This window comes from Oryzias latipes, chromosome 10, assembly GCF_053564925.1.
Source record: "Oryzias latipes strain Hd-rR chromosome 10, Olatipes_Hd-rR_3.1".
Lineage (NCBI taxonomy): Eukaryota > Metazoa > Chordata > Actinopteri > Beloniformes > Adrianichthyidae > Oryzias > Oryzias latipes.
This window is the reverse complement of record NC_136246.1, coordinates 5,835,823-5,957,718: the sequence shown is the minus strand read 5'-3', so window position 1 is coordinate 5,957,718 and position 121,896 is coordinate 5,835,823. Positions and strand designations below refer to the sequence as shown.

General features: G+C 45.4%; 6 protein-coding genes across 8 annotated transcripts in view; 4 read left to right on the top strand and 2 right to left on the bottom strand.

Annotated features, from left to right (window-relative positions):
• Positions 1-460: 460 nt before the first annotated feature.
• b4galt1l (DP-Gal:betaGlcNAc beta 1,4- galactosyltransferase, polypeptide 1, like) lies at positions 461-16,429 on the top strand. Its single transcript, XM_004086485.4, has 6 exons — positions 461-1,620; positions 9,778-10,013; positions 12,214-12,401; positions 13,814-13,936; positions 14,781-14,885; positions 15,004-16,429. The coding sequence occupies exons 1-6, from the start codon at positions 1,329-1,331 to the stop codon at positions 15,131-15,133; spliced, it is 1,074 nt and encodes a 357-aa protein (XP_004086533.1). The 5' UTR covers positions 461-1,328; the 3' UTR covers positions 15,134-16,429.
• Positions 16,430-20,419: 3,990 nt separating this feature from the next.
• exosc3 (exosome component 3) lies at positions 20,420-24,661 on the bottom strand. Its single transcript, XM_004086484.5, has 4 exons — positions 24,378-24,661; positions 21,906-22,055; positions 20,976-21,127; positions 20,420-20,891 (listed from the first exon to the last, which is right to left on the bottom strand). The coding sequence occupies exons 1-4, from the start codon at positions 24,618-24,620 to the stop codon at positions 20,684-20,686; spliced, it is 753 nt and encodes a 250-aa protein (XP_004086532.1). The 5' UTR covers positions 24,621-24,661; the 3' UTR covers positions 20,420-20,683.
• Positions 24,662-26,597: 1,936 nt separating this feature from the next.
• Positions 26,598-47,831, bottom strand: tgfbi (transforming growth factor, beta-induced). Its single transcript, XM_004086483.5, has 17 exons — positions 47,540-47,831; positions 45,101-45,199; positions 35,385-35,449; positions 35,147-35,304; positions 34,914-35,078; positions 32,939-33,085; positions 32,576-32,717; positions 32,286-32,498; positions 31,226-31,363; positions 31,010-31,152; positions 30,096-30,232; positions 29,745-29,875; positions 28,924-29,048; positions 28,740-28,842; positions 27,169-27,236; positions 27,033-27,057; positions 26,598-26,968 (listed from the first exon to the last, which is right to left on the bottom strand). Exons 1-17 carry the CDS (start codon positions 47,650-47,652, stop codon positions 26,907-26,909), a joined length of 2,034 nt encoding a protein of 677 aa, XP_004086531.1. The 5' UTR covers positions 47,653-47,831; the 3' UTR covers positions 26,598-26,906.
• A 7,199-nt stretch (positions 47,832-55,030) lies between these two features.
• On the top strand, positions 55,031-70,021 carry stard15 (StAR-related lipid transfer (START) domain containing 15). Its single transcript, XM_004086482.5, has 7 exons — positions 55,031-55,386; positions 61,120-61,267; positions 63,281-63,384; positions 68,870-68,987; positions 69,147-69,199; positions 69,274-69,520; positions 69,629-70,021. Exons 1-6 carry the CDS (start codon positions 55,240-55,242, stop codon positions 69,487-69,489), a joined length of 786 nt encoding a protein of 261 aa, XP_004086530.1. The 5' UTR covers positions 55,031-55,239; the 3' UTR covers positions 69,490-69,520; positions 69,629-70,021.
• A 5,358-nt stretch (positions 70,022-75,379) lies between these two features.
• Positions 75,380-110,296, top strand: arap3 (ArfGAP with RhoGAP domain, ankyrin repeat and PH domain 3). Of its 3 annotated transcripts, none has more exons than XM_020701772.3 (36): positions 75,380-75,557; positions 88,022-88,181; positions 88,399-89,298; positions 90,469-90,509; positions 92,387-92,469; positions 92,575-92,651; positions 92,832-93,068; positions 93,239-93,370; positions 93,498-93,567; positions 95,269-95,389; positions 96,356-96,540; positions 96,645-96,751; positions 97,921-98,120; positions 98,278-98,363; positions 98,467-98,649; positions 98,740-98,875; positions 99,148-99,252; positions 99,440-99,593; positions 100,542-100,644; positions 100,765-100,963; positions 101,048-101,111; positions 101,203-101,366; positions 101,822-102,034; positions 102,870-102,975; positions 103,041-103,188; positions 103,278-103,346; positions 103,482-103,556; positions 103,630-103,747; positions 103,821-103,949; positions 105,089-105,225; positions 105,299-105,381; positions 108,375-108,410; positions 108,684-108,747; positions 108,812-108,949; positions 109,104-109,142; positions 109,215-110,296. In XM_020701772.3, the coding sequence occupies exons 2-36, from the start codon at positions 88,072-88,074 to the stop codon at positions 109,656-109,658; spliced, it is 5,256 nt and encodes a 1,751-aa protein (XP_020557431.1). In that variant the 5' UTR covers positions 75,380-75,557; positions 88,022-88,071; the 3' UTR covers positions 109,659-110,296. The 3 variants fall into 3 exon arrangements, with proteins under 3 accessions (XP_020557431.1, XP_011471450.1, XP_078809618.1); XM_078953492.1 differs by lacking the exon at positions 75,380-75,557 and adding an exon at positions 78,202-78,220; XM_011473148.4 differs by lacking the exon at positions 93,239-93,370.
• Positions 110,297-120,096: 9,800 nt separating this feature from the next.
• LOC101162584 (protocadherin-10-like) overlaps positions 120,097-121,896 on the top strand; it is a 12,922-nt gene continuing 11,122 nt past the window's right edge. The window contains exon 1 of the mRNA XM_078954480.1: positions 120,097-121,896. This exon is cut by the window's right edge and continues 1,117 nt beyond it. Within this exon, the coding sequence (XP_078810606.1) occupies positions 120,443-121,896 (1,454 nt within the window). The 5' untranslated portion in view covers positions 120,097-120,442.

Here is a 121,896-nt window from a genome sequence, read left to right as displayed (position 1 = left end):
CTCAATGTGTGCTTTTTCACTTTCCAATGCCTCATGTTGTTTAAACAGATTTCTATTCTTGAATTTCTACAGTAAAACATTTACATTTTATTTGATTATCAAAGATAAAGTAAAAAATAAATAACTTTTTTTTTTAATTTCATGTTAAGTATGTTTTAGCTCGTAAGGAAAAGATTTGTTTCAAAATTTTTATTTCTAACATGGTGACAATGACTGAAATAGAAAAATGATTTGTTCAGGCCAAAAAACAATTTTTCAAAACACACAAGTTAACTTTAGAGCAAACCTTTTAAAACCAATTGGAGTCAAGCTTGGTTGTCAGATGAGCAAAGCAACAATGAGGCTTATATAAAAAGCATTTACTTATTTAGAATCACATTTAATTAATGGGACTGATAATAAAAACTTATATACACAATGTCCTCACCATTAAAAACAAACCAACAAGAATCAATTCAATTTTCAATTCAATTTTATTTGTATAGCCCAAAATCACAACAACAGTCGTCTCAATGGGCTTCGAAGTAAAAAATGAACTCAAAAGGATCATGAATACAAAGTGTTCAATAGGAAAATACTAAAATGAACTAACAAACTGACTAAGCTATACTGGCATCTCTGCCCTTAGACCCCCATTCGCGGTAAGGAAAAACTCCTAAAAAAACGGATTCTTGGTGTTTTCTTAAAAGTGATGTGTGTTTATATTTAGCATCCATATAAATGCATATAAACTGACCGCAGAAAATAATACAAACATGTTTCCTGTTTTTTATTCCTCCGTTTTTGGGAGAGGATACATTTATTTTGAAAAGCCGAGCAGCGGAAGTGTGATGGCTGATTTCGTCAACTTGACATCTGCTGCCTCATCAGACCGTAAACTTTTATTGACTCTCGGCGACTTTCGGCGGCTCGCCTTTAGCCAAAGCTGTTCTTCTGACGAACCCACCGTCATTTTGTGTCCACTGTTCCGAGCTTCGTGAACCGTCCTTGGACTTCTCGGTACACGAGTGTGGGACACGAACCGTTCCGGGTTTGGACCCCGCTCATGTCAAACTCTGCTGAAGTCGGACGGAGGTGAAGCTAACGGCGCTAGTTCTTATCTGGCTAAACTTTCGTCCCACTTTTTGCCCACTTGTTCAGCCTTTTTTCCGGGACACTCTCGGGTATTTTCTCTCAACTCTGTCCACAAAGCTTCCGAACCTCCGCGGGAATGGAGTCTGGAAGCAAATAACGGATGTTCGGCGGGGCTCCGGAGGACTCTGTCGAACTTTGCCAGCTTGCTGTCACCGTCTAACTGAAGGCTCCTCTTCCGGATTCGCTGCTCCAGGATGCCCGCAGACAGCTCTGTCAACTTCAGCCTCCTCCACCGGACCTGTAAGCTGGTGGTGCTGCTCTGTTTCCTCCACATCTCCGTCACCGTCTTCTTCTACGTCCGCTCCATGGACGTCCGGTTCGCCTTCGTCCAGAACCAGCAGATGCACAAGACCGCCCCGCGAACCAACAGCGTCCAGGCGCCGGTCATTAACAGAACCGGCAAAGCCGTGGTTGTTCCGGGAGGGCAGAACGCGGAGACGCCGGTGAAGAGCCTGGAGAAATGCCCGGAGACGTCCCCCCTTCTCGGTAAGACACTCCGCGGTTGTCCTTGCGTGGACGTGGGGCTCCTGCTGACGTTTAACCCCAACTTTATTAAAGTGACAGCAGCAGCAGCAGGCCGTTCTTCTCTGCTTAAGTTCACGTTGAAGCTGCTGAACATGGCGAAGTATCACCATGGTGGACACGTCACTGTGGCTATCATTAGAAACACACAGAGGAGAGACGATCCAGCCCGAGTGGGGGGCATGTGAGGCTGAACCCCCACCAGACCAGAAGAGGCTCAGAAAAGGACCTCAGGCTGTCAGCTAGAGGGAGAAACGATGCCCTGGTGTCTGCTGCAGGTCCATCAGAACAAATCCCACTGACCTGCCAGCACCTATGTGGACTTGAAGTTGAGTCCTAGCAAACAGACGTAAAATCTTTTTCTTTGTAACATTTTGCCAGCGGCAAACGTCACCTGATGAATCAGAACCTTCACCGACTTCACCGACCTAGATGTGGAGTTTGATTTAAACTCCCACTACAATTTTCCGTTAATATTGCAAAAGTGTCCCTAGTGGTCTTTTTTTTTTATTATGATTGTCAGTTTAAGTCCAAATAAAACAAAAACAAAAACATTGTGTTGTTTTCTAGGACATAGTTTCTACAGAGCGGCAGGAGTTCATTAGAAACCTCAGAGTTGTGGGCGGGATGGTTGGCACTGTCTAAGCCTACCCACACTTCCCATCATCTTCCCAGCCTAATATTAGCAGTTCAATAAAAATGTTAAGCTGTATCAGAGCTTCCAGCCGTCCAGTTCTGATCCAGATTCCAGCTCAGACCAGGAAAACAAAGACGTTCATGGATCCATTTGTCTGCATCAGAATGGAGCAGAGCAGGGAGACTGTGGGTTACCAAAGTAACTTCTACTTCACACCTACAAGGTTTTTCAGGCGGCATTTTTCGTCTGCTCCAAATTCACAACAGTTTGGATCAATAGCTGCTTACTAATGCAATTTGAAACTTATTTTGTACATTCATGTCGTCTGTCGTGAGGAAAATGCCACAAGAACATGTTAAAAACAGGAATTTCATCAGTGTGGGTCTTTAAACCCTCCAAAGACTAGAAAACATCTGCGGTCGCTGAAAACGAATACGCAGACCATCTGGCACGTTTTTGAGCCATCAAGCAGAACTCTCTTGGTACCACAGAAACGTTCTGAACCGTGACTTGAATTCTGCGAAAGGTTCAGGCTGGTTGAGCCAGTCGAGCGCCATGCCCTCTTTTCAGACGTGTCTGCCCTGTTTTGAATGTCCCTCATGCAGGACAATAGTTACCTGGCCCCTCCAGGGGTTGCTTTGTGTGCTGCAGTCTAGCAGGTTCTTTGGAATTCTTCCAGCAGATGAGGTCTGGAAAGATTAGGAGACCAGCATCTTAGTATTTACAAATGGATCCCTGTGACCTCAGGCAGAATCCATTTAATTAAGATTCACAAAATGTCGACTTACCGTCTGATCATCTATTTCGCCTTTTTTTTGATGTTCTGTTTTGTCAGAAGAGAAAACCAAAAGGGGAGTGGAATAAACTAAAATGAACAGATGAATCTAGTGCGGTCCTGGAGCGGGAGGACGGACATGCTTAATTCATCCCTGCACATGACAGCTCATGTGTGACTCAACATGGCTCACCTGCTGCATGTGTGGAGAAGCGTTATCCCTGAAGAGTCCTTTTCAATCGGTCAGCTGATCGGGTTTGTTTTCCCGCCACTCGTGTGGAGGAATCTGTGCAGGAGCAGCTTTTTCCTCTCAGGCAAATCAGATTTAGAGGTCAAAGGTCATTGGAGATTGGGTGTTTTGCATGATTTTTGTGTTGGAACCTGGATTTAAACTCTGACTCATGCAAAGTGGTTTCCATAGTGACAGGATTTTGTTCTTTGTCGTTCTGAAAGACCCACCCCAGTGAAAACGGTGGTTTTGGGGTTTTTACCATGTCCTTGTGGCATTTATGTGATGATTATGAACATAAAGAAAGAAAACTGAGACTACAATTTTTCTTTATTCAAACCTTTGCTAATAAGGAGCAGATGAAAAGATTCCGTAACTGTTATGTAAAACGATACACCGGGTGGGCCACAGTCTCTGCTCTGCTCTGCTCCATTCTGATGCATCCACCAGCAGACAAATGGATCCATGAAGGTCTGTTCTCCTCGTCTGAGCTGGACTCTGGATCAGAACCAGAGAACTAAAGTGGCTGGATAGCTCTGATATTACTAATGATGATACTAATGATAGCTCTGATATTACCGGTAATGTTAGGTTGGGGTTAGGGCTGCACGATAGGAGGAAAACTCGCGATATTAGTGATCAATATTGCGATGACGATATAACTTGCGGCATATGAACAAATGGCAAAACAACCAAAAATGTTTTCATTTTACTGCAACATAACTTAAATCACAGTCCAAATGACTCTCGTTTACATAGGAGGCTAACATAGAACAGCTCCAAAATACATAAACAATAGAGCTCCATCTGATTGGTCAACAACGTGAAGGCGTCCATCCGATTGGTCAAATGCATAAATGGATTTATTAGATTCAGTAAATACTTCAAGCTGCCATAGGATTGTTTTAGCACATTTATTGTAACCATTTATTGCAATTTTTGGCAACTTTTGCGTACTGCACAGCTTGATGCGATAACGATAAATTTGCGATTTATTGTGCTGGCCTAGTTGGGGTTATGAGGGGCTGTGAGACTGTGGATGACGGGAAGAGGGGACGGGCTTACTCCACTCTAATGGTTCCGCCCACAACTCAGAGGTGACTGTCTTATGAATTTCTGCTGCTCTGCAGAAACTGTCCTAGAAAACAATAGAGTTTAAAAAAAACTTAAAAACAGCTTAATCTTAATGAAAAGACCACTGGAAACAGTTTTGCAATAGATCAAATGATCTTTTTTTTCTGTAAGAGTAAAGTACCTTCTGTGTGTAAACTGTAAAGCTGATGAAGATGCTGCAGCGTGAACAGGTGAAACAGTGGAGGGACAGACCTGCAGGTCAGGAAACAGAGTTTGATCCAGCAGTTTATAGAGTACAAGTATGGAGGGGAAGTGACAAATCCCAAATATTTATGATCTAGAAGTGTGATTACATTGAAAACATTCAAATCAATATGACAAGAACAGGAAGAAGAGTGTTTCTCTGTTGCTCGTGTGTGCGTGTGTGTGTTTGTGGGAGGATGCTAATGAAGATGGTTGTTTTTCTCTGTGACTCCGCCTCCAGTGCCAGCGGCAACAAACTCGTTAGGTTAGAAGAAGTATTTCACGCAGAAATGCTTGAGCCTTTCCGTTTGGACTCTTCAATCTGCAGCGTTTTTCTTGCTCTGTACTTTGACTTCAAACATCTTGACTTTCTTCTGGTGACCAGGCCTCCCTAACCTGGAACTCATTCGATTCACCTGAATTTTTTTTGTCTTCAGGGAAAAATCGGTTTCTGGGCCTGATTGTTCTTGCCCTGGTGTTCTTCCTGTGAGGAGGGGTGGGGGTTAACACTCCATGCTTGGGGTGGGAAAGGTCTTTTATAAAAACGGCAGCTGTTTTCCTGCATCTGGAGCTGTAAATAAGCTCGGCTGATGGGAAACTGCTGGCAGTAATCCTGTTTGGATGTACTCAGCGTCTGTGGACTTCCTGCCTGCTGCTGAGCAGCTGCAGGACCACACAGAGGTGGAGGATGAGAGGAGGCCCCCCACCTCACACCTGCAGGAGGATGAGAGGAGTGGTCTCTGAACATCTTTTTCCCTGCCATTTGTGAACACTGCTTGTGCTGCTGATTACGTTTGCACCCTGAGCCAACTTCTCTTAGATGTTCACCTTCAGGGAGTGACAGAAGGTAGTTCTTTGTCTGCACGGCTCCTGCAGCAGAACCACCCATGACAAAGGTGTAGATAACCTGACAGTTTTCTGGCCTGCAAGTTTGTGATGGGTGTGGTCTGTGAAGTCTAACCAAAGGACCACGCCCCCACCCTGTATGGTTAGGGTCCTCAGAGGAGCATTGATGACATTGTGTTTCCTTTGAGTTGTTGGTGTTTTCTCTGTGTGTCTTGATTTCTTTTTCGTTTGAACTTGCGTGTTTCACAGTCAGGAGATGAGAACATTTTCAGGTCTTTCTCACAACCTGAGGAGGTTTTGGACGACAGTGATGCTCAGTATTGAATGGTTTCAGCAGATCAGCACGCCAGCATGGGGTTATGTGATGCAGACTGAGCAGGATATGTGCACGGTTGATGACATCACGAGATAATCCTGCTGCATTCCACAAACAATGTTGAATGACTGCGTTCAGACTGATGCCTGCTGTCAGCTACAGTAAATGAGTTTAATCGACCAAGAGACTTCTGATTATTCTACCAGTTACGAGTTCCTGTTTGGCTTTGCCTGAGGGCTGCAATTGATACTGTTGCAGTATCTCATGAAGCTCTCAGCAACTGAAACACACCAATCTACATGCCTTTAGGAAAGCCCGTTGTCTCTTTTGAGTTTTATCAGAGATAAAGGCTGTAGGATGTTGGAGAACAAACGAAACTCTTCTGGGTCAGAGAGTTGAACCGTCAGGGCCTACTTCAGAACCTGTTCAGGTCCAGGTTAAGTTTAGCTAGCTAAAGCTACAGATAAGCAGTTTATCACATAGCAGCGCTCTGTCACGACACCACCCGAGGCTGTCCAAATTTGGTAGTGTCGTGGGCCAATCCAGAACCAGCTCTGGATTCAAGGTTCAGTCAGATGGGTGTTGTTGACTGCGTGGTACAGTATGTGACACGTTCTTCATTACTGCATGTTTCTCAGTAGTAGGGGACCTGATTGTTGTTTTTAATGAAGCTTCTTCGCATCCCTGGAGTTTACAGAGATGGTAAACATCTGTAGAACGTCTCCACCCTCATATCTGCTGCTGTGGGGGTTCTGCTTCTGCCAGAACCAGTTTACATGGTAACAGAACTTGGAGGAAGCAGTTAGCCAAGAACAGGACATCCCAGCGCTGCAGGAGCATCTGAAGATGACGTGCTGCCCTCTGAGCAGAGGGTCGTCATGGCTACAGTCCTGTCAGCAGCTGGAGCATAGCGCCGCCTGGCCCGGCGGGCCGTCTGTTTCCTCAGCTGTGTGCGTCCTTGTTCGGCATGGCTTCCCTCAGCAGGAAGGCTGTTTCTGATGCTCTCTGGAGAGGCTCTTGTTGACATTTTCCCCTCTCTGAACAGACTTCCTGTCAGTTGACACGTTTACTCACAAAGCTTTCATCACCTGCGGTTGTTTTTCTGTGTGACTCCGCCTCCAGTGCCAGCAGCAACAAACTCGTTAGGTTGGAAGACTGTATTTCACGTAGAAACGCTCGAGCCTTTCCGTTTTGACTCTCCTTGTCGATCTGCAGCGTTTTTCTTGCTCTGTACATTGACTTCAAACATCTTGACTTTCTTCTGGTGACCAGGGGCCTCATTTATAAACGTTGCGTACGCACAAAAGAAGGCGTACGCCACTCTCTACGCAATAGTTGAGATTTATAAAAAGCAAACTTGACGGGAAAATGTGCGGTCCTCCACGCAAGCTCTGACCCAGGCGTACGCACAAAAACGGGTGAAATGAGAAACGGCGACGCCGTCGGCAGATGGAAGAAACACGTGAAAGTGAAAATGACAATCCTGCCTCTCAGAAATAACATGAAGACTTCACAAAGCAAGTCTTACAATTAACAGCCTACACAAACACCCGTTGGACCGATCAGCAGTGAAACAAACAAAAAAATCAAACGAAAATTACAACAGAAATTCAAATGAACACTTATTTGGAAAAAGAAAAGTGAAATATGTTCTGCAATATTGGCATGTTGTGCAATTCATCCTCATAAATAATATAGTTAACAGAACGAAATAATGTACAAAACTGATATTCTCGTCAGTGTGTCCGTCTGGAGGAGCAGACAAAGGTGTGGGCGTGCGGACGGACGTACTAATTATCCACTGGGGAAAGTTGTTTTCATATTAAAACATTTCTTCATAAGCTATGGAATTATGGTATTCATGCATATGCCTTTAGTTTGTTTTATTTTTGATAAAACAATGTATGGCGTATGTCTCAACCATTCAGAAAGCAACAAGAAATTACATTTGCGCAGATCAATTTCCCATTTCCACGTGGATTATTACCGACATCCATCTGTAGCTTATAAAATGCCCCATCACAATGCGTAATGACGCACAATGGCTGATCTTACGCTCTTAGAAGATGTGGCAAATGGAAGAATTCGGAGTGAACGCATTTTTAGACAGCAAGAAGACGTGCTGGCAAACGAGGACGAGTGGCTTATGAGCCGGTTCTGACTTCCTCCAGCCGTCCTGTTGGACCTCTGCGGGCTTTTGGGCCCGGCGTTACAGAGGAGCACTCGGAGGAACCACGCGTGTCACCCGGTGCATCTGGCGCTCCGGTCCCCCCCGGCGCATGCATCTGGCGCTCCGGTGTCCCCCCCCCCAGATGGAGCGCTGTAGCCTCACAACCTCGAATGGTTGTGAGGCTACAGCATTTACGGCGTCCGCCACCGTTTGCCGCTCACGTGCCTTTTTGGCATTAGTAATGTCCACACTGTGCCCTCCAAACAACACTTTTCTCCTCTTTTCCACCTCGCCAACGATAACTTTTACTTCACATTGAGTGAAGTTACGTTTTTTTGATTTCCTCTCGGTGTTTGCCATGGTTCCGCAATCAATGAATATTCATTTGTGGGCGTTTCACGGACTATTTATGGACAAATATGGGCGTGTCATGAAGCCGCAAAAAGCTGCGCTGCATTTAGAATCGGTTGTGATTTATTAAGGGAAAGATGCGTAGGATGTGCGTGCGCACGGTTTTATAAATCCGAATATTTCTTTGCGTACGCACGTCCTATGTTTCATCCGTACGCCAGTTCTGACGCAAATCCTACGCAAAGTTTTATAAATGAGGCCCCAGGCCTCCCTCACCTGGAAGTCAATTCGATTCACCTGAAGAACACGTGTTTTTTTGGTGTTTTTTGTTTTCGTCGGGCTGCGCGGTGGTGCAGTGGTTAGTGCTTCACAGCAAGAAGGCCCCTGGTTCAAGTCCCAGCTGGGGGACCTGAACCACAACATCAATGGGGGACCTTTCTGTGTGGAGTCTGCATGTTCTCCCTGTGCATGCGTGGGTTCTCTCAGAGAACTCCGGCTTCCTCCCACCACCCAAAAAATAGATCTACAATACAGTGAATTTTCTTAGAAAAGTACTAGTCTTCCAATAAAACAACTTATTATATCTAATTAATGCCATCTAATAGCAAAATAATCTTATTTAGGATTAAAATACTGGTTGAGCACGGTATTTATGGGCACCTTGCACAGTGTGCAGGATTCACAAGGGTTGAAAAATGACAAATCTGTACCCTTATGTGTTGTACAAGTGTTTGCTAAGACAAGTCGCGCAGTGCATGCCTGGATAAAACATTGTGCATGAATGTTTTTTCTACGGGAACACTGAGTGGTCTACGATCTTGGCGTTTCCTGCGTGCCAGTAGACGTTTGCCCATTTTTCTCCTTCAGACAGCCCATATCCACCCGTAAGGGCAGTTGTGATTAAGACTTCAGTCTTAAAGTGTAATCAAGTTAAAAGACTGTAACAAACCTAATCTAACTGGTTGAGTTTTTCCAAAGAGACTGGTTTGTGTCACAAATCACATGAAGCTGTGTTTTTTTTATTGACGCTAAATGAAGACAGAAAAACGAAAACTGAAGGGCAGAAATGCTGCAGAGGTGGGAGCAGAGATCATGTATGTTGAACAACAGGTAGTGACCTTAGTGCTTCACCCCTCTGTCTGTATATAGATTCTAGAAAAAATGCTGGTGAAAGGAAAACTTGTAATAATCACTGAAGCTCACAAAAGTAACAGGAATAGCTCTTTAACTAAATTATTTCAAAGAACAAACTTGTTTAACGGAACTGGACAAAAACCATTGTTCTCTTAGAAAACTATAGTAGCTTAGTCACATGTCGGACTGATATTACAGGTATCTTTAAACCTGTATCACCTGTTTTAAGGTGATAACAATCGGGTGGCTTTGGTTAATACCACACTGAACATCCAATAAATAGAGGTGATGTGTGCTCTGTTATAAAGATGTGGGCAATTGACCCGCCCCTCCTGTCTGTCCTCAGTGGGTCCTCTGCGGATAGAGTTCCAGGATCCTGTGAGTCTTGAGCAGATCAAGAGTGAGAACCCGAATGTGCAGCAGGGCGGACGCTTCAAACCCAAAGACTGCCTGGCGCTGCAGAAGGTCGCCATCATCATTCCATTCCGCAACCGAGATGAGCACCTGAAGTACTGGCTGTACTACCTGCACCCCATCCTGCAGAGGCAGCAGCTGGACTATGGAGTCTACGTCATCAACCAGGTACGCTGCAGACTCCTACTGGGTTTGTTCTCACAGCCTCAGTCAGCCAGAGAAACGCTGAGAGGTACCATCTCTTCAGTCGCTGTCCCACTGAAACATGTGTTGCTGCACGTTATGCCACCGATTCCTCTGAATGTAACACTATTAACCCAAACCAACACTCACACCCTGCATAGATGAAAGAAGTAACTCTGGTGAGGTCCAGGTAGAAACGCTGGAAGGGGAATTCAGGGGGAAATCTGATACTATTCAAGATGGAAAGAGTTCCTGGTACGTGTCATTGAAAAACCACGTCTGCTCCTCTCTGTCTGTGGAAATTAAAGAAAGATGGCCCCGAGTGTTACCACGGAAACCCTCTGAACAACCTCGAACTGTGTTCAAAGACGGAAAGGTTCAGTTTGTTCGGCTTAGTGTCTGGGTAGTCACGACACTAGCATCATCAAAAAGATGAAGAATCCCCTCCAAACCTAAAGGAGGCTCTGCTGATTGTTTGCACAATGATCCTAAACCTTAAAACATTTCCTGCAGAACCAGGTGTGTTTACTGAAACCTGTCACCGCTCAGGTGAGACACAGCAGCTGCTGTCTGAAGGAGGGATCCAAACCCCAGAAGGGCTCGTCTCAACGGCTTTGACAAAGAAGATTCTACACACACCCATACACACAGAATAGATACAATGTTCAAAATGTTACACTAAACCCTCAGTGGTTCTTCCTGTTGGACTGGAACGCCTAACAATCTGTGTTTGTTTTGTGTGACAATTTGTGTGTTTAACCGGGGCGCTGCGACACGCCATCCTGATCCGACCCGCTTTGCTGTCCCGGCATGCACCCGCAGACCGAGCCATGTTCTCTGTCAAACCCACCTGTAATGGTTCTGGAATTCATGAAGAGAACCGCGGGTCTGGGGGGATCTGGGCCGAGCACGGTCCTCCCTCAGGTGCACCAGGATCGGTTTCATGCCATGAATTATGCAGAAGGCGAAACAGAAGCGATGAAAAGGAGCAGCAGAATCTGTGTGACGAGCGCCGTGAGGCCCGGTGTGACGCATCTGCACCCGGCTGGACCAGAGAAAAATGCAGGCTTTAACGTCTGCCGACGTTAAAGAGTTCTGAACCTGTTCTGATGCGCTCAGCCCTCTGCATTGTGGCCTGTGCCCTACTTTAAAGTTCTGTGTTTTACTCACAGTTGTTCTTCTTTCTTGTCTTTGCTTCCTCCTCTTCTTCATCCTCCTCTTCCTCTATGCATTTCCCATCGCCTCCCCCTCCCTCGCCCCTCTCCTTGCATGTCAGGCGTTTCTGATCATTCACAATGGCTGCTGTGGTGGAGCCGCTGGGACACGCCCCCTGCTGGTGGCTGCTGCAGTAAACGTGTCTTTCTTCTTTTCTTCTTTCTGCTGCTCAACTTTGTGTCTGTGGCACCTGAGCCCACCAGGTGTGCGTGAGTCCGAGAATCTTCAGGTGAGACGTCTCGGCTCCTCTCCCACTAACCTCCTCCTGCTTCTTTGATGGCAGCAGGAGCTCCATCCATTCAGCAGCTGAAGCCGTATTCCCCAGAAAACACTCTTAGATGATTTACACTCAAACACTTCACAACTCATGGATTTGCCTTGTAGCTGTTTTCATTGTCTTGGTGAGCTTTAATGTCCCAGTTTTAGGTCTCTCATTAGAGCATTTGTGTTCAGATGAATGAAACAGAAGGCTTGGAAGTGAGTCTGGAGTTTGGGCGTTCCTGTATGAACTTGAAGGAGGTCTACATTTCTGTTTTCAAATATACTGAATGCTCAGACCTGCAGGCCCGAACACATGTGCCCAATAGGGTCTTCCTGTCAAAGTGAGTGCAGGAGCGTGTTCAAGCAGAGACCAAGTGTGCTCTGAGATCAGGAAGCAGCGGCTTAAAGGTGTGGAAAACTACAGAACAGCCTGTGTCTTCCTCAAAGGGTGACCTTGCAGAGTGATAGGGCGTGGGTCAGGCACAAGTTAGGACCTCTCAGCTGTCAGAACACTAAAATGCTGCAGATCCTGTTCAATTCTGCATGTTGTGTTCTCCAGTTGCTCCTCCAGGGGTGTGAAGAGCAACAATTGCCATAGCAATGTTCTGATCAAAAGCCTTTCACCTGAGCATGGAGCCCAGACCAGATTCCGCTTCCCAGTAGAACTGTTTCCCTTTGGCTTTACCTGTGTGTGCTTTTTTTTTTTCAGGATGGTGATGTGACGTTTAACCGGGCTAAGCTGCTGAACGTGGGCTACACAGAGGCCCTGAAGGAGTACGACTATGACTGCTTTGTCTTCAGCGACGTGGACCTCATCCCCATGGACGACCGCAACACCTACAAGTGCTTCAGCCAGCCGCGCCACCTGTCCGTCTCCATGGACAAGTTTGGCTTCAGGTGAGCAACACCCGTCCTGCCGTACCACATGACCCTGACGCTGGATTTACACTGGTCTGTCTGGAGCGTCTCTGTTGCGTTGACAAAGAAAGTAGAATCTTTATGAATCAATGAGAACGTTTACATCGCCTCCGCCATGTCTGTACCAGACATCCGTCCCTCCTCAGTGCAACACAGTGCGTTAACTGGTTAGTGTCGCAGCAAAAAGTCGTAAAAACGTTGTACTTTCAAAGGAAATGATCACATTTTATTTTACATTTAAGGTTACGTGCCCACGCAGTAACGCACATTAACACTGCAGATAACACCAGCGTCCATTTTTGGCAGATTAATTTTGAAAGTACAAAAGCATAACATCATTTCGACACACATGTTTTTTTGTGGGGGTATGCAATTGAGACAATGTAAACTAACTGATGGTCACCAGATGGACTCCCCTCACAACACAAAGGAGACGCACCACAAATGTGGTGCGAGTGAGACTACAAGACAGCTGCTAACCTACGTACCAATTTAGAATCCATTTTGACACCATTGGGTCTGAAGGGGACTGAACTGGATCGTGTCCTAGACACCTCTGACAGGAACGTTTACTGTTTCCCACTTCCTCCCTTTCAGTGAACACACCGTGATGCAGTTCTTCAGTCTTAGTGTTCCTCCCTGAGTTCAGAAAATCCAGAGGCGACAAAGTTTATCTGTGCAGGACCAAAAAAAACATTCAGCTCGGAAACCCATTCAAGATTTGAAGCAGCTTTTTGGTACTGACTGATGGAAACGAAGCAACAAGCAGGAGAATCATGAACAAAGGAAAGAAACAGCAGATACTGTTTCCTAAACATCTGGCTTTCTGTCACTAATGACTGACCTGCAGCTGGTCTGATGTTCAGCTTTTCTGTCCTGCAGCTGCTGCAGTTTTGTGAAGACATTTGTCCCCATCCCGCTTTGTAGTCAGAAAAGGGGTTCTTGCTGGCAGGAGAGCAGAGAACCTTAGTTTGGACCTTTTTGAGGACCCTGTCGGAAAAGGGTTTTGGATTTCTTAGGAAAAACAGGAAATGCTGCCAGAGATACCAGAGGAAGAGATGTGCCCTAAAACTGCCATGTGCTGAGGCCCCCGCATCCTGTTTTACACACAGACACACGCATGCACACACGTGCATATGTACGTCTACACACTTGCACATCCATGCACATACACAGGTCAGCAGCAGTGCTTGCTCTTCAGAACAACCTCACAAGTCTAACTTCCGTCACTTCCTGTTTTTCTGTCTCCATTTTCGCCGTGCATTTGTGGTCTTATGGTAAAGGCTGTTTAACATGATCTCTTCAGTGTGCGGTTCTGCTCCAGGGTTCTGTTCAGTCAGTCTTGGCAGCAGAACCTGAATGATCTGAGGTACGGTCTGTTTCCCCTGCAGGTTACCCTACAACCAGTTCTTCGGGGGGGTGTCCTCCTTGAGCAAAGAGCAGTTCCTGAAAATCAACGGCTTCCCCAACAACTACTGGGGCTGGGGGGGCGAGGACGACGACATCTACAACAGGTACATCAGCAGGATCCTGCACGTCAGCATGCAGCCAGAGATCTAGGCTTTCTTCCATTCGAGTATTTTATTCTGGATTGTCTCTGAAATCCTGATGGAGTTTAGCTTCTCCACTGAGTTTTTACATTCAGGTCCTTCATTTTTTTTCATTCAACTGCTGTTTTTTTTGTTCTTCAGCTCATCTTCTCGCCCTCCCCCTTTGTTCGTCTCCTTTTCTTCTCTCTTGTTCTTCCTGCTCACTTTCCTCATCTTTGTTGCTTTCTGAATCTTCCGGAAATGTTCTGTTGTGGTTAAAGCAGCTGTCTTTTTCGACCTGTTTTGGTGTTACAAACCAGAGCTGCTGAGTGATGCACAGCCGGCAGAATGCTCCAAACTGTTTCCACTAACTCCTCTTCGTCAATGAAAACTGAATTTATCGAACTGATTTTAAGATTCTTGATCATTTTAGACGTTTACTGTTCATTCTGTCAGTAGACGGTCAGAGGTCCTTTACACCATCAGCCATTGTTGAACAAGGGATTCTTTCTTTCTCTTTGTGGGAAATCAGATGAGATGTTTGAGGTCCTCATCTGCATGCTGGACCTCCTGAATATCAAACGCTCCAGTGTTCGGGCTCAGACCCAATCAGATGACATAACATCTGCTGTGCTCAGGTCCACCCGTTAGTTTCCAGCAGTTTCCTAACAAATGTGCTCTTTAAAAAGGAGAACTGTGATCCAGGACGATTCCAGAGTGAGCGGACCTCAGCCGGACTTATTCTGCTTCTCTGTTTTAGTCTTTGTTTGGGCCTTTCATGGTCAGAGGTCAGGAAGCATCTCTCATTGCAGCTCTCCTTTGTTTCCAGGGTGGTGTCCAGGGGCATGTCCGTCTCCAGACCCAGCGGAGAGGTGGGGAAGTGCCGCATGATCCGACACAACCGGGACAAGAAGAACGAACCCAACCCCCAAAGGTATCCACAGACACGGGCTCGGTGACTCACTGCTATGTGGTGTCTGCATTCAGAAGAACCGGCCCAGTTTAGAGTTGATGTTCACACCTGGATCTGGATTCTGATGTTTTGGTTCCAGGTTTGACCGGATCAATCACACTAAAGAAACCATGAACAAAGACGGCATCAACTCTCTGAGCTACCAGGTGGTGAAGGTGGAGAAGTTTGACCTCTACACGAAGATCACAGTGGACGTGGGGAAGCCCTGAGGGCACGGGTAGGGGGTGGAGCTGGACTGATGCAGCCTCTGACACTTGAAGCTTTAAGTTCTGGTCCGGGTCTGTGGACTGGGCCTGCTGGACTCTGCTGTCTTCCTCGCTTCCTTGTTTTTGCACAGACGGATGTACGGACGTGAGCTTGTTTTTTCTTCTGATGGGTCGGTGGAGCCACTCAGCTTCTCGTTGCCCAACCAAAGCTTTTATTTTGAAAAATATAGTCAATCAGAGCTGCCCTGCAGGCTCACAGGGTTGGGATTTCACTGGTGGTGGGGGAGTATGGGTAACTGATGCTGGGAGTTTAGATCTGGTTCTGGTTCTATACCTGATATTGGTACCAGCTTTTTTTCTGCATATTTCTTTCATCCACTGATCCAGTTAGTGGACCGGGACTTCAGGAGAATACAGTCCCACCCGGTTCGACCAAGCCCGTCTTGTGAGCTGGACTCGGTGATGTGGACTACAGTCTCAGCGCTGGACTCAAGTGCAGTTCCGGAGGCTTCAAAGATGATGTTGACTTATCTCAGAATTCCTGTAGAACTTCACGGCGCCGGTTCACCAAACATGTTCCCTTTCTTATTTGAGGCACTTTATGGGGGCGGAGCTTCCTACTGAAGCAGCATTCTGGAGTTCAGGAGGGTGATGAAGCTCTGCTCGGGACTTCACTGTTCATATTCTGTGAAGATGAAGGCGATGGAGAGCTCACACAGTGAATCTACAGCCTGCTGGCTCACAAACCAGACGGAGACCAGAAACCAGTTCAGAACCAGGTCCAAACTCCAGCTGGTGTGTGCTTGTGTGTTTGTGTGTGTGATTTTGAACATTACTGATAATCAGTTTGGATCAATGTTTACCCGCTGAACTGGGAACAGAACCAAAGCGGCCTGCCTCTGCTTAGGCTGCAGCTCTCGATCGATCCGATCCTCCTGAATGTGCTGATCGATCAGACCCAATGGCAAGCGATCGATCCATTCACAAAGAGCACCCAGATGACTCGATTATCAGGATAGTTGAGGATAAATTTGTACTTGATGATTCTTTTAGCTGTTCTTTCATTGATTGTAAGTGTCCTTACTGCAGCTGTTGGTACCAAAGACTCTATTGATCCTGTGAAAGGTCACCTGACAGCTGGACGAGCTCGTCTGATCGATGACGACGGATATCTATAGGTGTGTGTAATTTGTTTGTGAACCTGCAGACCAAAACCGTGTGAAACAATCACCTGGAATGTGCCTTAAACTGGTGGGGAACCAGTGAGGAAATGTGATATAAACTCCAGATCTGAACTGAGCTTTGTGTGAGTCTGTTCTTTAGAACACAGCCGAACCGCCAATCAAAGCTGTAGCTTACGCAGAAACTCTGACTACTTTGAGTCTGAGATGGAAAACTCATTAGGTTCTATAAAAGTTAATCAGGGTACATTTAACCTACTCTAATCAGAATAAGTCTGAGATATAAAGATCACCGTGGCAACAGATCAACAAGAACCTCGTATTAGTGAAACAAATTCGAACTTGTTTGTACTTTCAATGATGTACGTTTGTACAAAATAAGGCAGCAGCAAAGAAGCATGTAAGCAGATGTTACTGCTTGAAAGAACTGAGATTTACTCTAAAAACAGTATGTTCACCTTTAGGCACATCCCTTCAGCGTTCGCCACAGCAAATCGGCTTTCACTGATTTGCACAGGTGGTTTGGCAGAAATTTTTACGCCGGATGCCCTTCCTGACACAATCCTGTATTTTATTCGTGCTGGGCGCCGGGTCCGGGGACCTAAACTTGGGCCCCCAACTGAATGCCTTGTCCCCAACACCCATACTAGTTTCTGGGTTTTGCCAACTTCTATTGGCAATTCATAAAAGATTAGTTTCCACAAAAGTACTTCCCCAAAAGTACCATTCACCTGCTCCCATCAATCACAAGAGGTTTTTGACTCACTGAAACAAAGGTTCTCATCTGCACCTTTTCTCTGTGTCGACCAGATCCTGAGAAACCCTTTGACTGTTGATGTAGACACCTCTGATTCTGGAGTGGGAGCAGGGCTCTCCCAGATCTCTGAAGCGGTCAAAAAGATCCATCCTTATGTGTTTTTCTCCCACAAGCTTAACTTGGCTGAAAGGAGCTTGAACATCGATGACAACGAGCTGCTGGCCTTCAAGTTGGCTTTGGAGGAATGGAGGCCTTGGCTAGAGGGCGCCAAATACCCATTCACCATATGGACAGGCCAAACGAATCTGTCTTATGTAACCCTTGTGCTATCCTAGGCACTTTAACATTGGGAGTTGGGTCATCTAGACCCACTAGACAGTGCTCTGAACCTTTTTTCTTCAATGATTTGTGATCTTCACTGGTGTCCATGGATTACATGAAATCTTTCCACCTTTATCCACCTTTGTCATGGTAGGGAGAACACGTCAATGGAAGGGTGGGGTCATCTAAGATAGCACAAGGGTTAAAAGATGCTAGGCCTTTAAATCTGCGTCAGGCCAGATGGTCTCTTGCTTAAATTTCAACATCTCATATTGACCCGGCACTAGGAACCAGAAACCTATTGCTCTTTCTCAACAATATTCTACTGGGTCAGAACCAGGTCCTATCTTTCTCTGCCTCCTGCCACATAGCCACTGTTTTCTGGAACATTGAGTCTGTGGTGAGAGAGGCACTGACCCAAGAACTCGACCCTGGCACAGGAACCTACAATCACCTATATACCATCCCACTGCAGCCGGTGCTCAGATATTATAGTGGATTCATCTTTCCTGTCATCCATTTATTGAGGTGACACTTCTAGTGGCCTGGGATAAGAAAGGATACATGAGACTTAGTCCAGGCATGCTTTGTCTGTGCAACTGTGGAAGGTCCTCCTCTCAACCTCCAGCTGGTCTCCTACAGCCCCTACCGGTTCTTAGTCGTCCCTGGTCGCACCTAGCTCAGGATTTTGTTACTGGTCTACACCATCATCTGATAAGTTACACTCACCATCATCGACAGACTCTCCAGGGCTGCACATTTTCTCTCTCTCGCAAAATCTTGGATCTACTTGTCAAGCCTGTCTTCCGACTTTGTGGAATCCCCTCCCAAAAAAAACCAGTTCTGTACAAGAAAGTTGTGTTTTTGGGCTGGAAATATCAACACTATTTTACTTTAATTAAAACAAAAGGAAAATATGTTCTTGGCAAATGTATGTTGTTTCCCAGTTCAAGACATCATCAAAGTCCATCTCAAGCTATTCAAATCTGAATGAAGCACAGAGCCCCCACACTTTTTTTGTCTCTTAAGCCCCAGAGCCACCAAACTGATGTGGCTAGTGTGCGCTCAGGTGACAAAGCAACACAACTAAAACTAGCCAAACTGTATTTTACAGACCAGCCACATGAAAGTCAGAGCTGAACGCGCTTAAAGCAGAGTATGTGGTGCGAAACATGCTCCTGCTGTCCAATGTAGAATCTGAGTCATTTGGAGCGCTGGACTTTCCTGTCCGTGCCTTAAAACCTTTACAAAGTATATTGATACCAAGGACACAAAGGAATACACAACACATCTGGGACCGGGACGTAGGGGCAGCAGTCTAGGCAAAGATCTGCAGACTTTCCTCTCCCTGGCCACTTCCTTCAGCTCTTCAAACCCCCCCCGGTCCCTGGCTACGCCAATGATACAGGGCAACCCTGCCGGAGTCCAACATGTTCCCGGAACAGGAGTTAATTTACTGCCACCACCTGATCCGGTCATACAGAGACCGGATAGCCCTCACTAAGGCTCCCTGGACCCCATACTTCCACAGCACCCTCCACAGGACACCATAGGGTCGTGGTCGGACGCCTTCTCCAAATCCACAAAACACATATGGACTGGATGAACGAACTCCTACAAACCCTCCAGCACCCTGAAGAGGGCGTAGGTCCACTGTTCCACGACCAGGACGGAAACGGCACTGTTGTTTCTGGATCTGAGGTTCGACTATCGCATGGACTCTCCACTCCACTAACTGAGTCTTTTTGTAATTAAAGATTTTTTAGGGCGCACCAACATTAATAAAATGTTTTATGTCTTCCTATTTTTTACTTTTTAAAAAAGACTCCAAAAGTCGTTGCATCATTTTTCTTTTTGATTGTTCTCCTCCTGGAGTTGTTCCAGCTTTGTCATGAAGACTTTTGGCTGTGGTTGAGTCTGTCCTCCTTTCTGTTGATCATCTCTTTTAGTCGAGTGATTTCTTGGAAAAGGGAGAGTCGACTTTTCTTTATCCCACTTCTGTTTGTCCTCTGCCTGCTGCTTTTGTCTGTTAACCATTGTGCTATCTTAGATGACCCCACCCTTACCCCCACTTAAGGGTGGGGTCATCTAAGATAGCACAAGGGTTATAGTGCCTAGGATAGCACAAGGGTTACTTCTCTGATTTTTTGGATACTTTTTCTTGTTTGACCATCTCCTGATGTAGTTGGTCAAATGTTTTTTGTGGTCCTCTTCAGACTTGCTAATATTGACATATTTTTCCTGGACAAACGTTTTTAGTTGGGACATTTCTTTAACCCTTGTGCTATCCTAGGCACTTCAACATTGGGAGTTGGGTCATCTAGACCCACTAGACAGTGCGCTGAACCTTTTTTCTTCAATGATTTGTGATCTTCACTGGTGTCCATGGATTACATGAAATCTTTCCACCTTTATCCACCTTTGTCATGGTAGGGGGAACACATCAATGTAAGGGTGGGGTCATCTAAGATAGCACAAGGGTTAGGAAAGGGTCTCTTTGAAGGTCTCCTGGATTCTTTGCAGCCAGCTGCGAGTCTTTTCATGGAGGTCTTTAGAGATAAAATCTTCTCCTTTTCCATTGAAGACCATTCATGATTGAGCTGTTCTACCACATACTTCAGATGAGGTTTCTTCTCCTTCAGTAGTCTCTGAGATTGAGCTAAGGAAGCTTCAGTTTCACTCTTTGGTTGCTGCATCTGGACCGGGGAGCTCTTAGCTTCTTCTATTAGGGTCTCCAGAGGCTCAACTCTTTTCATATTTGATCAGAACCATAATATTCTACTGAAGGCGTTCGTTGTGGTGGATTACTTCTAACTTTAGGGCAGAATTCCCATTTTCAAGTGCAGCAACGTTTTTCAAAAGACTCAAAATCAACGTCCAGAACCTTATCTAGAGGACAGACATGATGTAGAACATTAAACACAAAGAACTGTGTTTAGATAATGAGATGTTTTATCTGAGATACAAGGGAAAAGTGAAAAACACTTCATTGTGACTTTGAATCTGGAATTCAATAATTAAAGTGCTAAATACAAAATAAAAAAAAACTTTATTTAAACATTTGAAGTTATTTGGAACAAATGCTTCCTGCTGAATCCCTTGTCACAGAAATTATGTCATGTGATTGTCACCTGACCTCTGAGCCACACTTTAGCTTCTCACAGCCACCAACACAAACGGCTCCAAGAGGTTCTGTAGAGAGCAGTACCAACTGCTGACAGGGATCAGCTGGCTGCTGTAAACCAATCACAGAGCTCCATCTGAGCCCACAGTCTTACAAGGCCTCTTCCAGGTCTACAGCGCCCCCTGCTGGACCCTCCTGAACAGCTGCTGCCTCTGTTGCGTCGTCATGGTGTCACAGCTCTGCAGCAGGTTCGCCACTATCAGGGTCTGCTGGACGCTGGACGCCCTCACCCACACCCGGCCGTTCATGCCCACCACCAGCTCGCATGGAAAGAGCTGCTCCAGGTCCAAGCGGATGTCACTGTTGGGGGCGAGCAGCCTGAGGGAGGGGGTGCAAAAACCACGTTAGATAACATGGAACCCATTGTAGAGTCCCAGGTGCGGGGAGGGGGGGGGGAGTTACCTTCTGACCAGCCCCAGCGAGACTTTGATGAGCAGACCTCCTGCTCCAAACGCCCCCATCCCATTGGCTCGCCCCGACCCGTCGATGCACACCAGCTCAGGCTCCATGTCTTTGTTGGCGATGAGGAACTGAGCAAACACCAAGTCGCCCACCTGCACAGGTGAAAGAAAGGGGCGGAGCTTCAGGTAAGCCTGAAGGGATCTGACTGAAGAAATGCATCAAAGATAAAGATGAGCAAGAGGAGGGATTAACATCTTCATCCCTCTCCTCTAGATCAGTGGTCTTCAACCTTTTTAACGCCATGGACCCGTATGACGTCACACTAAGTTTTCGCAGATGTGACGGACGATTATTGCAGCAACACGATGAAGGAGGAACAGACACCTGACAAGACGAACCCTGAGGTTTTATTTTGGCACGCATGTCATTGTACATCACACAGGTGTCATCATCCTCTCCCCTTTCCACACTCATGGTGTGAAAAAGAAGTACTGTCTATTGAATGTAGCTTTTTTTTTGGAAGTAGAAGGCTCCTCTTCCGTCTCCTGGCTGGGCATTTTCACCTTGGTAAAGAAACTTTCCAAAGACGTTTGTTTTTTAGTCATTTTGCTAGTACCTGGTTTTATTTTAGTGGTAACCTATCATGTGACAGAAAAGAGAGCCTTGGCCTGCGCCAGGAGTGACATTGACGGATGGAACAGAGAATCTGGCAATTTTTCAAAATAAAACATCTGTCAGATTCCAAAATAAATAAAAAGGAAGCACTGTAAGTTATTTATTCTGTCTGTACGGCCTGGGGGTTGGAGACCGCTGCTCTAGATGGACTCAGATGGCAAATAAAACGGTCCTTGCAGTGCTGAGCTCCACAGGAGTGGCTCCTTGGAGTGACTGCACACAGCAGACTGCACACAGAGCCCCACCCACACTCACCTGGACGTTGGGTCGGTTTCGCTTGGTGGCTCCTTCAAACGCCAGGTAAGACAGAGACGCCAGCTCGCTGCCGCCAAAGTCCACCCTGAAGGTGTCTCCTGCTCGGGCCGTCACGATCCCGATCACGGTCTCCCCTTTAGTGGCGACATACTGAGGAGAACAAACCATTGACTATTCGAGAACTGGACTGAAGGACCCCTCCCTCCTCATGCTCCAAACAGGAAGAACCCGCTGGCTCCAAGAAGCCAAAATCCCATTGACATAACTTCTCACATTGAATGTGTGAAACATTTGACAGATTTTATGTAGCCTGCTTTCAAGTGATAGGGGTGTGACCTTCAAACAAGCTCACTCCTGATTGGCCACTATTTTTTATAAACCATTAGGTTTTCATCATCAGAACACAGTAGATTCATAAAGTCGTCATAAAATGTTCATATTTATTACCTTTCTATTTAGGGAAACGGGTGACGTCATATTGGCATCAGTGTTGGGAAAATGACTTCTAAAAAGTAACTGTTTACTTAGTGTTACAAAATTGTAATTAAATTACTTTACTCACCTATTTAGTACGGTAATTGCCTACCGGTTACTCCACTTTTTTTCCTCTCACATACAGATTCTCAAGGCAAAAAACAGTTTTCACAAACAAGATCCTCTTGTCATTCATATAACTTTATATTCAGAGAAATGACCTTGTGCAAATTTGAACCTGGCTCAAGACATAACCTGGTTTTATTAGAATTCAGACAACAATGTGAAAAAATACACAAAAAAGTTACAACACATGTGGTCTATAGGCCACTGCTCAAAGTGAGATGTGGAAACAAATCAGTTACGCCTATGATCACATCTGTCGAATCCACTCTTTTAAAAACACAAAGAATTATTTAATGCCTCCATGTTCATTTTCTCTGACTTAAGGTATTCCATGACAATGAGTTGTGCCTGTCTCTCTCTCTATACGTCTGGCGTTTGTGCAGTTCTGAGCAGCTGCAGGTCTACTGGACCAACACCACCCCAGCACCCACCTGCAGAGTGCATTGAGCGCCAACTCACGCTGACCAGAGACGCAGTCATGTGCAGCACAGAGAATAATTAAGTCAAAATGGGTGAAATAATATAGTAAACGCCAAGATCCGACTTTAGAGATGTTTCACTGCCAACCAACCCATCATCAGTACACGGGGCGGTTCTCTACTCTGCTGCTCACCTGCTGCTGCTCGGGGAGGACAAGCATCTCTGTTTGTTTCATCTTTGAGCCAGTAAGCCATTTGTATGGGTGACGTCACACTACGATTCTCCTAAGGCAGTGTTTTTCAACCAGTGTGCCGCGGCACACTAGTGTGCCGTGGGAGATGGTCAAGTGCGCCGTGGAGAAATTGCCCTCATTAACTGATCTAAAAACATTTTCCATCTCCAGGATTTCAGCTCTGTGTTCATCCAAACAGGCCCTGATAAAACACTGAGTAGTTAGGAATATAAAAGATCTTAAAATTACTTTTTCTTTGTGTTTATTTAATTCTATTAAAGAGATTTTGATAAAAATCACGGTACCGCGATTTAGCTGCAGCTCTAACTGTGTAAGGAAAAGTCCCGCCCCTTTAACTGTCTCCGCCAATCATTCTTGAAGGCTTAATCACATGTCATCAGTCTGACCAATCAGAAGTGCTTAAAGTCTTCACTTCCTTGTTCTTAATTCTGCTGATAAAGTCGCTCAGTTCTAACAAATATACCAGCTAAAGACGAGCTTTAGCTGGTGGTTCATCTCTTAGAAAAAAACAGCCGCAAATTCCTGCTTTTTCTGCCACAATTATCACAAAAATTCACGTGAGATTGCGGGGGGGGGGGGGCGCTGTCGATCAATACAGACCATGAATTTCTGCTTTTTTTTTTTTTTTTGGATGATGGTGTGCCGCGGGATTTTTTTCAGGGTTAAAGTGTGCCGTGGCTCAAAAAAGGTTGAAAAACACTGTCCTAAGGATCAATGGAACGAACGCACGCGGACACATTTATTCACAACAAAGTACATTATTTAAGCAAACACAAGTTTGCAAAAATGAAACTTGTGTTTGCATAAATAATCTGGGTCTAAATTGAAAATACGCAGATCATGTGTGGATTTTTTTAAATTCTTGGTTAGTTGAGTGCATCGAATCAAAACCCATATCTCTGTATCAGTCCATATGTTTTAATTTGATAAATAATTAATTTAGTTTATTTTGATGTATTAGCTTGACGCGTATTTGGTTTTTATTTGATTATACTTTGTTATTTGTAACTGATATTTTTACTATTTGTTATATAAAGCACTTGAGGTGGATTTCATCAGGAAGTGCTATCAATAAAGTTGTGTTTGAATGCTGGTTGTGACCGGACCGCTTCACATTAATGCTCTAAACACGTCTCTGGACCGCTGAACGCAGTTTGTTGGGATCTCAGAACCTTTGGTTCGGACCGGTCCGCTCTTACCCGCTTCTGCTGGGAATCGATCCAGAAGGTGAGCGGCGGTTTGTGCCGCAGCACGCCGCTCTTCATCACCACCAGGCGGTCTCCGCTCCGCCGCAGCCCTGGTCCACACACCGCGCGCTCCGGCTTCGCGCTCTCCGACAGAGAGATCGTTTCCTCTGCACCAAAGCAGAACTCGTCCCCCGGAACCAGAACCTGTCCAACTTTCTCCTTCAGAACGGCGAACATGCCTCCTGTCGTGCTCATGGTCGTCTTCTTCTTTTTGTTGTTTATATCAGATCCTTACTTTGCGCCCCCTGGTGACCAGGAGGAACAATAGCGCTTTCTAAATTATAAGAATTTTCCTGTTTAAAGGACACACCTTTCAAAACGTTTTGGATAAATCCAGGTCTCACCAAATTTCCTCTAAAATAATCGTCTTTGAAAAAAGGTAAAATAATTTTCTACAGAAACAAAAAGTAGTATAAAAATGTCTCAATAGTGTAACACACAGACACACCCACACACACGTACACAACTCAAACGATTTAGGAGCACTAAAAAAGACATGCTATGCCTGAACAAATGAAATATTCTTTTGAAATGCTTCATTCTTTACATATTTGCATGTCCTGACAACACAATAAAATAAAAATAGTAATGGAAATTAAAACTATTCGGCTATGGATGTCTGGATGTGTGAACATTACATGCTGATCCAACTTCAATGTAATTTCTTTGAAACAAGTCAAAATGAGGCTCAGTAGTGGGCGTGGCCTCCACATGCCCATATGATTCCCCTGCAATGCCTGGGTACGCTTCTGATGAGGCAGCGGGTGGTCCTCCAAGGGATCTTCTCTGACGCCTGGACCAAAGCATCTGCTAACTCCTGGACAGTCTGGGGTGCAACCAGGAGTTAGTGGATGGACGAGACATGATGTCCCCGATGTGCTCAATTGCATTCAGGTCTGGAAAGTGTGCGGGCCAGTCCATGACATCATTAGCTTCGTCTGGCAGAAACTGCTGACACTCCAGCCACATGAGGCCTAGCACTGTCTTACTTTAGGAGGAACCCAGGGCCAATCGCACCAACATGCGGTCTCACAAGGGGTCAGAGAATCTCATCTCAGTACCTAATGACAGTCAGGCTACCTCTGGTGAGCACATGGAGGGCTGTGTGGCACTCCAAAGAAATGCCGCCCCAAACCATACCTGACCCATTGCCAAAGCGCTCATGTTGGACAATATTGCAGGCAGCAGAGCATTCTCCACCGCATCTCCAGACTGTGTCAACAGTGACTATGCCAAGCTTGGTGTTCTACAGCAAATGTCAAATGTCTCGCACGGTTTTGGGCTGTCAACACAACTCCCACCTGGCGACCTCATGGAGTCTGTTTCTACCATTCTGAGCAGACGTGCACATTTGTGGTCAACTGGAGGTTATTTTGCAGGCCTCTTCCCGTTTCTCCTTGCACAAAGGAGGAGGCAGTGGTCCTGATGCAGGGTTGGCCCCCCTTCTATGGCCTTCTCCACATCTCCTGATGTACTAGCCTGTCTCCTGATGGAACTTCTACACAGCAAACCTGGCTACAGCTTGCATTGATGTGCCATCCTGGATGAGTTGCACTTCCTGGGCCACTTCTGTGGGTTGTAGACACCGTAGAAACCGTCAACCAGAAAACATAAGGACAGAGAAGTTGTCTGTGGTCATCACTTGCAGAACTACTCCTTTATTGGCGGTGTCTTTCTGATCACCTACTATTTCCACCCATTGTCTATTACACTTGCAATAACTGGAGAAGGTGCAACCTCCTTTTTATAGTTTTAACATATCTTTCTTATATTGTCTTATGTCGCAGTTTAGTTTTTATTTTTTTATTCTTAATTTAACTTTTTATACCACCGGAAAAAATTGCACTGTAATTTCGTTGTACATGTACAATGACAATAAAGATATTTCTATTTCTATTTCTACACTTATAAAAGAGGGAGGAAATTGAGTGTAGTGTGGAGAGTTGGATTACACAGAAGTGTGATTGAGTTTGTATATATATTTATGTTGAGAAATGAGGAGGTTCTCAGCCCCCCCTCTGACCCCACCCGTCATCTCTGTTTGTCTGGCAGTTAACACTCCTTGTCTATTGGTTCTCAGTGTTCTATTTCTGAATAAAACCCTGTTTTCTCATCGTGGTTTATGGATCACAGAGTCCTAAAGTTTGGACAAAATGGACACAAGAGACATGGCGAGGTCGCATTTCAGCTTTATTTTACAAAAACTCAAAGGAAAGCTCCTGAAGGTTCTCCTCATAGTGTCTGTTTGACAGGAGGACTCCAGGAAAAATACTCCTTACAAAAGACCACTCAGGAAGTGTGAATGAACTGTTTTTTCAGCACAAAACACTGGTTTGGTAACAAATGTAAAAACTTCTAGAAACAGCATTTCTCCTTGTCACACAGGAACAGAAAGCCCACCCAGAACCTCAAACCAACCAGGTATCAGAGGAACTGATGGCTGGTCCCTCAGAGGTCCTCATGGTCCTGCTTTTTGTCTCATTACTGGCTGTTCTTCATCGCCCTGCTGGAGTGGCTCTTCAGAACCTTCTGAAAAAGATCATCTGAAAGAACACACAGAATCACACCATAGACCCGCTTTGCTCAAACTGAACATCAGACACTCACCGTTCCTGAAGCTCCTGGAGTCCACCTGCAAAGCACAGAGAAAGGCGTCAGCGTTCTGCTGAGGGAGGTGAATGTGTTTCTCAAGTTCATGTGAGGGTCACAGGTGAAGCCCGTCCGTTCAGTGAGCCGCTCTCACCCTGAAGGACGCAGCTGATCTCATCTGAGCAGACGGTCCGTCTGCCTGCTCTCTGTCCACCTTTGGAGCTGCAGACACACAAACAGCAGAGCATCAGCACCAACCAGACTCACACCAGGTTCCTGCTGCTCCCCCTAAAGCACACGAAACACCATCAAACTCAGTTCCATTAACTGAACAAAAAAAAAGGATGAGGATTTCCAGATGCAGCCAGCTTTGTCATCATCATCATCATCATCATCATCATGTTCTTGTGATCTTATAGAGCATTCACACCAGAGCTGATTTCTTCTGACGGTCCTCTTGGTTTGTCAGGTATGAAAGTTCACCTGAACTCTGGACCAAACAAGAGAACTCCGGCCTACCAGAGTGGGGGTGTCTTTTCACCTGCAGATGAACTCTGGTCCGGTTCACCTCAGTGTGAATGTGGAGACGCACTTCATAGGCCAAATGGATGAAGAGGATCAAAAGGAGGAAATGAGGTAAGCTCCGTGTGCTTGGAGCAGAGAAAAAACTGTGCAAATCTGAAAAAAGGAGGAACTAAGAAGACATTTAAAAATATCTGTTGAGTAAACGTGGTGCTTTCTCATTGATTCAATCAGGGGATTGGTGGGACCAGCTGCTTTTCATCTTCTTGGACGTCTGTCCTGGCAACGGCTTGTTTGGACAAATGATCAGCTGTTGGAACTTGTTTTTTTTTTAGGTGGGGGGTTGTTCCACTTCAGTTTTTGAAAAAAAAAAACAGATAAAAGGGTAAACTCAACTTTATCAGAAATGGTGATGGAAACAACACTTAAAAATACAAATCTGTCTGAATGAAGGTGTAAAAACACTGAAACTTGCATGGGAACAAGTGCTCGCATCGACTGCCAGAAACCATTTCTACATAAAACTGCTGACAGTGACATAGCAGAAATTCTGGGAGGAAAATGATGTTCCCTGTTGTTTTTTTGTTCTGAGACCTGAATTAACCAGACTGGCTTTGTGTGGATCTTTGTCAAATCCAGGAGGAACCTCCAGTATGTTGCCTGAAAGATCTGATAGTTTCATTGCATCTGTTTTTTTGGGGGGATTTATGTTCAATATATCTTTTCCTGTTATTTCCTTTGCCTCCAACAGGACTTACTTTCATTGTTTGTCATAAAAGATTCAGAGCAGCAAAGCATAGATGACTGACAAGACACTCAAAGCAAGCTTCTGTGCAGAAATCCTGCAGACCTGTTTGTAATCTTGGTGGCCAGAATGTCTCAAGACCTTTAACATGGATTTGATCAACAGGTCTCCAGGATTTCTGAGGCCTTTAGTCACTTATTTTTACTGCGCTCCTTCCACGTTCCACTTTCAGAACACTTTCACTCCAAATAAGGAGAGATTTGAGCTGACAATAGAAACTAACCAGAGTGATAAAGCAGTGTTGTGTGTCTGTACTGAAGAGAAAACAACAAATCCCTTAAAGAGGTTCAGGTACTTGGACTGAAATCAGTGAAAAGCAGCAGATGGAACAAGATGAACCTGAAAATGTTGGGAAAAGTTTTAGACAATCATCTGAAGAGTCTGAAAGTTAGACTCACGCAGGGACTTGATGATGCTGTTGACGGCGTGAACGACCCCATTGGTCGCCATCAGGTCCGCCTCGACCACGGGGACCTTGTTGGCGTAGATGGTGTAGTTCCGCTAAAACACAAAGACGGCCCTTTCAGTGAAATCCACCATCGAGAACAGGACTCTTTGAACCAACCAGAGAGGAACCCTGACCATGTTCAGCTCTAGCTTCTCTCCCTGCAGAGACAGCAGTCTGACGTGAGAGCTGATCCCCCCGCTGACCAGCACGCCGTCCCCCACGTGCAACCGCAGCACGGATGACAGCTGCTGAGAGTTACCTGCAACATAAATAGACAGGTTGGCTCCAGGTCCACCTTAAACAAACCCCGCTTCACTAACAACTGCTAACAAGGACAGACAGGCTGTGGGGTCACATGACCTTTTTGTTTTTCTGCTCTGTACACTCTATCTTCAGAGGATATGATGTCACTCCATCCTGGACTTGTCAGACATGCAGAGATGGATCAATTGAAGTGTCAAGTGAGAGACAATTTGTCATTATGGCATTTTTGGCCTTTTTTTCTTTTAACAGCTGTAGTGAAGTTGCTAAAGTAGGTAAATGTCAAAGTGAAATTTTGAATTGATTTTTTGATTTGAAATGGTTTATTTCAAGCAATCAAATAAGAAAAAAAAGACGTATCAAACTTAGGATGATTAGACATTAAATTAACGATGGCTTGAAAGGGAGCGGAAGGAATCAAATTCATATAATCCCACCTGAAATTAAAGATTGTTACTAGTGTTAAAAGCAAAAAAAACCCTGAAACAAAACATGTCAAATACAGGTTTTTCTTTTTACCACAATCATTTGATTCTTTTTTGTGTTCAGCATGAAAAGAATATAAGCAAGACATTTTCTACTGCGTTACTGGCTGAACAGCACTGGGAGGCTGGTTCAGCTAACGTAAATCAATCTGTCTACGTCACTGTAAAAAACATCTAAAAGGTTCTGTTCCAAACAGAGTTACACTCACGCAGCAGCCTGCTTCGCTCCGCCTGGGGCATCTCCCTGAATGCCATGTCTGTAGGAGCAAAGAAGGTGAGCGCCCCCTGCTGGTTCAGCAGCTCCGTCATTCCAGCCGTCTGGATTGCTCCAACCAGCATGCTGCAAGTAGGAGGCAACAGGAAGTTTTAGTCACAGATATATTAGTCTTTTTTCAGAATAAACCAGCCTATCATCGTCCAACAGTGCTGACTCCATGTTTGTTCAGGAGAACTAGAACAGTTTTTGGTCTGGATGGGGGACCACTGTGTTCTTCTGATAACACCATATATCCTCTGAGAGGAGAAGAAACTGATGGACTAACGTCAATGAAGGGGCTCACCTAAAGCGATTATCAGCCTTCAGAACATCCATGATGGTACCCATTGGTGGAACAAGGACTTTGTCAACGGTGAACATGGAGGCGTGGCGTCCAACTTTGTCGTGTGCAGCGATGCAACTGTTCTCTATGCACAGGTTCTACATACACACAGGAAACACAGGTCAGAAAGATGTCCACTTTTGACAGGCAAGACTATTAACGAAAATATAGTCTAGAGGGGTTTATCTGCCCTGCTGGGAGAACCATGAAGATCCTAGACACCTACAGACCTCTGTCTGGGAAGAAATTAAACCAGATCCAGCTGTGGAGATCCAATCAGAATACAACCAGGTACACCATCAGCCGGTTATTTATAACCCTCTGTTCCAATCAGACAAACTACATTAAAGTTCTTGTTCTAAAAAGCTCCTATGACCCAGTCACATGGTCCTCGTGATCCAGTGAGACTGACAGATGCCGTTATTGAAGCTACTTGTAAGAAGCGACCATTCATTTGTCCAGGTCCTAAACCAGATGTGGATCTAGATTGAGGTGGTAAAGTCTCTAAACCACGTCCCAGAAAGGACCAGGGGTCAAAAGAAGGTGAAAAACTGAAACCATCAACAGAGATGCTGGAGATGCAGATGTCCGAACGTGCAGTGAAGTGAGGGATAGATGGATGGGGAAAAAGATGAGAGCCAGAATGGACGGCTAGATGAATTAAATACAGGTAATCTGTTTAAACTGATATTATCTGGACTGAGTTGGATTATCCCAATCTTAATGAATTGTATGCATGATGCTTTTTTCCATTTTTGAAGCACTTTGAGGCAACTTTAGAAGAGAAGTGGACTTTAGAAACTGTATTGAACTAAAGGATGGTCGGACAGGTGGATGGAGGGATGAACGGAAACATGCATGGATGGGTTTCTCACGTTTCTGTAGACAAAGACTCTGAGTTTAAGGCCCCCCAGCGTCTCCAGCTCCTGACCATGGTACAGAGACTTGGACGACAGCTGGTCCTTCAGGATGTGATTGGTCAACAGCTTTCGGAGGTCAGGACTCATTGTTTCGCTTCCTGCAGGGCGGGTGATCAGGCGGTTAAAACAAACACAAACAAACAGGTGCTCACACACTCGGGTGAGTGTCACCTTTGAAGGCCTCGTTCAGAGGAGCCAGCATGGTCAGAGCCTCAGAACCAGTCAACCGGGAGGACAGACCAGCGTCAACAAAAAACTTAGTGGCCGTTGAAACGGTTGAACCTTCAGCCAACTCCAGCAGTGTTTTAGCTGAAACACACAAACAAACCCAGATACTACACCTCACACCACTGTAGTACAAGTACTACATACTGTAACACTGATAATAATACAAATACAATCCTCATACTATTACTCATACTACAACTGGTTTTACAGTATCCATTTTTATTACAGATCTAGCACTGGTAACACACTTACAACTAATGTATATTCAAATGTTAGCACTGACATTTTATTAATATTACCAATACTAGTTCTAGTAATGGAGTTACAAATAATCATGGTAACAGTAACAGACGCCATTACTGATACTAACACAGTCAGAGTAGCAATTACCAAGAAACACTCATTCCATTTAGTGTTTACATTTTGTGCAGTGGCATTCGCCAGAGAACATTCTGGTGAGAAATCTGCATGACATTTTGGGGCGGATACCAGAGTGGCGCAAGCAGATGGGTAATACTGGGAAGACGGCTGCAGAAAGGATTGCCTGGTGGAGGGTTAGCGACGAATTAGTAGTACTGGTTTTAAGATAGATTATTGAGCAAAGACGAAACGGTGCATTTGTCACCAGGAAAATGATCCACATGGAAGCAAAGAGGATTTTTGATACAGAGGTTTATGATGCTTCAAAGAGAAAAGAAACGTTCGCAGAGCATACTACAATGTTTTCACTATTTCAATAAATTCTGTAATGTTCAACATTTTTTTTACCCAATTTCACCACAAAATGAAGCCTTTAACCATCACCATTCTGTCTGCAATGGAATAAAAGCGAGTCTCCAACTGATGCCTGTCTCTTCTAAATGCCTGCTGGCTGCCATATTTTTGGAATAAACGCCCGGGCTACTGAAGGCATAAGTACCAGTGTGAGCAGGTTCTGCCACATCCTATTGTATGTAACAGAATGATATTACAGGGTTCACACACAGCTACGGCGCTGCAGTACCAGAGTCCGGGATCAGCAGCTCGTTGATGTAGTGGATCACTCCGTTGGTTCCCAGCTTGTCCTTCAGGGTGACGATGGCCTTTCCATTCAGGGTCATCTGTTCTCCATCACAGCCCACCTCCAGAACAGTCCCCTGCAGAGTCTCCATTGGGGTTCCTGACACGATGGACTCGGCACAGTGTATGTGCTTAATGATGTGGTTCTTCAGCAAGTCTGAAGACAGAAACGGACTTTACCTGAGCTGTCACACTACAGCTGTCTGAAATGCATCAAACAGGTTTTGGAGGCACCTTTCAGGGCCACTGGGTCTCCCAGGATCCTTGTCAGGGTATCTGCAGGAATCTTGTTAAAGGCTTCATTTGTTGGAGCAAAAATAGTGTACTGATCTTCACCCTCCAGCATGGTGGTCAAACCTGCAGCAGCCATGGCTGTCTGAAAGACAAATGTAGGAAACCAGAAGTTGAAATTTCAGTTCCCCACAGCTGACCCAAAGACTTCCTTTAAGCCAAAGGCCACGGAATCAGAGAACTGCAGTAGATCCACCTTTTGAAAGGATTCTATACTGTCATCGGTACTGAGATTGACAGTAAATAATGTTTCTCCAAAGCTTTACAAGGATACGCCAAAAGTCTTTGTGGACTCGGCATACTCACTCTCAGCGTTTCCAGGTCGTCCTCGATGTCGACCATCACCTGCAGATCACTGCTGGTGGCCGTGATGACACGGTCGACCACGTGCACGATCCCATTGGTGGCGTGCTGATCAGGTTTGATGAGACGTGCACAGTTCACTGTGATGATCTGCGAGATGCGTGAAAGTGTGTCACTGCACAGACCACGTCCACCAGTGTGATGGATGTCTCAAGCACTGATACAGAGCTGGCACAAAGGGTCGATACGCTTCCACTGACTGTCAGGACAAAGTCAAGCTACAACATGGAGTACAGCATGATGTGACTGCAAGCTTGTCACATGCCATGCAGACAGTACACACTGCAAATATTTTAAGCTGTGTTTATTTCACGTTTTTACATTTCCAATCCGGATGTCATTTGTTCAAACATGTTATAATGTACCGGACCAAACCATCTTAAATCAAACTGATGGGTTGTAGCTTGTGTTTGCTGCCTCATTCAGTTACTTTTCAATGCCGTTAAATCTGGTGTTTAACAAGGTTCCAGACTTGGGCTAGATTTGTTTAATTAAGGTCACTGTTAACCATTTCTTTTCATTAATAAACATAAAACACTCAAGTGTTTTCATTCCTTTAGACTGGAAAGAATTAAGGGTGTAGCACAATCTTTTTGACATTGCAGGCTTAAATCAAATAAATTGATGAAAACAATCCTTGAATATCTGCCTTTTTTCTCATTTTGGCCAAAGATTATTCAGCGTTTTGGAATAAGCAACCGTGTTTTGCTAAGTTCCCACCCATCCCAAATTTGTAACGGTGTTGCGATTAATGGATAAATGATAAATCCATTTTTCCAACCAGACCAATCTGTAAGAAGCAAGTTCTTAATCGAATTAAATGGAATTGACCTAAACCATTACAAAATCATTTCAAAATAAAATAAATGGATTATATTGATATTGAAAAATACCATTTGGGTTGAGTCATGGGCTGTGTCCGAATCCCTACTCACTAGTAGTAGTTCGCCATTTTGTATTGCTGTCCGAGTCTACAATTCCAAAATCCAGTGCCCTAGAAATTTCCCAGAAGTCTTGGCGAAAAACCAGTTTGCATCGATGCTCATAAATATATACCACAATGCATTGCGTTTGAACAATTTTTGCAAAAAAAAGGTATTTAAATGTATTTTTTAATAAACCATGAACCTTTTTTATTTTCAGAATACATGAATGGTCATCACAAAGCGCTCATATCAATTTGATTTTTACTTCCTGAAATCGATGATGTCATATTTCCTGTTTAAAAAAAAAGTAGCATGTGAGCATGGTGTCCGAATTGTATTTAAAATCTAGGGCACTACGTCGTCCCGCACTATATCGTTTTTTAGTAGTTAGAGTAGGGAGGGAATTCAGACACAGCCATAGTTGGTTTGTTTTACTGTAGCGTAAAAACAACCAAGTGTCATCACAGCAGACAACACACACATGATGGAAAAACAAACAACTCTTGGAAACTAAAATGGGAATGGATTTGACATCCATTCTTGTTTACTTGTTTGTTTTATACATATATTTAATTTACACTTGATGATCTGATTATCTCTCTGAGTCAGAATGGTTGAAGTTTTTTTTACCAAAGATGTCCTGGATCCTTCATTTTAGGTCAGAGAATTAAAGGGAACCAAAAATGAAGGATTCGTATCAGCAATTATGATATGAATCGAATTGTTGCTAAAATGAATCATTAAATCCTACTTGACTTGAAGCAACAAGTAATAAATGTTGCATATAAAACAAATGACTTTTCTGTGTTTTCTCCCTATAAAATAAGTGTATTTTTTTACAACCTTTTAAATAAACTCTACACTTCCCATAAAAAGGTTTGTGTTGTTCAGAAGTGTCAGGTTCAGGAGGCCACCTCTGTCTGTTTCATTGCTGGACAGGGGATCTGCTTTGAAGCAAAGCCATGTGAGATGCTGCTGCTGTGTGTGTTTACCCCGTTTTTGTAGTGGTGGATGTGCACGGTTGAGTCCTGGTACATGGAGGTGAAGACGGAGCCGTGCTTCAGCTCCTCAGATGTCAGCCTTTGGTCTACCATGTGGTAATGAAGAGCGTTCAGCAGCTCGATGTTCACGTTGCTCACCAGGGCGTCCAGGATCTCCTGCAGCGGGCAGACCCTTGTGAGCATCATCATATCTAGGTCAATGTGCGTTGGTGTCTCCTACTGACTGTTGGCAGGTTGGCCCAGGCCCCATTGCTGGGAGCAAAGAACGTGAAGCTCCCAGGACCCTCGATCTCATTCCTTAGGTCGGCTCGCTCCGAGTACTGCTGAGTGGTGGAGGCTCCCGCTACGCCCAGAGTGTTGTAGATGTTCACCAGAGGCAGCGCTGCAGGGAAGGCAACAGTCATCAGAAGAAATTCTCGATCATCTCTTACGCTGGCTTGGGTCGGAGTTCCCGTGTCGTACCTGCAGGACAGCCTTTCTCTCCAGAAATCTTCTCGTAACCTGGACAGCACTCATATGTGATCACCCTGCAGGAACACAACACACATCAGTGGGTCCGCCCTCAGCTTTTCCGGGAGAAACACGTTAAGTCCAGAAAAATGGCCTCCTTCAAACCAGGAGACCATAAAGGCTTCTGTGAAAGATGATCACGTTATGAGCTCCTCCATCTTTCTCCAGTTTCTCCAAGGTCAACAGCAAAGAGCTTCCACTTACACAGTTTTACTCCACACATTTCACAGCCTGTCAGCTCTGGCTGCACACTGAACCTGGACCTCCCCTTGGATCTGGATCTGGAGCCAAACTTTGACGATACGTGACAACTTTACAATCCCCATGAAGGCGTCTACAGCCCATTGAAAGTCTTTCAGCTCTCAGGTTTTATAGTCCAAACAAACCTAAAACCACCTGCTTTTAAACTGAGGTGAGTCTGATCAGATAACGGAGCGCAGAAAGGGCTTCGAGCCTTTTATGGAGCTGAAACTGCAAGAAGGTGAGGAGCGGAGAATGACTGCCATTTTCCAATGACTGACATCCTGAAACAACATGTCTGACAGCTGACCTTCAGTCTGGAGACAGATCCTGAGCTGCTGTGTGGAGCTTCAGGCTGCAGTCTGAACAGGAAACAAGAGGTGAGAACTTCTCCAAGAGTTTTAGCTCTGCAGAAGCCACAGAATCCTAAATTATTGTTTTTATAGATTTGAGGAGGTCCAGCAGATATAGACGCCTCCTGCAGGTGGAACCGGCCTGGTTCTGAAGCCAAAAACTGAAGCTAAAACTAGAACATTCTGTCCTAAAGTTCATGCCAGGGAGGAGGTACAAAGAAGGACTCATATGGAACTAAATGGACTAGAAGAGGGGCAGGAGAACCCCTTATTCTGTGAGTTGAAACTCATCAGTGATGGCAGGTTTAAGAGCACAGGACATGCAGGATTTACAGGCATCAGGGACCAGAGGGAGCTGAGGGAAACCTGCTGAGATTCCAGCAGCATGTGGGCTGTAACGACACATGCATGCAGTGCACAGTCCTCACAGTCCTGGAGAGATTTCCATAATAAAAGTGCAGCAGTTGTCTGGCATCATAAAGCTCATTTCCTCTGAGAGAAGTGGAATCTGGCCTCAGGGTTTTGTCAGAGGCATAAACGTGTCCTGACTGCATGAGATGAGAGGTTTGTTTGACATTTCATAATTCTCCCTGGATTATGACAGCATTTACTTGAATAAAGTTTAGACTAAATGTCTTTGGGGTCTCCAAAGTCTTGATAAGGAACACAAGGAAAGCTGAAGCAAGCAGAAGAAGCACCTTTAGGTCTCTAAATGTTTGTTGAGACAAAGTTCTGCAGAACATGATTCAGACTCAGAGATGAGGAGGATGTTCCTGCTCACAAAGTCAGAAAACATCTGTGTTGAATCTGAAATGCAAACTAAACTCCGTAGCGTCTGTGGAACAAAAGGACCTGCAGGTTCAACTTAGTTCTGAGCATTTGTCATTCAGGTCTAGCAGACGTCTATAGTCTGAAGATTCCAGTTTGAAAGAACGTGATGCAGCAGTGATCTTCATCATGTACTCTAAAGACACATGAGACCAAACATGCCCAACAACAGCAGCTGTCTGGTACAACAGAATGTGTGGCCCCCCTCTTAATCTAACCATGACCAGCAGAGAGGAACCAAAGAGAAGCAAAGATCTCAGGTCCAGACCTCCAGACCTCAGGTGTTGTAATTGATCTCCAGGGAGCTGCAGAAGGAAGCAAAAATCCTTAAAGCGTCAAACAGAAGCCATGACTGGAAGCTCCTGCTGCAGACAGAGGATGACAATTTCAACACAATTCTGGAGATTTTTCTCTGTGAAGGAGCGTCAGTTTGTCTCCAGTCTCAGTGTGAGGATTCATCCTTGTTCCAAGGAGGAGGAACTTTTATTTTCTCATCAACGGGACAGAAAATCCCAACGATTCAGTTCAAACCTCGATTTTTGTTGTTTCAGTTCAACAGATGATCCGTGTTTTCATAAAACAGCAGCAAAATATAAAAAATGTGGGAAAAGTATTTTTTTAATTCGCTTATAAGCCAATAACAATGAGGAAAACACTTTTAATTGGCTCATACTAAGCCCGGTGCAATGAAATAAAACAATAAATAATAAATTCTTAAAGTTAGTGTTTGACACTTTCAATGTAAACATATGTAAATGTATGGAGTGCAGATGCAATGATGCACTCTCATGATTCAATTCAAAACATACAGTTAGCTTTTAAATTATGGCATCCCTACAGAAAAAAAATCTGTAGATTTAATAAATCAAACTAAACATGAAGGAGGAGAAAAGCTTTCTAACATCCTAAAGCAGGGGGGTCAAACTCATTTTCACTGAGGGCCACATCAGCATAGCTGCTGTCCTCAAAGGGCCAGATATAACTTATACATGTAACTAAATCTAATGAAAAATTAATCTAGCTACTCCTTAATCTTGCTTGTTACTTTAACATAAATCCTTTTACAATTGATTCTGTCAGGTTAGGTTATGTGGACAGTGTTTAAGTTCCTAATATACATTGCCCAATTCCATATTTCAACTTCGATTCCCCCTGGATATGAATAAATACACACCTATTTTTATTTTTTATTAAAAGAAATGAAAAACTTTTATGCTCTCGCAGTCCACATAAAATGACATGGAGGGCCACATTTGGCCCACGGGCCTTGAGTTTGACACATGTGACTTATAGGAACCTAAGCAAGACAGACTAATCTGATGAAGACGTTAAATATTAAAGTTATTGTTCAGCAGGAAATCACCAAATGAAAAGCTGGAGCTTTGAGGTGAAGGGCCTCCTCTGCTGAGAGACTTTTCATCAGTATCCCCTCCAGCAATCATCCCACTGAGAAAACACCGTCATGAACTTCCCTGAGGTCCGAAAGAACCAAAACTTCCCCCATTTCTGCTGAAAACTGTCAGCTTCCATCAAAAACAGCCACAGAGGAGGTCAGGTCTTATTTCAGAGGAGAGTCAGGCCGCCTCCTTAACCGAGTAAGAGCCTCCGTCTGCAGACGGAGAGAAGCTCCAGAGCTCCTGTGGTGAATGTAAACAGATGGAGATCAGCTACCGTGTGAGCGAGCGTGCTGGCACACACTGGACTGATTATCAGAGCAGATGGAAACTTCACTCCCGTTTGTTCTCCACATAAACAAAGATGGCTGCTGTGGATTTCTGACAAAACAAACAGAGTGAGGTCGCAGTAATTCAGCCGGCGGGTCAAGCCGCTCAAGGGGAACATTCCAGAAACATCCAGCAGAGAAAATATGAGTTTAACGACAGTCAGGAGCCACGGCGAGCAGCAGCAGAGCGCCGGCTGGCGGAAACACCATCCTCTGATTCAGACCTGAAGCTGCTCCAAAGTAAACCTGCAGCTTCACAGAAGCTTCAGTCACATTTCAAGGTCGTAAAACAGTGAAAACCTAACAGGAACTTCTCAGAGAAGCCTTCATGGAAATCTCTCCCAACAGCAACCTCCGTTTCAAACCATGTTTGGGCAACTGACGGATCTCTAGAGTGAAAGCAGACAAACAGGACATACCCATAATGCAGCCCTGTGGAACACCACCTTCATGTCTGCACATCAAACCCGTCCCTCGTGCTTTCACACAAAACCACAAAGAAGTGATTTAATGACGCCTCCTTTCTTTAATCGCTTAGAGATACTTCACAGTTTGAATGTAAAACTGTTAATAGACATTCTTTCTAAATAATGCAGGTAAACGTTTGCACATGCATTATTTAAACCAGCATTTTCCTCACACGACTACTCATAAATACCCCCCCCCCCCCCCATCCCAAACCCCAGGTTAAAAACTGCAACAATGAGTTCCAGTCCTCCCTCACCAGCTTTCTGCTGATTAGCCGACTCAAGTAATTCCACGTCCTGTTAGACTGAACACACCTGATTTAGGTGCTCAGCATCAATCAGTGCAAGAACTGAAAAACAAGCAGGACCGTGGTTGGCCACAAAAAAAGAGAGCAGAGGGAAGGTGGACAGGTAGGAAAATGCTCAATTTTAGGACTGTAACGATTCTTTTTAACTATTCGATTCAATTCATACCATAATTTGTGGTTGCTGATACCATTCATAGTCAATATCGGTTCATTTTGAACGGTCCGATTCACTGACCTAAAATGGATCCAGGACGTCTTTATCCAAAACTTCCACCAGTGAGACTCAGACAGAAATAGCTGCTACTGAACAGAGATTCTTGGATTTCTTCCAGATCATCAAGTGTAAATTAAACGAGTGTCCAAACAAACAAGTAAACTAGAATAAATGTCAAATCCATTCACATTCTAGTTTCCTAAAGTTCACCACTGTTGTTTTTCCACATCCACAGAATCCAAAGGGAACATTCTTAGAACATTCTAGACACTGGACGGTCACATGTCTGTGGACAGGAATGATGGATGATAATTTTTTGCTGACATCATATGTCTGTTGTCCGCTGTGAAATGTATTCATCGATGAATTGTTACAGAATTGTTACAGAATTTGGGGGGGGGGGGGGGGGCTTGTTTGTTATAATTCAGACACAAAATGTGTTCAAGCATCGATAGGCAAACATTCATCATGCATGAGTGTGTCATCTTTCATGCGTAGCAAACAGGAACCAGAATGAAAAGATGATGTCAGACAGCGATCTGCAAAAACGGTTGGAGAAATGAGCAGAAGACTAGACAGTGTTTGCTGCAGCGTTCTTCCTGTGAACTGAAGGAACGTCAAGGGAGTGAAGCCCAGGAGACATCAACAGCTGACAGGATGAGAACATGGCAGCAGAACAGCTGCTTTGACTTGACTCAACTTAATATTTCTGTCAATAAGAAAAGGCAACATGGGTTCCCCTCATGAAGCTGCTCTTACTTTCTGGGTTTATCTGTTCTTGACTTTTCTCCAAATACTTTAAATAAAGAGGAGCAGAGAGGAGGAGCTCTGATGTCCAGACAGGAGGATCCTTTTGGACCGCTCAGAGAACCCCCTCTTCTTCAGCTTGGGGGGAACTCAGCCTCGACACCCACCCTGAGAGACTCTCTTGATTTGCTCAGACTTTTAAAGGAGGAAATCAGGAGAAAGGAGAAGGGTCCCTCTTTCAGGTGTTTGTGGGCGGGGCTCCAAGGACAGCACCTGAACATCTGGCTGACGCCAGAGCCATCCTCAAAGATGCAGACATGATCTCAGAGTTTAAACAGCTGGGTTCAGGAGGGTGGGGGTGTTATGAGTGTTCCTTGTGTGGCCCTCTGACCTCTCCCACAGAAACCCCCAAACTCAGAGCAGCACAGACAAAGACAGGTCTGTCCCGCTGAAAACACCCCCACACTGACTCTCCCCACAAACTGTGTCTGAGTCTGTGCTTTCGTATGGTTTGAGTCCGCCTGGTCGGCTTCTCAGACAGCTTCTCTTCTCGCATCAGTCTACTGAAAAAAGTCCGATTCTGATAGAAAAAGTCTGGAGGAAACCAGGAAGGATCAGAGGAGGATGAGAGAGACCACAAGCAGGAGGTGAAGAAAGAAGAGTAGAAAGATGTGAAAGGAGAAGAAGGAAACGAGAAGCAGATGAAGCCAAATTAAAGAGCAGAATGCAAACACGGCAAATGAGGAACAGATGAAGGCTTTGACCACCGAACTGCTGAGGCAGCTGTTTCCATGGAAACCCACCCGTGGGTTTGTTCTGAGAGGAAAAAAGTTTATTTACCTGATTCCAAAAGTGCAGCAGGAACAGTGACATCACTCTGCTCCGCCCCCAACTCACACGAACCTGAATCATCAGACTGAGAACATCTCAGAGATTAACCAATCACCTGACAGAATGGAGCCTCTGGCCTCCACAAAGGTTTTCTCCCTGAGGATCAAGAACCAAACAGGGAAGGAGAAAAGAGCCCAGAAACCCGAAGCAGCCTAACTGACTCCCTTAAGTTCCCCTTAAAGTAACTTCGATGAATAAAACCTACAGCTTCTCCATTCTGGAGCTCATTTCCAACGCAGCCTGAAAAAGGGAAATGTATGGCCCCTCTTCATCCAAACTGCTTCAAAGCTCCACAATGCTTTGATGAAACAAACAGAACCAGAGATCCGGTCCGGTGTCACCAAACTGCAGGAGCAAAAATGTCTTTCCCTCTTGGCTGCAGAAACATTATAATAACAAACTCTGTCCACAGAGTTTGACAAAGAATTGATGGAAAAGAGCCGCTTTGAAGAAAACCAGCAAACCTTTGAAGAAGAAGTAGAATGTTCTGTTTCTTTGGGACAAGCTGTAGGACTCCATAGCATGCATGAATGCCCCCCCCCCACCAACACACACCTGGTTTGCATCTGAGAAGAGGAGCAATGATCAAACCTTTTGTCCCTGCTCTTTTGGAAGTGCTGTAGCCTGAAAGGAACTATTTACAAAGAACCATCTGCAGCTCCTCAATACACCACATTTACCCAGAGGACATTTGCAAACTATTTTATGATTGCTGCTTCTTCTGATTCATGCTGTGATTGTTTGTATTTGCCTCCAAACCCAAAGAGCATTGTTTCCTTTTGGTTCTCTTCTTCTTTTCTGTGGTCTGTCGACAAAAGTCCATCTCCATTCAGTGCTGTCCACCAGGCAGCTGGCTAGTGCTGACCGGACGCTCCGCTGCCCGGTGGACAGCTCAGTTGTCCACCGGGCAGCCTGCTGCAGCCAGCCCACTGAGTGTCCACTTAAGCCAATGTGGGCAAACAGGTGGGGCCACCATGGAAACTGTGGACAACCCCATCTGGGGCCCACATTTTCTGCCCACTTTTAAACCATATGGGGCCCACCTGGCCTTGCTGGCTGGGTTTATTTATAAAGAGCGCTTCTCGTGCAATGCGCACTTCGGGCTGCACAATTCACGAGTCCCTCATTCTCAAGAGGGTCTCAGGGTCTCACAGGAAAACGTTGGTTTGGGCCAGGGTTCAGGAAAATAGGAGGACCATCAGAGGAGACCAGCTCTGGATCAGACCAGGACCAAACAGGGACCAAAACCAGATTAAACCAGAAGTAGAACTGCCAAAGGGAATGCTTCATTGACTTAAGCTCCAACTTCAGCATCACAGGAGCTTTTTAAAGGTTTGATTCCTAAAACCGACAAAGAACCTCTGCCTGGTGTCTTCCTGAAAACCCCCTTGGCTATCATTGGGACACATGGAGGAGCAGAAAGTTGTAGATCTTTCTGGATGATGGTGGATTAGTCTCACTAAGGTTTAGCTCATGTGTGAAGTTGGATCTCTGAAAGACAGTGGAAGTGATGGGGTTCTTTGATGGGAAGGAAGGAAGATCTGAGTTTTATCAGCCAATCAAACAGCAAATAGCTGGGTTGTGTTTGAAAAGAAGATCTAAAAAATAAAGTCCACCAACTTCTCCAGCGTCCCCTCAAGAGCAAGATCTGGCCTTTTTAGGAAGAACATGGAAACTTTGGAAAATGTTGAAGAGGAAACAGAAAAGGAGACAAATTTAGATTTTTCTAAATACTTTGAAGTCACAGATGTGTGATAAACTTTCAATGTCTGTTTTGTTGGATCACCTCAGAGAACAGAAGGCTTCTGATGCTAAAGGTGTGTCCTCCGTTCTCTACAGTTGTTGTTTTGGCTCAGAATGGTGGGGTTCTGTGGAAACATGAGTCCGTCCCTGAATCCTTCATGAGACCCCCCTCATCTTCCTCCCTGCGCTGACGCATTCACCTCTCTGCAGGGACGCAGCGCTGCAGCGCTTGAGTGTGGCTCAAGAATGTGTTTATTCAGTCCCGCAGGTGTGCACTCGTGCATGCTGGTCCACTGAAGCAGGGTTCAGCTTTCAGCTCGGGTCCTGAAGCAGAAATGCTCCACGCCTCTGTGCACAGTGTGCTGCTCCTCTGCAGCTTTGAGCTTCAACATGAAGACTGATCCACACGCTGAGCAGCTCCGGTACCTGCTGGAGCCGTTAAAACGACCGATCTCCACAAATCGGTTAATTTTCATCAACGTGCTTCATCACAGCGTGTTCTCCTGATCTGAATCTGAGACTCTGTGGCTCATTTTCTCACTTTCAGACTGAAACCAAAAGATCAATGTGTTTTGCATCCTAGCTGACTTACCTTCACTCATCATGCTTCACAGAAACATCATTCCAAATGTTTTTAGCACTTTGATTTTTGAGACTAAATCAATATTTGACAGAAGGAAAAAGACTTGAATTGAAAGTTAACTTTCAAACATGTGAGCATGGCATTTATTCTCAATGGATCCATGTCACCTGCTCAGAGAAGGTCCTCATGAAGCTCCACCTCTGAGCTTCTCTGCAGCTCAGGATCAAATGAGCCAAAGCGACAGAGACGCTGCAGGAAAATACCTAAAGTTTAACAAGTGAAAGATGAGGAAAACGCTTAATCCCGACTCAGCGTGAATCCACTGACTGCTGCGGCCCGACCCGATGGTTCTGTTAGTGAGGAAACCCTGAGAGCCTTCTGGATTAGGAATCATAGAAGCAGAATAGTGAAGATCCATTCTGCGGTTGCTTTGTTTGTGTTAGAAGTTGAAACAAACACTTCCATTCAACATTATTCAAGGAGAAAACTCTGGACAGCCTCAGTTTGTTTTGGGGATCCACCTTTAACTTCCAGATTGAAACCCATTTTAAAATACAAAAGTCAATGGAACCAGTTCAGCTTATCTGGAGACCACAGGGCAAATCAATCTCCATTCCTTAAAAAAAACATCCTCAAAACATTTGTTTTATTATATATAGCCTATAAAGGACAACAGACTGGTGACCTGTTCAGGGTGCACCCCGCCTTCACCCAACAGTAGCTGGGACAGGCTTCAGCAAGCCCTTGACCCCAAAAGGGGATCAGTGGATAGATGGATAGATGAGTATAGCCTATATAATTATCATAAGCCTTTTTTTTTTATTTGACATGTACATTATGGTTAAACAGTTGATTTGTGGTTTTAAAATGACTTAACCTATATTTGCCCCAACTGTTCGGCTATTTTTGGAACAGTTAGGTTTCTGTTACGTCATATTTCGCCAGAGATGAGAGGACTGTTGAAATAGACGGGGCCTTCAATCAAACCAGTGGGTGATGTTCCTCATAGTCTGTCCATCATCCTTAGCTTGTGTTTTGCTCTTCTGTTTTAGAAAAGAGGAGTTTAACTGCCCCAAACCGTTCTTGGAGCATTAAGGGGTTTAAATCGTCAGAGAACAGCTGTCCGAGTTTGGGTTTGGGTGAGGCATTGAGGTGCTTGACACAGATGTGTTTCAGGTGTTTGTGGACAGGCTGAGGCCGTGACTGAGGATTTCCACACACAACCACCAAGACTCGGTTCTTATTCTGGTTTTGGTTAAAACAGTTCAAAAATCCTGTCAATGATCTGCAAAAACCAGCCATCTAGAAAGGGTTTACTAGTCAGGAGCGAAGAACTGGGATTGGTCGGATTCCAGACCTCCTCTCTCATTTCAGTCTGGATTAAGCCTGATGCATCGGATATTTCAGGTCTGGATTACAGAGATGACCCAGACGTTTGTCCAAACCACTACAAAAACTTACCTTTGGGTATGAGAACCTTCACTGACAGTTTGGGTTTCATTAAACTCTGAAAAGGATGTATGATTTAAAGTTCTGTCAGCTGGGTTTGGCAGGAGTAAGGTCAGACTCACGTGGGTTTGCCGCAGATCTTCCGGTGGTACCACTGTTTGCAGTTGGTGAAATATTTCTTGTCAGAGCCTTTAACTTGCTGCATGGCACAAACATTCGGTCTGAAACAGAGCAGACGAGTGAGTCAGAGAGTTCAGCACACGTGCACACGTGCACACGCACACACAGCCCAAGACTGGATCAAGGAGCTGGAACCAGGGACTGGACCGTCCCACACTGTATCATGAATACAGACCTGACATCTGGCCTGGAAACAGGCAGAAATCATCCAGCATTAGCTTAACTTCCCCTTGTTTGGCTTTTTTTACCTTATTGATTTTCTCTGACAGACATTTATCCCTTCTAGTTTCATTGAAAGACAAGATTCAAACTGAGAACAGATGGTTCTTTAAATCTGGGAGTCATCTTCTTTAAATGTTCATATAAACTGAGGAACGTCTTGTTCCTTAGTTTTATATATCTGCTGTTGATCATTGCTGTGATTTTGTTCAGTATTTGTTTTGAAGTTCAACATTAGAGGCTTTTTTTCAGCTGCAGCTTTAGTTTTAGTACCATTTCATTTAGACTTTCAGCAGTTTTCTTCACATGTTTTATTCAACTTTTCTCAGTCTTTCAGTTAAAGCAGTAGTTCTGTCCTGTTAGTTAGCATTTGAAGCATTTCCTTTTAAACCCATTGATTTGAATAAAAAGATTTTTTCCATTTTATCCAGTTTCTCCAAAGCCTTTGACATTTATTATTTTATTTGGTGTTAATGTTGTCATTTTAAAGTTTACAATGTTTTTGGCATTGTGTCTCTGTCTCCAAAGGTTTTATTTGCCTCGTGGATGTTTCAGCTGTTTTGGCATTATTGAACCTTTCCCTCACAATTTGTGTTTATTTTCATTTTCATCCTCTGAAGTCCCACTCTGATCACCTTTTGATCTATTTTCAAAGCGTTCCCAGGGGTCTTTTAATTATGATTGTCAGTTTTAGCCCAAATCCAAAAACCTGTGTCTTTTTCTAGGACATAGTTTCTGCAGAGCAGCAGAAGTTCATTAGAAATTCACCTCTGAGTTGTGGACGGGACTGTTGGCGCAGAGCAACCCTGCCCGTCCTTCTCGTCACCCATAACTGAGAGCTCTCTGTTTACACTCTTCCGCTAACTTACAGCCACTCACAACCCCAACATAACATTATTTCTGCAACAAATATTGGAGCTATCCAGTCGTACAGTTCTGATCCAGATTCCAGCTCAGACGAGGAAAACAAAGATGTTCATGGATCTATCGGTGGACAGGTGGACGAATCAGAATGGAGTGGAGCAGGGAGACTGCATATTTTCGTCGTCACTGCTTGTCACAAACTTTTTCTAACACCATTTTTTCATCTGCTCTTGAATCAAAATTTTTTAACTAAACTAAATACTAGAAAATGAAATATGCATCTTTATTTTGTTTATTTATGTCCTCCATCGTGAGAAAAATGCTACAAGAACATGTTAAAAACACCATTTTCATTGGAGTGGGTCTTTGAACTAAAATTGGATTCTACATGTCACTTGAGAACTAGTATTTTCATTATTCTAAGCCTTCAGTGTCTCAGAATGGCTCTAAATTTGGTTGTGGAAGAAGTTGTGCTATTGATCAACCAATAAAAACTGTTTCCTGATATTTGTTGATCACTTTTGATATAAAGTAGCAAAACGTTTCAGAAATAACTTAACATTCAGCAGCTAGTTAGCATTTTTATTTTAATATCTGGCATAATTTAGTTTCCTCACATGTTTATTTTTTACATTCTCCAGTCTAATCCAGCATTCAGTGGATAATTCCAGCACTGTCCTGCTACATCTGTGTTCCAACAGCTTCAGCTACAACAACAGAAGATGTGTTGCCCTTTAAATTCCAGAAGCGTTTGGGACTCACTTGACTCAGAACCCCAACCCAAACTTTACATTGACCCTGCAGCTTCCCATGATGCCTCTCAGGTAAACAGAATAGAGTTTAAAGGAAGGAAGGAACACTCCTGCTGCTACAAAATGGACTTGAAGAAGTTGGAAGGATTCTGCTTTGACACATTTAGACTCCAAAGTGTGATATAAAGGCTGGACTGGATTTATAATCTTATCATTTAAATCGTCTTTTAAAGAAAATCATAAAAACACATGATCTTTTTTTTACATGTATGATGATCATTCTCATATACTTTTAAAAGTTTATTGTTCCTTAGATCAGTTGTTTTCTACCTAAAAATCTTAATTCGTGCATAAAAAGTGACCGAATTGATCAAGAAACAGTTTTGTCAAATGTCCAGGACGCAAAACAAGACATTACAAGTTCGAATGAACCCAAAGTTGGACCCGAGAGGGGCGTGGAGGGAGGGGAGGGGGTTTCGGAACCGCGCAGATGGCCAACGCTGTTCCGATCCGCTTCCCCTCACCTCGGTTCGGCGGGACACTCACCCCTGCTGCCGGCCTCGGATCCGGCTGTGCTGCAGCACCGTCTGGTACGGAGACCGGGCCACGCACACGGTCAGAACCAGGGACAAAGCCAGAACCAGCACACACGCCCTCATCTTCAGAAAACTCTGGCGCTTCTCCTCTTCCTCTTCTCCAATGCTCCTCTCTGCAGACCCTGCAGGAGCCGCCGGGGTCCACTTTATACCCCAAAAGGAGGAGGAAGAGGAAGATGAGGAGGAGCCAACAGACAGATGTGGAGGAGGCAGCTGGCTTCAAAGAGGAGTCACTCCACATCTGCAGTGTCCCTGGTGACCGCGAGGGGGCGTGCGGCTGTCTAACTTTCTAATGACCTGAGAAACTTTCTAAAGCAGCTGAATCCGAGTGTTATCACGCAGGACATCAACAATAAAATGACTCCTGACTAGGATGCTCTCGCAGAAACACTTAGGGTGTCTTCAGACCAGTTCATTTAGGACCAGAGTTCTGTTCCCACATTGCTTTGGACTGAGTGCCGGCATGAAAACATTCATGTGACTTCTGCTCAGGACCTAACAAGCAGAGACCCTCAAGAGGTGGTCTAGTACATAAACAGTGTGAACATAAACCAGTCCTGATCCGGCCCAACTCACCAAGTTTTTTGAAACTGACAGAAAAAGAAACTAAAATCATTTAAAAATGGACAAACCTGATAAAATACTCAGTCAGCTGTTTGCAGTCAGATCTTCATGGTTTCGTATACCTATTTTTACTTTTTTAAATAATTAGCTGAAATATTAAGCTGCACGGGGTCCTGTGGTTAGTGCTCTGGCCTCTCAGCAAAAAGGTCCTGGTTCAAATCCCTTTCTGTGTGGAGTTTGCATGTGTGGGTTTTCTCTGGAAAACTCCTCCCACAGTCCAAAATCATGATTCATATCATTGGTTACTCTAAAAAGGTGTGCATGTGAGTGATTGTGTGGCCCTGTGTGCAGACTGGTGACCCGTCCAGGGTGTATCCCGCTTTCCCCTGACAGTAGTTAGGACAGGCTCCATCATTGACAGATGGATAGTTGAAATTCAAAATCATTTATAGAAGAATGTATTTTTATCATCTGGATAAGATAACCCCTGTGCCTCCATGATAGCTGCGTTGCCTCACCCTCATCATTTCTGGTCAGTGGGCCGCAATCCTCACACATGCTTCTGCTCAATGTTAGAGCACTAACAAGAAGGTAAATGAGAATCTAAAGTGATCAAAAACAAACAAAAAAACCTTCAGACTGCTCTGAGTCTGGATCAATGAGGGGGCAGACAGGCTCTCCTGGTGTAATCACATCGCTGCTTTTTTTACTACAACCTCTAAGTTATTATCAACCAATCGGCAACTCTAGCTTTAATTATAGGCTTTGTGTATTTTAGATCAAATGCTTAGCCTTGCCATGCTTTGACCAATGAAATGATGACTTGCAGCTTATAGTTCAGGATAATCTGAGCTTTTTTAAGGATGTTCTGCTGGACTCAAACAAGGAGATGGTAAACATCTTTACCTCATTTGGTTTGGTTTGATACTAAACTCGCCAAACCGCTTAGAAACGTCACGCAGGGTTGGGCTGGTCCTTCACGAAGTAAGCTTGTGCTGTAGCGGAGGTCGAGTTAAGAGGCTGCTTTAGGGGCTGTGATGGCATCAATGTATGACCCTAGCAGCGGGTAATAACTAGCCTGGCCTTTACATCAGTTACAGTGTGTGTCTCCACGAACAACGAGTGGTAATGACAATAGAAAAATCCCAACGGCCAGCAGGGGTTTAACATTTTATTTAAACACAACAAAAAGTGGATGAACAGGCAAAACAACACACTTTATTTCTGTCTCTGAGCCTCACAGTGCCGACCTCATCTCCTGTCATCAACCCTTTGAAAAGTATGTGAACAGCTCAAGTCTTACAATTAACCCCTAGTATGCCATGGTCAGAAGAAGGAGATGTTCAGCAGCGATTTCTATTGTATAGGCAGAGTCCAGGGAGGTGGAGAGCTGTTGTGAGTCCAAAGGGACCACGGCCAGAGCAGTCAAGGATGGAGATGGAGGAAGCTGATGGGCTGTAGTGACCCCTGAAGGGAAAAGTCCAAAGAAAAAAAAAGAGCAACTTTGCTTAAAACAGAACTACTTGCTTAGCTAGCCGTTAGGCAAGTAGCTAGCTGGTGCAGTGTATTAATAAGCTCTTCCAGCTCCTCAGCAGTCAACCGTTTGCAGCCAACATCTTCTAATTTGTGCCATCGGCCCCATGATGGAGTGCACAACACCTACATCATTTACTTCACTTCCCCTCCGGGTTTCAGGAACAATTTGTCCGCATTTACGGCGCAATGAGCGCCCCACAGCTCACTGTTGGGACGTTCTGAGGCTAACAGCATGCTCACATCATCACATCACCACTTCAGGTGAGTTTCACACCATGTCAGTGGACACAAACTCTGGTGTGGACCAATCAGCCTAGTGTGAAAGTGCCTTGAAGCTGAACTAAGTATAATCTTTATTATTTTAATCTGAGAGAGATTACAGTCTCAGCAAAAGACAAAGAAGACCTTCAAGGGGGGGTTCCAGTTCCCTTCCATCCTGCCTGATGATGACTGAAAAAGATGCTGTTTTTTTCTACCTACAAATTTTTTTAGGATGTGATGGTTCATCTCCACTCTTTATAGGAGAGGAAAGAGAGAAAGAGGAAGCAGAAGGCAGTGTGTGTGGAGATGGGAGTTTGTGTCAGTGTTTGTTTGTGTTGTCATGGCAGCCAAACTGGCTTTCAGATCATGAGGTGAGCATGGGACAACAGGAGTTTCCAGATAACCAACAACAAAGGGAAGATACAAAGATACATGTAAAAGTTTTGCAAAGTCCAACTGATTGTGAAGGCACCACAGTTCAACAGATACTGCACATCTGTCCAAACATGCATGCAGCAGCTCAGCATGAAGACAGCAGGACAGCAGAGCCCGTCTCCATGGAAACTGACTTTGTCAGTGGGATATGTCCCTGAAGGCCTCACCTGAGCTTCTCCACGAACTTCAGTCGCAGAGACGAGAAAAGCATTGGAAGCAACGGTCAGACAGGAAGCTGAAGCTCAGCGTCTGTGGTCAGAGCGGCGCTCTGCCTCATCACAGCTGCAGGCCTCCTCTTCCTCTGCTCATTTTTTGGTTGCGCTCGGTTTGACAGACACAGATTAGCTGGGTTCCTGCTGCTTTCATGTGCAGCTGATGGGATGGAAATGAAGAGCAGCTGGCGCACAGAAGAAGTGGAGAACTCACAAGCGTGGGAACGTCCTGCTGCTGCCAGGCTGCAGGACGGCAGACGCTCTGCTTCCACTTATCTGGGCCCCAGTAGGTATGAGCAGACTAGTGCACGCTACCCGGAACCTTTTCTGTAGGTCAAGGAAATAAGAATGTGACTTGATACTGAAGAGGGTTTGTTGGTTCTGAAGATGGCAGCTTCAGGACTAGAGCGTCAGACAACAGGGAAGGAATCGCAGACTGCTGTGATTTAGTAGTTACAGACCCCTAAATGAAAATGGTGTTTTTAACCTGGCATTGTTCTGATGATGAGGGACATATATTAAGAGAAATAAGATAAAAAATACATTTCTGATTGTTTCTTAATTCATAAATGGCGTATACTTATATAGCGCTTTCTACCTTCTTACGAAGGCCCAAAGCGCTTTACAGTCACAGTCCCATTCACCTATGAACACACACATTCACACACACATTCACACACTGATGGCGGCTCTGCTGCTGAACACTGGCGCCAACCTCCCACCAGAGGCAAAGTGGGGTTCAGTGTCTTGCCCAAGGACACTTTGACACATGGGCGTGCAAGGCGGGAATTGAACCTGCAATTATACGATCACGGGTTGACCGCCCTACCGCTGCACCACAGCCGCCCTTAATGTTGGGGCTGTAAGCTAGCAGGAGAGAGTTTCAATAAAGGGATAACAGGAAGTGTGGGCAGGCTTCCTCTGCACCAACAGTGCCACTCATAACTCAAAGGTTAATTTTCCTGCAGAAACTATGTCATGGAGTACAGTTCTTTTAGGGCTAAAATAGCGTAATTGTAATTTAAAGACCAGGGCTGGGATAGTAAAATCGGTTAATTGATCTGAATTGATCCAAGCTTAATAAATCAATAATCGATCCATACAAGTAGAGATGATCTTTTATGATTTTCCTTTTCGGTGACCTATCGCATAACAGCAATAAATCCAAAGTCAGCTAGCTTGATGCTAACGTATAAAGGAATTTCCCATAGGTGGCTAATGCTAACACCTGTTCAATGTTCTAAATGAACATCTTTATATCCTCACAGGCAGGAATTTTCCAAACTATTTTAAGGAAACATTATTTAAAGTAACCATTTGTGGTCTGAAGCAGTTTTTTACTCAAATCCTCTGGAATAAAGTGTAGTGTTTTAGCGTGAGCTCTACCTCGTGGTCAAACTGAAACGCCCTCCAGGAGAGGCAGAACATTCATTCTGTATTATGCAATATGAGGCAGTTTAGAGCACTGTTGATGGTCTGCACATCTTTGTTGGAGCTTCTCTGTTTGAAACATCATGTAATCATGTATGGTGTTACCAATGTCATTGGTTTATTATTTCACTCATAAATTTTACAGCATGTAAACTGTGTCAGATTATAGTAATATCTTCCTAACATATAAAGACTATTAAAGTATTTCTATACCAATATGTCTAAATATGTAAACCGTGTAAATTGAAAATCAAATCAAATCAAATCAAATCTAATCAAATCGAGTGTATGGAAAGAATTGTGAATCGAATCAATCCAGGCTCTGGTGAATGGAAGTGAAAATTATTGGTGAACCCAGCTCTATGAAAGACTACTGATAAAAAATAGATCAGAAGATGATCGGAGTGGAACTTTAAAGCACAATATTAGAAAACAGCAGACATTTCAAAAGGACTCCGCTATTGTCAATGTCAAACACCTAAGGGCTTAGCTCTGATCCATAAACGTTTATTTTAGAACAAAGTTATTAACTTAAAACAACAACCGGAAGGTCATATTGTTGATTTTACTTTTTTTTCAAATAATTTTCATAATAAACACCCACAGAGAGGTCATTCTCTGTCACCTTACATTAGTGTGGATGGAAAAAAACAGTCTATGGTGGTTTTCCAGAAACCCTGCCCAACCTGCTGCTCATCACCTGGAGCAGGTGTGTTCTGCCGTTCAGAAGCAACAATGACAGGTTTGTTGGGAAATGTGAGGCCTGGAGGTTTTATGCTCTCCAAGTTTCAGTTCATCCACTTTTTTCGTTCGGTTTTGGGTCACATCGTGTTAACTGAGAACGCGTCTGGGTCAGATTGAGAAACTTGACCCGGGTGGTGGCACTGACGGGTTCAAACACCTGAGGAGAATCAGCAGAGCAGTTTCAGTTTGGCTCCCCCTGCTGGTGGAAGGCAGGCTAACAGTTTGTGTTTTTCTGTCATTCTTCAGGGTTTCTGCTCAGTCTGACCCCATCCAAATTTCCCTTCTTTGACCGATTAATGTCAAAAAGTCTGCTTTACTCTAAAGGATTTTACTATTGTATCCTGTCTCCTTCTAAAGAAATAAACTTTCACGGTTTCATTCCGTAAATGATAAAGAATCCGGGCAGATGACTGTAGAGAGATCAGCACCTCTGCTGAAACAGGAATCCAGAAGGAGCATCTCTTCACCTGAAGCACCTGACTGACAGAATTCAGAGAAAACCGGAGTCTGGATGCTGAAATAATAATAAAACCTCTTACAACATAAACACACATTTCAAAGGTTTCCATGATCACTTATCCCGGAAGTAGGATTACAAGGTAAACAAAACGTCAGTTGATCTTCCCTTAGTGTCCAGCAGAGGGCGTTAACATCCACTTTGATTTCCCCAATACAACACAGAACTGTGTTCATCGCCATCATCATCGTCGTGATGAAGGAAAGGATAGAGTTTTAAAGTGAGCAGTTCCTGCATTGAGGCCTTGGACCGATCAGGAGAGGATCTCAGCGCTGGGGCGCTTTGAGGAGGAAACACTGGGAGATGATGAAGATGACATTCCTGCTGCTCTTCTTCATCCTTTTTGTGTTTGGATTGAACGAGTTACAAAATGGAAACATCTGATACTTGATCTTTCTGACACACCTGCTTTTGCTCCATCTCAACAACAGGTGTCAGGTACTGCTGCGTTTGTGTGCAGTTCGGATTTTCAGACACTCCGAGCTCAAATGAACAGATGCTGCAGTTCAGTTCCCTCACAAAAGATCTCGAATCTGCCAGCAAACTATTTAACCAATAAAGTGAAAGAAATCTCATTTAAATTCATCTATAAATTCTAACCATCCAGACTTTACTTGCAAAGAATCAAAAAAGAAATTGATGTATCCTAATCCTTTGGTCAAGAACCCCCTGAAGATGCTGTACATTTATTTTGGTCATGTCCCTTTTCCACTAAACTCTGGTCTAAAGTTTGTAGCTTCATTTAAGCCCACATACACTCGATTTCCGTCTGTGCTTAGAACATGTACTGTTTGGCCTCACCTATAGTCCATCTCATAAAAAAGAAAAATTATACAAAATTAATCTAATTTTATTTTTATGCAAATGGAAAATTCATCAATCTAAATGTTCAAATAATACCCCTCATTTCACTATATTTGTCAATGAGGTCAAACAATCCATAACCACAATCAAACATTCTGACAATAAGAAAGCCATTAAAACACTTTATGTGTGCGTCAGTTTCAATGTCTTTGTGTAAAATGTTATAATAACCCCCTGGCTTGTTCTTTTCCTATTATTGATTTGGGCTGTTTGTCTTGGATTGTTGTTTTCAATAAAGTTTTTGGAAGAAAAAAAGTTCAGTTTGCGAGGTCAGACCGGAAACCCAATTGACGTCATTCAATCTGTAGCCCTGATGTTTCATTGATCTGGAGGATAACTAATATATATATATAGATATATTCATCACTCTGTTCACACCAGTTTGAACCTGAACTGAAAAGTTCTGCTTTGGACCTCAGGAACCGGCAGAGGAGGTCGCTCCAGAGCTCCGCTGACGTCATCCAGGTACCGCTGCACCTGAACGCACCTTAGAGATGCTTGACAGAGACGACGGAGGCCGTCTATTTGTTCTAGACGGGTGATCTAAAGAGAAACTCTTTTGAGCCCTGAGAGGTTCTGAACCGGACCCTGCTTTGATCTCTGATCCAGAACCAGATTTGGATCCGATCTCGGGGAGAATTTCAGGAGTTGGTTCCAATGAGATTCTGCCTACAGATGTTAGAGGGCAAAACTGCTTTTTAAATACTTGTTATAGTTTTATCTTCATGACAACAGCATCCAACACCACAGATCTACCCCAGCCGAACGCTAAACCAAGCCACCCCAAAGCCCCGCCCCTCTGGGCGTATTGGCTCGCAGGTGTAAACACCTGAGCATCGTGAATACGCAGCGGAGTGAGCGCTCACGCCTCCCTCCTATCTCTGCGGGAGGTGGCAGATAAAAGCCGCAGCACCGGCGGCAGCTTCTCAGACCCGCTCCTGGACCTGCTCCGCATCTGGCCTACCTCCTCCTGGACTCGGACCCAGCCACAGCACCAGCACCAACCGCCGTGCCGGCAGCGCGCGGGACGCTCGCTGATGCGCAGCTGCGGTTTCCGCTTCGGAAGGACTCGTGTTTGATCTGGAGATGCCGGTTCAGATCCCGGACGACTCGGACTTCTCGTCGTTTAAGGATCAGGTTCTGAGCGAGGACGGATGGAAGAGCCGCTACAACAAGGGCGGCGTGACGGTGTGGTGCCGCGAGGAGGAGAGCAGCGCGGTGCAGAAGCTCAAGGTGAGGCCTCGCGCGCGTGCGCACTCATCTGCGGCACGCGCGGATAATTCATCCAGAAAAGCCGATTCTGGAGATTCACATGTCAGGAGCAAGGCCTTGCCCACTCTCTGTCGGATCCAGAAACATTTGATCCGGAAGTAGTTTTGATCTTTAGGTCTTAAAGTTTAAGGTTTGGTTCCTGAACATCGTCTGGGTTTCATGCTGTGTCATCTCATCCTCAGAAACATCTTACTTATTTATGGTTAAACCGGCTGAAGGTCAACTGTGTCTGAGAACTTCACAGGTCCTTAAGAAATCCAGACTCTCTGGAAATGTGACAAATAACACTTCAGAAGAGTTTAAAAAAACGTGACTACATTTAAACTAAGTCTTTTTATAGATAGATAGATAGACATGACACCAGTTGAGGAAGTCACATTGAAATCCTGAATGAGAGGTGAGGTCATCTGTTCAGAAATTCTTTCCTCTGTTGTCAGATCAGAACACGAGTTGTTTAAATGTCCACTTTAAGGTTCACTGTTGAACCTACCTGAAGCCGAATCTCTGCAAGGTGCAGTCTAGCAGAAATGCAGTTTTTCTGGTACATGTGAGGAGATCTTTGTGATTTAGAGAACATAGAATGTCAGACAGAATCTGGCTTCCTGCTGTGTTTTTGCCCTCAAGTCTTCAAGTTTGCTGTCTTTCCCACATGATCATCCAGATCAGGATTTAGTTTTCAAGGTCAAGACAGAATCTTAATTCCATGGAGACATGTCCTTTCTTTTTTAATTTCTTTTTTATTTTATTATTTTTGACGTGTTCTGTTCCTCATTCACTCTAATCTGAACATGAACCTCCTAAAAGACCGCGAGACCTTCTGGAGGAGGTGACTGTACGGCGTAAGCATACACAAAGGTCACAGAGCTGTGAGGCGGTTCTGGAGCTGCATGCGGTCCGGTTCCGTCTGGAGCTTGGTTCTGCCAGCAGAATCTTTTGTTGTGGCTGAAAGGTTGCAGCTCATCTGTCATCACCACGTCAGTTCAGGCTCAGGCGAGCTGCCCTGCTCCCAGAGTCAATATTTGATGAGAGGGAGGCTGCAGTGCATGCTGGGAGGCTGCTGCCGCTGGTTTCAGACGCTCGTCTCTGATTTCTGGTTCTGGGGGTGTAGCTGCTTGGTGAGCAGAAGTCTGTAATGATCTTCCTGTTTGGGAAATGTACAGGAACCTGTTTCAGCAAGGAAACCATGAACTTTGCTCAAAGGCTCTTAGGCAGACTTTAGTGAACATCTTTTTTTATTGTTTTACTCATCAGGAGACTCACTCATCATAACATCATATCACTTGGCTGAGGTACCTACTAAAGCTCAGCTGGTGTCTGTGTGGTCTCCTGGAGGGGTTGTCGGTTCACTTTGTCTGTTTCTGGTTACTTTTATTTTGAAGAAAACAAGCTTCTGGTTCTTGTTCATTCTCTACTTCTTCTGTCTGATCACTTGTTAAGACCTGCGATAGGCTGAACTAGACCGCACAGCTAAAGTTGAAACACCGCTCTGACAACAACGGTAGGATGTAGGCCTGCACAATATACTGCAAATTTATCGTTATCGCGACATCAAGCTGTGCAATATGCATACCGCAAAAGACGGCGAAAATCGCAATAAATGGTTACCTTGACCCTTGTGCTATCCTAGGCACTTTAACATTGGGAGTGGGGTCATCTAGACCCACTAGACAGTGCTCTGAACCTTTTTTCTTCAATGATTTATGATCTTCACTGGTGTCCATGGATTACATGAAATCTTTCCACCTTTATCCACCTTTGTCATGGTAGGGAGAACACGTCAATGGAAGGGGGGGGGGGGGGTCATTTAAGATAGCACAAGGGTTAAATGTGCTAAAACAAACTCATGGCAGCTTGAAATATTGAATAAAGGAAATAAATCCCTTTATGCATTTAACCAATTGGAAGGACCCGTTTATGTTGTTGATCAATCAAATGAGCCCTTTTATGTTTGATGTTTGCCTCATACGTCGACAAGGGTCATTTGGAGGATAATTTTTATACTGTTGCATTGAAATGGAAATGATGTTTTTGGTTGGTTTGATATTTGTTTATATACCGCAAATTATATCGTTATCGCAATATTTATCACCAATATCGCATATCGCGAGTTTTCCTCATATCGTGCAGCCCTAGTAGGATGCTACATTAGCTCCAGCTGTAGTCAGAGGTTTAGTACTGCCACCTAGTGTTTGTTGGTGTTAAAGCCTTGATGGAACAGGCGTCTCAAGAGAGAGAACCTTGCAGCCCGCTGAGGTGGTTTCACTTTACTTAAAGGAAGTTTTTCATGGTTTTGAGTTAAATGATTTGAGTTCCTTATTTCGTTTAACTCGTTGGTGTTTTTTAGCCAGAAAGGTGGCAGTGTAAATGATTGCGGTGACAGGAGAATAGAGAAGAGTTCTGTAAAGAAAAAACGTATAAACTTTAAAGCAGCAACACTAAATGGCGTGATACTGCCTCCACCTAAAAGGGGGAGTGAGCAGCAATGCTGCCCCCGTCTCCATTTAGTTTAGTGTCTCACCCGTCCTTATCTGGAAGATCCAAAGACTAGGGTAACCCAAAAGTCACACACTTCCAACAGCTGCTCATTTGGGGGCGCTATTGCCTGAACTGAGCATATCCTAAGAGAACTTTTTTTTCTTTTTTTTTTTTCTTAAGTCAGATGTGACGTTTTTCAGTTCAGGCTTCAAAGAAGGCAAAAACTCTGATACCTGTTCAGTTGATCCATTAAAAATCCTCAACACAGCTCAAGCATGAGGTTAAACCCATTATTCCAATACTGGGAGGCACCAGCCTCCACAGCATCTTCTCGTGTCACTTTTCTACTGCTCTGGGCCCCAAACGTTGCTGGATGAAGGCAAAACGGGAGTAGGAGACTAAACCTTTATTTGTTCAGCACTTTTAAAGGAGTGACTGACAAAGTGCTTCACATGGGTTAAAACGAGACAAAACCAAAGAAGTAATACCAGCCGGTTATAGCAGGTAAAATGAAAGGTAAATAAAAGCTGGCTAAAACATAAAAACGTCAGCTAAAGTTTCCTAACTTGACTTTGAAAACACTTGACTGCCTGAAAGACACGGTCTCCTCTAGTTTTAAAACAAACATTTGGTACGCTTAAAAGATTTAAAGTGTGTGTAGACGTTCTTGGGGGTGGAGTCTGAACAGAAATGTCCTCTGAAACCAGTTTGGGTGTGAAGGTCAGTGTAAACGAGTGTCTTCCCCTACTTTGGAGGATCTCTGTGAACAGATTACATTTAAAGACAGGAAGTGCTCTCTTAAATTACAGGAAGTCTGTTGTGGACAACTGTGAGTCTTTGCTCTGATGGTGGTGATGATGAAGCCATTTCTAAATAATTTAGGTTGTTTTTCTGAAGCAGTGAGATGTTTCTTCTGAACCATGAATAATTAAAGAGGGGAGGAAACCTCTCCCGTGTTTACCTGCTGCTCACAGAAACAAAGACTCAAGCGGACCATCGTCAGCAAACGTGATGAACTTCAGACAAACCTGCAGCTCCAAAGCTCTCTGTGAGGAGCTTCAGTCTGGAACCTGTTTGGAGCTCTGGAGATTACGCTCTTCTGATCACATTACACTTTCAAGTCTGATTCAACACGGTCAGTAATTTTTGATGGAGGATCATGGGACATGATATGAGGAGGTCTTTGGGTATGATAGGAACATCGTCCACACAGGACTTTCCTCTTGTGGGCCTTTGTCCCGCTGGTCTGTCTTTGGGGATGATCTGAATCTCCTCTGAGAGATGATGAGGCGTGAATGATTGATGATGCAGTAGAGTGGTGCTGATTGAGTTACATGGAACGTTTTCCTGCGCTGACCCTCGCCGTATCTGATGTCCGCGACGCAGCTGAGCCTGATGCTGCCGAAGCGTTACAGCAATGGAAAAAAAAATGACGTACCGCCGTGAGCGCAGTCTCACTTGCCGTGTGTGTAGCTGAGACGGACACCCACTGAAACGTCACCTCACTCCAAGAGCTGCAGGATTATGTTCTGCTGTAGCTGATACAAGTTTAAACAGAAACTTTCTCTGAGATCAGAAAAGGTGTTGACCTTTAACCTCAGCACCTGAGGAACCACTGCAACCGCAGACTCTGTCTATGGACACACCAGGCATGTGAGGCTAACTCTGCATTCTTGAATGCAGGTTTAGCCCATGGTGTTCACACTGGACAAGCAGCTTTTTCCTTCTTCTATTGTTTACTAGCGCATGAGCGCCACCTACAGATAGAAAAGGTTTGGTGCGAAATTGTCAAGGTGGTGGAACTCTCTTGAATCTTGCTCCAGGCTTTTTATTTCACAGCGCTTTTCCGATAAATGAAAGACTTGGTGTCATAATTCCGGTCGGGCCCAAATGTCTCCTCCAGTTTGCAAACAGTTAAAACTTCCGTGTTTTTAAAAAGGATGCCATCCATACGTCACTACTAGATCCAAGTCTCTGATTGGTCAAAGTTAAACCTGGTCTAACTTTCAATGCACGTTGTGGAGCCCCAGAGTGGTCATAAAAACGCATGAACACGAGAGTTTTGAATGTGGAAGCCCGAAACGCGCATTTGGACACGTTAACGTAGCCTGGATAGGCGTGTTGCTGAGGGCGGTGTGAATGTAGCATCAGACTGTGCAAACCTCAGGTGGCGAGTGAATGCGACACAAGGGTTACTGAGGGAAGGGAAGTTCATAGAACTAAATCTGTACAAACTTCTTTAACAAAGTTGGATTGGACTCAGCTAAAATTACTTAAAGCACAGTGGTGGAAGACTTATGATGTGGCCCACAAGCTGTCCTACAGTATTCTAAAGATTCAATGAAAATTTATGAGTAACATAACATCTGATAGTGTTTTCTCCAGATGTGGTTATGTGAAGATGACTAGTTGGTTGTCATGGCAACTGTGGATGAGCACTCAAACATGATTCTGTTTGTGAAACTTTCCAGAAAAACTGTTCAAGTGTTCAGGTCCATCTGGAATGTTGTTGTGTCCTGAAATGAAGGATTTTGGATGAAAGCTGATGTGAAAAGCATCACAACTATGTCTCTGGTGTTAAAATGTTATCAGTTCAATTTATCTTTTTATCTTTACTCATAATTCTATAAACGTTTTTCTGCAAGCAAATTATCAAAATATTATGTAGAATTTTCTTCTGTTTAAGTATAAATTCATTTTTTTTATTATTTGAAAGCTCAATTATTGTTTATTTTTATGAAACCAACTGTGTAAAACAAAAAAAAGTGGTTTTGGAATGTAAATGTAAATAGAATCATATTGAACCTTAATTGAGTGATTCTAAATTCAGATTCAATAGGATTCTATTTGTCAGAGAGAGCGTCCCACACTGCAGTCTTTACATTCACCGGATCTTTTCTCCGTCTGGCAGAGCTTGTTCAGCCCGTTCACAGATTTTCTTTAAGCAAATAAATTGGTCAACAAGGCAAGAAAAGTGGTCTTACCAAGAACTGTTGTTTTAAGAAAAAAGATCTTGTCACTAAGACGTATTGAAAAACAAAAGACAGAAAATAAGACCAATTTCTCGTTATGAGTTTCCGTTTTGGCTGTGCAGGCTGGGACTCAGACCAGCAGGTGCTTCACGCACATGAGCTTCACAAATGCCCCCAGGCCGGGATGAAGCTCTGCATCCTCCCCCATGTTCGGCTGATCATCTGCTCTCCTCTTCCTCCACCTCAGATGAGAATCGTCTGCAAAGACCTGCCGGCGGAGACGCTGTACGACGTCCTCCATGACATCAACTACCGCAAGAAGTGGGATTCAAACATGATCGAGACGTACGACATCGGTAGACTGACGGTCAACGCCGACGTGGGATATTACTCCTGTAAGTCCTGCAGCCGGCTCACACTCATGCTGACATCATCCTGAAGAAGCCTGCAGCGATTCTTTGTATTGAAATATAAATTAATGTCATATTAAGTAGGTTTCAAAAAAAGGAATCGATGCTAGAGAGCATAACACTAAACTTCTCTGGTGACTAAATTAGCATACGGCTCAGGAAGTTGGCCTTTCTAAATAAGGAAGTTGTGTTCTAAAAGTGTGTTGAATTGTTCTCTGGGTTTATCATGTTAAAATTTAGGGAAACTCTCACAGAAGAAATGAACTCTAATCTTATTTAAACATTTTTTTAATAGTTTACCTCACTGAACATCGTGATCAAACACATTTTGAAAATGCAAAGGTTAAAAATGAAGGATGTGATGGAAGTAAAACTGTTCTTTATGCGTATAAAAGAAAAAACTTTTGAGAATCGTCCAAAGGTTGTTTACAAAAAGAGATGAAGCTTTACCATTAAAGATTAGGTTTAGATATGCAAGAAACCAAACTGAAGTCATCAGTATGTCTATATTAAACAAGAATTTAAAGGCTGTGAGAATTGGGGACCAAAACAAGACATTGTGTATCTAAGGCTAAAACATGATTGAAGGATGTCTTTTAAAATTTTTCTTTAGCACCTTTAGAGGGGTTTTCCCTTTAACTTCCAGATTGAAGCTTGTTTGAAAATACAACTGGAGTAACTGGAGCCAGGTTAGTTAACCTAACCCTAACCAAGCCAATATTTAGGGACTTGTTACACAACCAAGTCAGCCTCCATTCTTCTCACTTTTGACCCTTAAACCTCTAACACCAGAAATGTCACTGGTGACAAATGTCGTTGGTGACAAACGCCACGCGTTCTTTGGCATACCGTAACAGATCAACGTAAATCAGCTGATTATGACACGAAGAAAAGCGGCTTTTCATGTCAGCTTTGCACCGACATGCAGGACAACACTAACATAGTGTTGCACTTCCGCTGCTTTGCTCCGCTTCAGAATCCGCTGGGATTACATTAATTGCGTAACTGGTTGGGTTACTGTAGTCCAAAGAATGGAAACGCTGGACATCACATTAAGCGAGAAACATCTCGACATCCTGTTTGCTTGTTCTGTGGATGGGGATTTCCTGCTGAAACGCAGGCCTGACAGTCGTTCCTCAAGCTGATGGGATCCAGATCAGGTCTGTCTTGTCCACACAGCTGAAAAGTAGCTGCAGAAGGTTTTTATAGAAACAAACAGGTCAGGTGACCTCTGTCTCCCTATTAGAGTTCTTAGTCTTGGTTAATTTTGCTCAGATTCAAAGTGTATCAGCTCTCCAGATGTAGCAGTTTTATTTAGAAGTATGCACTTTTGATCAGCTGCCGTTCTCTGGGAGCATCACAGCCTTTGATCCTCACTTTTCCTCACATTTGTCTGAGAAAACTCCTTTTTCTTCAAACGTCTTCTTTTATTTTATTTTATTTTGCTTCTTCTGAGTGACCCTGACCCTGGTTATCCACCATGCTGGCTGTTTTCCAGCTCTCCCTGCACTTCTAGCTTCTGATCACCTGGATCAGGTGTGTTCCTTCAATTAGACTGAGGAGATACCCGAGTCAGCTAATCAGGAGAAAGCCGCGTAGAGGGATCAGGGAAACAAGCAGGGTGGTAGATCTCTGGGACCAGGGACAGGCCACCCTGCAGTAGACCCTTACATCTGAACTGAGTCAGATGTAAAGGTTGGGTTTGCAACTCTCAGAGTGACCCGTTTTTCTTTCCTGGTTAGTTTGCTTAACGTCTACAAAATCTGAGGGAAATGTGTGAACTTTGATCTCTGTATGAACGCCTATACTTTGGTTCTATGAGTCTAAAGTCATGACTTCCTCTGTGAATATTCCAGTCATCTGTTATCCAATCATCAGTAGTTACTGGAAAGAAACCACTCAGCTGTTGCTGCTAAGGATAAATCTACAAGCTGCTTAATGTAATTATTCTTTTTAAACAAGTATCTTGTTTGTGTGCGTGTGTGTGCATGTTTGAAGGGAGATGTCCGAGTCCTCTGAAGAACCGGGATTTCGTCACCATGAGATCTTGGCTTCCACTAGGCAACGACTACCTGATCATCAACTTCTCTGTCAAACACCCGGTGAGTTCAGACGGAGAGCGCGCCAGGTTATTCGATCACCACTGATGCAGCTTTATTTTTATTTATAAGACGTTTTGAGCATGAACCTGTTTTGTTGCATTGAGTTGAATGTCTTTGATCATTGCTGCAGTTGTAGCTTTCGGATGTGAATAATCAACTGAACCAAAAAAAAATGCTGTGTACTCCAACAAGTTTCCTTTTTAATGTTAACATATTATTATAATTTTAACATAACACATTCTGATGGTAAACATTTATTTAGATCCATGTTAAAATGTTCTGCTTCCAAAAATCTCATCTACTTTTTAAAGGTCAAAACTGGGTTGAGTCTTGATCTTTAATGCATATTTGTGTTTTTATAATCTAAATGTCTTTCACTCACAGATTGTTGGTGGACTGGATCTGTGTTTCTGTGCTAGCTGAAGCTCTGTCATTCATGTTTAACAGGATTGTTTGCAGCTTGTGACTCAGTAAGAGTTGGAGTCTGCGCACTCACAAACTTGTGACTGTTCAAAGAAAAATATGTCTTTTATATAAAGAAACTTTTCATTTTTATTTTTTTTTAAGAAGTATCAACAGTTTTAATTCCTGTAGTCATGAAGTCAATCAGGTTCCAGTGTTTTTGTAAAACTAGATTGAAACTTGATCGGACTGTTCATTCAAATATTCAGTGTTAAATTAAATGACCTTATATACACACACACACACACACATGCCGAACACAGGCACCAACCTATAACCACTAGGGGCAACATGGGGTTCAGTGTCTTGCCCATGGACACTTAGGCTACGTTCACACTGCAGGCTGAAAAGACCCAATTCCGAATTTTTTGCCCCTAAGCGGCCCAATTCCGATCTTTTCATGACAGTCTGAATGACACAGATCCGATCTTTTCAATTGCGACCCAGGCCCCGTGGGTTTGACGTCCTGATTCCGAATTGTAGCCGTTCTTTTCAATTGCGACCGCCGTCTGACCGGCCAGGCGACTTGATTCCGAATCGTACGTCATCGACACGCAACAAACGTCATCATTTTGCGTTAAAGTAGGCGGGAACGAGAACGTAAACATTAACCATGGTGGACGATGCTGCTGAGATCAGTCAGTGGAAGGGAAGCGAGGTCACTGATTGGATTAATATTTGGGGTGATCGCTCTTTTCAGGCCAAACTCCAGGGCTCTTATTGCAACTGGGCGGTTTTTGAAAAAATTTCCAGATAAATGGAAGAGCGTGGTGTTGAACCTTTACAGCTATAACTTTTTTTTCTTTCTCCCCTTTGACCGTGCTCAGAAGCGCGGGGGACCCGAGGCGATCCTCCTCCTCCTCTCTGTTCTGATCCTTAGATTCTCCAGAGCGGGTTAATAAAGAGTCCATAGCATTTATTTTGGGGGAAACCTTCTTTTATTACCGTCCTCCGTAACACACAACATGAATGCGCGCCCACACTGCCCCCCCCCCCCCCTATTCTCTATCGCGGCACGCGCTTGCACACACACACGGGGCGCGCGGTCCCAACACATACACATTCCTCTTCCACTACAGTGGGTACAGACGATCCCGACTCCAATGCCTTCTTAAAATGAGAAGATTGTAATTGTGCTGCTCCTTCGTGAAAATAAATTTAATATTACAAAAAGAGCTCCGCTTTTAACAGCACTGTTGTTGACATCCATTGTTAACGTTTGCTCCGCAAACAACAAGTGACGTCATTCACCGTTGAGTATTCTTCTGGCTTCTGCGCATGCGGGTCTCGTTTGGGTCGTGTCACGGTCACACTGGAGATCACAAAAGTTCGGATTTACTTGGAAATGTGAACGGTCTAGCAAACAATTCGGATTTTTTCAAAAAATCCGAATTGAGCATTAAGTGTGAACGTAGCCTTAAGGCTGGAACAAGCTAGAAGCTGTTTGTTTTTTGGGGGGGCGTGTATGATGGGGACAGTGTGTGTGCGCGCGCGCGCGTGCTTGCGTGTGTGTGCGTGTAACTTAAGGAGAGGAGAGCGGGTGTGAGCGCGGAGCGGGGGACTGTCGGAGAACCGTAAATTAAAAATAAGGTGTCTCGCCCAAAAGTTTTGGAGTCTTTCTTAGCCCATTGGAGGCTGAGGGTTCAGAACGGAAAAGAGAACCCCGAGGAATTCTCCCGTGTGTCATTGCTCAGGAAAGGTTCAACACTTGGATCAAACTGTTAGTACAGCACAACGTCTGCAAACACTTCCTCATTCAAAACTCAGAGAGAGCACATAAGCCGGCCGACCAGCCCTCCTTCTTTTCCTCCCCCGTGCATCCCGTCTGGAGCGCCCAAGGCAACGCCTCCTTCCGTCGCCGCCTTGCCTCCATGACAACCGCAGTCACAAAAGTCCAAAGGATGTCCGTGGAAGGCGGAAATGCTGCTACGTAGTCCTCAGAACGTCTACGTTTGACAGTTTCAGCATTGTATAGTGTAAATGCAAAAATCAGATACGGGTCACTTTTAAAAGATGATGTAAGCGGGTCGTCAAAAAAATCGGATATAGTCAGAAAATCGGATATGGGCATCAAGACCTGCAGTGTAAAGCTGGCCTTTGACACATGAGCATGGAACCTTTCAATCAAAGGTCTGCCACTCTAACCCTGTTACGGCCACCTGTAGTCATTAAAGAAAAGTCTGTTTAATGACGGACCCTAGTTGAGCTAATTTGGGTAAAAAGGTGGTTTTTAAAAACTAAATGAACTTGGAAAGATTTGCCAAATGAAAATAAATGAGCGTAATGATGGAGCCAGCCAAAAACCTGGTTTATCAGAACGCAGCTGTAGTCATTTTCATGTTGGCGCGGCTTTTCTTTTCACTGCTGTTGTTATAGTTGGTTTGGAATCAAACATGTAGATTCCAGTTTAAATAAGAAACACTTTGCTTTTCTTTCCTCTAAAGAACACTAAAGAGGACTCCAATTCATGAATGAATAGGGGTATAATTAATATAATAATTTAATTTTACTTGTTTGATATTGGTGACTGATTTATCTCTAAGAGAAATAAAAACCACTAATAAATGTTAAAATCTTGTTGTCCAGACAAAGACTGTTAAAGTCCCTTTTGTTTCCAGTGCTCTTTTAATTAGAATTATGACTTTCAGCCAAACCCAAAAAACCTCTTGTTTTCAATGACATAGTTTCTGCAGAGCAGCAGGAGTTCATCAGGAATTGTGGGAATCCTGTCGGCTGCGGTGTTGGGGGTTCAGTCGGCCGGGGGGGTTACTGCGTGGCGACGGGGGGTGGGGGGCAACCAGGAGATTGTGAGCATGGGTGGGATGGACCTGGGGGCTGGCTCGCTGGGATCCTCTGAAGCTCTCCCTCCCCATCAGAGTGGGGAGGGCAGTGGAGGGGTTTGGGAGGAGGGGTCAGAGAAATATGGTGGGTGAGGAGGGTTGTAGAAGGTAGGGTTATGGGGGGGGGGCTGTGGATACGTGGTGATCACTGGGTTGCTCGGGTCGGGTGCCGGGGCTGGCCTGCGGAGACGGGGCGCTGGTTGGGTGGTGGGCGGCTTATGGGTTCTTGGGGCCCTGGCCTCGTCCTTGGCCCGTGTCTCGGTGTCCGGCGCCCGGTGGCCCCCATGGCTGCCGCCTGGTACGGCTAAGCGCTCCTGTCCTGTGGCCTGGGGGCCGGAAACCGGGTTCGCCTATGCCTCTGGGCGTTGGGGGGGCCCCTTTAGGGGGGCCTTCTTTGCGCCTGGCTGGGTGGGTGGGCGGTCCCCTCTTTCCCCCCCCTCCAGGGCTGCAGCGCCCCCTGCTGATGCCGGGGGCGCTCCTGGCCTGGGGGTCTCTCCTCCCCTCTCCTGGTCTGACATGTCGGGCTGGGTAGGATCTGGTTCTCCTTATGAACACACGGTTCACTTCAGCAGCATGCATGTATCTCCACCCCCACGTGCACGTGCACACTGCCACACTGTTCCCTGTCTGCTTCATCCCTCCTCCTTACCCACAGTGTATTGATGGACAGATATTTTCCACTCATCTTAGTGTCAGAATTTCACCTTTGTTGTAATATTTGTCTTTCCAGCAGATCTGGAATAATTGTTACAGCTTAAAATAACTTATTCAAATCAGTACTTGTATCCCCCACTTTCTCACCTCTCTTCCACCCCCCCCCCTCTCACATTCGTCCCCTCTCCCTCCCCACACACTAAATGTAACAAATAAATAAAAAATAATACAACAAAAAGGGGTTTATACAAATCTACACTCTGGTTTCTCGAAGTTCTATAACCTCTTTTTTGTGATAGTAAAACCTGTCCAACACAAATGGCCTTCAGCTCTAAACTGTTTGCTCACCTGTTGGACAGAACAAGTTAAGAAGAAAAAAAATTCATCTGAGTTGGGGGCGGGACCGTTGCACCTGTTGCTGAAAACCTGGAGCAAACCTTGTGGCCGCTCAACATCACCATCTTTTTTTGTTCAGACTGCATTTTTTACGTCTTCTCCTGATTCACAGCAATTTGAATAAAGAAATAATCAGAAACTTCTTTTTAATATTAATTTTGATTGTGCTCTTTAAAGAGAGATTCCACAATAAAATGATAAAGATCCAATAAAAACAGTTTTTTTGAAAACATGTTATTTTACCATTTTTCTGATTGTGGAGGACAAGTTTAAAGAAATTTGAGCTTAAAACTGAATTTCTGGGCATTTCTTTATTTAAGCTGTTGTGAATCAGGAGCAGATAAAAAATGCTGTTTGAAAAAAGATTGTAGCAGTGACAATGAAGCCACGACGGCAGGTCACACGCTCCCTGATCTGCTCCATTCTGATGCATCCACTGTCAAATGGATCCATGAACGTCTTTGTTTTCCTCGTCTGAGCTGGAATCTGGATCTAAACTGTACAGCTGGATAGATCCAATAATGATCACCATTTTTATTCCGCTTAGTTATAAGCTAGCAGGAGAGTGTGTAAACAGAGAGCTCTCAGCAACATGGACTGAAGTGGGGGTGGGGTTGTGCCGTGCCCCACCCAAATCTTGGAGGCAAATGTTTAATGAACTCTCACTGCTCTGCAGAAACTATGTCCTTGAACACAACAAAGGCTTTTGATTTTTGGCTAAAAACAGCACAATCATTTAAAAGACCACTGGGAACACTTTCACAAGATCACATGATGATCGGAGTGGGTCTTTATGTTCTGATTTATTTATTTTACTAAAGCAAACTGCCTTTCTAAAAATTAAAGTTCTGAAATCAAGTGTGTGGTCAGTGACATGTTGAATCCTAGAAGCTCATGTAATTAATGCAGTTAAACTTTCAATAGTTGCCCAGCACTAATTGAGACAAAAAAACTCTAAAAGGAAAAAAAGCTAGCAAAGCAAAACTAAATGAGGAATAGATCCTTAGTGTCAGAATCTCAGATTGTTCTGAACTGTTTTGGTTTTACGGTGATAAACACGGATATTTGTTGGGTGTGGTCTGAGCAGAGAATGGTGAGGCAGCATTGTCTGTTTTCTTTGTCTGTTTCCATAGAAACATCCTCCTAGGAAGGACTATGTCAGAGCGGTTTCTCTGCAGACTGGATACCTGATCCAGTCTAATGGAGCCACCGGCTCCACCCTCTACTACCTGACCCAGGTGGACCCTCGAGGTAAGGCACCAACCTAATTTTTAAAGTATTTTAAAAGTCACAATGTTGCATTTTAGAATTTGTCAGTTAAATATTCCATTTTAAAATAACTTTTGCTCTTCTCTCTTTTTTTCTGTGCTTTATGGTCACCCCCCACCTCTGCCTTTCATGGGTCTCCAGGCTCTTTACCAAAGTGGGTGGTGAACAGAGTCTCTCAGTTTGTGGCTCCTAAGGTGAGGTCAGGTGTTTCATCTCAGTCAGGGTTTTGTGTCTGTCAAATGCCATCTTACCATCTCTGTGCTCTCAGGCCATGAAAAAGATCTACAAGGCCGCTCTGAAGTATCCGGAGTGGAAACGAAAACACAACCCGGCGCTGAAGCCGTGGATGTTTCCGGAGCAGAACGCGCTGCCGCCCATCAACCCGGCAGAACTGACCCTGCAGCGCGCCGACTCTCTGGAGAACATCGATGAAAGCGGCCTGAGCGAGGAGAAGACGCACCACAGCGACGACGAGGACAGTTAGACGTCTAAGTCGGACTCACCGTTTGTCCAAGGTAAACAGAGGGAAAGTGGGACTGCCAGCAAACGCCTCACGCCAGTCCTGCTCTTCAGCAGGCGTTCAGTCTGAATCCTCCTTTCATCTAATCATTTTGTCTCCTCAGACGGTTGCACACCATCCAGATCAATGAGGTTCTGCTCCTCACTGCTGACCCAGGAGGTCTGAGGAGGTTCTGAGGGATCCTGTGATCCTATTGTTCACCCAATCAGGAGGATATCCTCAATGTGAAATGCAATAAGAGAAAAACCAGCAGAAAAAGTCTGTAGATGAATATTGAATTTATGTCATATTTTGAGGAATAAATGCTCAGAATAGCAACAATCCTCTAAAATTGTTCTGGAATTTAAAGATTTTTAGTTTATGTTTAGTGGGTAAAATGAGCCGATTTGAACCATAAATAAGGACAAAGTCTCCAGTGAAACTCAACCTAACACTTTTATACTGTTTCTTTCTTCCTCAGTGTGACAGTTGATCAATAAAGTTCCAGTGACTTGAACTGATTGAAAGTTTGGTCCATTTGTTTGTCCTCCTGAATCTTCAGCTCTCAAATTTAGTTTAAACTTCGGTTCCTGATGAGAGGCCAACACTTCAAAGCCACAGAGCGGGAAAAATATTTTAAAAATTCCCCTTTTTACTCAGAGGCAGCAACCTGAACGATGTCAAAACGATGACAAAATATGACTGAGAACGGCACAGGAGATGAGTGTTAACTAAAACAAACTGCACTAACGGCCAGTGAGAATACGCTGCATGTTAAAGCTAACTGCCATGAACTAACCAAGTAGTTTACCAAAATGTGAAGACTTGAAAAAAGTTGCTAAACTTTCAAGTTACTTGACGAAGTTGAATAAAGCTAAAGTAAGCTTAAAAAAATGTCTATTGGAAAAAGCAGTCAAGTTAAATTGCTCAATTGCAGAACCGCTCCTAAATCGACAAAGTCCTCATTTGTGGGAGCCCTCCAAAAGCCCCAATAACTGCAATAAAAATGTATTACATGAGCTCCCAAAGTCTGAAATCCAGAAAGATCTGTTTACATTTCATTGCAGATTACAAAAGGTGAACAGTTTAGGAATTTCATACATTGTTCTGTTTTGCTTCATATGTTCCTTTAAGTCTTTGGAATTTTGAATACAGCAAAAACAATGTATTAGTGTCATCTTTATTCAGAAATCTTGTAATAATGTATTTCTGAAGTGGATCCCAGGAAGAATAGTTGCTACATTGACAAACGCCAACAGGGTTTCTTAAATAAACATAAAAAAAAAAAAAAAGGCAGAGTTGGATGCCAGGAATATATAATTTCAATCATTATGAAAAAGATGCAAAACTGTAAATGTATAAAACAAAATAAGAAGGGTTTAGATTAATATTTCTTCGAAGTAAAAAGAAAGTGATTTAATGTGAACACTGACCTTTAGTCTTAGTCTATTACACCATTTTTCTAAAGTATTTTTGTCTTACCAATCAGCTCTTCAGTTCCCGTTACTCTTCTAATAAAAAAACAAAAAAAACCCTTCTGTTTGTCAATGCTAATCTGAAGGAAGAAGTTTGACAATATCCAGGATTTTAGCTTCTCTAGACAATAGCAAAGGGTGTCTAATTGACCACAGGCTTGTATAGAGCTGAGGATCATTCAACATTATATAGGCCCGTGATCCTACCCAAAACAGAGAGAGCATGTAAAGGGAGAACAGCAGAGGTCTAATGGAACTCGCGTGACGTGGAAACTGTCAGTCAGATCTATGATCACCATGGGAACAACGCAACCACTCCCGTCCAGATAAGACCTGACCCAACAAAGGACTTTACCTGATAAGTCAAACCAACTTTACCAGCCTGTCAAGAAGGATCTCATGTCTATGGTTGCAAAGGCTGCATTTAGATGAAACGGCACTATTGATAATGCTTTTGCTGAGTCAGCATTGATATGGATGTCATCACTTTCAGAAGTGCAGTTTCAGTGCTGTGCTGCTCTCCAAAGGTGGACTGAAAATTGTCAAAGCGGCTGTATGTAGCCCTATTTAGAGGAAAGGTTTATTTGGAAAATTAGGGAGCCGGTTTAGCTCGTGCTGGTTTGCGGCGCCTTCCGTCCGTGCTCCCTGTTACCTTCTCTACCTCTGTGCCGGTCCCAAGCCCGGTTTGAGAAGGTTGCGTCAGGAAGGGCATCCGGCGTAAAACATTGCCAAGTTTACCATGCGACTTGTTCGCTGTGGCGACCCCTGATGGGAGAAGCCGAAAGAGTTTGTTGTTTATTTGGAAAATTAGCCCATAAGGACATTTTTCACAATCCATTTTCAGAAACTTCTCCATCCCTTTTTGGGTCACAGGGTTGCTGGAGCATAACCTGGCTACTATTGGGTAAAGGCAGGCTATTCACTAATCAGGTCACCAGTATGCTGCAGGGACACACACACTAACATGCACTCCTAGGGATAATTTTAATTAGTTAAATAATGATGCATTTTTTTGGACTGTTATGATGCACCAGGAGAACATGCAGACTCCACACAGAAAAGTCCCAGCTATGATTTGAGTCAGGGCCTTCAAACTGTGAGGTGAGGGTGCTAACCACTACACCACCATCCAGCCCATTTTGCACAATGATAATGTTTCAGATTCATGATTTATTGTGAAGCGTGTATTTTTGAGGACAAACTATGACCTTTAACCTGCTTATAGATCCTAGGTCCAGATGTATGGTCTTCTACTCGTGAAGACTCCCTCCAGAGTTTGACATTGAAGTGTCTCAGCTGTGGATCTTGTAAAAGTTCACAGATTTCTCTGTCGAGACAAGAAAAACAGAAACTAGAATAACCGGACTTGCAGCTGAGTGGGAGTCTCATCTGATCTCTGTCTGTCTGTAGGCCTGATGTTGATCAGTCCCTAAACAAAACCATGTTTGCAAGATGCAGGTGAGTGCAATGGACCACATGGTGGCGCTGTTATTAGCCTTGTGTCAATCTCTGATGAATCTATGCAGTGTATAGAGTCTTTTGCTGACCGCCTGAGTAGATCCTGACTGGAATGAAGCTCGAAGTTTCTGATGAAGGTTTAGCGCGCTCATCCTGCTCCCACAAGGAAAACGTTACGAGGGACCGTTTCCTTCGTTATTGCCAAAGAATGCAGTGGTAGTCCGGACCCTTGCCCCTGTATTGTCTCAGGCGCTTCCTGTTTCCTGACTGCTCAGCTCTGATTGCAGTTGGAGCAGCGAGGAGGAAACTCCACCACCGTCCAGCTTGTTGCTGCGGAGCGGACGGGACACCACGTCCAGCAGGACTTCCTCCATCCGCCTCTGAAGGACTCACACTCAACATAAGGAAGAAGCACTTATCTATTGGTCTCAAACCTGCTCCAAGGAGCTCTGATAAAACTGTTGGTCATCCTCTTCAACATCAGACAGTCAAGGTCTCATTGGGGGACTCACCAGCAGTCTGTTTGTTTCAGTGTCTTTGGGTTTCAGGTAAGGCAGCAGCTTGGACACCAGCAGGCCACAGCACGGGGAACCCATCTGAACTGTTTTTTATACATGTTAGAAGAGCAATGTTTGTTTTTTCTTACCATTGTGACTTGTAAGCAATAAATTGTTGTAATGGAATTTCAGTCTACTTCTTTTTATTTAATAGAGCTTGTTAATAGAACTACTTGTTTCAAGGTTTTAACATCTCTTTTCATGATTCCTTTCATGTATTTGCTGCATGGACAAATGCTTTTCTGAATGAAGTTTAGTGTTTACATTATATAATTACACTGAAGATTTCTGACTGCACTTGCAGCAGTTCTGAACATCCAACCCGAAAAGTAATTGTGTATGCTGGACCTCTGAGTCAAGTTTACATCAGTCATTTAAAAGCCATTCATTCAAACCACATCTGAAGTTTGCAGATGGTATTGCAACAAGTGGAGAGGTATTGTATCTAGTATCTGTGGAATAAAAAAGTATGAAGAAAAACCCAAAGAACTGATGAAATTTGATGGGAAACTACAGCAGAAAACACACCAGAGTTCCTTTTCTGTCTGCTAAGACCTCCTTTAATAAACCACAGATCTGGGTTAGTATTTGATTTAAGATAAGATAAGATGGGACTTTATTGATCCCCGGAGGGAAATTCAGTTGTCACAGCAGCCAAAGCAAGAAATATAGCAATTAGAAAAAAACAGAAAACAAAGTAGCAATGAGTAAGAATAAAATAGTAATAATAGAAAGTGGAAGTAAAAGTACACGTCATGAATAACATGTTAAATAATTCAATAAATAACAGCAGCGGTTTCAGCAGTCCTATAATCATTTTATAAGACTATCATGCAGGCTCTCTTTGTCCAACCCTAAGACCCAGCTTATCAACAGGCTATAATAAAGATTTCCAATGATAGAAAAACAGCATTAAAACCTCAAACATTAATTCCAGAATGTCAACAATCCACAAAATGGCAGAAACTTTAACAACTTTTTTAGACATTACAACAGGCAAGTGAAATACACATTGACTTTTTGAGAAGAAAAGACTCTGAAACAATCAAAAATATATGTGCTGCTGCTGTGAAACAAACACCGATGAAGTTATTGGCAAAAGAATTGCAATGATTTTACAGTAGGTGTGGAGGGTGTGCTCCCATTGATGAGTCTCAACATGTCAACCAACATCCCAAAATGTAAGAAACAACCTAGGTATAAATTTGTATACCGAGGTTTATAAATACCGTATAAATCAAATTTTGGAAAATATGAAGATCATGAAATCAACTCACAGAACTTTAGTCCAGATGTAACATCAGCACCTGGAAAAATGAAAAGAGAGCAAGGGTCCATGAACAGAGAAGTTCCACAGTTTTTATAAACACCAACAGGCCTCAGGATCTTCTCACTGTATCTCTGTGCATTCAATGCCATATATTACATATACCGGTGTTCTTTGTCCATAACATGCAACTGCCCGTACCATAACCCCACCGCCACCATGGCCAGTCCAATCACAACACTCATCAGAAAACAGCCAATCGGGATGCAGAACACAGTCAACTGTAAATAAATAAATAAACCGTTCAAAATTGCACTAAAAAATCTGCAAAGCAGCAAGACTGAGAAAGGTGAACTGCAATATTGCGAGGGATCTCCGCCTTTGGAGGAATTGCAACATGAAGTGTTTTCCAGCTTTTTCTCTTTTGGGATGGGTGGAGGATCAAATTTCCCATCTCTTACCTTCCTCATTGACCCACATTACTCTTGTAGCTGTTGCAGTTGTGAACATTGACCTAATATGTGTAATCTATTTGGACTGGAGACAGACAAAGGACCTTGTAGAGTTTTAAATTTCACCATGATCATCTTTTGATCTATTGTGAAATTGTTCTCAGAGATCTTTCAGTTATGATTATGCCGTTTTTAGCCAAGATCGTAAAAACCCTTGTTGTATTCTAGGACATAGTTTCTGCAGAGTGGCAGAAGTACATTAGAAATTCACCTCTGAGTTGTAGACGAGACTGTTGGTAAAGAAGTCATCCCCCCTTCTCTTGCCCTTCTTGTTACCGAGAGTTGTCTGTTTAAACGCTCTCCTACTACCTTACAGCCTTTCACAGCCCCTACCTAACATTATCTGTGCAACAAAAATGGTGAGCAATATTTATCCAGACGTACAGTTTTGATCCAGATGTATCCTCAACAATGGAAACTCCAGAAATGTCAAGCCTTTAAAAAAACAATGATCAAATTATTTTTTTCCCACCAGCTTTGTCATACAGACGCACATTTTTAAAGGAATTTTTGACATATTATTTTTATCTTAGTGTGGGACAAAAAAGTTTTACCGGAAGTCTTTTGGGTGCCTGTCTCTTATTATGAAGGCGGGCGGAAGTTGTAGCGGTAGTGGTCTTGTCTGTTTTGTTCCCGCTCAGACCGGAGTTTCCTCCCAGACCTCCCAGTCTCACCCACAGCCTCCCCGGACCGCACCGGCTCTTTCGCCGGGACCGACGCCTCTGACAGCCCAGCAGGGACCCGGGCTGGCCCGAAAGGGTTCTGGAAGCGACCCAAACCCGAGGTGAGACGTTTTCAATCTGTTTCCCCTCAAGCGGAGATTTGGTTCTGCGAAAGTCGGGAGTCCCACGGGATCAGGCCAGACTGTCCCCGGCTCTGCTCGGTGACTCGAAACCGGGTCTGCAGGCTACTCAGCAGACCCGGGTTCGAGCCCCCGGTGGCAGCCTGACGCATGGGCGCCTACAGGTGTGAGTCAGAGTGAGCTATTCTGAGGCAGACGGACTCAGATGATCCAAAAATCCACCGGCTGCCGCACAGCTGGTCTTGGATTCTGTTCAGGTTCTGGCTGTTTGCTTGCTATGGTTCTGGCTCTGTTTTCTGCAGCTGCAGGTAGTGTCTTCAGCTGACAGACTAGGGTGGAACATCCATGAGCTGCTTGTTCTATGTGATCACTCAGAACCAGAACTGGACTGCAGGTTTGTGAGACCTGCCCTCACCCTGCCCTGTGCTGTAAACAGGTGCTCTTCATCAGGGATGCTCTCGTCTTCATCGGTAGTGTCCTAAATGCATCAGAATCAAAACCAGAGTGAGAGCAGCTTCTGCTGTCAAGGTCTGAAGGTGCATGAGCTGCTGGTTTCAAACCTGCAACCCCTGCAGAGTGACATCACAGTGACACACTTGTCTGTAAAGGAGCAGTAAGAGGAAGTGAGGCGCTGCGTCTGCGGTGCTGGAGTAACCTCCTCTCAGTTTCTGATCCAGAAATCATGGATAGCTGTCAGTCAATTTGCCTCAGGTGTGGGCGGAGCCTCAGTGTAACAGTTATCAACAACGCCTCTGTGTTATATGAGCTTTCTGTTTAGCTGCTTTGTTTTTGTTGGTTCTGTCTTTGACAGACAGATGCCTTGTCCAATCACAATCCTGGGTCATGGTTCTGTTCTCAGCTCATGGGATCATAGGTCAGACCTCTAGCCCCTTGAAGAGCACGCGTCTTTGCATAAACATCAGGATCATGCTGAGCCGGGACCGGGATGGTGGTCTTCACTATCAGTTTTGGTCCTGATGAAGCGGACCCGGTTGGCAGAAGGTTTTAAAGAATAAAACGGACTGAAGGCAAACTTTTAATGAGGAGGTTGGAAACAAACCCAGACAAACAGGAAGCACCTGAGGGGCCCGCTCACACGCTCTGCTGTCAGAACATTCAGGAGCCGGATCCCAGCTCTTTGCTCCCAACGCTCCCAGCGTTCCCAGTGCTCCCAGTGTTCCATCAGCCTCAGGCAGGAACAATTAGCTGTCTGTTCTCTACTACAGAGCAGCTCCATTGTTCTCCCGTGCTGCGCTCTGGCCTCTCAGCTTCTTTTAGTCCAACTCGCATTCAGAACCAATTCAGTCCTGCAGCACTTTGATTGGCAACCATGACAACCAGCACACGACCAGTACGACCCACTGGAGAAATCTGATCCAGAATCAGTTTCTACCTGATCTCAGTGATTCACAAACATTTTATATGTGTCTGTGTTTTTTCAGTACTGGTCTGCAGTGGTCTGGACTGGACTGGACTGGTCTGCAGTGGTCTGGACTGGACTGGTCTGCAGTGGTCTGGACTGGACTGTACTAGTTTGCAGTGGTCTGGACTGTACTGGACTGGTCTGAAGTAGTCTGGATTGGACTGTACTAGTTTGCAGTGGTCTGGACTGTACTAGTCTGCAGTGGTTTTGACTGGACTGTACTAGTTTGCAGTGGTCTTGACTGTACTGGACTGGACTGGTCTGTGGTTGTCTGTACTGGACTGTACTAGTCTGTGGTGGTCTGTACTGGACTGTACTAGTCTGTGGTGGTCTGGACTGTACTGTACTAGTTTGCAGTGGTCTGGACTGTAATGGTCTGGAGTGGTCTGGACTGGACTGTACTAGTTTGCAGTGGTCTGGACTGTACTGGTCTGCAGTGGTCTTGACTGGACTGTACTAGTTTGCAGTGGTCTTGACTGTACTGGACTGGACTGGACTGGTCTGCAGTGGTCTGGACTGGACTGCACTGGTCTGTGATCATCACCTCCCAGGTGGTCCAGCACATAATCCTCCTTTTCGATGATCCCTTTCCAGTGTTTCTAACTTTAAAGTAATCTTGGAGGACTTTTGCGGTTCTTGCTGCTTGTGGTGCTGTCGTTGTACCTGACCACTTTTTCAGGAATGTAATGTTTGTTTCAGATCCTGACCTCTGACCTGTGAAGCGCTAAGATACAAGGCTGGTCTTCACCTTTGTTTCTGTTGTGTTTATCTCCCGTCTTGGGGGCGTGAGCTCAGCGCAGCAGCAAGAACAGACACGTCTGCTGCTGGTTGTCCTCCGCTCTGTCACGTCTGCGGCTGCACAGTCCCCGTCCTCACAGCTCTGCCTGAAGAGGCTGTCGAGACCTTTGCCTGTAGAAACATCGGGACATGGGGATGAGGACGGAGAAGGAATGTGAGGAGCTGAGGGAGAGGCAGAGGAGCGAGGAGGGGAGGAAGGGTGCGCTCAGTGTTCTGGGACATGAAGGAGGGGCTGAACGAGGAGGAAGACTCCTTTCAGAATTTGCAGGAAGAGTGACTGCTGTGACAACCGAACCTGGACACCTCAGACTAGGAGGAGCGCCGGTTCTGATCCGCTGTCAGGAAACGGGACTGCCATTTGTATCTTTTTCCTGACAGGCTGATCTATTTTAACCTGCATCACTCACACCTGCTTCGTCATGAGGTGGGTGGAGCCTGTCCACAACAGACCAGCCCACAAAACCCAACAATAATAAGACTTTAATCTATTTTGAAGAAATCAATTGGAGTTCAAGTGTATTTAGTTCTGGTTGTTATTCGGCTGGAGCTCCTCCAGTTCTGCTGGTCTGGTCCTGGAGGGTGTGAGCAGTGGGGTCCAGCTGCAGAGGAGGACGTCCTGATGGTTCTGTGTGCGTTTCCTGTGTGCGACGTGAGGGACGTCTGCATCCTGTGTTTTCAGATTCACAGAGCTGATTACAAGAACAGGTCAGAGACATACGGGGGTGAAGAGGTGAGGTGGGGGAGGGAAGACCAAGGCCGGCTGATGATGGGTTCGGGTGTTTCTGGTTCAGCGGAGAGCTCAGAAGGAATGCTGGCAATGTTTGGCTTTTATTTTGAAAAATGGATCAGTGAAGAGGCTGCATCCTGTCGTTAAACACCAGCTCGGAACCGAGGGCCTTTTTGGACTTCAGCGGTGAGTTTGAGTTCTGCCTGAGAGTCTGTGGCTTCAGTTTGGGTCATCAGTTGTTGACTGTTGTTTCTGGGCTCCTGGTTGGGGCCCCCGTCTTTGGTGTTGGCGTGTGTTTGGAGGTGGAAGTGGGGTGGAAGTGGGATGGGAGTGTCCGTATCCTCCCGCTGCGTTTCCTTGCCTTGCTCCCTGACTTCCTGCCTCCCTGAAAAGCTCTCCAGACTCTCCTCTGCTATTTCTCAGACCCGATCAGAAAGTTCTGACAGGTTGAGAACCTTTGTTGAGTTCTGATTGTTGTTGTAAGCGCAGCGCTTTGATTTTTGTTCTTTGCTTAAATGATTCTCATCAGACATGCTCAAAAATGAAACCTGTTTTATTTTGTGTCTCGGTTCTGCAAAGTTCTGGATTCTAAAACGGAGCAGAAACTGTTGAATGAAGACGAAGAAGAGATGAAGAATCTAAGTGCAATAATTCTCATCTGTTGCCTTCATTTGGAGCTTGATGAATGACCTTCTCACACCCTCAGTCTTCCTCCATAAATACCAGAGTGTGCATAAAAACGTGCACATTTTCTGTGTGCGAGGCTTTGTTCTGGTCCCAGAACTGAACGGGGGCTGATCTAGGATCAGAAAAACAGAAGTCTGTTGGAGGAAGCTGCTGTGACTCACTTCCTCCGCTGCGTCCTGCTGGACAGCATTGACGTCTGAATGTGTCAGTCTGTGTGTGTGAGTGTGGGTGTGTGCGCGTAAGTGTGCATGTGCGTGTCCAAACTTTGTTTCTCCTTCTGCTACAGGAAACCGTTACAGTGATGATGTCATTGGTGTCCTGATGACATCATCTCTGGATTCTCCTAGCTGTCCTCTCATAGTCTTGCGGCAGCATGTCAGTGGAGGTTCTCCTCCATCCAGGTGACGTCTTCAAGTCTGGACTTCAAATCTTCTCTCTTGAAATGTTTCAGCTCTCATCCAAGTGGCTTCATCAGTCTGGTTTCCAAAACCGCTTTATGTTGCCTGTTCTCTGTCACGCTGAGCGTGCTCAGAATCGTCCCGGTCCATTGTTCTCCTTGTTCTGGAGGAAAAAAGGAAAGAACTGCGGAGTCAGAAGATGCTGCGATCATTGAAAGAAAGAAGCAGCAACATCCGAACTTCAGTGCAGCTGTGAATCCCAACACTCTGCACGGGGTATGAGACACCGATGAAGACCGTGGATGAAGATGTTCAATTTTAAAAATAAATTTTCTCATTTTATGAACCAAAAGTCAAATAGAGATCCAAGAAAGCATCCTGAAGCTCTGTTAATCGCATGGATGCTAGTCAGCACAGTAATGATGACCATCTTTATTCTTGTTTTCTTCAGATTCCTACAAATCCAATCTGAAACTGAAATGGTCCTAAAGTTACGACTAGAAACAAAGTCAGAAAGATTGTTATAAATAATAATAATCCCAGATTCTGAATGGAACATTAACAGTCAGATTAAATCTATAACATCACCAGCATTTAGCTCCTTAAAAGCATCACCAAAAATCAAAGCATTTCATTCTAGAATGAAAGACCTGGAGAGACGTGCTGCTCCTAGGCTGCTCCATGGTTGCTCCAAGGCTGCTCCATGGTTGCTCCATGGTTGCTCCAAGGCTGCTCCAAGGTTGCTCCAAGGCTGCTACATGGTTGCTCCAAGGTTGCTCCAAGGCTGCTCCATGGTTGCTCCAAGGCTGCTCCAAGGTTGCTCCAAGGCTGCTACATGGTTGCTCCAAGGTTGCTCCAAGGCTGCTCCATAGTTGCTTCATGGTCGTGACAAGGTTGCTCCAAGGTTGCTTAAAGGTTGCTCCAAGGTTGCTCCTATGCTGCTCCAAGGTTGCTCCTATGCTGCTCCAAGGTTGCTCCTAGGCTGCTCCAAGGTTGCTCCTAGGCTGCTCCAAGGTTGCTCCAAGGCTGCTCCATGGTTGCGACAAGGCTGCTCCATGGTTAGTCCAGGTTGCTCCAAGGCTGCTCCAATGTTGCTCCAAGGCTGCTCAAAGGTTTCTCCTAGGCTGCTCCATGGTTGGTTCATGGTTGCTTCATGGTTGCTTCATGGTTGCTTCATGGTTGCTCCAAGGTTGCTCCTATGCTGCTCCAAGGTTGCTCCTAGGCTGCTCCAAGGTTGCTCCAAGGCTGCTCCAAGGTTGCTCCAAGGCTGCCCCAAGGTTGCGACAAGGCTGCTCCATGGTTAGTCCAGGTTGCTCCAAGGCTGCTCCAATGTTGCTCCAAGGCTGCTCAAAGGTTTCTCCTAGGCTTCTCCATGGTTGCTTCATGGTTGCTTCATGGTTGCTTCATGGTTGCTCCAAGGTTGCTCAATGGTTGCTTCAAGGTTGCTCCATGGTTACTCCATGGTTGCTCCAAGGCAGCTCCAGGGTTGCTCCATGGTTGCTCCAAGGTTGCTCCTAGGCTGCTCCATGGTTGCTCCAAGGCTGCTCCATGGTTGCTCCATGGTTGCTCCAAGGTTGCTCCTAGGCTGCTCCACGGTTGCTCCTAGGCTGCTCCACGGTTGCTCCAAGGCTGCTCCAAGGTTGCTCCAAGGCTGCTACATGGTTGCTCCAAGGTTGCTCCAAGGCTGCTCCATGGTTGCTTCATGGTCGTGACAAGGTTGCTCCAAGGTTGCTCCAAGGTTGCTTTAAGGTTGCTCAAAGGTTTCTCCTAGGCTGCTCCATGGTTGGTTCATGGTTGCTTCATGGTTGGTTCATGGTTGCTCCAAGGTTGCTCCTAGGCTGCTCCAAGGTTGCTCCTAGGCTGCTCCAAGGTTGCTCCTAGGCTGCTCCAAGGTTGCTCCTAGGCTGCTCCATGGTTGCGACAAGGCTGCTCCATGGTTAGTCCAGGTTGCTCCAAGGCTGCTCCAATGTTGCTCCAAGGCTGCTCAAAGGTTTCTCCTAGGCTGCTCCATGGTTGGTTAGTGGTTGCTTCATGGTTGCTTCATGGTTGCTCCAAGGTTGCTCCTATGCTGCTCCAAGGTTGCTCCTAGGCTGCTCCAAGGTTGCTCCAAGGCTGCCCCAAGGTTGCGACAAGGCTGCTCCATGGTTAGTCCAGGTTGCTCCAAGGCTGCTCCAATGTTGCTCCAAGGCTGCTCAAAGGTTTCTCCTAGGCTGCTCCATGGTTGCTTCATGGTTGCTTCATGGTTGCTCCAAGGTTGCTCAATGGTTGCTTCTAGGTTGCTCCATGGTTACTCCATGGTTGCTCCAAGGCAGCTCCATTGTTGCTCCAAGGTTGCTCCATGGTTGCTCCAAGGCTGCTCCATGGTTGCTCCAAGGCTGGTCCATGGTTGCTCCAAGGTTGCTCCATGGTTGCTCCATGGTTGCTCCAAGGCTGCTCCATGGTTGCTCCAAGGCTGCTCCAATGTTGCTCCAAGGCTGCTCCAAGGCTGCTCCAATGTTGCTCCAAGGTTTTTCCTAGGCTCCTCCATGGTTGCTTCATGGTTGCTCCATGGTTGCTCCAAGGTTGCTCAATGGTTGCTTCAAGGTTGCTCTATGGTCTCTTCATGGTTGTTTCATGGTTGCTCCAAGGTTGCACAAGGTTGCTCCACGGTTGCTCCATGGTTGCTCCGAGGCTGCTCCAAGGTTGCTCCAAGGCTGCTCCAAGGTTGCTCCAAGGTTGCTCCAAGGCTGCTCCATGGTTACTCCATGGTTGCTCCAAAGCTGCTCCAAGGTTGCTCCATGGTTGCTCCTAGGCTGCTCCACGGTTGCTCCAAGGCTGCTCCAAGGTTGCTCCAAGGTTGCTCCAAGGCTGCTCCATGGTTACTCCATGGTTGCTCCAAAGCTGCTCCAAGGTTGTTCCAAGGTTGCTCCTAGGCTGCTCCACGGTTGCTCCAAGGCTGCTCCAAGGTTGCTCCAAGGCTGCTACATGGTTGCTCCAAGGTTGCTCCAAGGTTGCTCCAAGGCTGCTCCATGGTTGCTTCATGGTCCTGACAAAGTTGCTCCTAGGCTGCTCCAAGGCTGCTCCAAGGTTGCTCCAAGGCTGCTACATGGTTGCTCCAAAGCTGCTCCATGGTTGCTCCAAGGCTGCTCCATGGTTGCTCCATGGTTGCTCCAAGGTTGCTCCTAGGCTGCTCCACGGTTGCTCCAAGGCTGCTCCAAGGTTGCTCCAAGGCTGCTCCATGGTTGCTTCATGGTCGTGACAAGGTTGCTCCAAGGTTGCTTTAAGGTTGCTCCAAGGTTGCTCCTATGCTGCTCCAAGGTTGCTCCTAGGCTGCTCCAAGGTTGCTCCAAGGCCGCTCCATGGTTGCGACAAGGCTGCTCCATGGTTAGTCCAGGTTGCTCCAAGGCTGCTCCAATGTTGCTCCAAGGCTGCTCAAAGGTTTCTCCTAGGCTGCTCCATGGTTGCTTCATGGTTGCTTCATGGTTGCTTCATGGTTGCTCCAAGGTTGCTCCAAGGCTGCTCAAAGGTTTCTCCTAGGCTGCTCCATGGTTGCTTCATGGTTGCTTCATGGTTGCTCCAAGGTTGCTCAATGGTTGCTTCAAGGTTGCTCCATGGTTACTCCATGGTTGCTCCAAGGCAGCTCCATGGTTGCTCCAAGGTTGCTCCATGGTTGCTCCAAGGTTGCTCCATGGTTGCTCCAAGGCTGCTCCATGGTTGCTCCAAGGCTGCTCCAAGGTTGCTCCAAGGCTGCTCCATGGTTGCGACAAGGTTGCTCCAATGTTGCTCCAAGGCTGCTCCATGGTTGCGACAAGGTTGCTCCAAGGTTGAGACAAGGCTGCTCCATGGTTATTCCATGGTTGCGACAAGGTTGCTCCAAGGTTGAGACAAGGCTGCTCCATGGTTACTCCATGGTTGCTCCAAGGCTGCTCCAATGTTGCTCCAAGGCTGCTCCAATGTTGCTCCAAGGTTTTTCCTAGGCTGCTCCATGGTTGCTTCATGGTTGCTCCATGGTTGCTCCAAGGTTGCTCAATGGTTGCTTCAAGGTTGCTCTATGGTCTCTTCATGGTTGTTTCATGGTTGCTCCAAGGTTGCACAAAGTTGCTCCACGTTTGCTCCATGGTTGCTCCGAGGCTGTTCCGAGGTTGCTCCTAGGCTGCTCCACGGTTGCTCCAAGGCTGCTCCAAGGTTGCTCCAAGGCTGCTACATGGTTGCTCCAAGGTTGCTCCAAGGCTGCTCCATGGTTGCTTCATGGTCGTGACAAGGTTGCTCCAAGGTTGCTCCAAGGTTGCTCCAAGGCTGCTCCATGGTTGCTTCATGGTCGTGACAAGGTTGCTCCAAGGTTGCTCCGAGGTTGCTCCTAGGCTGCTCCACGGTTGCTCCAAGGCTGCAGGGCTCGACATAGCCATTTGTCCGCTGGCCCGGTCCTGTTTTTCGAGCAGTGCGGACCACAAGACTTTACTTTTCACTTGTCCGCTCGGGCCACTAAAATATCTAATGGTTTATACATTCTTCACCTTTTTCAATAAAGTAAATTTTGCGAAAACGTGTAGATTTACCTCGTCTTCATGATTTAGTTTTTTCTGCTAGTCCTGTGTTCAGACTTCAAGGGTTTCTATGGGAAACCTTCGATCACTTCTCCTTCTCTCCCGCCTGCGCGCGCGCGCGGCTTTCACTGCCGAGCACCACGCGGCACGCGCTCACTACTTTTTTTTTTCAAACTTTATTGAATGTAACAATTCAATACAAAACAATGTTAAACAGCAACAACGAAGGCACAAGCCAGTGGGTTATTATTACATTTGATTATAAATCCGACACCGTCACTGAAGAGAGACTGAAGCATGTCAGAGATGTGGAAGACATGGCAGGAATAGAAAGGAATATGTTAGATGGAGTAATGGGTATAATTAGTAGTATGGACAGCAAGATATTTAATGAATGCATTGAAGATGAAACTGTATCCACTAAGCTTTAAGCTGAATGTCAAAGAATCAAAGGCAACTCCAAATACCTGAATCTCAGACTCAAATGCAGTAGAATGTTAAACTACTTAATTTTGTTTTTCTTTACAACACTGTAAGCAGTAAGTATTTCTAGTTAGCTGAATGATCTCAGTTAGACCTGCACAATATGGGGAAAACTCGCGATATGCGATATCAGAGATTAAAATTGCGATAACGATATAATTTGCGGTATATAAACAAACAGCAAAATAACCAAATAACCATTCCCAGTTTAAAAATTATACTCCAAATGACCCACGTTGACATAGGTTACAAACATCTAACATAACAGGGCTCCATCTGATTGGTCAACAATGTGAAGGCGTCCATCCGATTGGTCAAATGCATTAAGGGATTTATTTGATTCGTTAAATGGTTCAAGCTGCCATTAGATTGTTTTAACACATTTAAGGTTTATGATTTATTGCGATATTTGCCGTTAAAAGCACCATGAAAACTTCTGAACTAGTGTTACCTACTACACTGCAGTGCTCTCTTCAAAACATCTGAAACAGACTAGAGCAGATTTAAGTTTGATATGGTCTATTTTCAGTCATTGAAAAGTGTAGAAATAAGTGATGTCACCAGAATGCACCAAATTGCACCATATTAAAAGTTTCCGGGGGGGCATGCCCCCGGACCCCCCTAAAGTTGCAAGCACCTGCGGAGCGGCGGGTTTCGCTGTGCGCGGTGTCGGGCCAGTAACTTTCAAAAACTACTGGCCCTGTGGGCCAGTGCAAATTTCTGGGCTATGTCAACCCCTGGGCTGCTCCAAGGTTGCTCCAAGGCTGCTACATGGTTGCTCCAAGGTTGCTCCAAGGCTGCTACATGGTTGCTCCAAGGTTGCTCCAAGGCTGCTCCATGGTTGCTTCATGGTCGTGACAAGGTTGCTCCAAGGTTGTTCCGAGGCTGCTCCAAGGCTGCTCCATGGTTGCTCCAAGGTTGCTCCTAGGCTGCTCCACAGTTGCACCAAGGCTGCTCCAAGGTTGCTCCAAGGCTGCTCCATGGTTGCTCCAAGGTTGCTCCTAGGCTGCTCCACAGTTGCTCCAAGGCTGCTCCAAGGTTGCTCCAAGGCTGCTACATGGTTGCTCCAAGGTTGCTCCAAGGCTGCTACATGGTTGCTCCAAGGTTGCTCCAAGGCTGCTACATGGTTGCTCCAAGGTTGCTCCAAGGCTGCTCCATGGTTGCTTCATGGTCGTGACAAGGTTGCTCCAAGGTTGCTCCGAGGTTGCTCCAAGGCTGCTCCAAGGTTGCTCCAAGGTTGCTCCTAGGCTGCTCCACAGTTGCTCCAAGGCTGCTCCAAGGTTGCTCCAAGGTTGCTCCAAGGCTGCTCCATGGTTGCTTCATGGTCGTGACAAGGTTGCTCCTAGGCTGCTCCTAGGCTGCTCCAAGGTTGCTCCAAGGTTGCAACAAGGCTGCTCCATGGTTGCTACATGGTTGCTCCATAGTTGTGCACCAAAGCACATCTCAGACACGTTGGTTCCTCATGAACCAGCTGGAGCTCTAAGAAGTTTAGGGACAGACGTTTTGCTGCTGTGTGGTCAGGACTAAACACGGTGAAGACTCAGTTTTATCATCTTGGACGTTCCCTGTGATGACAGTGTTCAAGTCCAGACTAAAAGCTGTTCCTTTTTGATTCGTGTGTGACAGCTGAAAGTCTCGTCTCAGCTCTTCTTTCATTTCTTGTTTTAAATTGTTCTTTTAATTAAATAGATTTGAGTGTTTTTATTTAAATTTTGTCCATAAGCTTTTAATTTACCCTTTTAATTGTGATGAACACTTGTGTAGTAAATGTTTACACATAAACCTGCCTTTGCCCTGTTTTCAGGAGCTAAATATTAGCCTGTAGAGCAACCAGAGCTGCTTTTATTTTGAAAATGTTTAGATAAAGAGAAAATGATCCGTTAATCTGTTTGGTTGTCTCAGAACCTTTGAAGTTCTGTCGTAGCTGTCCAAAACAATAAAAAAGCTGCTTTTTTTCTTAAATCATTTGAAAACATACATGGATTAGAGGGGGGAGGACAACATCAAATTCTTAGTTGGATTGTTTCTGCAGTCTCGCATAAAACTATTTCATTTTGTTTCACATTCACTGTTTTGACTGAGAAGACAGAAACTGGCAACATGCACTTTTGTTGCTTGTGAGAACAAAACATCACTATCATTTTCATGCTCTCCTCCTATATGTGTGGGCTTTCTACGGGAACTCCCACAGTCCAAAAACATGCTTCAGAAGTTAATTGCTACCTCTAAGTTGTCGTTGCCTCTTAAGTGTGTGTGTGACACTTGCAACAGACTGGCGACATGTTAAGGGTGTTTCCCGCCTCCACTCTGGGCTACTGCAAGGGATTCAGCGAATGGATGGAGATCATTTTCATAATAATAATAATAATAATAATAATAATAATAACAATGCACAGATGATCCTGCTGTGCATTATGGGTACCTGGGTTCATAAACTGAGAGGATCTGGAAGGTGCTTAAGCCCCTCCCCTCAGGCTGCAGATCCTCCTGATGGACCTTCTGACGTGGTGATACAAACGCTGTCTCTTCACTTCCTGTTTTCCTGCTGACGTCAGCTGATGGTTTTCTGTGGAACTCGACTGGTTCTGGTCGGAGTATGAGAACCCTGATCATGAAAGAGGTTTGTCCTCCTTTGGATGAGGTCTGGACCTGCAGACAGATGGAACCTTTGTCCTTGATGAGCTGATGTTTGGTGCTCCGTACATTTACAGATAGCAGATAGCATCAGAATGGAGCACACCAACTTCTTTTTTTTTTTTTTTTTTTTTTTTTTTTTTTTTTTTACTTTCTACTCAGTTTTTCCTTGAAAGCCCTCCCACCCTGCAGCTGGATGCAGCACATCTCTGCTGTAGACACTCCCTGCATCCTGTGTGTGTGTTTGTGCTGGTTATAAATGGACTACTGCTCCGTCCTCTAGCCTTTTTCTCTGTTATGTGTTGTGAGAGCCTCCAGGAAAGACTTGGCGTTGAGTGAGCTCTGACTGAAACGTAGACTCTCCTCTGACTGTCTGAGCCTCGGCTGAAGATCTTTGCTTCTTATCCTCTGTGCTCCCTTCTGAAACCAGCCTCTACTGGGCTCTTGAGGAACTGCAACATTGCTTCCGTTTTGGGAATGGAAAGTGTGGGCTTAGTGCTTTATTAGCTGACTGTTGCAGCAGACAATCCCTCTCCTTCAGCAGTTGTTCTTCTCACTGCTCTTTTCGGTGTTTAAAGGAAGATACTATCTTTTTTTTTGGTTATAAGGTAAAATATACAGAACTGAAGTTGGGAGTTACCATGGCGGTACCACAATGCACAACCTGGAGCTGAGGGGCGAGCGTGTCCCTGAGAGGAGGACTGTTCCTGCAGCAACAAAGAATGATGATGGATGAGCAAAGATCCCACGCCTGACTGTGCTGTCTTCCTCAGATGGACTCCTCTCCTCTACTGCTGCTGTAGGTCAGGGATGGCCAAAGCGTATGCGGCTGGCGGAGGGGACGAATCCTTATCCAGACTCCGTGGTTGTCATGGCTTCACTGGATGGAAGCACGCCGGTTGAGACGCTTCTGGCCGCGATCCATCTGGAGAGGTGAGCATGGAACAGGAGATGTTTGTAAACATCTGGAACAACTGGAGGTTGAAGAAGCTAACAAAGACATCAGACACTCTCAAAAGTCAACCCCAAACAGACATGGTGTTATGGGAGTTTCACTCTGTTTACGCTGTATTTTCTAATCCCTTCAGGTACAGACATGCATGTTTTTATTTAAAGGCACATCTTCTGACGTCTGCTGTCATCTCTGCAGGTACCTGGACTCCTTTAAGAGAGCCAGTTTGTTGTTGGCTAGAGACTTCACGCACCTGGACCATGACGCCTTGATCAGTCTGGGTGTAACGGCCACAGGACACAGGAAGAGGATCCTGCGTCTGGTCCACCTCATCCAGAGACAGAAGACGGATAACCCACGTGGTCGCTGTCAGTCCATGACGGAGTCGGGCTGGTCCACCACGGCTTCACGAAACTCAGCCGGACTGAGCAAAAGTTCAACACCGGACCTTTCCTCCATGTCAGACGACCCTGACACCAGCAGACAGCCGGTGAAGCCGGTTCCCAAGCCCAGGACTGTTTTCAACCGCAGCAGGACTGTGCCGGTCAACTTTTGCCCGTCACCGGACCCTGCCCCGCCCCCAGACAAGAGACAGTCCCAAGAGTCAATTTGCCTCACCGTGTTGGAGGACGTGAGCTCAGACACGCCCACAGCTGAGAACAGCCAAGCCTCTGAGGCCACACCCAACCACAGCCAGAGACAAAGGCAGGCGGGCAGGACCCGGCCCAGCCGCAGCCTCTCTCTGTGTGACAGTCTTGGGTCACTGCCCCCCGTTCCCCCTCGGCTGAACCGCAGGGCTGTGGTCTCCATGTCTCCACCCTCTTCGTCCCCCTCTTCCTCCTCACCTGTGCGCTCGGATCAGAGACCGGTGTTGTCCTCTCAGTCGTTTCGTTCTGACAGTCTGGACAGTAGCAGACTCTCTGGATCTCCACCTTCAGGTTCTCCCCGAGGACCGGGGGTGGAGATGGTGTCTAATGAAATTTACTGGGGCTCCTCACCTGTCTCTACTGCCCCCAATGGAGGGAGGCGTTACTGCAGCCAACAGTCAGCTCCGCCGACTCCACCCAGAAATACACCAGAGAGGAACCGCAAAGACAGGTGGGTACTTCAGTTAATGATGGGCGTGTAATTGAGTCACACATTTTAGAAAGAAGACACATGAGAACAGTTCAAAAACACGCCAGAAAAACATGGACTGCACCTCCAGATTAGAAATGAGCTCCTCCCCAGAGTGAAGGGCTTGAAGCTTTTGAACTTTATGTTCCAAAGAGAGAAACCTACAACCACAAGGTTTCTGGTTAATGAGGGGTTTAAACCACAGATACAACAGGCAGAAATTAGCTGAGGAGACGCCCAGGAGAAACAGATAGATGGATAATTATGGATGAAGATGATGGATGAATGGACAGACAGAGAGGTGAATGGGTTAATAGAGGATGGATGGATGGACAGTAGGGTGATTGGATAGAGGGATTAATAGAGAACAGAATAGATGAATGGTAGATGGATGGACAGACAGACAGAGGAGTGAAGAGATGGATGGATAGATGATGGATGGACAGGGAGGTGTAAAAGAATGGATGATGGATGGACAGACAGACAGAGGGGTGGATGGATTGATGGATGGACGGGTTATTAGAGGATGGATGGATAATAGATGGATAGACAGAGGGTTGATTGGATGGATGGATGGGTGGATTAATGGAGGATGGACAGACATAGTGTTGGATTCTCAAATGAGGGATGGATTGATTGACGGACAGACAGGGGTGAATGGATGGATGGATGGATTATTAGATGATGGATGGACCAACATGGGGTGGGATGGATGGATATTAAAATTCACCAACAAAGCCAACAAAAGATCAGAACCAAGAAATGTTGGTAGAAAGTAAAAGTAATGCGTGGTTAAAAACAAACAAGTCCACTTCTTCTTCTTTTTTTTCTTTTTTTTAAATAACCTGGAGACACTAATCCAATGTTGAATCTAAAATAATTCAACCACAGAGTCAAACGTTGTAGGGATGGAATGATAGAGGACGTCTTCAGCAGATTTCAGTACTGTGCATTCATCCAGTGAGTTACAGTTTGTAACTGTCTTCATGTCTGGACCTGGATGCTGGTTCAGATCCAGGTCCAGGCGCTTGGTGTTTGCAGTGTCTCCTCCTCCGTGGCGTTTACTCTCAGAGCTGCACGAGCAGCAGTATGAGCTCCAAAGTCTCTAAACTGAATGATGAATGGAAGTGACACTTTACTTCTCACTTTCAGGGCCAGCACTTTAAGCAACAACTCCTCAGGATCAGCCAGAGGTGAGATGCTTGTTCAGAAATGACACACTAACGGCCTCTGAAACAGTGAGACATGCAGCTGCCACTTCACCACATAAAAAAGATCTTATCTTCTAACTGGCATTATTCCTCTAAGTCCAGCCTGGATAAAAAAAGCTTCTTTCAAACTGCACCCAATGTTCTTCTGTGTCTGAAAAAACCCTCTTCAAATGCAGCCATGAAGAAAAACGGTTTAAAAACAAGCTAAAGATCCAAATAATTAAATAAAACTAAACTTGTGACCTTAACAGGCAAAAATGTAACTTATGTCTTTAAGATTGGTATTATTGATAAATCCCAAATCAACATGAATGCTAATATATCTACAGTCAGTATTTTTACTGCTTAAAAATAAACCAAAAAAATTAATATTTAAAAGACTAAGATACATTTCCAATGGCAAATTCACTGAAAATGTTGGAAAATTGAAAGAAAACACATCAACACGAGCCTTAAAATACTGTTAGTAGGGTAAATTGGTACTCTAAACGCTTAATCTACTAACAATATAACAGCTCAAATGAAAAAATTCAAATGCAAATTATTTTTCAAAGTATTTCCCAAGAAAACTAAAAATACCAAACGTGAGCTGAAATTAATGCAACTATATTGCCGTGTATGCAATATTTTATTAATGCAGAAAAATATATACAGTAAATAAATAAAAAATTCATTACAGATATAAAAGTGCTTTTAAAAAAACAAATTAACTGTAAAATTGTTCAATTATTCGTTTATTGTATATTCTAATTGTTAAATTTGCTGCAACAGTTAAAGTTGAGTTTAAAGACCCACTCAGGTGGAAACCGTGCTTTTGGTGTTTTTAACATGTTCTTGGGCATTTTTCTAATGATAAAGAAAATTAAGATATAAACTGCATTTCTGACTATTTCTTTATTCAAATTGCTGTGAATCAGGAGCAGATAAAAAAATGCAGTTTGAAAAAGAGCTTATTTGTTGTTATGTAGAGAAGATGCTGGGCGAGCTTCCTGCTCCGTTCTGATCCACGTGCATCATACTCCCGCGGCAGCAGAGTCAAGTCCGGCTACACCAACTGCCAGCATGGCAGCAAAACCAGTCAGTAAAACGTTTGGCTCTTTGATTATTTGTTTAATTTAATTTAGTGCCAACATTAGGATTACCATTGCAGCAACACATCATCAGTAGGGTAAAAGTAGCCTGTCTCACGAGGGTCATGGGTCCATGAATTACCTTGTTTTCCTCGTCTGAGCTGGAATCTGGATCCAAACTGTACGTCTGGATGGATCTGATATTGCTCCACATGTTTGTTACAGACACCTCATGTTAGGTTGGGTATGTGAGGGGCTGTAAGCTATCAGGAGAGTAAACAAAGGGTTAATGTGAAATAAACAACTCAGAGGTGAATTTCAAATGAACGACTGCCGCTTTGCACAAACATAGTTCTAAAATACGATCCAAGTTATTAGATTATGGCCAAAAACAGCACAATCATAATTAAGAGACCACTGGAAACACTTTGAACATAGATCAACAGATGGTCAGAGTGGGTCTTTAAGCTATATTACATGTGAAATGTTTTTAAACTTGTTTATTGCCAATAAATGGAGCCTGAATAAGGATTATTAACAGCAAAAATACATGTTTAGTGCTTTAATTAGTTAAAGGAAAGCACAGCTAAAGGAGCTGAGTCATGGTAATGTTGAGGACTTTACTTTGACTCTAGTCTGCGGGCTTTTCCTAACACAGTAACACTGTTGTTTTTTGTGATGCTAACAGTATGAATGGGACTAAAGTGCTGTAATAAAGTTCAGCTTTACGCTGATGATGTCAGTCCAGTACTTCTGCTGTGATGAAGAACACATCGCTCTGTTCTACAGCCTCAACAGATGACCCCGATGAGGAGATCAGTCCGTACTGCGAGACTGTTTACCAATCCAGGCGACCTCCACACAACAGCGAGGTGAGGCCTGACAAGCCCCGCCCCCTGCCTTTCTCGTGATGGAACAGCGGTCATGTTTGCCTCAGAAAGAAGGAGCATCTGCTGACTGAATGGTTTGTCCTGCAGAATGAGAGGAGCAGAGGGGATGAACGAGAGATGAAGATGGATGAGAGAGGCACGCAGAGGCACACAGAGGATCATGGGTAAGAAAGCGGCAGACTGACCTGCTCCAAACCATCAGGAGGCAGCGTTTTACTAAAGCTCGAACCTCTAGTTGCAGAACTCCGTAAACTCAGACGAGCTCAGGATAATCTGACAGTTAGACTGTAGCACAGATCAGATGTCGTCTCTTGAGTCAATAAAGTTTTCTTTTGCACCTGCAGGACTCACAAATTGTCCTGGACGAAGCGTTTGTCGCAGGCATTTCACTCCGGAGACTCTCAGGGTTACAGCACTGTAGGTGAAGCTCCGCTCCCCCCCAGCTGCCTCTCCTTGCCTGCCTCCACCTTCGCCGACGCTGACGAAGACTTGACCATCTCCCCCTACGCCAGCTACACCTCCCTCTCCGAGAGAGCCCCGCCTATTCTCACCGGCTGGCTGGACAAGCTGTCTCCACAAGGGTGTGTTAGATTTGCACAGCTAGTTGAGGCAGGGTGCATTTGCATGTGTTTAAAGTAGGGGTACGTTTGATATGCGCTGCAAGTACTCAGATATATGTTCGGTTTTTCAACCGGAGGTGCGTTGAATATCCTCACCCAGACTTACAGGCTGTTCTGTCTGTACCCGTCAGGGGTCGGAGGTCAGTCCCCGCTGCTCTGATGTGTCTGCTCCTTTCTGCTCCTCCCTGTGTCTCCTCTCTCGCGAGGAGCTGCCTCTGTCTCGTCACCTTCATCTCCCGCTCCTCCTCCCGCTCTTCCTCTCGGTGTGTCAGTCTTTTCCTCTCTGGCTGCTCCTTCAAACATGTTCTCTGGTGTTCACTGTGCTGCTGCAGGAGAAACCCACGCCAGATATCTTCCAGGTTGTGATCCTGTGATGCGTGTCTGTTTCAGGAACTACGTTTTCCAGAAACGCTTTGTGAAGTTTGATGGAAAAAACCTGATGTACTTTGGCAGCGAGAAGGTAATCAGATCATCTGATGTTATTGTTTGTTCCTGTTTTCTCTCCTGGATCAGCTTAGAGTTTCTGCCTGTGGTTAAGAGGATGTGAAACAGAAATCAGGTTTAATTTGCACACCATTTCTCAGGTTTAAGCTGTTCCTATTGGTTCACATTTACATGATATTTTCACTGTGTTTATTTTTAAAGTAAAAACCCCAGATTGTGTGTTTTAAAGTCTGCATGTTTCAAAGTACATCTGGATTGCAGGTTCCTGTCCACCCTGCATCATTACACTCCCACCACTGTGCTTCTCTGTTGAGCTGTTTTGCTTCTAGAGCAACAGTTCAAAGGCTTCTTCTTTAATGCTGGTCAATAAAAAAAAAAAGGATGTCAATTCACGGCTTGATGCTTGTTCAAAAATGTGTTCCTAAACTTGACTCTCCTGTCGCGTGTGGGAAGACTGTCCAAAGTTTTTAGCCTTATCGCTACATGAAAGCATTACGTATTTACAATGCATGGAAGACACGGTGATGTTTAGAGATCAGGTTTAGTTATTTGAAGAGCGCTGCAAAAGCATCAGTAATCACGTCTCCATGTCTGGATTCATCAGATCATTCAGAGACTCTAACAGTACGGAGAGCTTCACCGTTTACTGCAGGAGCTACGTCTGAACGACGGACGCTTTCACTTCTGTCTCTCTGTGACCCAGTTTGATGACTTGCTGTCCCATATTAGTCAGAGGAGGCAAAAAATAACTACAAGAATTAGAGAAACTTTTTACTATTCTCTCAATACAAATAAAAAAAATATGATGAAGTTCAGTGCTCGTGCTGGTTTGCGGCGCCTTCCGTCCGTGAAACCAGGGTTCGACTCCGGGCTGCTCCCTGTTCCCTTCTCCACCTCTGTGCCGGTTCCAAGCCCGGTTTGAGAAGGTTGCGTCAGGAAGGGCATCCGGCGTAAAACATTGCCCAATTTACCATGCGACTTGTTCGCTGTGGCGACCCCTGATGGGAGAAGCCGAAAGTGGAAAGAAAGAAAGATGATGAAGTTCAGTGAGAGAAAAAACAGATTCTCCTCCATGTTGGTTGTGAACTCCACCCGCTGGTCACATCATTAACGGGGTCCCGACCAATCAGGCTGAGCCCCTGATTGGTTGATGCGGTGCAAATTCTTCGCCAAAGTTCAGATATTTGAACTCTGGAAAGTGAATTTTCAGCACAGCATTTAGTGCTGCCACTAACTTTGAAACACGCTCGGTGAGAACACAGCTTCACATTTGTCTTCATGAAACCAGCACCTCTATTTGGAGCGGACCAGAAAACCAACCAAGTCCAGAGATGCCCAACAAAAGTAACACACTCAGTTGCTTGATGCTAAAGCCCTTTTCTTTTCAGAGATTTAAGTCATCAGTGCTCAGGCTTCTGGTCGAGGGTTTCTGTGCTTTTTCAGAATGAAAATTAAAAACCAGAAGGAACCTGCTGGTTCTTATAAAGAACTTCTTTCAGTTCATTCAGAAAAACTCTGCTGTGTCTGTTATGGATCAGTAAAGCAGCTGAAAGGGAGTCAGGCGATCCGGTCAGTCGGTCTCACCTGCACAGCCCACGTTCTGAACCGTAAAGCCGGCTGATGTGACTGTAGCCTCATCCTGGTTCTTGTTGAGTCTGTGTTTGTTGTTCAGTCTGCATATGAAGCTGACCACTAAACGTCTTGTGCGTTCTTTAAGGACATCTACCCCAGAGGAGTAATCCCGTTGGCTGTCATTCAGATGGCCCGTCTGGCCAAAGACAACAAGTTTGAGATTGTGACGAGTAACAGGATCTTCGTCTTTAGGACTGATAACGAAGGTAAATCCCGGTCTGACCACAGACATTTAGGGTTTGCTCTCACAAAGAGGGAACGCCGCTCACTGTGACATTCAGACACAATTGTTCCAGGACCTTCCTGGATTCTCTGTAAGTTTTGAAAACTCACCTGAACGCTGGTTAGGACCAAAGAAGAGAACGCTGGTCCTCTTGGGAATGAGTCTCACTTGCCGATGAATTCTGGTGCAGTAACCATGCGTTCATTGGAAATCAAGAAAAAGTGTGACCATGTCTGCTGGGTAAACGTGCTTAAACTAGTAGCTACAGAGGATTTTTATATAGATGACAATCAGCAGGACAAGCTGATTTATTTATATATATTTAAAGTGAAATAAAGGAATCTGTGAGATCCTGTTTTTTATACATTACTATATATAATATATGCAAAGTCTGTCTGAAGATGCTTACATTTATACAAATGGTAAATTATTGGTGCAGACAAGACAAGGGATCCTTGCCTGTGATTGTCTAACCCTTCTTGTATTTAGAGTGCAGTGATAGCAGCCTTGTCTTTTAAATCCTGGGATGTGGAAACAGCAATTTTCTGGAGGGAGTGTACTGTACACTGTACAGCAGTACCGATTTAAAGTCAGATAAATCAAGTAGAGCTGCTCACGCTAAAGGGGGCGCTGTGGGGCTCTGCTCCTCGTTAAACATTATGAACGTCGGTTTCTGTTTTTTTCTTCTTCAAACTTTGAAAATATAAATACATGCCGTCATGCCCTGCAGTTACGTCCAGATGACTCTGCTTTGACCTGATCACACCAGAGATAAGCTCCGCCCTCTGTCACAAGAAAAGGATGCCCAGTTTGAGTTGATTTGGACAAATAACTCTGCAGACTCCAGATTCTATGGTTAAATAAAGCTCTGCATAGGAAAAAGGTTCTGGCTTTGTGGTTCTGGATTGATGTGAGTGGTACTGAGGATGCTGTGTGTCCTGTCCATCAGTCCTGAGGCGGCGCTGGGTGACCACGCTGCAGGAACACATAAGGGATCAGCTGGTGTTTGGTCGGCGCCGTTTTGGTCCCGGATCTCACTGCCAGAAACACGGAGTCCTGGAATTGAAAGGAACCAAGTCCAAAGTGTACACAGCCATCAGCACGGACCAGATCTGGCTGCACAAGAGCGAACAGGTGAGAGTGGAGACAGATTATTAGAGGTCAGACCGCAGATGGCAGCAGAGGTCAGATAGGATGTTGAAGCCAGATTCCTTCTTGAACTCTGTTTGTGTCTGCAGTGTTTTCGTAATGGAATCGGCATCACGGTGATCGAAGCTCGAGGAGCAACCATCCGAGACGGGAAGCACAGAAGCTTTGACCTCATCACTCCCTACAAGAGCTTCAGGTAAAGATGACCGGTCCAGGTCCTAAAGTCTCTCCTAAGACAAACAGGAAGCCAGTGAACTGAATGAAGAACTGGAGTTGCATCTTATTGTTTCCTGCTTATTTTTAAACTGGCAGATGGTTTAAAACATTGGGTTGATATGTAATAAAGTCTCAGTCGTTGTCCCACAACTGTGTTATCTTTGGGGTAGGGGGGAGCTGCAGTCACAGGTGCACTCAGGAGCCAAACATACATTTTAAGAAAAAACGGTTTCACCCAACAGGCTTGAACCCCCATCCTTGAAAGTAAAGAACTTTCCAGAAAGTTTTAATCCCAGAGGTTCAAACTTTTGAACCTCTGGGATTAAAACTTTCAACGTTCCTCCAAGCACAAAGCTTGGATCTGACCTGAGAAACAAACCAGCAATCGTCCTGTTTTCACCTGGACAATGAGGGGTAACCAATGCCTAATGTCACCCAGGAAGGACTGTGTTCCCTATATTTAGTATTTGGTTATGACCTGACTTTGATAGGCCTTGTTTGAACCCGTCACTGCATCTGAGAACTGGACTAAGTGGCCCCTCCCCCTGGCATTTCGAACAGGAAGGACCAAAGCCAGAATCCCACATGCTTCTATAGAGACACAAACAGCTGTTACTCAGTTATTCTATCTGTCAACACAATTCTTGCTCTCATACCTTTTTAAACAAAGTCTTTACAATTCTAATTTTTTTTCAGAGTATTTTTTTCTGAAGTCCAGGTTATTCAAGTTATAAACTGACCAATGAAAGGCCTCAATAAATCTAGGTGGTCTCATGTCAAATGTTGGAAGCGTTCATCAACTGTATAAGTGGACAGATAGTGTGTGACATCACCCATAGAAAAATGACTTGCTTTCGGTTCCAATCGAAAGAAGTCAACTCCCTTTTTTTCCAATGCGTCCGTCGCCATGTTGGAACCAGACGTCCTCAGTAAGCAGTGATTGGTCCGTGTCAGTCTGAGTCAACGTTTCTATGGCAATGACTCTCTTCATCAGGACTGGATGAGTATTTTAAAAGACCACAACTCTACCACTGAAAATGGGCTCAGGAGAATCTGTCAATCAAATACTTTGAATGTTTGACATGAGGCACACTACTTTATGGAGGCCTCCTATTGGTCAGTTTATAACTTCATGTTCCTCCTCTGCAGCTTCACTGCTGAGTCAGAACGGGACAAGCGGGACTGGATGGAGGCGCTCCAGGAGGCGATTGCAGAGACTCTGTCAGATTATGAGGTAGCTGAGAAGATCTGGTCCAACAGATCCAACAGGATGTGTGCTGACTGCAAGGCTGTGAACCCGGACTGGGCCTCCATCAACCTGTGTGTTGTCATCTGCAAGAACTGTGCAGGTAAGATCTGCAGGCCCTTCAGTGCAGTCAGCTAAGGTGGACTGACGTCATGTAGGAGAATCCAGAACCTTCCGTGTTTCATCCACAGATCACCTGTGGAGCGTGATCGGGTGTCTCTGATTATTGACCATATGTGTTTTCGTATGTGTGCTTGCAGGACAGCACAGAAGTTTGGGGTCAATGGTCTCTAAAGTGCAGAGTCTGAAACTCGACACCAGCGTGTGGAGCAACGAGATCGTCCAGGTCAGAACTTCACTTTGTAGGATGAAGGTTCTCCCTGTTGGAGTAATCAGGCTTTTTCTCAGATTGTTTTGGATTTGTTTGTTTGCATGTTTGTGCGACTCAGCTCTTCATCATGGTGGGAAATGACCGTGCCAATGATTTCTGGGCCGCCCATCTGTCTCAGTCTGAGGAACTGGACTGTGACGCCTCACCTGAGCAGCGAAAGGACTTTATCACCCAGAAGTACAAAGAAGGCCGCTTCCGGCTCGCCCACCCGGCGTTCAGCACCCACGAGGAGCTGCTCAAGGTCCAAAGGGGTTGTGTTAAGTTCCAGAGGGAGCGGTAGGTGGTGTTGTCTGCGCAGGAGTTGAACAGGTGATGTTCTGATCTCCAACAGGCCCTGTGCACTGCGCTGTCCGAACAAACACTCCTCAAGACCGTCACTCAGATATTTCTGGAGGCGGAGTCTGCACGCCTCACCGGTGACAGCCGCCGCCAGCACGATGCGCCTCAGGGTTATAGCCCCTCGACAGGTCAGGATCCGTCGTCTTCACAGAGGTCTGATCCGCTCTGCTGCAGGTCCAGACTCCACAGCTGTCAAGATGGGGTTCTTTGTTCTCCACCCAGAATAAGTGTTGACATGATTCTGGTTCAGTTCTCCAAGAACCTCATCGAGTCTGAGTCCAATATGAAAACTGTGATGCTGGGTTCTGCTCAGAACCAGCCTGGGAACCAGCAGCTGCCCGTCTCTGCTGTTGAACTTAAACGTGCCTGTCTGTCCTCTCAGGACTGCTTTGTGTTTCAGATCCTGGGGTGTATGACGAGATCATGCAGTCCGTTCTCCACTCTGGATTTCTCTACAAGTGCAGCAGCGTCAGCAGAGGAACGATTTCCAGGAAAAACAGAGAAGGTGGGAGGAGAAACTGTCCTGACTGAGCTTTTGTCAGAGGTTCAGCTCCCTCTGCACCTCCTGCTGAGAGGAGCAGCCTCAGGATGTGTGAGATATGAGCTGGGGCTGCAGCTGTCTGCCTTTTTTTTTCCTGACATTTGTGTGACTTCAGTACCTGAACCTCCTGACTGTCCCGTCTTGTTGTCAGACTTTCAGAAGTTCTGGTGTGTAGTGGATCAGTACCTGCTTCTCTACGAGTCGGAACAGTCTTCAGAACCAAGTCTGCAGATCAACCTGAAGGACATGGTGTGTCTGGGAGTCTGTCGGCCCGACTCGTCCAGCAACAGCGGCTTCATTGATAGGTTCTGTCTTCCCCTCTGTCTTAATCCAAGCTGTGCTTCTGCTGATTCTGACTTTCATCCGTCTGTCTGCTCATTTTTCCACCCGTCTCCATCCGTTCATCTCTCCATTCCTCCATCTGTTCATCTCTCCATTCCTCCATCGGTTCATCTCTCCATTCCTCCATCTGTTCATCTCTCCATTCCTCCATCGGTTCATCTCTCCATTCCTCCATCTGTTCATCTCTCCATTCCTCCATCTGTTCATCTCTCCATTCCTCCATCTGTTCATCTCTCCATTCCTCCATCGGTTCATCTCTCCATTCCTCCATCTGTTCATCTCTCCATTCCTCCATCGGTTCATCTCTCCATTCCTCCATCTGTTCATCTCTCCATTCCTCCATCTGTTCATCTCTCCATTCCTCCATCGGTTCATCTCTCCATTCCTCCATCGGTTCATCTCTCCATTCCTCCATCGGTTCATCTCTCCATTCCTCCATCTGTTCATCTCTCCATTCCTCCATCTGTTCATCTCTCCATTCCTCCATCGGTTCATCTCTCCATTCCTCCATCTGTTCATCTCTCCATTCCTCCATCGGTTCATCTCTCCATTCCTCCATCTGTTCATCTCTCCATTCCTCCATCTGTTCATCTCTCCATTCCTCCATCGGTTCATCTCTCCATTCCTCCATCTGTTCATCTCTCCATTCCTCCATCTGTTCATCTCTCCATTCCTCCATCCGTTCATCTCTCCATTCCTCCATCTGTTCATCTCTCCATTCCTCCATCTGTTCATCTCTCCATTCCTCCATCTGTTCATCTCTCCATTCCTCCATCTGTTCATCTCTCCATTCCTCCATCTGTTCATCTCTCCATTCCTCCATCTGTTCATCTCTCCATTCCTCCATCTGTTCATCTCTCCATTCCTCCATCGGTTCATCTCTCCATTCTTCCGTCTGTCTTGTCCTCCAGGTTTCGTTACACCTTCGAGTTGTACCTGACCTCAGAGAAACTTTACCAGTTCGGCTTGGAGACGGCTGAGTCGCTACACAGCTGGACCAAAGCCATAGGAAAGGTCAGAACCCGACACATTCTGACTCGGTTTTGGTTCCTTGTAACTTCAGAGCCTCGATCATCATGCTGGTATTAAAAGTCTTCACTCTTATCCTTTTTGTTTTGATCATGGTGTTGCCAGGCTGCCACTCCGCTCAGCTGCCACTGCTTGCTCACTCGGGAGTTTGAGCGAGTCGGGCTCCTGCGGTACCGAGCCATGCTGGACCCTCAGCAGTGGAAAGACGCGTACTTTGTTCTGCAGAAGTCTAACCTCTTCATCTGCCCTCGAAATGATGGAGCAGCAGAGGACATCATCAACCTGAAACGTCTGCAGGAGCTGAGTCTGTGTCTCAGTCCCGGTCCCGTTAGGGTTCTGGTTCCAGTCTACAGACGGTCTGACTTCTTTTTCTGTGCTTGTGTTGAAGGTGTTGCCTCAGAGAATGATAATCAGGAGAAGAAAGACATCCTGGTTTTGGTGGAAAAGGGCAGGTGAGAGGAGAAGATGGGCGTCTCCTCTGAAGGTCTTTTTATGGATCTGGTGTTGGCCTCCATCCTCACCGTTTGGTCTTCCTCGCCCCAGGACTCTCCACCTGCATGCTATTGGACGGATGGATTTCTCGCTGTGGTACTCAGACATCCAGCGAGCAGCTGGTGGACGAGGAAACACTCTGAGGGAGCAGCAGATGAGCAGAAACGACATCCCCATCATTGTGGACAGCTGCATTGCCTTCATCACGCAGTACGGTGAGGAGGATGAGGGTTGTGGAGCAGAGGAACAGATGTTTCGTGGTGGATCCAGAACAACTGCATCTGTGACGATCCTTTAAACATGTTCCGCACTGAGGGGTGGAACTTAAATGTCAAAAACGGTCAGGCTGACCTTCAAGACTGAGTCAGGCACAGGCTTCATGAATCTCTTAGAAACTCAAGATATCATGGAAAAAGAAATAGAAAAGTATTGAAAGTTCATAGTCTCATAGGTAATGACTGTCCTTGAGAAGTTTTGAAAGATAAGCCAGAGATCCAGGAAATTGGGCTCTGATGAGCTTGTCTTAAGATCTACGTGATGACTGATGTCATGGCAGGATGTCGTGCAAATCTGAGACCTCCGGTCAGCTCAGCAACTCGATGACAATTAGCTTCACCAAAGCAGCTCACACCTCCAGTCTCCTGAAGCTTGTGGTTCTGGTTCCTTGTAGGGTTGGGCCATGAGGGGATCTACAGGAAGAATGGTGCCAAAACCAGGATCCGGCTGCTGATGGAAGAGTTCCGGAAAGACGCTCGAAATGTCAAACTGCGCATCGGAGACCACTTCATTGAGGATGTGACCGATGTTCTCAAGAGGTTCTTCAGAGAGATCGATGACCCCATCTTTATGGCAGAGCTGCACGCTTTCTGGCAGGAAGCTGCGAGTGAGTCTACTCGGTATCAAACCAGAGGGTCCAGACATCATCAAAAGCCCAGAACCACCAAGCTGGCTCTTGATCCAGTTCATCTTTCCACTGTTTAAAGTCCCACTCTGATCACCTTTTGATTTATTGTAAATTATAATTATTCGTTTTTAGCCAAAATAAAAAAAATTGTGTAGTTTTCTAGGACATAGTTGCTGCAGAGCAGCAGTAGTTCATTAGAAGTTCAGCTCTGACTTGTGGGCGGGACTGTTGGAGGAGAGCAACGCTGCCCCTCTTCCCCTCCCCATTGCTGAGATCTCGGAGCAGTGAGCTTGTGGCTCGCCCAGCGTATTTTCAACGCCACAAATGTGGGTTTTTTTGTCTGCTCCTGATTCACAATGATTTGGATAAAGAAATACTCAGCTTAATTTTCTTTAAATATGCCTCCCATCATCAGAAAAATGCCAAAAAACATGTTAAAACCGTCAAGACCGAGTGGGTCTTTAAACACCTCCTGCTTCCCAGAACTTCATCTCTGTTTCCTGTTTCCTGTTTGTTGAGTTATTTGTAATAAGCGAGAATTAGTCAGATGTGTTTGGTAAGATGTTGAGTTTTTGACAAGCATAGGAGAATGAATGATGTAAAGCAACTTTTCAGCAGGAGTGCAGGAGTGAAAACAAGGAAACATACTCAAAGTGTTTGGTTGTTAGATTTCCCAAAACCAAATAAAGACATTTTAATCTCAGGATGTAACCCCACGGCAGCTGTGACGGTCACACTTCATGCTGTTTTCTGAGCATGAAGCTCATCAGAGAAAAAGAGTTTCCTGCTTATCCGGTTTGCTGTTCCTGTGCAGAAATCCCTCAAAAGCGCCAGCGGTTGGAACGTTACAAAGAAATCATCCGAAGTCTTCCTCGAGTAAACCAGACAACTCTGGCAGCTCTCATTGGTCACCTGTACAGGTGAGCTCCGCCTCCCACAGGAGCTGCAGCGCCGACAGCAGCCTAACCCGTGCGCTCTCCGTCAGGGTCCAGAAGTGTGCCGACCTGAACCAGATGTGCACCAAGAACCTGTCGCTGCTGTTTGCTCCCAGCTTGTTCCAGACTGACGGGAAAGGGGAACATGAGGTGAAGATCGTGGAGGATCTGATTGACAACTACCTGTTCGTCTTTGATGTGAGTAAACCGAGAGGAAATCAAGGCCTGCTCCTTTTGGGGTTGGCCGAGCGGCTGAACGACCCCTCTCATACGCCGTGGTGTTTCAGATCGATGAGGAGCATCAGACCCAGATTGAGCTGGAGATCAGTCTCATCACCACCTGGAAGGACACTCAGGTCAGTGACCTTTGTCTCATAGATCTGCCCACAAAGAGGAGCTCTCAGCTTCCTGTGGTTTGTAGACCTGCGGGTCGGCAGTGACCTGTTCCCTGCAGGTGGGCAGTCTGATTGACCGTAGTGGTTTGTGTGCAGCTGTCTCAGGCTGGAGACCTGATCATTGAGGTCTATCTGGAGATGAAAGTCACAGACTGCTGCATCACTCTGAAGGTATGTCCTTCACCATCTGCTGCTGCTGCTCACCAGAGGCCTCAGGTGTGACGTGCTACTGCTGACCCCCCAGGTGTCTCCCACCATGTGTGCAGAGGAGCTAACCAACCAGGTTCTGTACATGCGGAATGTCCCAGCTGGAGAACGAGATGTTTGGATGACCTTTGAGGCCATCGAGGATGGACAGCTGGGTGAGTGAGGCCCGCCTACCACCTTGCAAATGGGGCGACACGCCTGACTGAGGTGTTTGCTCTTCTGTCTCAGAGCGTCCCTTACACCCTAAAGAGAAGGTTCTGGAGCAGGCCCTGCAGTGGTGCAAGATGGCCAACCCGAGCTCCGCCTACCTGGTAGTGAAGAGGGTTCCTCAAGGAGAGGGGATCCAGCTCCTCACCTGTAGGTCACACACCTGAATGCTCAATAGAAGCTGTTACTAAATGAGGCACAGAGTGTGGTCTTCAGTCATGCAGCAGATGAAGCTGAGAAACAGCGATGCAGCTATTGATAGAAACCTTCTGTGAGCAACAGCTCTGCAGCTGGGTGACGTCCAAAGAAGCTGCCGAGTTGACCTTTTTTTTTTTTACCACAGGGGGTTAATGAACGTCTGTGACATGCCTCTGTGCGGACGCGAAGTACTGCCTCTGAACAGGGGCATCCAAAAATTCAGCAAAGTGTCAACCCAGACCAAAAGCCATCATCTGCGTTTGAAAAAGCGAATCCAATGTAGATCAACAGATCTACGTCTTTGTTTTCCTCGTCTGAGCTGGAATCTGGCTTAAACCTATAGGACTGCATAGCTCCAGTGTTCCTCACCATTTTTGTTGCACCGCTAAAGTTAGGTTGGGGGGTGTGAGGGGCTGTAAGCTATTACGAGTGAGTGTTTGAGCCAGACGTCCCGCCCACATCTCAGGTGAATCTCTAATGAACTCCTGCCGTTCTGCAGAAGCTATGATTTAGAAAAATGACACAGTTTTATGATTTTTGTCCAAAAACAGCAGCATCAATATTAAAAGACAACTGGAAACAGTTAGAAAATATATCAAAAGAGGATTGGTCTTTAATTCATTCCTTGCTGAATGATGTTGTTTCAGCTAAACTTGTTTTTGGAGACGTCATCAACAGCAGAAAGTACAGCCTCGGTCAGGACGAAGAAATAGTTCATTCATCATTCATTCGTCTTCTAAACCCGTTTTTGTCCCTTTCGGGGTTACTGGGCTGCCGGAGCCTATCCTGTGTGAAGTCAGGGGACATCCTGGTCAGGTCGCCAGTCTGATGCAGGGCCACTAATCACACGCATCCATACACACCTGAGGACGATTTAGAGTAACTAACAAATCTATGAAGCGTGTTTTTGGACGGTGGGAGAAAAGCGGAGAAAACCCACACATGCAAGGGGAGAGCATGCAAACTCCACACAGAAAGGTCCCCCAGAAGAAATTGTGGCTAGCATTTTAGCTTAGCTCAAGAGAACTGCCCTGTGTTTTGGGTCATGCTTTCAATCATCTCAGTATTTCAGAGATCTTTGTCTGTTTCAGCGTATAAGAGCGAGACCATGAAGATCGGTCTGCTGAGATGCCGTGAGGAGCCTCCAAAGCTCCTTCAGGGGACCAGGTTCCAGGAAAGAACGTTCCAGATCCGAAACCACAAACTGCTGCTACTGAAGGACAGGAAGGTAAGCAGGCTGCATTTAGAAGCAGAAAATCCGCCTCCTCTGTCTGTCCGGACTGATCTGGGTTGTTTCCTAGAGCATCAAGCCAGAGAAGGAGTGGTTCCTGAAGTCCATGAAGATCTACATCGGCATCCGCAAGAAACTGAAGGCTCCGACCAGGTGATGCAGAGCTCACACCACACCTGAGGCCCATTCTTCAAAGCGTGTCATCTGTTTGACAACGCCCACACCTGTTTCTGTTTCTGAGCTGAACTTCAGGTGAAGAAATGTGACCTGCAGACTCAGCAGGTTTATGCTACGCTCACCCAAACTCCATTCACGCCTCAAGTTTGCTGCTCAAAGCTTTTCCAGAAATCTCTTCATAAACTTGATTCCCCAGTCGCATGTGGGAGGAGCTACCGCCAGATGTTTTTAGCCGCACCCCACATCGAAGCATTGATTGTATGTCTCTTTTACAGTCAGTGCACTGAAGACACAGAACATAAAACAACTCTGAGCTCTGACTAGATTGTCGGATTTTTAAAAAAACCCTCAGTTCTTCATGAAAAGGAAAAAAGCAATAAAATCTGAAAATATTTTTAATTTTAGTCATACATATATTTATTTCTGGTGGAAACTCTCATTCTTTTAAACCTTTTAACACTGAATCAATAGTTTATGCAATTAAAGTACTTCAAGTGGTTTCTGAAGCAAAGAAAAACAGTTTTGTGCCGTTATGCAACACTTTAAGTTAGTAATGTGTTGCATAACAGTGCAAAGCTGATATGAAGAGCCGCTTTTTTCCAAGTCAGAATCAGTTGATTCACGTTGTTTGAAGAGTTAAAGGGACATCTCTTTTGCAATCTGCCTCTAGTCATGGAACTGCAACATGTGGTTCATCAGGGTTTGCTTTAAAGGTTCTAACCCAGGGGTGTGCAAACATTCTGGTTTCCCTTCCAAAGGCTTCCAAAGTTTGATAGAAGGGCCGTACTGGAGCAGATCCGTGGAGTCTTTTGGTAGTCCACCCCAGAAGAGAAGGAAATAACATGGAATCTGGACGAAAACACTTGAATTGAAAATGAACATTTATATTTTAAAACGGAACATCCATCCATCTTCCTCCACTTTTCCGGTACGGGTCGCGGGGGCAGCAGTCTAAACAAAGATGCCCAGACTTCCCTCACCCCAGCCACTTCCTCCAGCTCCTCTGGGGGGACCCCGAGGCGTTCCCAGGCCAACTGACAGACATAGTTTCTCCAGTGTGTCCTGGGTCTTCCCCGGGGCCTCCACCCAGTGGGACATCCTCGGAACACCTCTCCAGGGAGGCGTCCAGGAGGCATCCGGACTAGATGCCTGAGCCACCTCAACTGGCTCCTTTCAATGTGGAGGAGAAGCGGTTCTACTCCGAGCTCTCCACGGGTGACCGAGCTTCTCACTCTATCTCTGAGGGAGCACCCAGCCACCTTACGGAGGAAGCTCACACCAGCCTGCCGCCTCTCACCTTGAGCAACTCCAGAGTGGTAGAGAGTCCAACCCCCTCTCTAAAGACAGAGTTTTAGAGTCCAGGCTATGTGTGGAGGTGAGCCCGACTATATATAGATGGTATCTCTCAACCTTTCGCACCAGTTCAGGCTCCCTCCCTCCCAGAGAGGTGACGTTCCATGTCCCAAAAGCCAAGTTCCATGACCCGGGCTTGGGTCGCCGAGGCACCCATCCTCGTCTTTGCCCCTTTGACACTTTGGAGGACTGCAGCTCCTCACACATCTCACACTTTGTGTTAAACTTCCCCGTAAACCTGAGCAGCTGTGCTGTGTCCTGCACTACTGTGGAGTCCAATTCCTGGACATATATGTGCATTATTTCAGTTTTTGCTTTTCCAGTTTTTGCTGGAGTTACCTTCTAGAAATAACAAATGAAGATGAAATCCTCACTACACACTTTTTACACCTTCCTCAGACAGACGTGAACATCTTCAGACTTTTCTCTCTTTTTAAATTCAACGTTCAAACCTTCATAGAAAAAGAATCCAGGATCTTGGAATGAAAACAAAGATCTGATCGTGACCAGAGCTGCATGCATCTGTGCAGGAGACACGACACAGAGGAGACTGATTGACAAGGTCTCCAGCCAATCAGGACACAGAACAGGAACTGTTTGAAAAGAAACAGCAGCATAATGGCACTGAAGGAATCAGTGAGACCGCGAAAGGTGAACAGCGCTGTAGAAGGGGAAGACTGTCTTCTGTTCTGTTTGACAGGGATGTTCAGAGGGGTTCAGATAGGAGCGCAGACTGGAATAAAATGTCACCTTCTATGCGAGTCTCGATCACGTGACCAGATGGAAAGACAAAAAAAAATCATGCATCTCTGATATCATTCAGCAGGCCTGTTTGCCCACCCCTGGCCTATACAATGCAAAATCAATTTTTTTAGCTTTTAAGTGGATTATCATGTTCATTCCTCACGAAAACAAGCCCCAAAGTGGTATTTTGATCTGATCACATTTCTGAGTATTTCTTTAAAAACCCCGTTCTGAGCACCCAATCCATGAGGACCAGTGGGTCCTCACAGTGTAATGTATGACAGTGAGAACAGCCCCTTCCAGTACGAGTCTCTGCTGCCAGCACCGCCCCCAGGCTATTACGCCCTATTTGACCACAGAGCTAACTATGATCGGCAAAACACTTTCTTTTTTTTCTTTTCACATCCATGTTAGCAAAAGTTTGGATGTTGTTTGTTTTCTGGGGTGAAACACAGACACGCTGCTGATGCCGACTCTAGGGTGACGTCATGAAATGGGCGGCACCCACAAGGAGTGAAAGGCGGAGCCTCAGAGATCGAGTCCGGGTTGAGAAAGAACTCAAGAAAATAACTAATATTTAAGAAAATATTCATTCTTTTTTGGTACCAAAGGTAATATATTATCATAGATGTGGATATTGTTTGGTATGAAAGGCTTAAGAATAATATGGAATTGTCTCTTTAAATGGGGAAGGTGGCGGTTCACTCCAACCATGCAGTCGTTCATATCTCCATGGGACAGTCCATTTATCCATCCTGTTGCTTCTTCCATCCGTCCTTCTGAAAGTCCTGCAGCTTCCTGAACACGTCTTCATGTGTGAGTGTGTTGGTGCTGTCGGGGTCATAACTTCCTGTTTTTGTGTTTTCTCTCAGGTGGGGCTTCACCGTGATGTCGGACAAACATCAGCTGTAAGTGTCTCCAGTGAGGACCAGATCTCAGCAGATTCATTCTCCATCAGAGTCTGAACTAACATCTACATTTGTCCATAAAGAACATCCTTTTAGGATTAAGGTTGTTTTGTGTTTCATTAATAAAACCCAGGGCTAGTCCCTGTTATTGGTACAAATGTGCCACCTGGTGATGCTTGGCGGTACCTGAACAGCACCGGTGCACTCCCTGCGGGCAGAAAGCCACTGGTGGATGTTACCCCGCAGGCAGAACGTGACTGTGTTTCTGTTCAGGTTCCTGTGCTGCAGCAGTGAGGCTGAACTCTGGGACTGGGTCACCAGCTTCCTCAAAGCTCAGGTGAGTCACCTGCTGGCTTCCTGTTTGGCAGAAGCTCTCTCCTCACTCCTCCGGTCCTCTCTAGAACGACGACCCGGGTCTCCCGGTGATGCGCCGCCACTCTCTGTCAGAAATCTCCAAACAGAAGTTCGGCACGATGCCGCTGGTTCCGATCAGAGGAGTGGAGACCAACAGCAGCATGCTGTCAGCCAATCAGACGCTGGTCAGTCAGCACACCTGCCTGCAGGACCCCAGCCCTCCATTCCAGAACGAGTCCACCTGCTTGCTGAGTGTCTGTTTGGTGACCCGTTCTGGGATCTAAGGAGGGCCTGTTGGTCTGTTTCACTGGTTAACCGGAGTTTCCCGTCTTTCTGCAGAGGAAGCTGCACGACAGGCGGACGCTCTCCATGTACTTCGTAAGTGTCTGACCAGCTCAGGAACACAGAATGACGTGAGGAGGTGAAACGGTTATGTGTTTCTTTGCTCAGCCCATGAAGGTCCAGCGAGACTCCTTTGAGGAGCGCTCAGAGTCTCCGGACCTCCCTGAACCGCTCTACGAGGAGGTGGGAGACTTTGGCCTGCAGGTTCTGAGATCACTGGAGACCAGCTTCCTGACCAGCAGCACCGCAGAGACCCATGAGGCCCCAGACCTGCCGCCCCTCAGGCTGGTTCTTTCGGAAAACAGCCGTGTGGACCACATGAGCGACCTCGAGGCGGATCAGACTGGCCAGGAGTCGCAGGAGCAGAGCGGCGGTGAGGGGGTCGGAGGAGGCAATGGAACCGGGCCCGAACCCGACCTCCAGCTGGCTGTGAGGAGGAGGCAGCAGTCGGGAGTCTGCACACCATCTCAGGAGCTGCTCCTCCAGCAGCTGTCTTCAGCCTTCAGCAGGAGCACGGAGGAGGAGCAAGAGGAGGCCCCCTACGACGTTTGAGGAGCACACAACATCGTTCTCCTGAAGCTGAAGTTATTTTCAGGATTGGACTGAGAGCTGGGTCAGGAGAACCTCCCGCTCTTCATCAGTCTGACCATGCTCTGCTGGGTCCAGTGTGGATCTTGAGACATTCCACCTCGGACTCTCAGAATTTAAATCCGACACGCTGGTCGCTGATGCCGGTCTGAAGTTTTCTTCTCATCACAACAGAAAGGTCATGCTAAAGGAGCGCAGCGAGCCTCCACCTGTCTGGAACTCCGCCGCAGCTCCGCCTGAGTGTGGCAGAAACATCTTCACCAACCCCCTGATCGGGTTCTGCAGACAAAGGACGTCTGCTGGACGCCTCGCCACCAACCTCAAAGGAAGCTGATGAAACCCTGTTCTGTCGTCTTCATCATCCTCTTTATCTTTGCTGCTGTTCTTCACTCATCATCACTTCCTTCAGCTCATGTCTCACTGTTTTTGTAACTTTCACTTCTCTGCTTGATTCGTTTTTTTCTCTTTCTTTTTCATTTTTGCTTTTATGGAAAAGTTCAAACCAAACCAGAATGTGTAAGCACAGTTCTATGGTGGCTCCAGAGGGACAAAACTATGTAAAGATGGAAAAAAATGCCAATAAATAATTTAATGAAATTTTACATGATGTTTTTTTTCTTAAACAAATCTAGCATTCATTTATTATTTTAAGAAAATTTAAATATCATTTTATTATAAATAAATACCAAAAACTAATAAATTTTAGGTTTTAATCAAAAAATCATAGAAGTTTCATTAAAACATTGTGATTTAGCTTAAATTATTATTAAATATTAATCAGTGCAGTGACATTTTTAACACAATCGTCCATCTTATCGTCCACAAAGTGCTACCAATAAACGATTTTTTTAAATACATGTATATATTTATATAAAAACATGAATACATTTAAAAACTTTATGTACATGAAAAAATGCCAATACATTTATTGAAAGTATACTATATATATATATATATATATATATATATATATATATATATATATATATATATATATATATATATATATATATATATATATATATATATATATATGTGTATATGTATATATATATATATATATATGTATATTTACATAAATAAAAGTAAACTTTCAGAATAACACCTGAAAAATGTCAAAATATCAAATAGGCAACAGAAAGCACAGTATCACTGAGGGGCGTTTTTATCTATATCTATATATACCGGTATATAAAAACGCCCCTCTCATCCTTTCGCGGCTGGTTTCTCACCCAAGCTCGGGTCCTCTACCAGGGGGGTATTCCAAAAAGCAGGTGTGACCCCACCCTTCCATTGACGTGTTCTCCCTACCATGATAAAGGTGGATAAAGGTGGAAAGATTTCATGTAATCCATGGACACCAGTGAAGATCACAAATCATTGAAGAAAAAAGGTTCAGAGCACTGTCTAGTCACAATACAAACACTGTTCCCACACGCATACTTATGCCTTCCAACAAACTAGTGTGAAATATTTCCTTCAATCACGCAAACTATTAGTTCAAAGGCGAGCTAACCCCTGTGCTCAGGGGCCTCATTTATAAAACTTTGCGTAGGATTTGCGTCAGAAGTGGCGTACGGATGAAACATAGGACGTGCGTACACACAGAAATATTCGGATTTATAAAACCGTGCGCACGCACATCCTACGCATCTTTCCCTTAATAAATCACAACCAAAATAATCCGTAAATGCTGTAGACTCACAACCTCGGACCGTGGCCGAAATAAAAAAGAAATGGTCGGACATCAAAGTCGAGGCAAAAAAACGTCTAGCGCTCCATCGCCAGAGTGTGTCTGCCACGGGGGGGGGGGGGGGGGGGGGGGGGGGCATCGGAGCGCCAGATGCACCGGGTGACACGCGTGGTTCCTCCGAGTTCTCCTCTGTAACGACGGGCCCAAAAGCCCGCAGAGGTCCAACAGGACGGCTCGAGGAAGTCGGAACCGGCTCATAAGCCACTCGTCCTCGTTTGCCAGCAAGTCTTCTTGCTGTCTAAAGATGCGTTCACTCCGAATTCTTCCATTTGCCACATCTTCTAAGTGCGCTAGATCAGCCATTGTGCGTCATTACGCATTGTGATGGGGCATTTTATTTCCCTCCATTTAATTACATCTGACAAGCTACAGATGTCGGTAATAATCAACGTGGAAATGGGAAATTGATCAGCGCAAATGTAATTTCTTGTTGCTTTCTGAATGGTTGAGACATACGCCATACATGGTTTTATCAAAAATAAAACACACTAAAGGCATATGCATGAATACCATAATTCCATAGCTTATGAAGAAATGTTTTAATATGAAAACAACTTTCCCCAGTGGACAATTAATATGTCTGTCCGTCCGTCCGTCCGCACGCCCGCACCTATATCTGCTCCGCCAGACGGACACACTGACGAGAATATCAGTTTTGTACAATATTTCGTTCTGTTAACTATATTATTTATGAGGATGAATTGCACAACATGCCAATATCGCAGAACATATTTCACTTTTCTTTCTGCAAATAAGTGTTCATTTGAATTTCTGTTGTAATTTTCGTTTGATTTTTTTTGTTTGTTTCACTGCTGATCGATCAAATGGGTGTTCGTGTAGCTGTTAATTGTAAGACTTTCTTTGTGAAGTCTTCATGTTATTTATAAGAGGCAGTATTGTCATTTTCACTTTCACGTGTTTCTTCCATCTACCGACGGTGTCGCCGTTTCTCATATCACCCGTTTTTGTGCGTACGCCTGGGTCAGAGCTTGCGTGAAGGACCGCACATTTTCCCGTCAAGTTTGCTTTTTATAAATCTCAATTATTGCGTAGAGAGTGACGTACGCCTTCTTTTGTGCGTACGCAACGTTTATAAATGAGGCCCCAAGTGAGTGTTTATGTTCTTCTAAAATGGATGGTGGAATGTGAAAAGAAGGAGGGAGAGTGCCCAGCCATCCCCACACCAAGACCCCCGCCGCAGCAGCAGCGGCAGTCAGAACCCCCCAATGCCACAAGACAGCAGGTGGAGAGCAACCGCTCCCCAGGCGATCACATCTGCCACCCAGGCCAGGGCCAGCAGGACTGCCACGGGGTCCCCAGAGCCAGAGAACAGGGAGGCATGGGGGGACAGAGAGCGCAGCTCCAGCACAACCAGGAGAGCAGCCCCCCCCCCCCCCCGCCTCGCTGGGAGAGCCCAACGCAGGGCCCCGCCCCAGAAGAGTGCCCACAGCCCCAGACGAGCACCTCATTACCATCCAGGAGTTTTTGGCATCCCCCCGCCCAAACCCCAGGTAAGAGCCATGACCCCCCCCAAGGGAGACCCGCGCTCCAGGCAGCCACCCACCCGGCCCACGGTTGGTCCAGGAAGGAGCAAGGCAGGGGCCAGCCACCCCCGCCCAGGAGGAGGACACCCAGGAGAAAAGGGGGTCCACAAGAGGTGTTGTAAACATGGCACGACCACGCTTAGCTATAGTTGGAAATTTGGCAACGCCCAGTACTCGGGGGAAAGGACCAGAACCCACACCACAGGGACACGGACACCCCCGGCTCAGGTGTGATGTGATCCCTGGCTCTTGTTCTTGCCAGAAAGCTCAGGGATCCCTCTTCCTGCGTGGAGAGAGGACCGCCGGGCCCAGGAAGCCAACACCCAGGGGACACGGCTGCCGTTGCCAAGGGCCCAGTACCCCCTACCAGGGATGGGGTAGGGGACAGATGGTCCTAGGTCCCCCCTTCCTTGTGAAATGCATGTGTGTGTGTGAGGGTGTGTGTGTGTATGCATGTGTGTGTGTTTATGTTGGAATGTATATTTTGAGGAGTGAAGGGTGTGTGTACTAAGGGGGTGCAGTTAAAATTGGCGGGTAGGGCACTGAGGGGACATCTCCTAATTACTCACAGTGATGTCCCATCACCCTCCCCACCAAGGGGCCTTAAATGTCTAGCAAATAGGGCCCAGGTCCCTTCAGCCCAGGGGTCCCATCCCCCGAGGCGCCAACCCCCCAGCCCCCACACCACCCACCCCACACAGATAGAGAGGGCCAGAAAGGGCCGCCCCCCCGGAGTAAGTCCAGGCCCCCGCCCCAGGCGCCGCCCCTGGGAGAGCTCTAGTCAGGCCTCGATGGGACCGAGACAGCCAACCAGCCGGGGAAACCGCCGATTGCCTCAGCGGAGATCCCAACCCGTCAAACCTCAAGGTCCCGTACCAATAGAATCAGAATCAGAATCAGAAATACTTTATTGATCCCACACGTGGGAAATTTGTTAGTCACCATGGCAACTGACAGCTGAGGGAAAAAAAAGACTAAGAATAATATATAAAAAACAAAAAATAGAACAAAGAAAATGTAGCATGAATGCAAACAACAAGGTCGTATAATTTAAAAATCTATTTACAGAACAGTGCACGTAAAAAGATGTGCAAAAGAAATGTGCAAAATAGATAAAAACGAAATAAATAGATAATAAAAATGTGCAAAGGTTATCTTTTGCATTGTGATTTGTTGTACAGGGTTATTGCATTGGGTATGAAGGATTTCTGGTACCGGGCAGTTTTGGAGCGGAGCTGCCTGATCCTTCTAGAGAAGGACCTCTGCTGTTTGTCCAGAACAGGGTGGAGAGGATGCTCTGGGTTGTCCATGATTGAAAGGAGTCTGTTCAGTGACCTCCTCTCCACCACTGCTTCAAAGGTTTCCTGTTTGCAGCCAATGACAGAAACCGCCTTCCTGATCAGCGTGTTCAGTCTGTTGGTGTCACTGACCGCAATACTGCTTCCCCAGCAGACTACAGAGGCGAACAAGGTGCTGGCTCTCACAGACTGGTAGAAGATCCCCAGCATCTTGCTGCACACATTGAAGGACCTCAGCTTCCTTAGGAACTAGAGTCTGCTGCAGGCCTTCTTGTACACAGCAGTGCTGTATTTAATCTTCCACCACTTCCACATCCTTGCCCAGGATGCATAGGGGTTGTAAGACTGTCCTTTTCCTCCAGAAGTCGATCACAATCTCCCTGGTCTTGTCCACATTGAGCAGCAGGTGATTCTCTCCAGCCCACTCCACAAATCCGTCCACCAGCCTCCTGTACTCTTCCTCCCGTCCACCGCTTATACACCCCACAACCACAGAGTCATCAGAAAATTTCTGTAGGTAACATGACTCTGAGTTGTGCTGAAAATCTGAGGTGTACAAGGTGAACAGGAATGGAGAGAGCACAATGCCCTGTGGGGCTCCCACACCACTCAGCACCACGTCAGACAGGACGCCACCCAGTCGGACAAACTGTGGCCTGTCTGTCAGGTAATCTGTGATCCAGGAGACGGTGGACGCACCAGCACCCATCAGCTGCAGCTTCTCACCCAGTAAAGAAGGCCGGATGGTGTTAAAGGCACTGGAGAAGTCAAAGAAGGTGATTCTCACCATGCTTCCACCACCATCCAGCTGTGAGTGAGCTCGCTGCAGCAGATGGATGACAGCATCATCCACCCCCAGACGCGGCCGGTAGGCAAACTGCAGGGGGTCCATCTCCTTTTCTGGGGTTCACCTCCTCACGGCCTTTTTGTGCACGCGTTCCAGCAGGGCAATAGGGACATAGTTCGGGAAAAGGTGAACCAGGCTATGGTCAGACCTGCAGAAGGGAGGGGGGGAGGGCTGTGGCTCTATATGCATTCTTTGCATTTGCATTCAGCAACCAGGAAGCCCCCCCCCCACAGGGCCAACAAGCCCCGGCCCTGCACCCCCCAGAACCCCAGACCGTGCGGATGTCACCCAGAGCGACCTCGGGCCCCAAGAGGGTTGCCCCGTCCCGTCCCAGAGCCAGGGAAGGAGTGATCCCAGCCCCAGGTGCAGAAGGGCAGCCCATCCAGCGCCACTGGAACCCCCCCAGAGTAGGGCCCCCGCCAACCCCACAGGTTGGCGGGGGCACAGGCAAACAGGCAAAAAGACCACCCCACCCCACCCACCCCAAACCACGGCAGAAAGACAAGGAGCAACGACGACCACGCCCCCCACCCTCTAAGTCATGGAGTTAGCTATGGGAGACCAGAGAGACTGAATTCTTTCAAAGTTACTTGAACCTTGGGCTGACATTTTTTCCAAGCTGATATGATCAAGCAGCAGATTTCTGTGTTGACTTATATTCATATTTTTGTTGTTTTTCCAATTTATTAAAAGTGTTTTTTTTAGCAATACAAAGAGTTATGAAAATGATAGATACTAATCCTTCTTCTATATCGATGGCACTCATGTCACCAAGCACACAAAGTGACGGTGAAGCTGTGATTGAGACCTTCAGCCAGACTGATAGATCGGCACAAACCTGCTGCCAGAGATCCTGGACAGGCGTGCAGAACCAGAGTGCATGCATGTAACTGTCTGGTAGATTACTGTCACAGTGCTCACACATGTCTGAGTTACTGAGACCCATCTTGAACATCCTCTGTCCAGTGTAGTAAATTCTGTGAAGAGTTTTGAAATGGATTAGCTGCAAGTTTGGACTTCTTGACAGTTTGAAAGTGTTTAGACACAATTCTGATCAGAAGCTTTGATCTGTGGAGTCGGAGATTTTAATGAACATTATACGTCCATCAAAAAAGTAATCCTGCTGCATCAACAAAAGAAAGAGTTTCTGCTTGGAGAAAAAGAACGGACAACGTAAACGCAAGAGTTTCTTATTTTCATTGTGACGCCTATATATATAAATGATCCAACTTAAATGAATTAATTCAATTTGTAACAAGTAATTCAGTTAAATTATTCAACCTAATTTCTTACATCTATCCAACTCAATATTTTTTTACAACTCAAATTTTCATATTTATCTAACTAAATGTAATATTACTCCAATTCAATTAAATGTTTTTCCATCTTAATTTATTGTACTTCTTGAACTCTCATATGTCTAAGTTAGAGGCTGCAGATTCTGATATTGGTTAAATTAAAATAAATGAAACAGAGTGGCTTTGCAATGTACGGAATGTTTATTATTTATCTTGACTGTGTAACTTTAGTTTTTATGCCATACAAATTCACTAGATGTGATAAATAATCTCATCATCCTCTCCCTCCCTCTCACTCATGGTGCAGAAAGAATTAAACATAACAGGACAAATAACTCTGCAAAACACAGTGAAACAGCTAAACAACTAAACACATTTGGTCAAAAACATTCACTTGTACCCAAATCCGTCCAGACAGCAAAGGGAATGGTATCCCACAATCCCTTGCGGTGCCGATCTAACAGCAGCACCAAAGTTACATCTACTTAATTGAATTAATTTGAATGAAAGTAAAATAAATGTCTTATAACTACGTGTTATTTTTAAGCTGACTTAACTAAAAAAAATTGATTTATCTTAACTAAAGCAAATAATTAAGTCAGATCAAAGTAAAAGTTTATTTTTCCAACATCTATATGTGGTCTTATCACCCTCTCATGGTGGAAAAAGTATTATCTGAGCTTCTTCATCCACTAAATCATCTTCAAATGGACACGCCATGCTGCTTCACCTCTCTGAAAACAAACTAACCTTCAACTAAACCTGCTCCAGACCAGGTTATGTTCAGAGCATGAGTTGCTATGGCAACTTGACATACCCTGAAACATACCTCTGTTTTTGGAACCGACAGCGGTGGTTGTACACTTCTTTAGCCTCAAACTTATCGTGGGAGCTAGCATAACCTGCTTTTATGGAATACCCCCCTGGATCGTTAGCCATTTGGGGTGAGTCCCATCTCTTAGCAGCTGGTTCATTTGTGCTGCCAGGCGCTCGTGGAGTGCGGTGAGCTACTTTGGCCAGTATGCATGTATCATGTCAGGGCCCGGTGCTGTCCAGTTCTTCCAGTTCCGTTTCTAGCCTTGGATGGTCTGTTTGGCTGTTTTGACCCTGCCACTGAGCGTACACTTTTGCAGGTTGAGTTGTGAGCAGCCTGTTTATCCGTCTGGCTTCATTGTCTCTTGTGTACCTCTTTAGACGGCTCATCTGGCTGTATCTCTTAGGTTACTTGCTTTCTCATTGTACCTCTTTGAGCCTCTGTCAGATTACTCACATCCTTCCAAGTTCCCTTGATTTTGGCCTCTAACCGTTGCTTCCATGGTGGGAATTGTTTTCTCCTATGGTTGTTCTTATAGCCAAGCATCTCAAGGATCACTGCTGCTGAAGTGCAAACCAGTTCATTGGTTTCTGGTTTCTGTGATTGTTGTGGTAGGAATCGCCCTCAATTGCTCCTTCAAAGTTTCCAGAAGACTTTCCAGAAGACTTTCAGGCAGTATATCACTTAACTGTTATGTGTATGTATGTGTGTGTGTATATATATATATATATATATATATATATATATATATATATATATATATATATATATATATATATATATATATATATATATATATATATATATATATATATATATATATATATATATATATATATATATATATATATATATATATATATATATTATACACACCAGGGCTATATATATACCAGGGTTCGACTCCGGGCTGCTCCCTGTTCCCTTCTCTATTTCTGTGCCGGTCCCAAGCCCGGTTGCTTTGAGAGGGTTGCGTCAGGAAGGGCATCCGGCGTAAAACATTGCCAAGTTTACCATGCGACTCGTTCGCTGTGGCGACCCCTGATGGGAAAAGCAGAAAGAGAAACAACATATACATATATATATATATATATATATATATATATATATATATATATATATATATATATACACACATACATACACACATACATATATATATATATATATATATATATGTATATTGGGACCGGCACAGAAATAGAGAAGGGAACAGGGAGCAGCCCGGAGTCGAACCCTGGTATATATATAGCCCTGGTGTGTGTGTGTGTGTGTGTGTATATATATATATATATATATATATATATATATATATATATATATATATATATATATATATATATATATATATATATATATATATATATATATAAACTTGACTTTAATAGTCAAGTTTCCAGGTAACGTCGGACTCCATTTTCTCTTAGACAAATTTTTTTTTACACCGTCTTTTTTATCAAACAGAGGGTCCAACGATATAAGTTTAACAAAGTGTACAAAACATACCTCCCTCCCATTAATGTAACACTCTTTCAAGATGTAAATATTTTGTAAAATATAAATTTTCAAAAGAAAATAAACCTCTCACTTGCATATTTCCAAAGTACAGAGTCCATCGTTAACCGTTAACAGCAGTGACGTCTAAATTCTTCATATAACTTAGGAAGGGATTCCAAGTGGTACAGAAATCTTGTGTAATTGTTTGTTTTAAACTTCTTTTGAAAAAATATGACTCGTTTGCATCGTTCATAAATGAAACTCCAAAACCAGATTCTTCTTCCCGCAGTCACGGCTGTGGTGCTTTGAATAGCCAGCAGATGGCAGCAGAGGTTTATCAGTGTTGATAAATCTGTCTCACGTCACCAGATCAGAATCTGATTAAACCTTCATTCTCTAACATTTTTCTGTTTCCAGATTTTGGAGTTAAAGTGAATAGAAGCCTCGCTTCCAGAAAAAGTATCTACAGAAAATGTGCTGAGGAGATTTCCTGAGACAAAGAGGCAGTGAAGGTCCAGAACATGTTTTTTCTTTTGGTTCAGTAAAGTGCCTCTATCAGAGAGGTAACAAAAAACAAACAATTTAGCAAAAAAAATGTTCAATAGTTCATCTTGATGGTTTTGTTTAGCGATTAAAAAGTGACAATCAAAAACTTTTGATTAAGTTTAGAATCTTAGCGACGTCAGTTTTTGTTCTCAGTACAGTACTTTTGGAACCAAAACTGCTCTGAATAATCAGCTGAGATGATGGATTTACATTACATCCTTAGATTCCCCTTTAAGTTATAATCCGCGGGAAAAAAACAAGAAAAATAATTCTGCCTTGTGTTTGCTCACGCGCGTGTAGTGGGCCTTTAATTGTTAGTTTTTAAGACATAAAGTGGTGTTTCTGACGCATGCTCCGTCACAGTGATTTCTGCTCCACAGACTGAGGCTACAGGAGTGGCCGACAGGGGTCGCGCGCGCTCTGCGCAGCAGCCTCAGCTCCGCGTGAAGCTGCTGCGTTCACCTGCTGCCTGTCAGTGGAGTTCCGCGCTCTGAGCGCAGCTTTCTCCGGCTCTTTCCAAACATCTGAACGCTTCAGTCCAGATCCTCTGCTGGCCTCTCATTCACTCTTTATTCTATCAGGGCTTAACTTTAGTCAGAAAAGAAGCCACAGAGAGCTTCAGATGAGCTGCTGGAGTTACAGATGTCCAGCTTCTTCATCACGCACAATCCGGGCTTGAGGAGGTGAGAGAAGAAGACTGACAGTCCCAGCAGCCAATCAGGACAGAGTTCTTGGCGTGGATTGGAGCCGCGGGGCAGGAGGGGAGGCGCGACGCGGGGAAAAAGCAAATAGTTGTGTGAAGAGCATCACTACAGAGTAGAGCGCGCACGGGGAGCGAGCCTGAGGAGCGACAGGAGCAGAGCCGCGTCTGTCCGTGACCGCGGTGGAGAACACGCTCGCTGAGTCCCCTGACATGGATTACAGTCTCCACTGTTTGGACCGGACCCACCGCTCCGGCAGCGCAGAACCTCCCCGGGATGTTTGTGCGCAGCCGCAGCTCACCAGAGAGCGGAGCTGAGCGCGGAAAAGTGCGCGAGGAGAGCAGCCGGATCCAGGTTTGATGGACTCGCGTTCCTGGAGACTTTTACGCATCTGGAGAGTTTCCGCGCGCCACTGAGGCGCATGGATACTGCTACACGCGCCACAGACCAATGATACTCAGGTGTAGAACCCGTGTTTCGGACCAACGTGCACCCGGTTCTCCCACGATGTCCATGCTTCTGCTCCTGCTGTGCGTCATCCAAGGAGCGCGCGCTCAGATCAGATACTCAGTGCCGGAGGAGGCAGAACACGGAACGTTCGTGGGGAACATTGCGGAGGACCTGGGGCTGGACCTCACAAAACTAGCCTCGCGCCGCTTTCAGGTGGTGCCGAGCTCGCGGAGCCCGTACCTGGAAGTGAACCTGGAGAACGGAGTCATGTTTGTCAAAGACCAGATAGACCGCGAGCTCATCTGCAAGCAGAGCGCGAGCTGCCAGCTGAACATGGAGGTGTTCCTGGAGGACCCCCTGGAGCTGTTCCGCGTGGAAATCGAGGTGGTGGACATAAATGACAACCCCCCCAGTTTCCCGGAGACCGATATCACTGTGGAGATCTCCGAGAGCGCGACCCCCGGCACGCGCTTCCCGCTGGAGAGCGCTTTCGACCCAGACGTGGGCTCCAACGCTTTACGCACGTACGACATGACCACCAACAACTTCTTCTTCCTGGATGTGCAGACCCAGACGGACGGGAACAAGTTCGCAGAGCTCGTGCTGGAGAAGCCGCTGGACCGGGAGCAGCAGGCGGCGCACAGGTACGTGTTGACGGCCGTGGACGGCGGGCAGCCCCCGCGCACCGGCACCGCGCTGCTCGTGGTTAAAGTTCTGGACTCTAATGACAACGTGCCCGCGTTCATGCAGCCCGTCTACACAGTGAGTTTGCCCGAGAACGCGCCCGCGGGCACTCTGGTCATCCAGCTGAACGCCACGGACAAGGACGAGGGGCTGAACGGGGAAGTGGTCTACTCCTTCAGCAACCACATCTCCAGCCGCGTCAAGGAGCTCTTCAGCATCGACGCACGCACTGGGCGCATCGAGGTGCGAGGGGAGGTGGACTTCGAGGAGAGCAGCTTGTACCAGATCTTCGTGCAGGCCAAGGACCTGGGCCCCAACGCCATCCCCGCGCACTGCAAGGTCCTGGTCAACGTGGCCGACGTGAACGACAACGCGCCCGAGATCACCTTCAGCACGGTCACGGAGTCCGTGAGCGAGAAGGCCGCGCCCGGGACCGTGATCGCGCTGCTGAGCGTGATGGACCGGGACGCGGAGGACAACGGACAGGTGCACGTGGAGATCCTGGGGGACGTGCCCTTCAAGCTGAAGTCTTCCTTCAGGAACTATTTTACAATCGTCACTGACGGGCCGCTCAACCGCGAGCACGTGGACTCCTACTCAGTGACCGTGGTCGCGAGGGACAAGGGAACCCCGTCACTGGCCACCAGTAAGTCCATCCGCGTGCAGGTGTCTGACGAGAATGACAACGCGCCCACCTTCACCCAGCCCGTGTATGACGTGTACGTGACGGAGAACAACGTGCCTGGGGCGTACATCCACGCGGTCACGGC

Bases quoted from the DNA above. Each gene is read 5' to 3' on its own strand.
- b4galt1l (XM_004086485.4), top strand. From the start codon at position 1,329: ATGCCCGCAGACAGCTCTGTCAACTTCAGCCTCCTCCACCGGACCTGT. The intron at 1,621-9,777 runs GTAAGACACTCC...GTCTGTCCTCAG, and splicing joins GGAGACGTCCCCCCTTCTCG to TGGGTCCTCTGCGGATAGAG. The intron at 10,014-12,213 runs GTACGCTGCAGA...TTTTTTTTTCAG, and splicing joins GAGTCTACGTCATCAACCAG to GATGGTGATGTGACGTTTAA.
- arap3 (XM_020701772.3), top strand. From the start codon at position 88,072: ATGCGGCTGGCGGAGGGGACGAATCCTTATCCAGACTCCGTGGTTGTC. The intron at 88,182-88,398 runs GTGAGCATGGAA...TCATCTCTGCAG, and splicing joins GCCGCGATCCATCTGGAGAG to GTACCTGGACTCCTTTAAGA. The intron at 103,557-103,629 runs GTATGTCCTTCA...CTGACCCCCCAG, and splicing joins ACTGCTGCATCACTCTGAAG to GTGTCTCCCACCATGTGTGC.
- exosc3 (XM_004086484.5), bottom strand. From the start codon at position 24,620: ATGAGCACGACAGGAGGCATGTTCGCCGTTCTGAAGGAGAAAGTTGGA. The intron at 22,056-24,377 runs GTAAGAGCGGAC...TGTTCTCCTCAG, and splicing joins TCGATTCCCAGCAGAAGCGG to TATGTCGCCACTAAAGGGGA. The intron at 21,128-21,905 runs GTGAGTGTGGGT...TCACCTGTGCAG, and splicing joins GAAACCGACCCAACGTCCAG to GTGGGCGACTTGGTGTTTGC.
- tgfbi (XM_004086483.5), bottom strand. From the start codon at position 47,652: ATGAGGGCGTGTGTGCTGGTTCTGGCTTTGTCCCTGGTTCTGACCGTG. The intron at 35,079-35,146 runs GTCAGTAGGAGA...TGCCCGCTGCAG, and splicing joins CCTGGGCCAACCTGCCAACA to GAGATCCTGGACGCCCTGGT. The intron at 30,233-31,009 runs GTGAGAAACCCA...GTGTGTATGTAG, and splicing joins GAGTCTTTGTCTACAGAAAC to AACCTGTGCATAGAGAACAG.
- stard15 (XM_004086482.5), top strand. From the start codon at position 55,240: ATGCCGGTTCAGATCCCGGACGACTCGGACTTCTCGTCGTTTAAGGAT. The intron at 55,387-61,119 runs GTGAGGCCTCGC...CCTCCACCTCAG, and splicing joins GCGCGGTGCAGAAGCTCAAG to ATGAGAATCGTCTGCAAAGA. The intron at 61,268-63,280 runs GTAAGTCCTGCA...GCATGTTTGAAG, and splicing joins CGACGTGGGATATTACTCCT to GGAGATGTCCGAGTCCTCTG.